Here is a 123643-nt window from a genome sequence, read left to right on the forward strand (position 1 = left end):
CACTTTTTCATAAAACTGTTAAACCTGTCAAGTACAACTTCCTTTCAGCACCAGGACAAGTTGGCAAATTGAATTCCAAATATCAGGTCATTTATGAGCTAGTACCAATTAAGTGTCCATAAAAGTTATTGCCAAGAAATAATACAATGGGCGGAATCCAGCGGGCAGGACAAAGGCCATTTTCCCCACTGGCTGCAATGCCGGGTTTTGGCACCATTTTGCCCCAATCCTAGTCAGGCATTCCCGGGAAACAATCTGTTTCACTGGTGGGCGGCCTCCGATTCATCCGCCAAGCTATCACGCTGCCGGTTCCTTACACCGGTCACCATATTTGAACTGCAGCACACCTCTCAGTGCTTCCAGCTCAGGAGGGCACCAGTGAAGACACAGCTCCAAAAGCCAAGAAGAGTGCAGGCCCCCCCGATTCAGTGATGCATCCTTGGGACACCTTCTGGACACAGGTGGAGTCTGCCGCAATGTCCTCTACCCCCGCTCTGGCTACAGGAAGCTCATCAGTGTCACTACGCCAGCTTGGGTGGCAATGGCAGTGGTGGTCAATGCCAATGCTGCACAAAAGAGGTTCACCACCCTGTGCAGAAAAAGGATGAATGATCTCATCCGTGCCACCAGGGTGAGGTAACCATCTCATCACTCTAAACTCTCACACTCACAAGCCCATCCAGTGGCATCTCACTCACTGTCAGCTCAAGGGATATCACCACGCACTCTCTCACACACACCCTCACATCTCTCACACACACCCTCACATCTCTCACACACACCCTCACATGTCCACCTGGCCTCATCTCCTCTGGTGACTGCCTCCTCAGCCCTCACCATCTTGAGGCCACTTGCACAGATCAACACATACCCCCACACACACCCTGGGATGCCCCCCCCTTCCCCTGTACAGCCCCCGCCCTGCAGCCTCTTCCCTTGCCTGAGGCCACTTCTCCCCATTCCCCAAGCTAGTCCTAGCCCTGCAGCCATTGAAAAGCCACCTGCACCTTATGGTTGGTCTGGTAGGTAGAGACCTGGCTGTTAGCCCCTATAAAAGTGACGTGGTGCTGCCTGTAAAGCCTGGTGCTGATGACTGTCAGTGCTGCCCAAAGCAAGGTGGGCAAACAAACCTCAAAGTCCCGAACAAAGTGCAGCTCGCCAGGTGCACGTTGTTTACGTTCAGTTGTGAAACACGTCAGTGTGCAATCATGCCAACATGCCCGGATGATCCAGTGTGGAGGGATAATTCCGGCGAGCTGGGCTTACAATGATATGCAGATGTAATACAATGATGTTCCCAACATCTGGCAGTGGGAAACATGTCCTGCTATTGACGCACAGAGTGGACGATCACAAACTTGTTTCACGACGTTGTGAAACCGATTATTGGTACTCTTGGCATAATGCCCGCTCATGCCGTCAAGCATGCCCACTGCCAACAGGAGCAGATGATTCCATCCAATATATTCCAGTAGTCATTGCACAGTTTTAAATGTTCTTTGTTTGAGCTCTGGGTCTCATGATTGTCTACCTAGATTTTGGGCAGATACAGCACATTACAATTCATAAGGACACAAAGGTCTACTTACAGGAATGGGCATTGGCATTCAATCAGAATAGAATGTCCGGCATAAGACCCATAAACATAAGGGTGACAGAAATTGGCTTTGGACAATGTGCAATGTGTGATAAATATCTGAGGCATCAGTGACAAAGTTCATGTACATGGGAAATTTTTGCTATATAAAAAGGTAGATATTAAACAATACAGAAAATGTCTGGAATACTACTACAGAATTGAACACATAGTAAGACAAGGGGTCATAGATTCACATTGAAAGGCAAATTTAGGCTAAACAAATAGTTCTTTTTTGTGCAAGGGGTGATTGACACGGAATTTTTTTATTCATTCATGGGGTGTGGACATCGCTGGCTAAGCCAGCATTCATTACCATTCAGAAGGTGGTGGTGAGCTGCTTCCTTGTTTGCGTAAAGGAGACACACACCGAAATTATTCACAGAGCATTTTAGGGTGTGATGGATGATGACTCATTCTTCCTGGACAGGTACATTAGATGGGCTAAATGGCCTTCTTCAATGTTACCTACCTTGCAGAGAAGAGCAAGAGCTGCTTACTGGTAGACCTTACCGTTGATGTGTTTTACTCGATGAGGGTGAGGGTTGTGCCGTGAGAAGAAAGAGTGGTAGCTGAGCCTTCCGAAACGTGAACTGCTCTTCGGTTTGGATTGTGGCCTTTCAGCATCAACACTGAAGCGGAGCAGAGAATTGAGAGCTGAAGTGCTGTGTTTGTCTATCGCCTTCTGCTCCTCTTGGTTGTTGAATGGATCAAGCACTGGTTGCCCTAACTTCTCCATTGTTTCCTTTACTGATGTCTTCTCAGTGCTTTCAGAAAGAAATACAGTCAATGACAAATAATTCTGGGACTATCTAAGAATGTATCATTAAAAAGACAGAAGTCAAATGGTCTCTCTCACGCTTTAACAAAAGCATCTAATATTTGAATAATCTAATCGTCCTTTCTAATTCCCTGCATGCTTTTTCCTCTCCCTAACTCTGTGAGTCCCTCCAGCTCAACAACTCTTCAAGCTCTCTGATTCGTCAAACCTGGCCTCTTGCACAGTGTCCAGTTTTCACCTTTTCACCATTGGCAGCCACGCCTTCAGCTGCCTGAGCCCCAAGCTTTGGAATTCCCTCCCCAAAACCTCTCTCCCTCCCTTGCTTTCTTTAAAACCTACCTCCTTAACCAAGTTTTTGATTACCTATCCTAATATTCTTGTGCGGCTTGGTGTCAATTTTTTTTTACAATGCTCCTCTGTAGCACCTTTGGGTGATGTATTACTCAAAGGAGTTATGTAATGCAGATTGCATTCATGGTTACTATTCTGTAAGATTTAAATCACACCAACATTTCTTCTATAACTACTGATATTGTGTTAAGCTGTTACCCCCAAAATATTGCATTATTATTGAGGATAATTAATTAATGCCTGTTTGAAGAACTCATAGAATTGATGTCAGTTCGAGCATCTAGATAGGACTTGGAAAAGCCAGGATAAACATTCTGGAAATTTATTAAGCCAGGTTCACCACCTTGAAGAGTCCAATACTTTCCTGCAGAGGGAGGAGCAGACTGACTCAAGGGGTAAGACAGAACTAATGTGCCCACATGTGCAGGAGGCAATAAAACCAGCAACTCAACTGTCCCCCAAGGCAGGTTAAGAACAGGAGAGATTGGAGGAGTAGGCCATTCAGCCCTTTGAGCCCACTCCACCATTCAATGAGATCATGGCTCATCTTCTACTTCAACACCATTTTTCCTGCATTATCCCCATATCCCTTGATATTTTTATTATGTAGAAATCAATCAATCTCAGTCTTGAACATACTCAATGATTGAGCTTCCACAGCTCTCTGGGGTAGAGAATTCCAAAGATTAACCACCCTCAGAGTGAAGAAATTCCTCCTCATCTCAGTCCTAAATGACCTGCCCCTTATCCTGAGACTGTGTCCCCTGGTTCTAGAATCCCCCCAGTCGGGGGAAAGATTCTTCCTGAACTACTCTGTCAAGTCTTTGTACATTTGAATGAGATCACCTCTCATTCTTCTAAACTCCAGAGGACAAAGGCTTAGTATATTTTATCTTTCCTCTCAGGACATCCCTTCATCCCAGGAATTAGTTTGGTGAACTTTTGTTGCACTCCCTCTATGGCAAGTATATTTTTACTTAGGTAAGGCTAGCATAATTTAGCCTGTCCACCATCTACAAGGCAAAGTCAGGAGTGTGATGGAATATTCTCCACTTGCCTGGATGAGTGCAGCTCCAATCACACTCAAGAAGCTTGACACCATCCAAGATAAAGCACCCCGCTTGATTGGCACCCCATCCACAAACACTTACTCCCTCCACCACCAACGCACAGTGGAGCAGTGTGTACCATGTACAAGATGCACTGCAGCAACTCACCAAGGCTCCTTAGACAGCATCTTCCAAACCATCTCTAAGGACAAGGGCAGCAGATGCAAGGGAACACCACTACCTGGAAGTTCCTCTCCAAGCCACACTTCATCCTGACTTGGAAATATATCACCGTTCCTTCACTGTCTGAGTCAAAGTCCCTGAACTCCCTCCCTAACAGCTGGGTGGGTGTTCCTACACAAGGACTGCAGCAGTTCAAGAAGGCAGCTCATCAGCACCTTCTTGAGGGCAATTAGGGGTGGGCAATAAATGCTGGGCTAGCCAGCGATGCCCACATCCTGTGAATGAATTGTTTAAAAATTTAGTACCGAACACCCTAAGTCCGATGCATGGAGGTCCATCCTATTCATACAACTCAGTCATCCTTGAGACATTTGCATCCTTGGGACATTTCATTATGTTAAAGGTGCTAAATAAATGCAGGTTTTTGTTGCCTCAGTAAATAACGTGATGGCAAACATGTGATGTCATCAGTAACTTTGGAAAAATATAATCTTAGAAAAACGTGGCTGGTATGTTATATGAAAAGACAGTGGATAGCAGTTGCTTGAATCCATTTGTCGAGTTCCCCAAATAAAAAATGCCTGCGGTCCAATTTAACTGGACGCTCATTTGATTGAGGATTTGATCGGTGTGCATTTTATTTGAACACAGTCCCGCTTTTGAGAGGGAGCTCATCATGTCGATAATTAAAAGTCTGCACGAGTACAAACAGCGATTGTATGTAAACAGCATCCTCACATGTGCTCAGGGGGTCCCGAAACTCTTGAGGGCCAATGAATTACATCTGGAGGGGGAATTACTCATGAGATAAATAACCAGTTAATCTGGATTTTCCACTACCCCGCGCAGAGGAGCATTCATGGTTACTATTCTGCAAGATTTAAATCACACCAACCTTTCTTCCATAACTACTGATATTTTGTTAAGCTGTTACCCGCAAAATATTGCATTATTATTGAGGATAATTAATTAATGCCTGTTTGATGAACTCACAGAATTGATGTCAGTTCGAGCATCTGGATAGGACTTGGAAAAGCCAGGATAAACATTCTGGAAATTTATTAAGCCACATTAAGCCAGCCAAAGAGGCAGAAGCAGGTAGGGACCCTGCTGCTGCATTAGCCCGAGAATGGCACTTTTATCTTTTTACCTCAACTTTAGAAGCTCAATCAGCAACTAAATCCTACGTTGGCATCTTTCCATCAAGGATAGATGATGGACACCCAGCAAACTATCCATTTTAGGTGGGGGTGTCAAACTAAACCCATTTATATGAAATTAATGATTTACCATTATGGGACCAAGAAAGGCATGAAACAAGCTATTTAGAAGGTACGAATTGCATATTTAGAGGCAGTGATATGTCTGTGGAGAACCTTTGAGCAACATTTTTATCTTTTTTACTCGGTTTTAATTAGGACTCCCCGTAACAAGGTTACATTTGCTCTACTTTCCACCAATGGCTCTACTTGAATTTGTCAGACCTGTTGAGCTGCATTGAATCGTTATTTTAACAAGTGATAATCCATTAAGACAACAACAACAAAAAAGACTTAGATACAAGCAAAAAACTGCGGATGCTGGAAATCCAAAATAAAAACAAAAATAGCTGGAAAAACTCAGCAGGTCTGACAGCATCTGCGGAGAGGAATACAGTTAATGTTTCGAGGGCTCGATGCTGTCAGACCTGCTGAGTTTTTCCAGCTATTTTTGTTTTTGTTAACAAAAAAACGTGTTCAATCATATCAAAACATACTTACTCCTGTTTGCATTTGAATGCGGGAACTTCACTCATTGCTGTGATCATTCTGTAAATTCGGCGTAGGTGTGAGATGCACAGAAGAAAGAGGATAAAGATGGTCAGTAAAAAGAGATTACATTAGTAGAACAAAACAACACTCAAAGTGAGTGACTGAATTTAGATTGAGCATATAATCTTAACTGGCAATTGACCTTCAGTACAATAAACTTTGCACTTGTACATAGTTATCTAAGTGAAGAGATGCTATATGTTCCCACTCATATACTGCAGCTGTATCAATCCAATCATTTCCATTGGCTCAAGTTCTTTACGTAGGGAAGAGGGAGGACAGAGTTGTACACTAAATAGGAATTGAGGCATGGCTGAAAAGAGAGGACTATGTCCTAGCATATCAAATGGTGCAATCATCCCATCATTAAGCCTCTTCCTGCAGTTTGAAATCCAGATGAAATTGTGCTGGATTGTTATCTCACGCACTCATCAATTATTAATGCTTAGGTTTATCCTACTTGTGGCCTCCTGCTGCCAAATATTCAGGTCCGGTTACTTAATAGTTATCAAGAAGCCTATTCAGTCATAGCAAAGACCATAAATGGCACAATTTCAGGATGAAGCACTTTATTGGAGGAATCTTAACATTGCCCTCAGGAATATGAAAATGGATTTTAGGATACCAAGGAAAACGGTTGCTTCATTTCCAGTGGACGCTGCCCTCAATGTTAAAGTGCCTGGCAAACCTGTTCAGAGTGGGAAAATGGCTACAAGAGCCGGCACCATGAGTCCATCATGTCAGATCAATGTTGGCTTCCAGTGTAGTTGTTGCACATTTGTACCGAAAGAGGTGGTGTCAAACACTTCCATGGAGGTGGAATTCCTTTAATAAGAAGTGGACATCCTGATGAAGGGCGGAGTCATTGCTTTTTGTGTTTAGTGATTGTAATGGGACAGCCAAAATATGTCAAAACTGAATAGGCAGGATACAGAACTTCAACAGGAACAAACAGCAAATCAAGTTTATTCTTCGCAATGTTAAGAAACAGAATATACAACAGAGGTGACAAAATTGGGTAGGTGATGTATAAAATAATAAAGTTTGACAACAATGAGAGTTTAATTAAATATCACTGACTATTAATTTTACTGTTTTCTCTTGTCTACTATCCTTTTCAAATATAACTTTACATTGCCCCTGGTCAAGCTACTGGGAATTTTTGACATGGATTGGTGCTGAAAGTGCACTAAGGAGGGGTATTTTCTTTTACAGTTTGACAGGGTTATTTAATACACAAGTGCCACTGGACTACTGCTTGATCTTTGGCACAGTATCAAAAATGAAATTGCTGTCAGGTTACCAAAATGTAACATTTTGAACTGAAAGGTAAGTAATAACCCAAATCTTCCTAGAAAAAATAACAGCAAATTCACGATGGATGTTGCTATTAACGTGCAAATTGGATAGCAACTTCAGGGAAAGAACAGGTAGGCCATGAATTGTGAATCTCCAGATGGGTGGAATGGCCTCCTTCTATGGCCCCAATAACTCTAACTTTTTAAACTTGCTGGTCAATTTCTTTCTGATATTAATTACAAGCATAATTAGAATCTACTCGCCAGTGTTCTCAATGATCAATGAAGAAAAGCAGAACATGACAATTTATTTTTAACACTCATAAAGCAAGAATATGCCATTACTCGGATAACCCACTTCAGTCCCTACATTCAGTCACCCTCTTTATTCTGTGACTTACCAATTTTCACTCTCTTACTAATCTATCAGTATGCTTCAGTATAATGGATCTCTCCATCTTCTAAACCTTTCTTTCCATAGCACTCTATGATTTTATCTTGACACTTTTTGCCAATTTACTTTCTCGTTTCTGTGCAAGATGTTGCCACGTGCAGATGCTTAATATCCTTTAATCTAACCCAATTACTTTACCTTTGATCATTTCTTCCAGCTCCTGTGAGTTCTGGTTCTGAGGCCTATGTGTACCACTTGCCCTCAACTTTGAACTATCTTCCTTTTGAATTCGTTCCCCTTTAGTGAGCCCTTTACTTCTGCGTCAATACCCTACATAGGAGTACCTAGAGCAGAATTTGTAATTCCAAGCATTTTCTCAACATGTGCAAGCCATTCCATGTGTGAATTCTATTCACGTGGGTATAGTAATTCCTGTTGGGGAAGAGGGACGGAATGGTTAAATGTGAATTCAGGAGGCTCCCCAAGTGTCCCTGAGAATGGTTCCATAACACTATTATTGATTGCACCCTCTTCCAATGGAAATCCCAGAGCATCCCGTGCCCTTTCAAGTGAACCTGTTGCCTCTATTATTGCTGAATGGCCTCAAATTCAGTATGCCCAATATTCCTGAAAAAACGGGAATACAGTCAGAGAGCCTGATTTCAAGCATTTTGTAATGTAATACATAGCACAGCGCATGTTGGATCATTTTGACTAGAAATTGGATTGTAGGTGTAGAGGGGGAGGAAGGAAAGTAGAATTTTCCGCTCTACCGCAGACTGGGTCCCTCCACAATACAGCCGAGAGCAGTGGCTGAAGGAGAAAAATACTGCAATTTAACGAAGGATTTCATTTTTCATTCATGTCAACGTCTGGGGCAGTGCCTTTTAATGTGTGACAAAACAAACAGAAGCTGCAGATGTTGGAAACCTGAACAATAAAAATCTGTAGCTCCAGCAGCGTTAGTGGAGAGGGCAGAGGAACCAATGGTTCAGAAGCAAACCCTTCATTAGAATTGAAGCACGTTACCGGCTAAATGCTTCCAACTTCTTCTGAATTTGTAACAAGGAAGTCTAAGCAAAAGAAAAAAAAGAAAGAATTGTATTACATAGAGCTTGCCATGACCACCAGACATTGCAAAGTGCTTTACAGCCAATGAAATACTTTTTTGAAGTGTAATGTAGAATTGGTAGCCAATTTGGACACAGTGAACACCCACAAAACAGCAGTGTGATAATGACCAGGTATCCTGTATAATTTTGTGATGTTGATTGAGAGATAAATATTGGCCAGAACACTGGGATAACTCCCCTGCTCTTCTTCAAAATAGTGTAAGGGGATCTTTTACATCCACCCCAGAAGCAGTTTAAACACCACATCTGAAAGACAGCCCATCAGACCGTACTGCACTCCATCACTACTGCACTGGAGTGTCAGCGTAGATTTTTATGTTCAATCCCTGGAGTGGGATTTGAACCCGGGACATAGTGACTCAGAATTGAGAATGCCACCAATTGAACCACAGCTGATAAAAAGATTTTAAAAGAAATGCGGTAGTCAAAGAGTTTAAAATATCAAAGAAAATAGAAAGAAATAATGTAGTATCCCACAGGCACTTAAACATCAAAAGGAGAACTAGATAGAGTTAAGGCCACTAAGAGAGAGGCAGGGTGATGATTCTGAAATGGCGAGATAATAAATAGATATTTTGCCTCAGTTGCAATTGGCGAGGTCAACCTTACCAAGTTAAGTTCCATTTTCCAATTATCTATTCAAGCGACTCATCTGTCTATGTCATCCTGAAGTCTATTAATATCCCACAGGATCCAAATTGGGACTACTATTAATCATCATATACAGGATCCATTTGGACTTAGAAATGGTGTTAAAATTTGCGGAAGATATCTACTTGGCAGGTATCATTAATAATGTGGAAGACTGCACCAAAATACAGGCAGACATAAATAATCTTGCAGGGTGGGCATACAAGTGACAAGTCAAATTCAATATAGTGAAATGTGGAGCGGTTCATTCTGTTTGGAAGGGAAGAAACCAAATGGGGTCGAGGAACAAAGCAATACTTAGATCACTAACATTAGCAACAAAAGTGGATAAGGCCATGAAAAGTCCAAACAAAATGGAATACAGTATAAAACAGAGAAGAAATATTATATTTATACAACACCTTGCCTACACCAGGATTGAAGCAATGTGTACAAATTAGCAATACTAGGAAAGAGGCATCGTATCATTTGAGAATGTACAGAAAAGATTTACAAAGATGCCACCTGAGCTCAGAGGATACTACTGTCAGAGAAGATTGAAAAAGGGGGAGGCTCTTTTGTCTGGAAATGAGGTTATAAGATTCGATGGAATGGAGAAATTATTTCCACTTGTGACTGGGCATAATATAAGACAGGCCCCAACGGATCAAATAAAAAAAATTAGCAGGAATTTCTTTACACAGAAAGAGTGAGAAAGTGGAATTCTGCCAGATGGAGTAGGTGGAGAGAAAATAGAGGGATTTGAGGCAGGGTGGGAATGAGTCAATAGAGTGGGAAGAGATTGGTGTGAGAGACAATAACCAGTTTGGCTGAACGACCCATCTCTGTGCTGTAACATTGATGTAACGCACAAGGGCACTTGAACAATCATTGGAAGCAGTTCACAACAAGAGCAGCAATTGCCAAACGTTATCCACAGAAATGCTGTAATTATTTTAAATGATGAATTAGTAAAGGGTTTTACTGAGGTTATGTTCTATTATCTTTTTAATTGCAGTTCCTCCAAGTTGCTTCAATTCTATCCTGTTCAATTGCTCTTCAATCTTCACCTCAATGTCCTGAAAGTAATTTTAAAATAAAGCTCAGAAGAAACTTCTCACACAACAAAGTATAACCATCTCTCTTGTACACTGGGAAAATGTTAACTGATTCATATACAACACTTCTCATTTAGCTCAAGACTTTCAGGAAAATTATTATTCTACACTTTGCTCAAAAAAAACAGGAAGAAGTAAAACAAAAAAATGCCACATAACAACTCACATGAATTAACAACATTAACACTATCGGCTAAAGCTTCTGATCTTTTGTCACATGGACCATTAGGTCGCGAGTGATTTTGCAACTGATCTTCAGCCAAAAATACTGGTCTATTGTGAACAAACCAAGTAAAACGGGGGTACGATGCATTAAGTATGCACAAGATATAAATAACTTACCAATTACAATTTCAGCATTCTCTTATATTCTTCCAACTTTGGGCAACTTCAGGCACATTGGTCTTTCTGCACTTTGGTTTGTCGGTTTGTTTGTCTTGTGACTGATTCTAGCTGTAGTTGCTAGGATACATTAATCTGCAATCAAGTTATGGGACACAAAGATTAAACGCACAGTTAGAGACGCTGCTTATACAATTATCATTTTCTCCCCATTTCTGAACCAAACCTCACACAGGGATCTGCAGCATTCTAGCTAAACCTTTTACATTGTTTTGTTGAATCCAGCAAGGCATGGGTCCTCAGTGAGTGAACAACAAGCCTAATTCATCTGTACAAAATGGTCAAGGTTCTTTAATCCTTCCCTGTCATTCATCACCAGCAAAACTCTTCAATGAATAACAGCAAACATTTTGCAACTTAATGCCAATGGCAGCATAAAGACTAACCTTGGCAGTATATTGAAACCTATTCAGGGTGATCATGTGCGAAGATTACTTTATTCCTTGAAGATTGTAAAATTGCAAATCCATGCAATTTCTGTTAACTTATTCATTAATCAGGGGTTGTGTTCAGCTCATAATTAGTATCATTCTATGCCTTTCCAGAAGCAATAATTAAACTAAGAATTAAAATTGCGTACAGTTGTTTTTTAATCCCTTGCTGAATTTAAATGGCAGATTTTCAACTACAATTGCTTGTCTGAAAAACAATTTCATTCAATTTCTTTGAGAGCACGGCCTTCTCAGTACCACAGAAGTTGGTAACACAGATCACGGACTTTCAGTCCAATGTTTGTGTGCCAGCTGTCTGTAACATTTCTCACTTTCCTGCTGTCATCACCATTTGCTTCAAGTATTTGTCCAATTTTCCTTCAAAATTCACAATGATTTCTCCCTCAAGTATGCAAAAAAAAACTTATGCCTAAATGACAAATTTCCTCCTCACCTCCCTGATGACTCTCCAAATGGCAAATCTAAATGAATGACCCCCCTTGTCATGGGCTGTCCAACCAGAGAAAATAGCCTTTCCTATTCACAGTATCAAACGTGTTCATTAATTTTCAAAACCTCCATTAAATACCCTCTGAGCCTTAACTGCTCCGATGGAAATAGCCCAGGACTCCGAGTCTCTTCGTATAAACTGCAGTTTCTCATTCCTATTTTCAGAACCGCACCTTACGTTCAGGCATGCATAAATTTTCAAGTCTCTCCCAAACTCCGAAAGTTCCTCCAACCTGACCCTCTGAGATCTCTGCACTCCCACAATTATATTCACTCTAACATTTCCTCCCTATACCTCTCCATCTCTCTCCCTACCTCCATCTTTATAGCATCGCTGGTCTCCGTCCCTGCCTCAGCTCATCTGCTGCTGATGCCCTCACTCACGCTTATGTCACCTCCAGACTCAACTGAGCCCATGCTCTCCTGAATTCTACCCGAGAGAAACATCAGCAGCCAGTCAGCCTGCTTTTAGTGCTTGAGGAGGAGGAGACTGGCCTGAACTCAAGACGAATTCATTGCCAGTCTTTGAATAGGTCCATGCAGCTTCAACATCACTTTAATTTCGACATATATTGGGGCTGCTGGCAAATGACTCAATGGGTAGAATTGTCCGTGCCCGCTGACATCGGGCATGCTGGGCACTGTGAATGGACAATATGGTGGGAAGGCCAAAAGTCAGTTTCACGACGTTGTGAAACTAGTTTATGATTGTCTGCTCAGCCCAATGACAGGCTGCATTTCCCACCATCGGACATGTCATTATAAGGCCAGCCAGCCAGACTCATCACCCCCACTACGCCCCGCCCCCTCACCACTCCGGTGCAGAACGTCATGACAAGTGTGATGTGCGGAAGTTGGGACTTACCGCCGGGGCCTTGCTCACATCTCGGAGGTCCAAGGAGCAGAAGATGCTGGAGCCCGACAGCAAGGGCACACTGGAGGAATGTCCATGGCACACTGGGTGGATTCTGATGAACGTGAAGCAGCTCACAGAATATGGAAAGTCACCGCTGAGGGTCTTGTTACAATGGATGATGGTCGAGTGGGTGGAGAGGAGGATCCGGCTGTATTTGGGAGAGGAGGATGTACCAGTGTGGGGGGGGAGAAAGAGGTGTCAGGATGGGGTGTGGTTGGGAGGGGGTCTAAAATCAAGGTGCCTGGGGAAGGTTGGGAGGCAGGGGGAGGAAGGAGTATGGGGAGGAGGGGGTAACAGGGATGAAGACAGCAACTAGGGAGGTAGGTGTAAGGGGGTGGAAGATGTAAGGGAAGGAGTTTGGGGGTGGGTGGGAAAGGAGTCTGGAGAGGGGAGGGAGTCTGTGGTGAGGGAGGAGTGCGTAGAGGGGAGGGAGCAAGGCTAGAGGAAGAACTAAGGGTGGAGGAACGACCAGGGAAGGACTAAGGGTGGTGGAAGTAGTAAGAGCATCTGAAGGAGTCAGGAAGGGGGAAGGACTAAGCTGGGGTGGAGTCCGGGGGGTTGGGGGGAGGTTGGGGGGGAGTGGGGGGGGTGGTGGGGGGGGTGGGGTGCTGGACAGAGGGAGGACCAAGGTGGGGAAGGTGTCCAGAGGGGGGCATTTCCAGATAAACATGCAAGGGTGGGGTCTGATGGGTCCATGACTGCCTCCTGGGGAGCAAACTGAGTGTGGGCGTGATATGAGGGAATGGTGAGAATGACCAAGGTGAGGTGGGTGGGTGGGAGGGTGAGGGTTCTACAGTAGCGGTAGAAGGGATGGCAGGAGCAGTTGGTGGAGACCCAGAGGCAGACATGGATCCTGGGTTAGGAAGGAGGCGGTCAGGGAGATGAATGTGGATGGGTGTGGGATTTTCAGGAAGGAAGGGAATGTGCACATTCACCTGAACATTCCCGAAGGAAAAGGGTTGTGGCTGGTAGGTCACGGAGAAGGGGTGGAAGGTGATGCCAGGGTGATGGGGAAAGGAAATGGGTGACTGGGGGAGGGGAATAGACAGGAGAACTGACGGGAAATGCTGTCTAAATTGAAAGTGAAATGAGTCGTGGTGGGCGAGATCAGTTGCTGCATGGTAGTGTGATCATTGGGTGGACAGAGAGGCTGGTCAACTCAGATGGACAACTGAAAGTGAACCCCGGCAGACAGCATTCAAAATGTTCAGGACATTGAGGTGAGTATGATACGTGAAGGATCCGTGTGCGTGGGAGACTGCTTACACAAGGCTCCAAAAGGCCCTGCCATACACACACTTCCCCTCCAGAATCACTCGTTGGCCAGTTGCTCCCTCTGCAGTGATAGAGGATGAGGTTGAGGGGCTCACAGGCAAAGAGGACTCGGAAGAAGAGGCCGGCCTCTGAATCCTGCATGGATGACCCAGGGCCATCCAGCTGCCACTCCTCCTCCCCTCTGGTGCCCGGGAGCCCTGGCCTCACTCCTTGAGGGCAAGGGGCACCTGGAGGGACGTTGAGATGCCCCGTTTCCCCCTCGTGTTGCTACTGCAGGAATTCACCCATGTCTCACACATCTCTGCCATCCACCATCCTTCCCTTGGAGACTTCCATACACACACGTGGGCACCATTTCATCAGAGAGCAGACGGATGCCCTCCTTTGATTCGCGTGCCACTCTGATGAGGGTTTCCCGTGAATGGGTCACTCTAAAACAAAGAAGCTGACTGTCACAAAACCTCGGAGGTGTTCACCCACAACACGGGATGTGGAATCAACATGAACACCACACCTTATTTGGAAAAGGCCTGGAATTTGTGAAAAGCCAGGTTTTCTTTGCCTGTTTAAATGAGCCGCTATGAGCTGTGTGCGGAGAGATCAACCAAAGCCATCAGAAGTATCAGTTCATTCAGTCTGTCAACCAGACTTGTAAGCAAGCGGAGAGACAGCAGGGCAGCCAGAATATGTAACCTGTTCCCATTTAAAATTCATCCGAGAACCAACTTCCTAGCTATTCAACTACAAGAAACCTTACAACCTGCTGTGAACCCTTCGTTTTACATGACCCCCACTTCAACTTTAAATCATTAAATCCATTCAAAAGACCACAGGCCTACTATGTGGGAGACAAAAGATCATAAATCAGAGACTGAAATAACTGTAATCTACAAAAATGCATGACCTTCACCTGTATCCAATCTGTGTACGTGGGGGTGAGTGAGTGAGACCAAGTGTGTGAGATGTTGCGTTTAATTCAGGTCAAGTGTATGAAAATAAATAATCTTTATTTTAAACTCAACAAAGCCTGCTGCTGAATTATTTAATTGGAATACACACTTCACGGGCAAGAAAATACACACCTCTTTCCATTTCCATTCAAAACATACTGTTCACAGGCAGTAAGAGAACAGGCTAACTGTGTCTGTGACAGTTGACCGAGAGGTCTTGTGGAGAAATGGGTTCAAGTTCCACTTCAGGACTTGGTGGCCACTGAAAGTGCATTCATAACATGGCCAAGCGGGTTGATTATCAGCCAGTAAATCCTTCCAATATGCCTGAAGGCAGGTGGTAAGAGCAGGAGAGTTTCCAGGTTAGCTATACAGCTGAGTCTATGGCGAACCACTGCGGTACTTTGCTAAACTTAATCGTGGACTAATCCAATGGAAGTCCATGGTTGCCTATCTTAGGGCATGGTGCTGGAGGAGGATGACAGTTGGCTTATTAATTTTTAATGCCCTTGCGAAATGTATTTGCCCCCAGATAAGCTGAGCACATTTCATGCAAGTTAGAATCTAAAACTGTCATTTATTAAAGTGAGGTACAGAGGCATGAATGAAGTCAGTCGATGGTAGGGAGGTGAAAGTCAGCAGCCTTGATGATGTAGTGGGTAGGTGGATCGCAGTTTGTCTCCGTATTAAATATGGCAGCAAGATTGCGAACTCTGGCTCAGCATCAGGTAGACAAGGCCGAATTTTCATTCCCAATTCGGGGGAAAAAAGGCATCCTGGATTTTCTAATTTTCGTTTGGAGAGTATGGTGTTAATGGGAATCAGACCCACTGCCCGCGTAACAAAGCCGAGACAACCACAGGGGCTGCCTGGTGCAGAGGTGGGCTATTTAAACGACTGCTTAAAATGGGACTTTGGCCCAGCCATTTAAAAAAAAAACCCAAAAAGAAACAGCCTTCTAGCCCTCACCCTCTCCATGCCAACCTATGCCCCTCTATCCATTCCCCATGACACTTTATAGACCCTATACCAAATTAGGGCCAGCAAACGTCCTCCCACCCACCATGCTTTGCCCTTGAAGGGTCTGTCAATTAAAGCCAAGTTCTTTTAAATGCAAGATATCTTGCTTATTTAAAATTTACCCTTTTCCTTTGGAGGTATTTATCATTAGACCCTCTGTTGAACGTGCAGTTACTTATGAGATTTGAAAGCACCATTTTAGAAGGACTGCAACTTTTGGAACTAAAGGAAGTTTGAAGCCAAACAGAATTTCTAACTCTGCAAGAACAGCGGATCAAGCCCCCAGAATCCTTAACCCCTCACTTGTGGATTGGATCAGCTCTATTTTTTTTGGTAAAATTTAGACTCGAAGGTTACAAGAGTTAATCCTACAGTAATACTTATGAATTGGTGCCAGAATAAAGGCAGCTGTACAAGTCATAAACATCAGGAAATGAAAAACTGGCATCTGTAAAATTGGCAATGAAATTGCTGGATCTTCAGAATGCCCTTACACTTAATGGCATTTCAGGAAAGAAGCTGTTCAATGTGACTTCAGCCAACATGGTTCGCACTTAAACATCATCTCATGCTTTTGTTAACCATGCAACTAGGACTAAGTAAATGCCAGTGATACCCCACGTAGCACAAAATTTAAAGGATTGTGAAATTCAATACTCCAGACAACATAGAAAGGGATATTCTCTAGATCATTACCTGCCGGACACATCTGGAAGAGTGAAAAGCAAATACTCAATTTTGAAAAGGCCTAAACTTCACACAGTTGATGTACCCTAAAAGGTGTCTGAACTCCTTATTGACAAAAAGGGAGAAATGAGAGCCGATTTTGCAGTTGTTTAGGGACAATTGCCTTAGCGAGGAAAGGAACACATAGGCAGTTTAAAACTTCCTGCCCGGTGCAGTAGACATTAGATCCAGGGCAAGTTTTAGTATTTATTGAAAAAAAAAAGGGAAGCAGGACAATATTTAAATATTAAGAGAAAGAAGAACCAACATAGTTGCACTGTGGTTGCAACTATGGTAAGTATTCCTAACTGTGGTTAGGATCACTATTTCCATAAAATCACAGGTAACTTCAGGAATTTTGGCTCAGTCATTGAGGTGTACAGGAGGAGCACGTTGAGGCTGTAAAGCAGTGTGACCTAGCAACCCCTGCAATGTTAAAGCCAGGAAAAAGAAATCGAAAAATGCAAAGTACAGTAGGAAAAGTATTTTCTGATTTCACCCCTTAATGGCCTAACTCGAACCATTCTTTTTGTCCCCTTGTTCTGAATTCCCTCAGAGGAAATAGCACCTGTATTGACACTTGGAACCTTTAAAAGGCCCCACCCAGAGGGAGATTTGTTGGCAGCCATTTTCTCATTGTTATGGTCGGAGGTGAAATAAAAGCCCCCTTGGCCTGGCTGCAACATTCCAGCGAAGTGAAATGCAAGCTGTTGGAACAGCACCTCATCTTCCGACCAGGCACTTTACAGCCTTCCAGACTGAATACTGAGTTCAACAACTTCAGATCATGAACTCTCTCCTCCATCCCCACCCCCTTTCCAATCCTCCTTTTTCCAAAAGTTTATAATTTTTTTTTTACAAATATATTTTTCTTTTCCCACCTATTTTTATATTTATTTCGATCTATTGTTTTATCTCCACCTTTAAGCCCATTTCAATCCCTTCCCCCCACCCCACCCCCACTAGGGCCATCTGCCACTAGCTTGTCCTGCTTTCTACCCTTAATGTCCCCATTAGCACATTCCTTAGATAATATCACCACCATCAACACCCCTTTGTCCATGACTTTTTTGGCAGTCTCTTCTTGGCCTCCTCCTATCACTGGCCCTCTATCGAGCTCTAACTGTCCCACCTCCCTCTACCAGCTTATATTTCACCTCATATCTATATTTCTTAGTTCTGATGAAGGGTCACATGGGCTTGAAACATCAACTGTATCCCTCTCCGCAGATGCTGTCAGACATGCTGAGTTTTTCCAGGTATTTTTGTTTCTTTTCTAGACTTCCAGCATCCGCAGTATTTTGCTTTTATAAAAGCCCCCTCCTTGGGTTGAGAACATTTCCGATTCTGAACAAATACAATAGAAATAGGATGACAGCTTAAAAGTTTAATAGGGGCATACATTCTACAAGAGAAATGTCTAAAGTGAGTGTTCACTACTTCTACAGATTTTCACAAATGAGGTATTTTTGGTGACGAGGATCCAATCAGTCTACACATGTGTTTAATACAATTGATTTGAACCATGTTAGCTAAAGCAAACCAAAAAAAAAATTAAAGTGATTCACTTAAATAATTGTGTAGATATTTTCTGGAAAGGAGAACAGAATTGACAGGTCAGATTTAAAAAGCGTTCGTGAATGCAAACCAGCACCATTGTACAAAAAGTTGACAAGACAAGTGGAAGAGTGCAGTTTGTTATAACTAAGTTTCTCCAATCCAGAATGGTGAACCAGTGTTCAACTTTAAAACCAATCAACTTGCCCTTCAAAGTTCAGGCCACCTTAGATTTCATTGGTAGCTGAACCAGTGACAGTAAAAAGCCAGTGCTAAGCAACATGTCAATGTGTTAATGACTTCTCAGGACATAAACTTTCCTTCCAAAAGGGCCAAGCTGCACCACATGCATTCTTAATCAATCTTGTATGTTCACCAATGGCTAATATATGTATAGCACAGCCAACAGTAGGTTGCATATGGTGACAACATCCCAAATTAAAAAGGCAGCAAACAGCACTTGCAATCTGCAAGCGTCCATGCTCCCCAAAGAATATGGATTTAATTACAAAAAACCCAACATCTTGCACAAATTTAAAAATGTGATGAAAGTCTTCCGTGTCTTCAAGATTTCCATCTTGCAAGCTTAATACACTTCCAAATCCATGTTAGTCATCTGTAAACAAGCCATGTAAACAGGGTTAAATTCATGGAATCATCTAATAAAGTCAAGTTAGAATCCCCTGAATCTACAGTGGCAATCTAGAAATCCCATTTTCAAATAAAACCATTGAAAAACGATAGCATATCAAGTTGTTGGTTAGAAGTCAGATAGTTAGTTAGTAGTAACACTCCTCAGAGTGGACACAAGTTCAGAGCAAGAGTGATACTGAGTTTTTCCCCTCTAAGTTGGGTGCAGATGTTAATTTCTATGAGAGAATAGTCCTTTATATAGTGAATATTACAGTACCTTACACTATATTCTCATCTGCGCAAACTCCATCTTCTCTTTTATAAATATAAAATCGACAGAAACTGGAGATAATTTTTAAAAAGTTAGTTTAGCCGCAAACATCTTCTGGTCAAATGTTGACAGTAATGGCTTTCAATCAGGTGTTTTCACTGGGGGTGGATGAGGTGTGATTTTCCACAGTTTTGTGGGCATAAATTTAGGAATGTGTTATTAATACAAAATGGTAGAGGAAATTCAAGGCTATCACATGGAATGCTTTGGATGTTTGAAGATATAAAATGATTACAACCTCAAGCAACCATTGATATTATGGCAGAATGGTTTCTTTAGCTGAAATTCCATAATATTTATGGAGGTTCGTTTTCCTCAAGACAATTCATCCAGTGTCAAAAGCCAACAAAAATTTAAAAAATGCTGATGGTTCAAATCTTGGCAACGTGCACCACCAAGCAGAGCCACATTTTGGAACAGCAAATGTGGTCACTTGAACCCTTGCTCCACCTAGTGGTGCGGCAAGAAAACCAAGCACAAAGCCCCGGACCAATCAACCCTCTGCGGACAAGGATTCTTCACTGCTCCAACAATTAACATGACAACACTTTTACATTGTGTCTTTAACAGGGGAAAGTGTGTCACAGTAGCAGTATCGATCAAAATACTCCTGGCTCAGTATCAAATTAAGACTGATTAAACACTTGGTCAAAGGAGATAGGTTTTTAAAAAGGAGTTTTTTTAAGAAGAGAGAGGCTTAATGTGGGGGGGGGGGGGACTTTTGGAATTAGAGCCTTTGCTCTACTATTGGTGACTGTGCCTTCAGCTGCCAAATCGGAGGATGTGTGCAATGCCAGAATGGAGGATTGTAGGAGGATATAGAAAGACAGGTGAGGTAATGAAGGGATTTGAAGACAGTTGAGAGTTCTAAAATCAACTGGGAGTAATGTCAGTCAGCAAGTCGATACAACAGGATTTGTTGTGAGTGAGGATATACGCTGCAGAGCTTTGATGAGCTGAAATTTATGGGGAGGTGGAAGTTGAAATCCCAGCCAGGTGTGTTTCTGAACAGTCAAAAGGCATGGATGAGGGTATCAGCAGCACATAAATGAAGCAAAGATGAAGTCAGCTGGTGTAATGAAGGTGGAAACAGGTGGTCTTAGTGATAGCGAGACTGTGGTTAATGCGAATGTGGTTGGAAGCTCATTTCGGAGTCAAACGTGACACCAAAATGTTGCAAATATTCTAGTTCAACCCAAGTTGCCAGAAGGAGGATCGATTGAGCCAGTGGCCCAGGGAACCAAGTTTGTGGTGGGGTCTGACAACATTGGCTTCGGTCGTCCCAGTACTTAGTTGGAGGTTTCTGCTTACCCTGCATCAGTTGCGGGAGAAGATGTTTGACGATTGAGTGGAAGTGTTGTCAAGAGAGATGGGAGGTAAGAGATGAGAGTTGGGTGTCGGTATATAGGTATGTGAAAATTGATATGTTTTTGGAAGATGTTGCTGAGGGGCAGGATGTAGATGAAAAACAGAAGGGCCGAGCAATATCCTTGAGGGACAGAGTCAATGGTGCAAGATTGGGAAGAGAAGCCCTTGCATTTGGTTAACTGGCTGGAACTGACGGTTTCCAACTTATCCAAGGCCAACATTCCAACTGTGGATTGCAGCCTCGCCCAGCCGGGAGAGATGCACTGGAGGATGATGATGTGGCCGACTGCGAGTGCAGCTTCATCATAGCCACGTAGGATTAGGGTTGCCAACCCTCCAGGATTGGCCTGGAGTCTTGAGGAATTGAAGATCAACCTCCAGGACGCTGCTCTTTGCAGCCTTGGATTAAAATCACTGGGGACACTAAAAAAAATGGTATTTTATCATTTTCTTTGAATATTTCTCTTTACTGGATATAAAAATATTTAAAATGGGGAGAGGGGGGTAGAAAGGCTGTTTGGCTGTCAGTCAAGCATCAACCAATTGGGTAATGAGCCTTTTTGCTTTCCAATTGGCGTAGGAAGGCAGTACATCACAAGGATAGATGTGTTGGCCGACTAATGGCTGGATTGTGGGGCAAGTCATATGATGAAACCTCCAGGAATACATTTACTCATAGTTGGCAACTCTACATAGGATGCCAGCTATGGCTTCAGTACTATGGTGGGGTAAGAAACCCGATTATTCATAACATGGGAGTTCAGAAAGTTGGTGACAGATTTTTTTTTTTGCATTAATTTATGGGATGTGGGCATTGCTGGCTGGGTCAGCATTTATTGCCCATCCCTAGTTGCCCTTGAGAAGGTGGTGGTGAGCTACCTTCTTGAACCACTGCAGTCTATGTGGTGTTAGGAAGGGAGATCCAGGATTTTGACCAGCGACAGTGAAGGAATGGTGATATATTTCCAAGTCAGGATGGTGAGTGGCTTGGAGGGAACTTCCAGGTGGTGGTGGTGTTCCCATATGTCTGCTGCCCTTGTCCTTCTAGATGGTAGTGGTTGTGGGTTTGGAAAGTGCTGTCGAAGGAGCCTTGGTGAGTTTCTGCAGTGCAGCTTGTAGATGGTAAACACTGCTGTTATGCATCATTGGTGGAGGGAGTGAATGTCTGTGGAAGGGGTGCCAATCTAGAAGGCAGATATGGGGTATGCGCATGGATTTAAGAGGAAAGGGAGGTTGGGTAGCTTTGCATGGACAGAGGGGTCAAGGGTATTTGAGATGTGTGGTAACGGCAGATTTGAAGGCAAGAGAGATAGTATCCAAGAAGAGAGATCTGTTAATGTCAACTAACATGGAGCCTCAGAAGGGGAAGTCAGGTAGTCAGGTTGTTAGCGGTTTAGTGGGGATAGGGTCGAGGGAGCTGGAACTGGGACACATGGACAAGATGGGCTTGGAGGGAGCACGAGGCATTATAGAAGGGATACGAGAGAAGAGATGAGAGTTCAGGTTAAAGCAACAGACAAGAAGCAGCAGAAGGCCTAACTCTTCAGTGAGGTGGTAGTCCATGAGCTCTTTGCACTTATTGGATTCTTCATAAACAAGCAGTTAAAAAATTTAAAGCAGACATCATTATATGTAGTTATATTCCCTAAACTGAAAGATAATGTGAATCAAATTTACTTTTAAGTTTCTATCTTAAGAAAATAGTATTTCCTTAAGCAGCCCTTCACATGACATAGGACTATGTTCACTCATGTATGTGGCTCTTACCGTATGCAGAGACAGAATGTAGCAGCCATACTTGTAACCAAAACAGGAACCATAACAAACATAAGGATTTTCTGTGTCTCTGGATTCTCAGAAAACACTACTAGCAAGTCAAAATGCTGACATCTGGTTCCAATGTATCCTGTTGAACATCTTGAAAGGGGAAGAAAAGTTATGACAGTGTTAGTTGTGGCAAGACAAGTTTTTTGTTTCTCTGAAGGCAGTCATTTTTGCTAGTATTGATCCCATTCCATGGATTGTTCAACCTCATTGCCCCAAACAAAATTTTCTATGGGAACATTGTAAGAGTCAGCAGCATCACAGATGCCAGTGTTCAGCCAACCCAATTCACTCAGTAATATCAAGAAACAACTGAAGGCAGTGGATACTGCAAAGGCTATGGGCCCTGACAACAATACTGAGATTGTGCTCCAGAACTAGCCACACTCCTAGGTAAGCTGTTACAGTACAGCTGCAACATTGGCATTTCCCAGAATTTGAAACCAGGCCCAGGTATGTCTTGTCCATAAAAAGCTGGACAAATGCAATTAGCATACACTCAAATCATTAGCAAAGTGACAGAGGTACTGTTGACAGTGCGATCAAGTGGCACTTACTCAGCAAGAACCTGTTGCCACTCGGACATGGACAACAGGCTGCAATTCCAGAAGCAAAGCAAGAGTGACTCAAATGCTGTCTTGATGTCAAGGGCAGAGTGTAGCATCACCTAGTGAAATTGAAATCAATGGGAATCAGGGGGAAATCGCTCCACTGCTTTGAGTCACACTTAGCACAAAAGGAAGATGGTTGTGGTTGCTGGAGGTCAATCATCGCAACCCCAGGACCTCACTGCAGGATTTCTTCAGGGCAGTCACCTAGGTCCAACCATCTTCAGTTGTTCTATCAATAACCTTTTCTTCAAAATGAAGTCAGAAGTGAGGATTTTTGCAACGTTCAATACCATTTTACAACTTCAGATACTGAAGCAGTCTATGCCTGCATGCAGCCAACCTGGGCAACACTCAGGTTTGGACTGGGGTATGGCTGTGAATGACACTCGGCACACAGTGCATGCACACACACAGTGCTAAATGATCTAGATGAAAATGCTGAGTGCATTATATTCTGCTCAAGAATTCAGTTCTGGAAGAAAAAGAACACATTTAAAGAAAAAGTGACTGTACTGATACTTACATGCAAAATATATTATCTTTAGATATTTGATGTCTGCATGTTCCATGAATGCAGAAACCAGTGTTAGAGTTTGAGCAGTCTGATTCCTGAGCACCTGTAACTTCTTTTGGGCAAAAAAAAAAGTTAGCGGTTTGGACAAATAGCAAAATGAAACCTTAAAATCAAATCAAATTAGTGCTACAAGAGCCTTTGAAAATTAACATTGGTTAGGGCAACCTTTCAAGTAACACAAAGCAGTTCATTTATGCAGTAAAATTATCAGTACAAAATTCACTACAGTGAATTGTTATAACCAAATAGGGAAAACAAGTGTACTAGATCAACAACTTCACCACAACTATTTCCTATATAATGTCCTGTAACCAGTAGAGTTCAATAATATTATTATAGGCTACAATAATCTGTTGTGTTCAAAGGGCATTTAGCACATCCATATTATCGGAGTTCTAAATAACAGCAGGTTGAAATACTCCCACATCGAGAAATCTCAACTCTCTACGGTGATGGAATTAATTTGTGTAATCCTCATTCCCAAAATAAAAACAACACAGGAATGCTTAAAGTTTGGTGAGGCAGAGTATACAATAATTTTACTGCATCCCACCAAGGAATGCTGGATGCAGACCGTGAGGCATTTTGTGCCACATTCGATCAACGTGGCTATTTTTGATGTTAAAAAATTCATTGCTTACCCATCTGCAAGCCTTTTGCAAAATAGTGCATCAGGTTTTGAGCAGTTGTGTTCCAAATGCACTTAAAGCAATTTTTAATGTTTTTTTGAGCTTATGGCAATGTACATCACTAAAAACACACATGATGCTTTAGTCCACATTGTACATCGTACTGTTTGTAGCACAATCCCAGTCACTGGCTACTTGATGGTTTATTGTGCAATTTCAAGATTCAGTCACTCAATGAGTCTTGCAAGTTCTCATTCTCCTAGCTAGCACACTCTGGGAAAACTCATCTCTTCATCCCAAGTTTTGTGACCGAGATGCTACAGCCTGAAAGAATGCATTCTATTTGAATATGTGCAATTTGATTGAGTTGATCCTAAACTCAAGTTTGTAAATCTTTTGGCTGTTGCAAAGTTTAATGTAAACCATGCAATAATTGGTTTTATTCATAGCAGTGACTGTTGAGCTGTGCCTGCTACACTGAGATAAGGTAACCAGTGATTAAGAATAGATTTTTAGATCAGTGTGGCTCTTGTAGATTTGCAGTTAGTTATCATACAGGAACGAAATGTTACTAAATGCTCATAAATACATCAAGGTCTCCCCAACTGCAAATGGTAGAATGGATAGATCTGAAAAGCAGGGAGCTTTTTATGTCTCGAGTCTATGGGCAGAATGTTCCGGCCCCGTTTCGGCAGTAAAATGCAGCGAGACATTCTAAACCTCATTGGCTTCGGCGAGAACGTAAAATCCCACTGCCATAAAATTTCACCCTATGAGTTCACTGGTCGAGTTTACGTGAATTGCACGCCTTCGTATACACCTGCTAGTTGATGCTTGCTATCAATAATGGAGAGAGACCGACATAAGAACAAACTGTGATTGTTTATTGCAGCTGAGGGCCGAGCACTAAATCCTTGGGTGCTCCCACAACCGCCTCCAGCTCTAGACTTAGTTAACCAGTAGCCTGCACTGTACAGTGATTGGTCAGTACTGTCAAATGGTTGGTCCACCTGCATTCGAAAGCAAAATGGTTGGTCCACCTGCATTCGAAAGCAAAATGGTTGGTCCACCTGCATTCTCTTAAAAAGGTACATGGTACTCCACTTTGGCACAGTGTCTATTTGAAAACAAAATCACAAATTGGAGTACCCGTATCAAATTAGTCATTATTATGGATGTAAAGCAAATCTTGTAAACTGATATGCAAAGCTGGGTACTGAGCTTTGTGTTAGTATTAGATGTCTTGATCATCCCACCTGCAAAAAACGTACCAGTTTATAATTAAATGATTGAATTGATACATCACAACATGAAGGGCATCAAAATCTTAAATCTTACAATGGCAGATATTGCTTAATGCAAGCTCCAGGCTCATTTGTAGGAGTTCAAACACAGTGAATTTATAATTTTGAAAAAGCTATTGTACATATTCCACCAACAAAGATAGCCTTCTCCATGAGCCTACAAGCCTGAAAGCTGCTAATCTGATTTGCAAGGAAGCTCAATTTTAAAAAGGGTTAATCAACTTCTATTAACATTATTGAATGGCTGAAGGCAGCAGAGAGAGAACATAGAACTCCCTATTTGATGTAACAGATGCACAATTTAAGGCAAGTTATTTGGTTTGCTAAGCTGGATTACCTAAATCTGTTCTTATTGATTTATTTATCCTCCTTGATTAAGAAGTGTTCAGTAAATTATCTATGGGCAAGTGACCCACTATAATTGAAATCTCTTCCATACTTGCCAAGTGCCACTTAAGAACACAACCATTGCAATAAAAACTAGTAGATGGAGGTATCCATCCGAAAAATGGGTTCAAAATGACACTCAGATACATCCACTTTGAAACTCATGCAAGATTGTTGGTCAAGCACAGGGAGATTTAATATACAGAAAAACTGGCCTTCTACAAAGATTCCAACATTCAGAAAAAAAGGGACATCACATTTAAAAGAACTACTGTGCAAATTCAGGTTTGGATTATAAACTGTGACAGCATGTGGTTAAAAACTAAAGTCATCTTCTCTGTCTAGCTGATTATTTGAGGCAAAGAAAGTCAAGGTGTGGCATTATTACATCAATGGGAATGCACAGATTCAACTGCTGTGACCTAGGATTAAAAAGGAAGGATTGCATCAACAAAACATCTTTCATAGTGTCACATAGCACTTTAGAGTCAATGGTGCAATTTCCATCAGTCTATTTCTGACAGTGCCTCCACATGCAATCACTGCACCATTAAATCAATTGACTTAAAGTGTCAACTGTTTAGAATAGTTTTGTTCAAACAGAATAATAAGCCTGGCAATGTGCAAGCCAGGCTAAGCAATATCAAATTTCTGACCTCTGTAATTCACAATCAACTTGCCAATTTTGAAAAACAAATTGTAAAAGCTGAGCAAAGAAGTGGCACAGAGAATAGAATAGAAATCAATTACTATCCTTAATTCCTTGCCCAGCCTTTGAAAAATAAAATCAGTTCAAAAGAAAATAATTAGATACAATTGAAATTGGCATCAGGTCATAAGCATTGTGCAGCCATTTCCCTTCCAATTTGCCCAGAATTTGGTTAGGGTATATCTGCATCAGCAAGATTTTTTTTCAAATGCACAGTTGGTTTAAAAATTTGAATAGGCACTCATTTTACATTTAAAAAGGGAACAGAGAAGAGAAAAAAAAAGTTACCTTACCTGCCAAAAACAGCAAGAGTCCAAACAAGATGTTCACTCCATGGGTCGCAATGCCAGTCATTTCCCAGGTAGATGTGGGGAAGTACACAGGGGCAATCCTGAAAGTGGGGGGGGGGGGGCATGGGTCAGCACAGGCAGGGCTCGAGGACTGTTAAGTGATAAACATTCAGCTAAATATTGGTGAACTCTGGTTTTCCTCAAAATTTTCCACCCGTTGCAGTAAGGAAGAGAGAAAACTGTGAACTACAGCAGGAGAAAAGATTACTGCCATCCATAAAACACCTCCATGGAAATAAGAGCAACTAGTACCACAGACCAGAAATATAAGCTCACTATACATAGGTAAGAATACAGACCCAGAAAATCCTCCTCAGTCAGTCAATTAATTACTTTCCCTCTCTACTTCCACTGACTTTAAAGATATCATCATCATCATCATCATCACCATCATCATCACCACCACTGAAAGGACATATCACTCTGATTGTCAGACTTTACATTGCTCACTATTACACACCTATAACGCATTCTTACTGCTTATGGGTGTATGTTCTGTTTAAAAAGGAGATAATTGTATTTGCTGGATCCTGATTGGTGACACATGACTCTTATCCAACATTCATGGAGGAATGTTTGCATAGGAATAAGAATATTTCCTATTTATAATTTGGAGTTTCTTGCTTATGCCTTGCATTTTTTTCCTGCTTTTTACAAGGCATTATTAATTTTAGATATGAGTAAAAGCTTAGTTAAGAATATCAGACCCTGGCTATCGTATTTTCTAAAAAGACATCCTGCAAAAGCTTGGTCCACAGACTAGATAATTCAACACTGGTTTCAGATCCTTTTTCAGACTATTCCAAAACAAAGTTAGTCCAAGTGAAGAAGGTTGGAACTTAGAAGACAGGGGCAGGGGTTAGAGAAAAGACCAAGGTTACCATAATCATAACATTGTAAGAAATAGGGGCAGGGGTGAGCCATTTGGCCCCTCGAGCCTGTTCCACCATTCACTAAGATTATGGCTGACCTGATGGCCTTAACTCCAATTTCCTTCTTGCCTCCCATTACCCTGGTGACCAAAAATCTGTCTAACTCAGCCTTGAATATATTCAATGGCCGAGCCTCCACTGCTCTCCGTGAGAGAGGGTTCCAAAGGCTACCGAACCACTCAGAGAAGAAATTCACCCACACCTCCGTCTTAAGTGGGAGGCCCCTCATTTTAAAACTGTTGATCAAAGCAGCTTGCAAAGGAACTTGGCGAGGGACTTCATGTTAGCGATGAGGAAATCCCAAAAGGAGGCAAATAAAGATTTGTATTTATGTAGTGCCTTTAACAACTTCAGGATATCCAAAGCGCCTTACAGCCAATGAAACCTAGTCACTGTTACAATGTGGGGAAATGCAGCAGCTACTTTTTTGCACAGCAAGATCCCACAACGATATCCCGACATGATGATGACAGATGTAGTCTGGGATTTTTTTCTTGGCAATGTTGATTGAGAGATGAAAATTGGCCAGGATACTGGAGAAAACTCCCCTGCCTTTCTTTGAATAATACCATAGGATCTTTCACATCCCACCCAAGAGAGGACACCAGTTTAATGTCTCATCTGAAAGACCTCTGACAAAGCGGCCTCGGTACCCTCAGTACTGCACTGGAGTGTTTGCCCAGATTGTCTGCTCTCAGCCACAACATTCTTACTCACAGACACGATTGCTACCACTGAGCAACGACTGACACTAACAGAGGTAGTGGGGACTCTGGAAGAGCAATGGCAATGTTAGGGAATCTTGTTGGGAGATTTATCCCTGGTTCATAAAATAGGTGAATTACGATTTTAAGGAAGTGGTCAGAAGTTCCAAAATAATATCTAGACAATCGGAAGCATTCTTTTGAAAAGTGTAGAGCTGTTACTTGTGGGGAACCTTTAAAAGAAAATCCTAAGGCTTTTAGGAATGTGGATGATTCAAATCAACACAAAGCTCTGGGTCACCAAGATCATTCATTCATTAGCAAGAAATAACAGCAACATGGTGGAAAGGCTTTAAAAGCTAGGAATGCATTCACTGCAGCAGTGAAAGTAATGGAGGGACCTTATAGATATTACAAAGGGTCTTGTGGCAGTAAATGGTGGGAGATTTCATCCAGTTGTCATTCAAATAGTACCGAGTGGATAGAAATTCAGAATTAGTACCAGAAGTGTTAAAGGAAATTGGAAGGAGTTCTGGAGCTTGAAAGGTCATTTGATTATTATGTTTATGGATCTATTCCCCCCACCACTTCCACAGAAAGGATTAGGCAGGCAGAAGAGTTATTGTGAACATGCCTTCCATCAAAGGGTATTCATAAGAGTTTAAAAAAGATCTGACCTGAGACAATGGTAAGTGAGATGCTAATGAGCTAGGTGTGGTTTCTGCAAGCAAATGTAACATCTCACACGCACCTCGTTACCAGTTCCTGTAGGTTGGTTGTTTTGTTACCTCTGCATTTTGGTCAGAGTTCTTAGTGGTTATGGAGTTGGTGTCAGTCAGTGTTTTCTGTGGATCAGACATGTTCAGCTTGTGAACACGGAAACTCCCCAGACTGGTGCTCAACAATGCTGCTTCTTAGAGCATGTGTCCACTTGCTTTAGCACAATTAGTGCAGGTGAGTGTGTTGCCCTCAGAGGGAAGATTCAACTGCCCCCTTGCGTCCTGGAGATGTTCGGTTTGCTCACATTGCCTGGCAGCAAGAGGGAAACTGGGAGACTCGGCTGGGACACCTGGCAAAATCTCGGTCCCGTCTCCAGCAGCTTCACCTTTGTGAGTATCGAAGGATGAGAAAGAATTTATCGAATTTACATTTTCCAGGTGCACACCTTCTGTGCTTTGATGGCTGACAGGCAGCTGCCACCATGCTCAGGCTGTCACATGACATGGGTGGGGCTCAGACCATCACATGGTGTGGGCGGAGTTTGGACCCTTACATGGTGCCCTTGGAGTTTGGACTGTCACATGGTGTGGGCGTTGCTTAGACCATCACATGGTGTGGGCAAAGCTCAGTTGGTCAAATAGTGTGGGCAGAGTTTGGACCATCACATGGTGTGGGCGGAGCTTGGATGCTCAGGTGGTGTGATTGGAGCTTGAACTGTCACATGGTATGGGCGGAGCTCACTCTGCCATGCATGGCTGAAGGACACATGCTGCCATTTTAACAACTTGCCTCTGGAGGATATGCAGTTTGGGACTTTCCATCCATTCTGGGCTGACTGGAGGAGGAAACGCTAGCGGGAGGGTTCTGTTCCTTGAGGCTATGGTTCATATTTGTCTCTTCTGGGTCAATGAAGAGGCAGGAGTCCTAGGGCACGAGAACTAAAGAAGGCTGCACTGAAGGACCTGCAGCTTGTTAGGTCCTGAGTTGCATATATAAGTTCACAGATTTGGTTCCTCCAGATCCAGGTTATGGCTCCCCCTTCATCTCCTTACTGGAGAGCCTGTCTATCACTCAGCTTCCTTTCCTCCAGCCTGGAGAAGGCATCTGACAGGGCAGATCATTCATATATATTTGGGATTCTGCACACATTCGGGTTCAGGATGCATTGCTCTGCCTGGTTCTGACTCCTGAACACTGCCACAGAGTGTCTGGGAAAGGTAGCGTGTCTTTGACAACTCCCCTTTGCTACAGGAGAGGAACACCGTGGGGCGCCCCATGTCTGGCTAGTTATATGTCATCAGAGTAGAGCCTTCCCTGTGCCACCTGTGGAAGAGGCTGATGGGACTGGCTCTGCACAGACTGGATGTGTATGTGATCTTCTTGGTTTACACCAAATCACAGAATTGTTACAACACAGGAGAAGTCCATTCAGTCCATCGTGTCTGTACTAGCACTCCAAATGAGCAATTCCCTTAGTGCCATTCTCCCCCTTCTCCACATAACCCTGCACATTCTTTCTTTTCAGGTAACAGTCTAGTTCCATTCTGAGTGCTTTGATTGAACCTGCCTTCATCACACTCTCAGACAATGCATTCCAGACCCTAACCACTCGCTGTCTGAAAATGCTTTTCCTTATGTCGCTTTTGCTTCTTTTGCCAATCATTTTAAATCTGTACCCGCTCCTTCTCGATCCTTTCATGAGTGGGAATACTTTCACCCTATGCACTCTGTCCAGGCCCCTCATGATTTTGAACAGCTCGATCAAATCTCCTCTAAGCCTTCTTTTATCCAAGGAAAACAGTCCCAATTTCTCCAGTCTTCATAACTGAAGTCCCTCATCCCTGGAACCATTCTCATGAATCTTTTCTGCACTTTCTCCAATGCCTTCACATCTTTCCTAATGTGCAGCACCCAGAAATGGATGCAGTACTGTAACTGAGGCCGAACTAATGTCCTATACAAGTTCAACATAACCTCCTTGCTCTTGTACTCTATGCGCCTATTAATAAAGCCTAGGATACTATAAGTTTGATTAACCGCTCTTCCAACCTGTCCTGCCATCTTCAATGACTTCACAGATACACCCAGGTCCCTCTGCTCCTGCACCCCCTTTGGAATTGTACCTTTCATTTCATGTTATTTCTCCACGTCCTAAAATGAATCACCACATTTTCCTGCATTTAACTTCATCGGCCACCTGCCACCCATTCCACTAGCTTATCTGTTCTTGTGAAGCTCTACGCTATCCTCCTCACAGTTCCAAATTTCATAACATCTGTAAATTTTGAAATCGTTCCCTGTACACCAAGGTCAAGGTCATTAATATATGTCCGTAATAGCAAGTTCCCGACATTGATCCCTGGGGAACCCCACTACAAACATTCCTCCAGCCCAAAAAAACATCCATTAACCACTACTCCCTGTTTCCTGTCACTCAGCCAATTTCGTATGCATGTAGCTCTGTACCTCTTTTTCCATGAGCTATAACTTTGCTGACAAGTCTGTTGTGTGCACTCTATCAAATGTCTTCTGGAAGCATGACATGTTCTTCATGGTCTTGGATCCCATTCACTTGCAGAGGATGTGCAAGTACCAGCAGCTCTACTCCTCTGTGTCCTCCACCAAGGTCAACTGCGAGACATATTCTGGTGGGTCAGTGCTGCGTTTAACCCCTGTTGGAGAATTTCAGGTTCTTTGCCTAGAGCACCACTCACCTCTTCTAGCTCTGCCGAGGAAGTCTGGCCAGCCAGCAAGCAAGAGCTGAAGGTCCAAACCCCTACTCGTCTAGGGCGTTGGACAGGACTACATTGATTGTTGTCCTACAGGGGTTGAAGGCTGGTCATAACTCAACTGATGTCCGCAATGTTGCGTTACTAGTTGGCCAGTGGAATTCCGTACCCTAGGTTTGTCGCCAAGACTCATAGGAATTCAACTTCTGGGAAAAAAGGTCGCCTTTGGTCTCTGCTGTGGATATGAGCTTCCCACCTAAGGAGAGTGATCAGGTGCTGATTACCAGCCCACCCAGGTGGCAGCTTTCCACTTTCAGGCCCAGCGGAGATACCTGTGAGCCTCCTAGATGGTGTGAGCTGGCAATGCGTTTCATTTACCAGCAGCACAGCCTAAACTGCAGCTCCTGTTTGTGCGGCATCCATGTCTCCTGGTGGGAGCTGCCTGTCATTTGCCGAGATCTGATTAGGATCTGAAATAAGATCATACCCTGCCGGAGCTCTGCCCCAACCAGCAGTGGCGGGTATCCTCAATAAGCCACTATTCAGGAACCTCCACCTCAAATGCACAATGGACACTCATGCAAATATTAATCTTTTACTTCGGGGACATAGTTTAAGAATAAGAGGTCTTTATTTTAAGACAGAGATGAGGAGGTTTTTGTTCCTGTCAGAGGGTCATTAGGGTGTGGAATTCTCTTCCCCAGAAGACAGTGGAGGCTGGGTCTTTAAATCTATTCAAGGCTGAGTTAGATAGGTTTTCCATAGACGGGGGCAGACAGGAAAGTGGAGTTGAGACCACATTCGGATCAGCCATGATCTTATTGAATGGTGGAACAGGCTCAAAGTGCCAAATGGCCTACTCCTGCTCTAAGTCCCATGTTCCTATGATCCTATCTAACTTGATAAGTTTCCAATTTGTTCTTTAAGCTGACTTTTGGAGTTTATTGTTTGTGTCCCTTTATAGATTAAACTTTTGTCCATTTGATAGCTGTTCAATCTTAACCATCGATGATGAGGAAGAGAACTATATTTTGGAATACTGGTTCCTTTAGTTTTATTTATAACTTGGGTTTATTGTTTGTGCCCCGTTTAAGAGGGAATATCTTTCATTAATGTGATCCCAATTGGCACTTAAAATGAGCAGAAGGAAAAGGGCATCAGAAACTGCTACTTGGAATAGATATATGGAAATAAAGCAGCTGCGGCTCGAGCTCTGAAACAGCAGTTTCTCACCAACCAATGAATTTATATTTCTCCTGTGATGTTAGGTACTAGGTGCTGCTGAACTGCCTGTACCCGGGCCCTCCTCTCGCACTCTCCTCTAGGTGCTGCTGACTGCCTATACGAGGGTCCTCCTCTTGTACTCTCCTCTAGGTGCTACCGACTGCTTGTCCCGGGGTCCTCCTCTCGCACTCTCCTCTAGGTGCTGCTGAACTGCCTGTCCCCGGGCCCTCCTCTCGCACTCTCCTCTAGGTGCTGCTGACTGCCTGTCCCAGGGTCCTCCTCTCACACTCTCCTCTAGGTGCTGCTGACTGCCTGTCTCAGGGTCCTCCTCTCACACTCTCCTCTAGGTGCTGCTGACTGCCTGTCCCAGGGTCCTCCTCTCGCTCTCTCCTCTAGGTGCTGCTGACTGTCCCAGGGTCCTCCTCTCGCTCTCTCCTCTAGGTGCTGCTGACTGCCTGTCCCAGGGTCCTCCTCTCGCACTTTCCTCTCATGGGATGTGGGTGCCGCTGGCTAGGCCAGCATTTATTGCCCTTGTTCAGAGGGTACTTAAGAGTCAACCATATTGCTGTGGGTCTGGAGTCACAAGTAGGCCAGACCAGATAAGGACAGCAGATTTCCTTCCCTAAATAACATTCGTGAATCAGAGGACAATCAATGGTTTTGTGGTCATCTTCAGACTTTTAACTCCAGATTTTTATCGAATTCAGATTTCACCATTTGCCAGAGCATTATCCTGATTCTCTGGATTAACAGCCCAGTGACAATATCACTATGCCAATATCCTATAGTGTATTTCAGTGAACCCTTTAGCTTTGTCCTGAAAAGAACAATTGACTTTGTACCTTTCGAGGCATTTCAGCCTATAGATTGATACACCAAAGGGCTAACATCATCTCTAATTATAACCTTCTTCTTGAACTCTGCCCAAAGGCAGGCCCAACCCACAATGTTACAAACTCCATCATGGGTAGATCATGGAGCCAGGTCTCAAATCCACCCCAGCCAGAATGGGGATTGAACCCCATGCTGTTGGCACCAACCTGGTCCACACTGGCCATGCAGCAAACCAGGCCCCCAGACCTATGAATAGTGGTGGTAGAGGCTCTAATTTACTTTCCATCACATGGCTGACCAGGAATCTCTTTCACTCTTATCATCTGCTCTTGGCGTATGTTAGAAGGGTTTACAAGTTAATACTCAAACCTGTTACAAACGCCTTCCTTAGTCGTGAAGTCCTAGTGTGTGACTTAATCCCAGAGCTTCTGGCTTAGAGGCAGGAATGTTACCTACTGCACCTCAAGATTTCCTCTAATTATAACATGAAACAGGATTACCAAATATTTCATTCAGCAATTCAAGACATAAAAAGCAATAAAATTCATTACTGTCTGAGATTGATTTTTTTTAAAAACTGTTTATTGAAGCTTTAGAAGGCACAAAGCTAATTATCAGAAAGCGAGGACACTGCAATGTGTTGCTCATGCAATAAACACATCTTGTAGACTTGCTGAAAAAAAGAGACATGCTGTCAAAGCTTTTCTTCTTGCACTCATCAGAACAGTGCACATGAATACCAATAGCAAAGGGAACAACAATTTATATGGCATGAGAAGAGAATGCTGATTGGTTGGCAAGTGGACTCTGATTGGTAGAGATGTTGCCATGGAGAATGCACCAGGGGACAGTTAACTGCCAAGGTTTTGTTCAAATCCAAACCAGGTAGGTCAACTCTGATTGGTCAAGGCATTGCCATGGGGAATGAACCAGGGAATGGCCATCCCCCAAGCTTTTGTTTAGTTGAGAAAGGTGCAATGTGAACAGCCAGGTCTGTAGGCCGTACATCTCAACGACTGGCAAACTGAGTATTTTTTGAGCAACCCTCATGTTCTGTACCACCAAACAGCTATACATCTCGTAATATTAAATATTTTACTATATAACCATAGATAATACCAGACATAAAAGATAACTTCCAAAGAGACCACAAACTCCCTCTGCCAAAAGGCAAAATGAAAATTAAAGATGTAAATTAATACTATGAATATTATAACAATAAATACTTTAAAAAAATTTATTTGCCCCTTAACTCTCCTTAGCCTCTATAATGTGTTTGGATTACATGTCCCTTGAAGCCTTGAATTCCACACAAATTCAAACTGAATCCAAGAGCGTATCTATTTCCCTGAAACATTTACATCGGTAAATATTGCAAACCTCTATTGTTCCCCCAAAGCTGCAGGTGAGATGAGATTTGTTTTACAGATGTGTCGTGGTGATTAAGAGTGTTGCACAGCAGATTCAATAGTACTGTTCAAAAGGGAATTGAATCAGTGCATGAAATTGCAGGGCTACTGGGATAGGAGCTGGGACGTAGAACTAATTGGATAACTTTTCAAAGCGCTAGCACAGGAATGATTTACAAAAAGTGACAACTTCTGTGCTTTTGCCCTGCCCTACTACTGAGCCCTCGAGTGGAATTTAATGCCCTCCTCATTGCGAGTTTGACAGCACCGCCCATGCCAAACCAGCCAAAAGAGCACGAAAGGAGGCCCAGCCTTGACACCAAGACTACCCAGCAGGGGGTGTGGAATGCTTCCACTGTGGCAAAACTGGACATGTCATGTGGTTCTGCAAATCCAACAACTTTAATCAAAGTCAAAGATAAGAAAGTATTTATGAAGCAAATTTCTTCCATGGAATGGAAAGTCAATAACGAGACAAATCTCCAGAGTTTCTTGGGAAGTATTTAGTCTTAATCCAGACTATTGGTCAGTTACAGTCCAAGTTCAGGCATTGATGCTACTTTTAAAATTGATACTACAGCAGCTGTTAACATAATTACAGATGACCTCGACTGGCTTCAGATGATGATTCTTTATCCCATCAAACATCAAGTTACAAGGTCTTGGCATTGACCTTCCAGTTAAAGGCAAGATTTTTGCCTGTCTTCAACATAAGGGCCAATAGACCATTGATTCTCTCTGTGATCTTCATAATTAACGTACATCCCTGTTGAGTGGCGATGCTGGCATACTCCTAAGAATCATAGACAAAGCAGTTGACGTCTACCATTTGGGCAACGCATTGTCTTTTATGCAACAATTTTTATCCTTTTATTTAGAAGTGGTGGAAATTCAGCCTTCAGAAGCTGAGGAAGTTTATACATCAACAGTAAGTACCTTTCTTTCACAGAGACGCCATCCACTAGACCCATGACAGACATGGAAGCGGTAAAACTCTTAGTTAATCTCAAAGTCAGGTCAGAGGCAGAGGATACAGAAGGCACTGCAGAAGGTGGTGACCATCCCCAGAAGACCTGCTGGACCTGAATTGGGTCTTCCAAGACAGTCTTGGGGAAGAAACACTTGCAGTACTGAATAATCTCTTGGATGTTGAAGTCCTGGAGAACGAATCATCTTTCCCATTGCAAAGTGCACCTTATGACATCTCTGCTGTCTTTCTAGAATAAGCATCTGTCCTATTGGTGACTGAGCAGCAGTTAGATCTTAGTTCCATTGAACCTACCAGTGTATTGCCTACTTTATCTCCTGTTATCCATAAAGAGTCTTCCACAGAGAATGCTTTGCCTGAGTCCAGGCCAGAGCCCATAGAGAATCACACTGCTAAAGAGCTGGTACAGTCCAGGGTGAAAGTCAATTGACACCCATACTTCAGTCCCAGCTGAAAGTCTTCCCTTCAGAGCTGGGGGTCAGCACAGAGGCTGCAGCAGAATCTTTAGCACTTTTGAAGCTGCAGATTCCTGTACAGAAATCTTGACCCAAGTTGATTGTCTACAGGAAATTCCCCTCGTTACTGAAGATAAGGCTGCCTTGGCTCCATATCCTCAACAGTTCTTCCCTTTGCCCATGGTGGAGCAACCTCCTACAGAACGAAGTGTGGCTCTCTTCCTACTGCCTGCTGAACATAGACAGTCCTCCTGAAATCTCATTGGAAAATAATCTCTTTATCTTTGCCTGAAAGGCTTACTGGAATTCTGTTGTCTTTTCTGTCACCATCTAAGTTCTTTGCAATCTCAGATCTTCAATGTCTTCTCAGTCGTTGATGCAGCAGTCGATGATACAGCTGTGGTACTTTTCCAGGAGATGAAGATCATTGTTCTTCAGAAGTTTCTCCCCAAAGTCCTTCGATGGAGCAACAAGTTCCTCACTGTGTCTTGAGTTATTCTCTTCTGGACCCAGAGGCTGACGCTCTTCAGTCTTCTCTCTTGGATCAGTTTTTTGTTGAAAAGCCTTCATTGTCCTTGCAGTTCAGTCATCCTGAAACCTACATTGAGCTTCCCACCAATGCTGATACAGTGTTATCCTATTCTGCAGATGCTGATGCCCCATCAGGTGCTCTCAAGTCTCCAAGCTATCTTCCCTAAGGGCCAAGAATGCTGAGGGAGGTTGAACACCCAGGACTGTGACTTGGGGAGGGGAAGAGTAGGAGTTAGTAATTAAAATCTGTAGTTGTTAAAAGGGAGTTACAGAAAGAGAATGTAAATAGTTAAAGACACAAGGTGGGATTTTCCAGCCCCTCTCGCCGGTGGAATCTTCCAGTCCTGCTGAAGCCAATGGAGATTTGAATGGCTCACCACATCCGCCACAGGGAAATCTATTGTGGTGGGGCCAGAAAATCTTGGCCATAGTTTCATGTTTTTGTTAATGGGTAGGATAGTGTACTTGTGGGGGGTGGGGGTGGGGGGGGTGTGGAAGGTGTAGTATAAAGGGTTAACAGATGGGATATGCTAATGTATGACATAGATGATGACTTAACACTGACACCATTCAGTCATGTGTTAGTCTTTCGATAGAGAGGCTGGAATCATGCCTACAAGCTATGTGCCTACTCTGTAACCTGTTTAGATGCAGTACTAATAAGCAAGTGTTAAATAGATACCAGTGTAGGTCTACAGTTTTAGAACCAAGTCCCATGCCTAGGGTCCAAGAACGCACCTCGCAATAGCTCTGGCCATCAGGATTGAGGCCTGTCTGAAAATTGTAGTGATAGGGAACTCATTGCTAAGCTGGTTTTCAAACAGTCCTAAATTTTGGTTCCACTACTGGCTCATGAAGCTCAAACAGAGCAATATCAGAGCAAAAATTATCACTAATGTATTCCTCGCTGATGATACGCAATGATGGGGTATCAGCTCTCACCGCACTTAACGCCACTCTCAGCAAGTTCGAGATTCAGGATCGGTATTGTCTCCCCAGATTTGTTTGAGAAGTGAAGTACCAAGATCTACAGATTAAATATTCCCTCCCTCCACTGATCAAAATTGACTTGTTTGAACACATTGGAAGGAACTTAATTTGCATCAACTAACAGACTGTGCATAGTTGTTACTCAGTTAGAGGTCAAAGGAGAGGGGTGATTTCATGGGCCTAGGGATACAGATATTAGTCTGTGATTCTGACACAACTGAAGCAGAAGCAGTATCATTATACCAGGTCTCAGGGTCTATTTCCTCATGTGGTTCTAATTTGGAACCATGAAAACAATTGCCAAAAGTGAATCTCCCAAATTGGACCTCATTATTAATAACACTGATCACAGGTCTTGGCTATGGCTTAATGGTAGCACTCTCACTTCTGAGATAGAAGGTTATGAGTTCAAGTGCCAATAAAGAGGCTTCAACACATAATCCAGCCTGATACCCTGATGCAGTATGGAGGGAGAACTGCACTGCCAGAGGGAGAACAGTATTGCCTGACCTGTTCTCTTTTGGACTTACCATCTGCCCTCTCAATTGAACCTAAAAGGCCCCATGATACTATTTCGAAGGGAAGCAGGAGTCATCTACCTGGTGTCCTGGACAATATTTATCCCTTACCCAATGTTCTGGTCATTGTTGTTTTGCTGTTTGTTGGAGGCTGCTGTCTGTAAATTGATTGCCACGTTTCTAACATTACAACATTTCTACCAATATTTAATTGGCTGTAAAATGCTTTGGGTAATGAAAGACGCTGCATAAATGTAAGCCCTTCTTTCAGTTGAAGTGGACCCTACGGTACTTTTAAAACAATCCTGTTGAAATTTGTTATAGGCACCCAATATTACTTCAATAAATTACTTCAGACAACAGTAGCTATACAAACATCACTGATACATGTAAAGCAGTACAAAACTCAACAAAAAGGAAACATTTTCAACCATGACCTGAGGTACATGGTAGTTCCTGATGAGTATGACATGGAAGGAAGGATAACTGCCCTGGGTCACTGGTTGCCCTTTTATAATTCACACACCAGTTCAGCTCAACATGCTCAATCTGGTTACTTTTCTCCACCTTTACTTGTTTCTTTGGATGGGGGTCTTCCACCCAGGCCGTTTGCCTTGTGGTTATGTTGGGCTTTTGCACACGAGAAGTAGCATTTTGCTGTGACCTGTGGGCACAACATGGCAGGAAAGAGAAGCAATCGTTCTTGAAGGTTTCATTCATAAATGTGTAGATGACAGGATTGTTGAAGGAGTTGAAGAATCCTATCGCTTGCACAATGGCAATGATCATATTGATGGTGACATCATCATATTCTTCTTCCAATTCATCTGTGGAAACAGAATTCTGTCAACATTCAAGAGGTTAAGACATTTAGCCTGAAAGTGACTCCAATCCTGTGTTGTTGACTGAGGAGTTATGTAGCAAGATAACTGGTTGTATGCAATGCTATAGAGTTCAGTAATAATACCTTAGTAGCTCATGGCAGTGATATATCACTGTATTAAGGGCAACTAGAGATGCACAATAAATCTGACTTCAGGAGCATCCCCCATATCCCATACCCCATGAAGAAATGAAAGGAACAGGACAAACCCATTCCTTTTTGAGAGATCAATCCTACCTTAACAACTTTATTGTGTGCTAAATTTTATGAATTAGCATATACAATCCAATGGTTGGAGCAATGGGACTCTGGACACACACCAGTACCTCCCGCCTAATTTTCTTTCCCCATCACCTATTCCACAAGTCTATTAGTCTTTGTGTGTAAAACATTTTGTTTCACGTTGTTACTCCTGGCTTGCTAATATTGAGTTTGTGTTCCATCTCTTTGCTTAAGTCCTTCACTTGGACTTTATTTGTTTCCAACCTGCGCTTGGATCACTTTTAGTCAATACACTTTATTTTGATTGGAGTTTAAAGTGATCAATGTTGGGGTAACTTACAGCCAGAAAAATATGCACAGGCCATTTGCTCACTTTCTCTCACAGGAAATTGTACAGCATCATCCAAAAGATTGGCAATGAGGAGTTTCCTCCACTAATCTGCAGCTTTGCAAAGGGAAAGGGGCAAATACAGGGAGGCCAGGCTGGTACAGATATGTATTCACCAAACTACATTTCAGTCCCCAACCCCGCAGTTACCTATGATGGCTACCTGCTCCCAACCTCCCAAATGGGTTAGGCCCGAGGATCCCAGCCCATTTTCCCATCGCCCTTTCTTCTACTGCAAATCCTTGGTCACCTGATAGAAGCTGGTGATGGATAAAGAGTAGCAATAGTAAGAGCCCCAATATGTACAAATAGTAGAGGGTAAGGATAGTAGAGGCAGTGGAGAAGCTGAGCTCTCAGGAGAGTTTAGACATGCCATTGAAAGAACAAATCTCTGCTTCTGCAATTTTTTTTCCCTCTACTTTCTCCTCCCCTGAAGACACTGGGGCTTTGTTGGCATTCCCCTGATAACTTACTCAGTTGATCATTCCTTAAGTCTCAACAGGAAGAGTTTGCAGCCCATTCAGCCCAAGTGAGATAAGATTACTGAGCCCAACGCAGTTTGTGGCTGAGCTGTGGCCTCCCCACATTTCTGAATCTCCTGCTCCGGAGCCTCTTCCCCTTAACCCGGGCCTGTCACCAGGAATAAGCTCTGGAGCTACAAACGTGGGGTCGGGAGGTTGTAATTTGGAATCCGAATATGAGCCAGCCGGCACTGTGTCCCCTGAAAATGAGGTCATTGGTTTTCTGTACATGTGTGGACAAGTACACATGTGCAGACGGGTATCGGTGGCCATCTTTCATTGGCAGAAGACACAGTGCCGAGCTACCAGACAAAATGGAAACCAGCAGCTGGAAATTCAGCCCATCTTTTTCCTTTGATAATCGGCAGGTGCTGAGACCAATCCTTAGCTCCCAACACCACCCCAGATGAGACAAAATAACTCATTACCCATCTAAGTATCAAGTGAGATTTTGAACATCTGCTCCATTATCTCATTATGTGGCTCAATGTCCAATTTCATTTGACAACACTCTTGTGAAAAGCCCTGGGATGTTTTACTACATTTAAGGTGTTAAATAAATGCCAGTTGTATTTTTTCATTCACTGGCTGGGCCAGAACTTATTGCCCATCCCTAATTGCCTTTGAGAAGGTGGTGGTGAGCTGCCTTCTTGAACTGCTGCGGTCCATGTGGTGTAGGTACACCCACAGTGCTGTTAGGGAGGGAGTTCCAGGATTTTGACCCAGCGACAGTGAAGGAACGGTGATATATTTCCAAGTCAGGATGGTGAGTGGCTTTGGGGGGTATTTGCAGATGGTGGTGTTCCATGTATCTGCTGCCCTTGTCTTTCTAGATGGTAGCAGTCATGGGCTTGGAAGGTGCTGTCTAAGGAGTCTTGGTGAGTATCTGTAGTACATCTTGTAGATGGTAAACCGTGCTGCCATTGTGCATCAGTGGTGGAGGGAGTGAATGTTTGTAGATGGGGTGCCAATCAAGGGGGCTACCTCATCCTGGATGGTGTCAAGCTTCTTGACTGTTGTTGGAGCTGCACTCATCCAGGCAAGTGGGGAGTATTACAGCACACTCCTGACTTGTGCCTTGTAGATGGTGGACAGGCTTTGGGGAGAGGTGAGTTACTCGCCACAGGATTCCTAGCCTCTGACCTGCTCTTGTAGCCACAGTAATTATAAGGCTAGTCCAGTTCAGTTTTTGGTCAATAGTAACCCCCAGGGTGTTGATAGTGGGGAATGCCACTGAACGTCAAGGGCAATGCTTAGATTCTCTCTTGTTGGAGATGGTCATTGCCTGGCACTTGTGTGGCATGAATATTACTTGCCACTTGTCAGCCCAAGCCTGGATACTGTTCAGATCTTGCTGCATTTGGACACGGACTGCTTCAGCATCTGAGGAGTTGTGGATGGTGCTGAACATTGTGCAAACATCAGCAAACATCCGCACTTCTGACCTTATGATGGAAGGGAAGTCATTGATAAAGTAGTTGAAGATGGTTGGGCCTAGGACACTACCCTGAGGAACCTCTGCAGTGATGTCCTGGAACTGAGATGATTGACCTCCAACAACCACAACCATCTTCCTTTGTGCTAGGTATGTCTCCAACCAGTGGAGAGTTTTCCCCCCGATTCCCATTGACTCCAGTTTTGCTAGGGCTCCTTGATATCACACACAGTCAAATGCTACCTTGATGTCAAGGGCAGTCATTCTCACCTCACCTCTGGAGTTCAGTTCTTATGTCCATGTTTGAATCAAGGCTGTAATGAGGTCAGGAGCTGAAAGGCCTTGGCAGAACCCATCCAAGCGTCAGTGAGCAGGTTATTGCTAAGCAAGTGCCACTTGATAGCACTGTTGATGATCCCTTCCATCATTTTACTGATAATCGAGAGTAGACTGAGGGGGGCGGTTATTGGCCAGGTTGGATTGTCCTGCTTTTTGTGTTCAGGACATGCCCTGGCAATCTTCCATGTTGCTGGGTAGATCCCAGTGTTGTAGTTGTATTGGAACAGCTTGGCTAGTGATGTGGCAAGTTCTGAAGCACAAGTCTTCAGTACTATTGCCGGAATATTGTCAGGGTCCAGAGTCTTTGCAGTATTCAGTAATTTCAGCTGTTTCTTGATATCATGTGGAGTGATTCGAATTGGCTGAAGACTGGCATCTGTGATGCTGGGGACCTCTGGAGGAGGCTGAGATGGATCATCCACCCGGCACTTCTGGCTGAAGATTATTGCAAATGCTTCAGCCTTATCTTTTGCAATGATGGACTCCTCCGTCATTGAGGATGGGGATATTGTGGAGCCTCCTCCTCCAGTGAGTTGTTTAATTGTCCACCACCATTTACAACTGGATGTGGCAGGTCTGCAGACTTGCATCTGATCCATTGGTTGTGGAATCACTTAGCCCTGTCTATCACTTGCTGCTTATGCTGTTTGGCTTGCAAGTAGTCATGTGATGTAGCTTCATCAGGTTGACACCTCATTTTTAGGTATGCCTGGTGCTGCTCCTGACATGCCTTCCTGCTCTTCATTGAACCAGGGTTGATCCCCTGGCTTAGTGGTAATGGTATTGTGAGGGATATGCTGGGCCATGAGGTTACAGATTTTGGCTGAGTACAATTGTGCTGCTGCTGATGGCCCACAGCACCTCATGATTGCCCAGTCTTGAGCTGCTAGATCTATTCAAAATCTATCCCATTTAGCACGGTGGTAGTGCCACAAAACACAATGGAGGATATCCTTGATGTAAAGATGGGACTTCACCTCCACTGCAGTGGTCAGTCCTACTGATACTGTCATGGACAGATGCACCTGCGGCAGGCGGGTTGGTGAGGGTGAGGGCAAGCATGCTTTTCCCTCTTGTTGGCTCCCTCACCACCTTACGCAGACCCAGTCTAGCAGCTATGTCCCTTAGGACTCGGTCAACTCGGTCAGTAGTGGTGTCACTGAGCCACTCATGATGATGGATATTGAAGTCCCCCACCCAGAGTACATTCTGTGCCCTTGTCAACCTCAGTGCTTCCTCCAAGTGATGTTCAACATAGAGGAGCACTGCTTCATCATCATCATTGTTGCTGATGTTGAGAGTTTAGCCAATTGTTAATTAAAGAGGGTAAAAAAATTAAAGAAATACTTACTGAATTCAAACAGCATATGCACCACATGGAAGGGGGCCCAACATATGGTGAAAAGCACAACGACCGTTATCATTATAACAACAGCACGTTTCTTCTTCCTGCAGAAAGATGTAAATCAGTGTCGCTCCTTGATAAGATCGTAGACGAAATATTCTATCAAACAAATGCACAGATCATTTCATATATACAGCCTTATATATTTTACATACACTCTGTTTTACTGGAATAATAAATAATTAAAGGCAGTTAATATGCAAATGGATTATATGATCTACTCAGGGCCTTGAAAAGCTTCAACGAGTTTGACTACTCTTAAATGCGAGGAAATAGAATGTTCAAACCTATGAAGCATTCCAACATGAGGTATAGTAAAGAAAAATTCAGGAAGAAACTATATTTACACTGTGCTGTTAAAGGGCTTAACCTTAATCTCCAAAGGTTACCTTTTTTTTATATTAATTTACAGGATGTGGGCTTCGCTGGCTCAGCCAGCATTTATTGCCCACCCCTAATTGCCCTTGAGAAGGTGGTGGTGAGCTGCCTTCTTGAACTGCTGCAGTCCATGTGGTGTAGGTACACCCACAATGCTGTTAGGGAGGGAGTTCCAGGGTTTTGACCCAGTGACAATGAAGGAATGGTGATATATTTCCAAGTCAGGATGGTGAGTGGCTTGGAGGGGAACTTCCAGGTTGTGGTGTTCCCATGCATCTGCTGCCCTTTTCCTTCTAGATGGTAGAGGTCATGGGTTTGGAAGGTGCTGCCTAAGGAGCCTTGGTGAGTTCCTGCAGTGCATCTTGTAGATGGTACACACTGCTGCCACTGTGCCTCAGTGGTGGAGAGAGTGAATGTTTGTGGATGGGGTGCCAATCAAGTGGGTTGATTTGTCCTGGACAGTGTCAAGCTTCTTGAGTATTATTGGAGCTGCACTCATCCAGGCAAGTGGAGAGTATTCCATCACACTCCTGACTTGTGCCTTGTAGATGGCGGATAGGCTTTGGGGAGTTAGGAGGTGAGTTACTTGCTTCAGGATTCCTAGCCTCTGACCTGCTCTTGTAGCCACAGTTTTTATATGGCTAGTCCAGTTCAGTTTCTGGTCAATGGTAACCCTCAGGATGTTGATAGTGGGGGATTCAGTGATGGTAATGCCATTGAATGTCAAAGGGCGATGGTTATATTTTCCCTCTTGTTGGAGATGGTCATAGCCTGGCACTTGTGTGGCATGAATGTTACTTGGTACCAGTCATCCCAAGCCTGGATATTGTCCAGGTCTTGCTGCATCTGGACGTGGACTGCTTCAGTATCTGAGGAGTTACAAATGGTGCTAAACATATCATTAGCGAACATCCCCACTTCAGACCTTATGATGGAGGGAAGGTCATTGATGAAGCAGCTGAAGATGGTTGGGCCTAGGACACTACCCTGAGTAACTCCTGTAGTGATGTCCTGGAGCTGAGATGACTGACCTCCAACAACCACAACCATTTTCCTTTGTGCTCGGTATGACTCCAACCAGCGGAGAGTTTTCCCCCAATTTCCATTGACTCCAGTTTTGCTAAAGCTCCTGTGAATTTTCTTCGCCAGCCACCCTTAAGTGTCTTGAAGCAATAATGTTAATTGTTGACAAATGTAGGCAATTTTACAGCATGGGACAACATTCATTACCAATTGCATTGAGCTGTCTAAACCTATTTCAGTGAGCATGAGGAAGTGATTGATCCTATCAGCTTGGTAGGATCCCAGATGCACAATTCCCACTATGTTACATATTATCCTACTTCTACTTCTATTGAATTAAATCAAAGTTTAGTTGACATGTCCTTAAGGTTGTCAAGATAGTGAAGCCATTTTACCAGCTGGAATATGTTCAGCTGATCTAATCCTACACGAAAAGCCATCACAAATTATTTCTTTGAATTTACAAAAGAGAAAATTAAAACATTGGGTAAATGTATTTCAAAGACTAACTCAAACTCCTCTTTAATGGTAACATGTTTTACAATTATTGCTACACATGTTATCAGTAATGTTCCAGAGTGTATCCTGGTCTATCAGTTGAACTCAGTCTGCACAGTAGGAATTCTCAGTCCCATTGAGTTGAGGGAAAGTTCCCGCTCCCGATTGGTCCTTTCCGGAGGACAGGACAGCATTCTCCTCCTCACAAAGTCAGATAGGATGGCAACCAATGGAGCCAAAATTCAAACATCCCATCAAGTTCACTTGGTGGAGGTACAGGTGCTTGCCTGGTGCCTAGGGAACTATATCCCAGCATGAAATCAATGGCTCCAGGAAAAGAGTGGGAACGAGAATATTGACCAGGAGAAGGAAAGGTAAAAAAAATCCACATGGTCTAGTTGAGCCGTTTAGCCTTGATGCCATTTAAGAGGAAGCTAGAAAAGTACATGAGGGAGAAAGGTATAGAACAGTTGGGACGAATGGCCTGCTTCTATGCTGTAATTCTATGTAATATTTGCATCAATTGCTCACCTTGTAATCTTGGACATTTCCCTTTGGTTTAAGGCGCTTAAAAAGGAGTCATCCCCAACACGTTTCTTGACCCAGAGTTCAAAAACAATTCTGGTATAAAGCAGCAGCATCGCTGTGAGTGGCAACAGGAAGAGGGCCACCAAGATGAAAGTAGCGTAGGTTTGACGGAGTGAAAGCGAGTTCCAGCATTCAAGGCAGGAAATGTAATGGCGGTCATAGAGAAAATCATACTTCACCTGTGAATACAAAACACAGCCTGCATTTAAAACAGCAGCTTAATGTTGGGATAGCCACTTCCCTGCTCAAACACAGCTTACCAAAATGTTACCATTTATGTCAAGTTAGGCAGCAATTAATTTTACTTTGGCCCCGATTTTCCAGCAACAGTGAGATTAACAATTTGTGTCATGCATTTTGCCAGTTAGCAAACTGATCTCACACCAACTCTTGCACGCCCACTACCCCTGTGCTCTCTGATCTACATTGGCTCCTGGTCTGGCAATGCCTTGAACACAATTGTGTTTATATAAGGCCTTTAATATTGGAAAAGTGTCTTGAGGCACATCACAGGAGCATCATCAAACGAAAGTTGACACAGAGCCGCATAAAACAATATTAAGTCAGATGACCAAAGGCTCGATCAAAGAGGTCGTTTTTGTCATATTCATTCTTGGGATGTGGCCATCACGGGCCAGGTCGGCATTTCTTGCCCATCCCTAATTGCCCCTGAGAAGATGGTGGTGAGCCGCCTTCTCACACAGCTGTAGTCCATCTGGTCTAGGTACACCCAGAGCACTGTTAGAGAGGGAGCTCCTGGAATTGGACCTGTCAACAGTGAAGGCACAGTAATATAGTTCAAAGTCAGGATGATGATTGACTTGAAGGGAAACTTGAGGGTGGTGGCATTTGCTGCTTTGTCCTTCCAGGTGGTAGAGGTCGTGGGTTTAAGAGTGCCTTAAAAGAGGAAAGTGAGAGAGGTGGAAAGGTATAGGGAGGAAATACCAAAGCTTAGGGCCTTGACAACTGAAGACATGGTAGAGAGATTAAAATCCAGGCTGCTCAAAAGGTCAGAATTAGATGAGTGCAGAGATTTTGAAGAGTTGTGTGGCTGGAGGAGGTTATGAGATAGGCAGGTGTGAGACCATGGAGGGATTTGACAACAAGGATGAGAATTTTAAAACTAAGCCAAATGTATGCCAATGAGTGCAGGGAGGAATGGGTGAATGGGATTTGCTGTGAGTTAGGCATTGGCAGCAGAGTTTTGGATGAACTCAATTTTATGGAGGGTGGAAGTAGGAGACCAGCCAGGAGAACTTTGGAATATTCAAGTTTGAAGGTAGCAAAGGCATGGATAAGCTTTCTGCAGCAAATGAACTGAAGTGGGGTGGAGTTGGACAATGTTACAGTCATGGAGATAAGCAGTCTTAGCAATGGTGCAACATGGTCAGAAGTGCATCTCGGATCAAGTGTGACACCAAGGTTATGAGCAGTTTGATTCAGCCTGGAACCAGTGCCAGGGAGAGGTATGGAGTCAATGACCAGGAAACAGCCTTTGTGGTTGGGGTCCGAAGACAATGGCTTTGATCTTCCCAATATTTAGATGGAGTAAATTTCTGCTCATCCAGTACGGGATGTAAGATAAGTAGTATGACTAAATAGGGACAGTGAGGGTTCAAGAGATGAGGTGAGATAGAGCTGACTGTTGTCAGCTTTCTTAATGTTGTGTTTTCAGATGATATCACCAAGGGGCACATGTAGGTAAGAGGTGGAGCAAAAAAGAGAAGAAATTCTCCTCCTCATGCTTAAGTTCCTCCCTATCTCTATAACCTCTTCCAGCCCTCAAACCCTCCAAGATATCTGCACTTCCTCCTGTGCATCTCCCATTTTAATTGCTCCATCATTGACATGCCTTTAGCTGCCTGGATCCTAAGCTCTGGAATTCCCACCCTAAACCTCTTGCTCCCTATCTTGCTCTCCTCCTTTAAGTTACTCCTTAAAACACAGTTCTTAGACCAAGATTTTTGTTACATCTTGATAGCTCTTCTGTGGTTCCATGGCCAAATTGTGTTTGAATGTGCTCCTCTGAGGCCCCCAGGGATGCTTTTACTAGGTTAAATAAATTACTAGGCTATATAAATGCAAAACCTGGGACATTATCTCAGAACACCTTTATATATATATGTCTTGAATGCTGACCTTTTAGGATAGTTATGTTTCTTTAACTTAAGCTAAAACAGGACGTTCTGAAATGGGATCAGCTCGGAAACATGCCCATGTGATCTGGTTGCCATGGGGAGAAACATAAAGAGAAACCTACTGAAATGTCGTGTTACAGTCCAAGCTCCTTTACACAGTGTCTCAAATGAACAAAGGGCAGCTGTTTTCTGTGTAGCAGAGAGACGAAGAAGATATTGATGTGGAGAAGCAGAGAAAGACTGCTTATGTTAACAACCAAGCAGGTTTCTGGTGAGAGTTTGTTTTCTGTTTGAAAGGAAGGGAACCAAACAGATGGAGCTCTTGGAGATTTATGGAACAGGGAGTCACCAACGTGGGCCTTTCTGGTGAAAATTGGATCCAGAAAACTCGGGCTGAGTGGAATGATTTTTGAAGGACACTGGAAGTTTCAACCTATCGTGACGGGGATAAGTGAGCCTGCCTGAGAGCTAGGAGTTACTTTGGAACTGTTCCAGTAATGCTACATATCTCCCAGAGAAGTATGGTGCATAGCGAAAGGAGTTGTAAGATGTATCTTGATTGCATTAGCTAGTTAATGCGAAAGTATCTTTCTTTAATTTCATGTATTCGTTGCCTGTTAAGTAATGCTTGATCTATGTTGACTTTAGTTTATTTGTTTCAGTAAATGTCTTAAAGCATGAAATCTTGACCTTTGGTGCTTAAGTTATTGGACTCTATGGGGATTGTAGCACATACATTAAAATGAACCAATGAGTCAAGAATATTTTGAATAATGTATTAATATGAAGTAAATGGGAGAACTTACCTCAAGCTGTTGAACATTCAACATTGGAGCTGCAACAATTATAGCCACTACCCATGCAAACCCTGGCAATGAATAATACACATTAGTATGGCTCATGCTAAAAAAGTTTCCAGTCAGCTGATGAGGCAAATAGACTTTACAACACTGGAGGATGTCACAGATGGAGGGATTGGCTGTGCTGTTGTTACTGTGATGCATGGATTCAAGCGATACCTCAAGCTGCTTCCATGATTCTAACACAGTCCGAGAATCAGAGCTATGATTTATAGAAGCTGGGGTCGAGGTTCCACCTGTTTATCCCTAATATCAGCAAAATCTGGGAGCAATTGGTCAGAGCAGCGCAAAAGAACAGGGAATTTTGAATGTAAGTAAAGCCCAGAGTCACTCACTTTTGGATCTCTTACATTCGTCAAAATTCATTTCGGCCAAAATCAGGCCCCACCCCCCAAAACTGGCCACATCTCAGGCCGACAACTGTGAGTCTCTGCCCATTGGTTCAGGAAGGTTCTTCAAATTGCAAAAGCAAAATATTGTGGGTGCTGAAGATTTGAAATAAAAACCAGATGGTGCTGGAAAAACCCAGTAGGTCTGGCCACATCTGCGAAAAGAGAAGCAGAGTTAACGGGTGGAATTTTACGCCAGCAGGATTTGATGATCCTGACGAAGTCAGTGGAGTTCAGGACAGCTCGCTGCACTTTACTACCCCTCCCCCAGTGCAGCGGGGCTGTAAAATTCCAGCCAACCTTTCAACTCCTTAAGACTCTTGGACTCAAAACGTTGGGCGTCTCCATTGGCATCGGGCTTTATGGCGGGCATGAGTGGACAATATTGGCAGGAAGGCCAAAAAATCAGTTTCACACCATTGTGAAACCAGTTTGCGATCGTCCACTCCGCCCATCGATGACAGACCACGTTTCCTGCTGCTGGATGCCAGGAATGTCGTTTTAATATATCTGCATATCATTATAAGCCCAGTTCGCTGGAATCAGCCCCCCACCTCACTGGATCATCCAAGCACGTGCATGCCAACGTGTTTCACAACTGAACATAAGTGTCGTGTACCTGGCGGGCTGCACTTCACTCAAGATTCGGAGGTTTGTTTGCCTACCTTGCTTCAGGCAACACTCATGGTCATCAGTGCCAGGCTTCGCAGGCAGCACCACATCACCTTTAGGGAGGCTCACGGGCAGGTCTCTACCTACCAGACCAGCCGTAAGGCGAGGGTAGCTTTTCAGCGGCTGCAGGGCTAGGGCTTGCTTGGGGAAGGGGGAGAAGTGGCCTCAGGCAAAGAAAGAGGCTGCAAGGCAAGGGCTGTACTGGGGAAGGGGTTGGGGGGGTGGTATCCCAGCGTGGGTGTGTGGGGACACATGTTGATCTGTGCAAGTGGCCTCAAGATGGTGAGGGCTGAGGAGGCAGTCACCAGAGGAGATGAGGCCAGTTGGAGATGTGAGGGTGTGTGTGAGAGAGAGAGTGGTGATGTGCCTTGAGCTGGCAGTGAATGAGATGCCAGTGAATACGTGATGGCCTTGTCAGTGTGTGAGCTTAGTGTGATAAGATGGTTGCCTTAATCTGGCAACACAGATGAGATCATTCATTTGTTTTCTGTACTGGATGGCCAACCTCTTGTGTGCAGCATTGGCACTGACCACCTCTGCCACCGCCTCCCAAGACAGCGTGGTGAGACTGATGGGCCTCCTGCAGCCAGAGCGAGGGTAGAGAACACTACAGTGGGCTCCAATGGTATCCAGAGTGTGTCCTGGGCATGCGTCACTAAATCGGCGGGCTGCACTCTCCTTGTCTTTCTGGGTCATGTCTTCTGCGCAGCACTCCTGGGCTGGAAGCACTGAGAGCTGTGAACACAGCTGCACTTTACATGGTGCCCAGCGTGAGGAAGCAGTGTGGTGAAGGTGTGGCGGGCAAATCAGAGGCCGCCCACCAGCAACACAGCGTGTTTCCTGGGAATTCATGATTAATGAGGCGGGATTGGGGCGATATGGTGTGAAAACTCACCATTGGGGCCAGCAGGTAAAACCTCCTTTTTCCTACCCGCTACTGCACTTAGTGCAAATCTGGGACGATTCCGCCCATTAACTCTGTTTCTCTCTCCACAGAAGCAGCTAGACCTGCTGAATTTTTCCAAAACTTCCTGTTCTTCAAATTATGTTCATTTTCTTAGGCACACAGACACTAGCACCAGTGTTTTCCAGATGTCAAAAACGAGATATTGTTGACCAAGAAATGGACTACTGTAGACCCAGGAAACTGTTTAAGACTTAAAACCCACCTCTGAACAAGCTTTCATTCACTCCTCTTATAAACTCTATCGTTGGCATGACACTCATTTGTACCTGATTGCTTCTGTGAAGCACGCTGTGTTATTTTACCGCTTAAAAGGCATAATATAAATGTGAAATGTTGCAGATGCTGTAACGGGCATGGTGTCATGGAGTGGCACAGAGGGCAGCCCATTGCCACAGTGCCCAAACTGCTTGTTCAGGTGCTAGTCAACTTCATCGCTTGTCTGCAGACTCCTCTTCCCTTTTTGAGCTTCCTGCTGCTTATTAATTCCCTGCCCCTTGAGCCTTAAGAAAGGCTGATAATGGGTCAATGTGCCTTTTAAGACCCTCCAAAGACTTTCTTTTGTGATGTTTCCCATAAAAAGTCCCTGTTCCTTTAAACCTCACATTCCCATTACACATGTGCCCCCTAGAGCAGTACAACTCTGCACTTAGACCCATGGACAGTTGGGCAAACGAATGTAAACTGGCAAATTGAGCATTATTAGCACTTTCCCATTCTAGTGAACTTGACACCAATTCTTAAGTAATCAAACCTGGCATATGTCAAAATTAGCTCAAATGTGCATTTGCACTTAGTGCATTATTTTGAGAATGAAATTATCTTCTGCTAACTTTCTACTTGGCTTTGTTTAGGTTCAGCTAGGCCTAGTTGGAAACTTTAAATGTCCTCTAGGTTAGAACAGTCAAGCCCCATACTAAGATTTGTACTTGAATCCAAATGAGCACTTCAGTGTCATACACATCCAGCAGTGCATCAGCAGTCAGACAATCGTTATGGCAAAACAACGAGGCTCCGTCTGCCCTTATTCTGATGGTTTGAGTGGATTGCAGCTGGGTCTGTTTTCCTTGGAGAACAGAAAGCTGAGAGGAGATTTGATAGAGGTATTCAAAATCATGAGGGGCCTAGACAGAGTAGAGAGGGAGAAACTGTTCCCACTCATAAAAGGATCAAGTATGAGAGGGCACAGATTTAAAGTAATTGGCAAAAGCGAAATGAGAAAAAAAGCTTTTTCACGCAACAAGTAGTTGGGGTCTGGATGCACTGCTTGACAGTGTGGTGAAGGCAGATTCAACTGAATTTGAAGAGGGAATTAAGCCGGTATCTGAAAAGGGAAAATGTGCAGGGTTACGGGGAGAAGGCCAGAAAATGGCACTGAGGGAATTGTTCATTCTGAGGGCCGATGCAGACACGATAAGCCAAATGGCCTCCTTCTGTGCTGTAACAATTCTGTTATTCTGTGATCTCATGGGCCACTGAAAGAGGACCAGCCAGATCTACTTCATTAACATTTCTCCCCTAATCAACAACTCCATCAAAATTAATTTACCAGTAATTAAATTTAATTTGATTTAATTCATCTCACAGCTGATTACAGGAAGGTGAAGGTAAAGAGGGGACTGTGTTTGCCAACATAGGAATAATTATTTTATAGAAAACCTACCAAGCATTTTGTACGCCCTTGTGTTCAAGTAGTGTCTGTTCAGTGGGTGCACAATCCCTTCATATCGCTCCACAGCTATGCACATCATTGTTAAGATGCAGCTCACAACAGCTGTAGTCTGAACAAAGGGCACCATCTTGCAAACAAAAGCCCCTGGAAATTAAATATCAGGTAAAAGATTGAAAAATATCCACAGAAAGTTTGTCTAACAATGCTAAGCCACATGACACTGCAACATTTAATTGAATGGATGTTCCATTCTTGAGTGCTCCAATATCTGGTTGAAAGCAATGTGCAGTGAATAGGGAAAATAGCTGTTGATGATTTAGACCTGCATTCCATACCTGAATAACACAGCCCTCTAATCTTTCTCTAATAGACTTACTGGCTGCCTGTAAAGAGGGTGTCATGATGTAAACCAATATGCAATGCAGGCCAGATGGATCTGCACAAGGATCTCCAGTAACTACGCTAAGGGTAAATTGCCCCCATTAATAACTGGCAACACTGCTTTACCACAAAGGTGATGGGTCTTAAAGGAAGAACCTGTTTTTTTCAAGCATGGTCTTCATTTTCAGCCTTTGAAATAAAAATTGGTTTAGCTGCTTCAGTATTTGTCATGGAGGCAGTGCTTAGTACTGAGTCACTCCCCGTCCTTAACCAATGTTGCATCGTTGGAGGCAGACAAGGGGAAACAGCCTTAAGCCCCTTTGACAACTCCTAAAGCAATTCTCCTCACCCTCTTCTGAATGTTTAACAACTGCTTCAGGGAATGGGATAATTTTGAACTTGGTCAAGTGTGAGTTGGTTCATAACAAATCAGCCATTATACAGTCAACTCAATTTCCTTCTCCCCTAATTACTACAGAAAAAAAAGGGAAAGGTGTATGAAGGGTAGCCAATCCAACATTTCCTATTTCATACCATGACCTTATGTTAAACTTGACCCAACTGGAGTCTTTCCTGCCTTGACGCTATGCTACCTGGAAGATCCCCCTATTCCCACACCATCAATCCTCAGATACTGTTCCTAGTCCTGCTGCTCGGTACCATGGTAATGCCCTTTTACCAACTCCTTCTGAGGCAGACTGCAGGGGATGGTTTACTGCTATGCATTAGGATTAAAATCCTGCTCCTAAGACTGTCGAATTTAAAGTCTTTCAGAAATAAAAACAAACTACTCAGCAGGTCAGGCCATTTTTTGGTTTTATTTCAGATTTCCAACATTCTCAGTATTCTGCTGAAAGACTTTGACAATGGGCTTTGCATTGTCCCTGGTAATTTAAGATAGCTGCTGGCCTTTACCTTTTCAGTGTCAAAATGGCTATTTTAATAGGGTTCCTTCATGACAATTGCTTACTCCTGCTCCTATTTCCTATGTTCTCCATCACAATAAGATCTTACCGCGGGCAATCAAAATAGATCTGGTTTTTAACGACATTGCAATAAACGTCTTCAAATACCCACATAATACAGTCAATAAAAAAGTCTGAAACATCTCCAGATGAATGCCCCAGAGGTAAGGAAAGGTGACACAAGGTGTTCCCGCTCATTATGCAGCATTCCCTCCTAGCAAGCGTATGTATGGGGACATCAGGTGATGACAGGATCTGACTTTTGAGTTGTAACTCTCCTCACCTACCTTCCATTACCTCACCTGGCCCAAAGAACTTTCAGGTGAGCCATTACGCCAAGATCCTGTCTGCCCTTTTAGCCAGATGTTAAAGATGCCACGGTCCCATTTTGAAGAAGAGCTGGGGAGTTCTCCCTGCTTTCCTGGCCAATATTTATCCCTCAATCAAAACCACTAAAGTAGACTATCTGGTCATTTATCATGCTGCTGTTTGTAGGAGCTTCCTCTGCAAATTGATCATTTTGTTTCCTAATTACAACAGTGACCACACTACCAACGCAATTCATTCACTGTAATGCACCTTGAGACATCCTGGGGTCATGAAAGGTGCTATCTAAATGAAAGTTCTTTATTTCTTTGCTTATCACACTGATGCAGAGATCATTACAATTTTATAATTAATATTTTGGTGCGATATTTTAATTAAATCAAAATATAAACCACAGTTGGCAGATGAATAAGAAACCAAGAGTCGGAAGTGTTAAATCAGGAAGGTGCCTTAATGTACACATTGATGTAACAGCACATAATAAGGATGAGGCTGACACAAGGATCTGCTCCCCCTCCAAATAAACTAAGAATCAATAGTTTCATTTAGACTGCTTTTTGAGTATTCCATCATAGCTGAAGGAGCTTGTTTATAGAAGAAAAAATACATTATATGTCCTAATTCTCCATGTAGAACTGAGCCAAGATTCTTTTCTCATGGATGCTTTTGATTTTTGTAACTATTCTAGACATTAATATGGAGGCACGATTGCTGTGTTAAAAACAAAAATCGAAAACTATGCCACACATTTTATTAAATGCAAAACAAAACCTGCAGCTATATTGTAAACATCCCAACAGTGTTACACAGGTCACTGCGATGAGCACTTCAGAGCTCATCACTGCATGTCTCTGGCTGTTAGTTCCATATCTGTCCTAAAGCATAGTGCATGTTTGGCTCATAGTGTCTCACTAAACCCACATAGTTGACTAAATAACATCCCATGTTGGGCTGGATCCATTCTGTGTTCTGTGGCAAACACGGCCAACGGAATGACTATCACATGGATCTACAGTCAGACATTCCGCACCACTCAGTTACCATTGATGGCGATGATGAATATTATCCCCATCTTAGTTAAAGCGGTCTTTCTGAGTTACCTCGGTGGCAAATCTAATAAAGTAGGAATTCCCAAACTTTTCTTGTAGAGTACCACATCCCTTTCCCATCTTCAGAGATTCACAACCTTGGGTTTTCCCCTCTTCCTAAGAAATAGCGGACCAGATACTGCTGGAGTGGGGCACCTCTGTCCATAAAAGTTGCTGGAAGTTCAAGCAGATAATGACATGGTGGGAGAGACAGGGCATTTCAGACCTCAGTGAACAGCGAGATCAATGCTATCTGCTTAACCAATGAAATTTAAAGATTCAGAAGAAGGACTGAGGAGGAGAGTAAATTAGAGGGAGTGAATGAAATGTCAAAGCAGGTACTGAAAGAGAAATAAAGAGAGGGATAGAAGGATTAGATAAAGAGAGAATAGAGAGACAAAAAGGATAAGAAATACAATGTAATATTTGATGTTCTTAACATCTCTTAAAACAATTCACAACCTGAAGGAATGAGAGTCCACACTTACAAATGTTCACTTATTGGGTGAGAGAGATTGATTGACAGTTATTAGCAATTATGTAATTGAAAGGACACTTACACTGTCAATTACTAGGTTTAACTTTTTCTGACAATTTTTACAGGTGATTAATGTGTAAATGCGGGATTTAGCTAGAGGTGCTGTTTTAGCAAAGCTAACAGGGGAGAGTGACAAAATAGCCAGTAACCTATGATGATTCATGAATCAATGGATATCTTTTATTTTCTACATGTTGCTGGCAATTTGTGCTTTGATAACAGCATGAGTTGTTCAGATGCCATTCTGTTTTAGCAAAGCGTGGCCTTATATCTTCTCATGGAACAAGAGCCTTTTATTTGGTCCTTGTAACAGTGATTGGTCTGTGTAACAGTGATTACGTTAGAAAGCAATACCAGTATTCTACTACTGAGTGTAGGTCAAAATAAAATAACATTTAACGATCCATCCCTATTTCGATGGGTAGGATATATGTGCAATTTGTGGAATTGTTGAGAAAAGATTAAATTCATTGAGTTATCAAATAGGTTATCAAAATAATTAAACATGATTTAGCCTAATTAAACATGAAAGCACAGGCAGAGGATATGATGGTGAAGTGGTGAATCAGAGTGGATCAAAAATACGCAGCAGTCCACTCCAAATCTGAAGGTGCTTTCTAAGCCACAATAATTAGCAGGAGTTGCTGGTACAAAGATCCCATCTCTTTACATGGCATCAAAAAGTGGTGTGAGCTCAGTGGGTGAGGTTTTAGGAAGTACACTACCTTGACAACTGTAGTCTTGCATATCCAACAGTTGCACCATACATTGCACCATTAAAGGGAGCGGGTGGCATAGTGGTATTGTCACTGGACTAGGATTCCAGAGACCCAGGGTAATGCTCTGGAGACCTGGATTTGAATCCCGCCAATTTGAATTCAATAAAAATCTGGAATTAAAAGTCTGATGATGACCATGAAGCCATTGCTGATTGTTACAAAACTCCATCTGGTTCACTAATGCTCTTTAGGGAAGGGAATCTCCCATCCTTACCAGGTCTGCCCTACATGTGACTCTAAATCCACACCAATGTGGTTGACTCTTAATTGGGGATGGGCAATAAATGCTGGCCTAGGCAGTGATGCGCACATCCCATGAACGAATAAAAAAAAACCACTGTCACCCCAAAGAGCAAGTCCTTCATGGTGTCCAGTCATGTGTTAAGTCAACTATTATTCAGTCTCCTCCCTTCTCTGGTTTATGATGACAGATTTAGAGTCAGCATGAAACACCTGATGGTGGAAGATACACAACAGACTTCACTCCATCTGTATAGGTGATCAACCTATTCAGTACAAAGGAGCAGCTTTGAGCTTCTCCCTCTTCCCAGTTTTCCAAAACCCTGGAAAACTCCATCCATCTTTTGTCTCCTTCAAAGGTGCATTCCACTGGTTAAACCTCCTGATTAATCCATTCCCAGATCCCTCAAACACAGTTTATTAATAGCTTACCTACCTATGGATCCACTCTACACCTAATCTTTCCGCCTGTGACCATTACATTAGTCACTGAAAGTTATACATGAATTACTTATAGTCGATGTTGTCTCAGTCACCTATTTCCTTACACAGGCATCTCACTATTTTCCTGTTTTCCTTACAAATCCTGTTGGCCTATAGCTAGTCAACTTGGAGAGGTCAATTCAATTATTAACCCTTAACTCTCCAACATCATTGCTTTTGCCCCACTGTGCGAATGTTGCTGGGACAATTCCACTTGGCTGTTTTTCCCGGGTTTACAATGTTGGACAACTCCTCACCTGTAGTCCTTGTGCGGAGGGGGGAGGCGGGGAGGCAGGGGTGTCAGAAGCAAGGGAAGGGGGGGCCCTCAATGGGCCTCTCCTACCCAATGTCCAGTCCCTCGATCAGACACCGATTGCCTATGGTCAAGGGACCCCCCAACAAGGTGAAAAATAGCCCGCACAGATCACCTGTCCCGTCTGCTACATAGCGACAGGTCTATCCGCCACTGGGGTAATACCAGTGGCATCAGGATGAGGCCCTTAAGTGGTAATTAATTGGCCACTTAAGGGCCTTAATTGGCAATGGGGCAGGAAGGTCAACCATGGGTCTTCCTGCCCAGAACTTACTTCTGGTGGAGAGGGGAAGGTGGCAGAGTTCAAGTACACCATCACCCACCTAAGTAAATGCCCTTCCCAGCTCCAAGCCAGCCACCAGTGAGAACACAAGATTCCATGATTCATTTGCCCACATGTGTAAAGGCTATGGGGCTTGACAATATTCCAGCAATAGTACTGAAGGCTTGTGCTCCAGAACTTGCCGTGCCCCTAGCCAAGCTGTTCCAGTACAGCTACAATACTGGCATCTACCCAACTATGTGGAAAATCGCCCAGGTATGTCCCTGTACACAAAAAGCAGGACAAACCCAACCCGGCCAATTACCGCCCCAACAGTCTACTCTCAATTATCAGTAAAGTAATGGAATGGGTCATTAACAGTGCTATCAAGCAGCACTTGCTTAGCAATAACCTGCTCATTGAAGCTCAGTTTGGGTTCTGCCAGGGCCACTCAGCTCCTGACCTCATTGCAGCCTTGGTTCAAATATGGACAAAAGAGCTGAACTCGTGAGGTGAGGTGAGAGTGACGGCACTTGACATTAAGGCAGCATTTGACCGAGTGTGGCATCAAGCAGCTTTAGCAAAACTGGAGTCAATGGGAATCAGGGGGGAAACTCTCCACTGGTTGGAGTCATACCTAGCACAAAGGAAGATGGTTGTGGTTGTTGGAGATCAGTCATCTCAGCTCCAAGACATCACTGCAGGAGTTCCTCACGATAGTGTCCTCAGCCCAACCATCTTCAGCTGCTTCATAAATGATCTTCCTTCCATCATAAGGTCCGAAGTGGAGATGTTCACTAATGATTAGACAACGTTCAGCACCATTCGTGACTCCTCAGATACTGAAGCAGTCTATGTCCAAATGCAGCAAGACCTAGACAATATTCAGGCTTGGGCTGACAAGTGGCAAGTAACATTCACGCCAGGCAAGACTATCTCCAACAAGAGAGAATCTAGCCCTTACCCCTTGACATTCAATGGCATTACCATCACTGAATCCCCCAGTATAAACATCCTGGGGTTACTATTGACCAAAAACTGATCACTGGACTAGCCTTATAAATACTGTGGCTACAAGAGCAGGTCAGAGGCTAGGAATCCTGTGGCGAATTACTCACCTCCTGACTCCCCAAAGCCTGTCCACCACCTACAAGGCACAAGTCAGGAGTGTGGTGGAATACTCTCCACTTGCCTGGATGAGTGCAGCTCCAACAACACTCAAGAAGCTCGACACCATCCAGGACAAAGCAGCCCACTTGATTGGCACCTCATCCACAAACATTCACTCCCTCCACCACCGACGCACAGTAGCAGCAGTGTGTACCATCTACAAGATGCACTACAGGAATTCACCAAGGTTCCTTAAACAGCACCTTCCAAACCCACGACCACTACCATCTAGAAGGACAAGGGCAGCAGACACATGGGAACACAACCACCTGGAAGTTCCCCTCCAAGTCACTCACCACCCTGACTTGGAAATATATCGCCATCCCTTCACTGTCGCTGGATCAAAATCCTGGAACTCCCTCCCTAACAGCACTGTGGGTGCACCTACACCACATGGACTGCAGTGGTTCAAGAAGGCAGCTCACCACCACCTTCTCAAGGGCAATTAGGGATGGGCAATAAATGCTGGCTGAGCCAGTGAAGCCCATGATACATGAATGAATTTTTAAAAAATGTACTCTCAGTGGCCATGGAGGTCACAGATGCAATCAGGGTCACCCGCACAGAATACCCACTCAGCTACACGATCAGAGATTCCACTCCTTCAACTATTTATAATCTACATCAATGACTTAGGATGAAGGAACCAAATGAATGATTGCTAAACTTGCTGATGACACAAAGATTGGTAGGAAAATAAGTTGTCAGGAGGACATAAAAAGTCTACAAAGGGATTTAGATCGGCAAGTGAGTAGGCTAAGATTTGGCAGATGTTGCAGATTGTGGGAAAATGTGAACTTGTCCACTTTGGCTGGAAGCATAGAAAAGCAGCAAATTATTTAAATCGAGAGAGACTGCAGAACTCTAAGATACAGAGGGCTCCTGGTACATGAATCACAAGAAGCTAGTATGCAGGTGCAGCAAGTGGTTAGGAAGCCAAATGGAAAGTTGGAGTTTATTGCAAGGGCATCAAGTATGAAGGTGGGGGAATGTTGCTGCAGCTGTTCAAGGCCTCAGTTAGGCCATATCTTACTGAGTGTAGTTTTGATCTCACTTAACAAAGGACTTTTGTACTTTCTTCTTTTCATGGGACTTGGCAGCACCGGCAAGGCCGGCATTTGTTGTCCATCCCAAACTGCCCTTCAAATGAGTGGCTTGTTGGGCCACTTCAGAGGGCAGTTAAGAGTCAACTACATATCTGTGGGTCTGGAGCCACATGCAGACCAGGCCTGACAAGGATGGGCTTCTTTTAAGCAATGGTCACCATTACTAAGACTAGCTTTCAATTCCAGATATATGAACTGAATTTAAATTCCACCAGCTGCCGTGGTGTGATTTGAGCCCATGTCACCAGTGCATTAGCCTAGGCCTCTGGATTACTAGTCTAGTGATATTATCATTAAGCCACCTAATTACATTGGAAGCAGTTCAACGAAGGTTCACTCGACTGATTGCAGGGATGAATAGGTTATTTTATGAAGAAAGGTTGAACAGATTGGGCCTATACTGGGGTTTGGAGTTTAGAAGGATGAGAGGTGATCTTATTGAAACTGAGCAGACTTGACAGGACGGATGCTGAGATGATGCCTTCCCTTACAGGAGAATCTAAAACTAGGGGACAGAGTTTAAAAATAACTGGCCTCACATTTAACACCGAGATGAGGAGAATCTTTTTCTCTCAGGAGGTCGCTTGTCTGTGGAATTCTCTTCCCCTGAAAGCAACGGAGGTTGGGTCATTGAATATATATTCAAGGCCAAGTTAGACATTTTTGATTGACAAGGGAGTCAAGGGTTATGGGGGATGGGCAAGAAAGTGGAGTTGAGGCCACAATCACATCAGCCATGATCTTATTGAATGGCAAAGCAGGCTCGAGAGCCAAATGGCCTACTCCTGCTCCCAATTCTTGTATTTAATGTGCAGATAACCTGTGACGGTAACCCATGTCAGTATCCAATATACACAAGGTTGCTATGATGACTTGACCCTAGCCTTCCCTGACTCGCCATAGAAAGAAATCAAGTCAAAGGATGGTTCCTGGAAAGTCAACCCATTACTCCCAGGGTAAATGGCTTCGGTCAGGGTGACCTGAACAGCAGCAGGGAAGTGGCAAAAGGAAGCACCTGCATCCACCAGATGGGTCACCAAGAGGTCTGCCAGGGCAGTGAAAGCACATCCTGTCTACTTGGATAGGTTGGGAAGGGTTCTGCAGTGCACTGTAAGTCCCATACCGTCCTCATCTGCACATACATCACAATCTTGTCATTGTGTCAGAATGCTGGGTTTCCCTGTCTGGCACCTCAACCACCACCACCACCACAAGGATTGAAGTGCTGCAAAGCAAAGACCAGCACCACTTCTCAGGGGCAACTAAAGTCAGACAATAAATGCTGACCTTACACATACCAAGGACAATTTAAAAATGTCACTAAAGAGCACAACATTTTTTAACAGGAACATAACTCACTTTGAGGAAATCCTGAGCTATCACGTATTAGTGATAGGCAAACTGGACCTCCCAGCTGCATTGTTGGATCAACAGTTGACTCTTCAATGCCATCCATGTTCTCCTGGTGAGCATAAGCAACATTGGCATGTCGGTGGTCGAAGTAAGCTCCAACCGCCTGTGACATCACTACTTTCAGAGCACAGAAAACCCGATCATTGTTGTGATGGTTAGCAGGTAGAATAGCCAACTCAGGGAAGCAAATGAAACAGGGTAATTTGGAAATCCTGAGCAGGCAATGGATACATCTTTGACAGTCGGGAGTGTCAAAGGTATAAAGTGTGTGATCTTTGAGACTCAACCAGTGAGGGAATTGGTCTTCTGCAGTCCCTTATAGCTGTGTCCTTGATGAATTCAGGGCTTGGTTCATTTTACATTAACTGTAGTTGGGAAGATTCACAAGTCTATAGCGTTATATGGATAGGAAAATAAATTAGGTCAGGTAGCCTTTCCTCATTTTTTTCCCCCCCTTATATTTGTATGTTTGTTTACAATATCTGAATACTGGATATTTCTCCTCATCCAGTACTGGATGTCAGGTGAGTAACCTGACAATTTAGAGCCAAAGAAGTGCTCAGCAGAGTTGGAGGACTAAATAGAGAGAAACTGTTCGCATTGGCAGAGGGTTGAGAACAGGAGGACACAGATATAAAGCGATTGGCAAAAGAAGTAAATCCAACATGAGGAAGGACTTCTCTCTCACAGTGAGTTGTTACGATCTGGAATGCAGTGTTTGAAAGTGTGGTAGAGGCAGATTCAATCATGGCTTTCAAGAGAAAATTGGATAAACACCTGAAGGGGAAAAAACCTGCAGGGCTACAGCAAAAGAGATGGGGAGTGGGACAAGATTAATTGCTGTCGTAGAGCTGGAACAGACTCGATGGGCTGAATGGTCTCCTTGTGTGCCATAGCCATTCTCTTAGTCTATGGTTCTCATGTGCTGTCCTCTGCCCTCCTTCAAGATCTTTCTCAGCAAAGTGCAAATGGCACAGTAAATCCAGTTGCTGCAGTCCTCAATAGTGCCTCAACTCTTATAGCATCAGCTATAAACCAAGTAACCACAGTCCCATTGCTGCAACCTCGGTTAGAAATCATCTGTCTCCTCATAGGAAATCAGAACATTAGCCTAACCGATTAACAAGCTCAACTGTACTCCTGCGAAATGATTCAATGGTGCAAGGGCAATCAGCCACTGGACAGAATAACTTTCTAGTGTGTGGTAGGAATCAGTAAAACTCGCACTATCAGATGTTCATGAACTTACATGGAGCACACAAAGCATTAATGCAACCCCAGGCAGTAATTTTCAGGCTTCAATGTGTAATCATTTATTCATTCTACTTAATCATTGCACCTGCAGCCTTTCCCTAAAATGTAAAGACTGCAGGAAAATCCATTTAATTGAACAATAAATATAACATGAGTCAAAAATTCCTGTGTATATACCCTTAGAGATACAAATAATTGTGACTTTAAACAAATACCTGGAGTAGGAGATTGAGGAAAACCAGGTGCATGTGTGTTATGCAAGTCATCGAGCTATTATAGTCATCAGTCCCAAGCAACTCATTATCAGGGATCCAACCCCAAGCCTTTATATATAAAGTTCCTGTAAATAATTCACTCAAACTGAATGTGAAATTAATCCCAGAATTTTAGGAATAGCAGGAAGCAAAATCATTTCTAGTGTCTTATTGCAATTTTTTGGAGCAATTTTCTTCATTTATCCTCACTTGTGACGTGCTCTGTATTTTCCATTTCTTTCAATATATTTTAATGTCTTTGTAATGTGTGACATTAAATGTTGAAAAACTTCCATAATCACAGGTGTTTAAACATGCTGGGCCCATTTCTTGCTGCTAGTTCATCAACATGACTGCAGTCTGCAGCCTACCACTCAACATACTGCTGACTGGCTGTACATTCAGCAGGGGGCCCAGGTGTGTGCATGACTAACACGATCCACAGCGAGCCTGCACTTCTTAAAGGCAGCCTCTCCCTCTTAAAGGGGAGGCGCACTCACGCTACAGCAGCTCCTGGAAGTGCCTTGGAAAATGTACAATAGCAGGAAGAAGAGTGCAAATGGAGCAGCAGGTCAGAGAAAGAGGGGTTCCAGGTTCTCGGATGTGGCACTGGAAGGCTTAGTGATGGAGGTCGAGAGGAGGAGAGAGATGATGTTTCCACAGGGGACCAGGAGGACCTCCAAAGGAAACGGAATTGGTGGCCATGTGGAAGTCAATTCCAGGGGTCTGTCCACAAGGACCTAGCTGCAGTGTCAGAAAAAGTTCAATGGCCTCATGTGAGTGATCGAGTTCAGTGAATGCATTTTCAAATGAAATCTTCTATCCACCCCACCACCAAAATCTCATGCTGCTCAATGTACTGCACTCCCATTCCTCACCTGCCAGTGATTAGGACGCATGTTTAACATCCAGGTGGTCTACCTCGGTGACCACACACTTACCAATACTGCCAGCTTCACACCCACCTCATGCAGCTCCCTCATGCCTCCAGCAATTCAGCTATTGCCCACACATTTTCCAAACACATTGCAATGCACTCACTGACATTCTCCCCTCTCTCTTGCAGGTCAGGTCACCCATAACCTCAGGCAGTGGCAGAGAACTGGCAGGGAACAGCATGCCTGTATCATGTGAGTCCCTTCGAGGCTTTGTAGGGCTGGCAGTCACACAGGCTGTTGTGTCCGGGGTTACCGGGAAAGTCCAAGGTGATGTACCTCCCTGCATTGCACGCCTTCACAAATCCCACTTCACCTCCATCCTGTCAAATGGCAGGAGATGCAAGCTCCAGATAGTGTGACCATGGACTTCTTGTTTTCCAAACCAATTCACCTGCCCACTCTCTTCCTTCATCCCAAGCCTCCGTGGAACACAAACCAGCTGCCCACTGTCAGGTTGGTGGCACTCAGACAGTGCCCTTGCTGTTGCCTCTTAGCCAACCAGCCCAGGCTGTCGCTGCCCACACCGGGGTGATGAAGTCGGAAGCCAGACCCTCAAGGCCCAGAAGTGTGAGGCTATTGGGAGTAAAAGTCAGCAGTCTTTTACCAATCATGCTGTGGTCACAGGAGTAGCACCACATAGGAGCAGCCACACAGGCAATGGCACTCACAAGGCAGACACTAAGGGGATGCACAAAGGTGAATAGCTCAGTTTTGTATGTACTTTTGGAAGCGTTGTCAGATAATGCTGTTACAGAATATTTTATGTGGTGTCCTTTTTGCAAAATATTAGCCAAGAGGAGGCCATGATGGTCAGTGGCAGAGGGATGGAAAGGTGGAGAAGTGTCGAGTAACAGTGATGTGCGGATATTTTCAGGGGGACCAGCGTCTGATTAGTCGCTAACAGCCCATTCTCCTCCTCCTCCCTTCCTCCTGCTCTTTATCTGTTCCTCATCTTCCTCCTCCCTTTGCACACGACTTCTCTCTTTTATCTTTCCCACTCTATTACTTGTGCCCATCTCCCTGGCCTGCTGTAGCCCATGAGAGACTGGAATTACAGTCAGAATCACAGAATTGTTACCGTGCAGAAGGAGGCCATTTGACCCATTGTGTCTTCATTGGTTCTCCAGATGAGCATTATGACATAGTGCCATTCTCCTGCCTTTTCCTCATACCGCTGCACATTGATTCTATTCAAATAATCATCTAATGCCCTCCTGAATGCCTCGGTTGAACCTGCCTCCATCACACTTCCAGGCAGTGCATTCCAGACCCAAACCGTTCATTGTGTGAAAAAGTGCTTTCCCACATATTATCTGCTTCTTTTGCAAGTCACTTTAAATCTGTGCCCTGTCGTTCTTGTTGCTTTTATGAGCAGGAACATCTTCCCTCTATCTAATCCGTCCAGCCCCCTCATGGTTTGAACATCTCTATCAAATTTCCTCTTAGCCTTCTCCTCTCCAAGGAGAACAGTCCCAACCTCTCCAATCTAAATTCATAACTGAAGTTTCTCATCCCTGGAATCATTCTTGTGAACCTCTTCTGCACTCTCTCCAATGCGTTCACATCTTTCCTATAGTGTGGCGCCCAGAACTATTCACAATATTCCAGTTGAGGTTTAACTAGTATCTTATATAAGCTCATCATAACCTCCCTGCTCATGTACTCTATGCCCCTATTAATAAAGCCTAAGATACTGTATGCTTTGTGAACTGCTCTCTCAACCTGTCCTGCCACCTTCAATGACCTATGAACATATACACCCAGATCTCTCTGCTTCTGGACCACCTGAAGAACTGTACCCCTTATTTTATATTGTCTGTCCTTGCTCTTCCTACCAAATTATATCACCTCACACTTTTCCGCATTGAACTTCATCTGCCACCTATCTGCCCACCCCACCAACTTGTCTATGTCCTCTTGAAGTTCTACACTGTCCTCTGCAGTTTACAATGCTTCCAAGTTTCATATCATCCACAAACTTTGAAATTGTCCCCTGCATACCAAGACCCAGATCATTAATATATATCAGAAAAAGCAAGGGTCCCAATACTGACCCCTGGGGAACTCCACGACTAACCTTCCTCCAGCCCAAAAACTATCCATTGACCATTACCCTCTGTTTCCCAATACTCAGTTAATTTTGTATCCAGGTTGCTACTGTCCCTTTTATTTCAAGGCTTCAAAATCCACTCAACTTCTCAGTGAAGTCCAGCGCCACCCCCTTCCGGCTCCAATAGCTTGTGTCAGCTCCTCCAACGGCACTGTGTGTGTACCTGCACTAACTCAGCAGCAGCAAAAGGGAGTCAAAAGCATCTCACCCTGCAAGCCCCATGGTGAAACTTTAAGTATTGTCTGTGGGTCAGGGTTGCTGGGGGGTTGGGGATGGGGGTGGGGGGCAGGGCAGGGCGGTGATGGGAAGCTGTCCCTGGTGCAGCTGAGCAGATATGCAGCTGGGAGTGTTTAACTGCTGGCCTAATCAGGACCGGCAAGGTCCAAAATGGCGGGTTGGACGCCAGAATGAAGGTGCTGATCGATGTCACGATCTGCCCACTCTGCCTCGTTCCCAAGCACGCATGGCACACCTATGCAGGCACCCTTGCAAGTATGGCCACAGCAGGAGTGGGAAGAAGCTGCACACCCAACATTTTTTGAGTCCCCAGGCTCCACAAGTGCTAGCGCTAATAGCCTCTGAAGGTCTTATGTGCATAAGTAACACTTGGATGGCTTGAAACTTTCACTTTCACACCTGAATTGTTTAGCCCTATTTTTATGTTCCAACATATGTCAGTGAGTTAGGCAGGAAAATTGGGACTAAGCAGAAATTCTCAAAATTGGCACATGAATGGAAGTAATTTCAGGTGCAACGTTTGCAATTACACATCCATAGGAAATTCCACCCCACATTGTCTTTTCGGTTCAGTTAGCTGCAGCGTAATTAACTTCTTTCTCCTACATAATTAGGGCAGTAGCATAGTAATAATGTTACTGGATTAGTCATGCAGTCGCCCAAACTAATCATCCAGAGCTATGAGTTCAAATCCCACAGCTGGAAGAATTTCAATTCAATTAATTAATAAACCTGGAATAAAACATTAGTTTCATTAGTAATTGTCATGAGGCTACCAGATTATTGTAAAAACCCATCTGGTTCATTAATGCCTTTCAAGGGAGGAAACCTGCCATCCTTAGCCAGTCTGGCCCACATGTGACACTACACCGCCAGCAATGTGGTTGACTCTTAACTGTCCTCTGAAATGGCCCAGGAAGTCACTTAGTTTGTCAAAGCTGCCACAGAAAACAACACTGTGCTGGAGTTTGTGCTGTTCACTGCCACCTCTCGAAGAGCAGTTAGGGATGGGCAATAAATGCTGGTCCTGCCATCGGCACCCACTTCCCAAGAATGAATAAAAAGAAATTCATTCTATTCCTGTTGGCTCTGTGTCGTTGTATTGCTTCATTCAGTCTGGCTCCCTACGAATCAAGGAACACTGGTAATGAATCCCCAATTCTCATGCCAATTTCCAAGGAGATATCCAGCTGTCTTTCAACAGCAGAAGGGCTAGTGTATATCAAATCCCACTTTAATTAAATCAGGAAGTTCGATAGCATTGGAGTGGAGACAAATAACGAGAAGGAAATTTGACAGGGTCTCTCTGGGGTCATGTGCTATTGATTGGTCAACCTTTGCCTTGCTGTCAAAGGTTTAAAATGAGGTGAAATAAAACATGGCATTGTCAGGTAGGCAGTTTGATATTTTATATAAAATCAATCATTTGTTCCAAGGCAACAGCACTCTTCCCCTTCTAAAAAGCTTCAGTGTTTTCAAAGTCCAATGATTCCACAATTAGCTGTAGCTCAGAATGTTAAAATGTTAATTGTCAACTCTGTCCTTAAGCCAAACTCAAAAGGCAATTGTGAACACTCAGGCACTCCTTAGAGACAACATCTGATAATACATGGATGCCAGCCAAAGAAGGAGGAGGACCAAAATCCTTATCAAATAAGTGATTCTTATTGGTTCTCAGGAGGAGTGGGAAGTAGATAGTGGGAATAGTTTAGGAAGGGAATTCCAGAGATGGAGCTTGGATGACTGAATGCACCTAGTGAGTGGTGGAGTAAAAGGAGGGGTGGGAATGAACAAAAGTAAATTGAGGATATGGAGTTAAGGCAAGTAAATTTAGTTGAGGCACAGATCAACAATGATCTGATTGAATGGTGAAGCTGTCTCAAGGGGCTGAATGGCCTCATCCCATTCCCGTGTTTCTAAAAGACTAGCATCTCTGGAACAGAGAGGTCTGGGAAAGGGTTGTGGGGCTGGAGGAGGCTACAGAGGTAGTGAAGGGAGAGACCATAAGGGATTTAAAAGCAAGGATGAGAATTTTGGAGGCACTGGGGGACTAGGAGCTGGTGTAGGTCAGCAAGGACCAGGGTGATAGGTGAGTGGGACTTGGTGCAGGACAGAGTTATGGGTGTGTTTTACATGGAGGATGAGAGGCTAGCCATGACAATATTGGCATCATCGAGGTTGTTGTTGACAAGGAAGCAGATGAGGGTTTTAATGACAGATGTTCTGAAGCAGAGATAGAGGCGGATGAGGTTATGGAGATTGAAGTAAGTGTTTGTTATAATGGAGAATATTTGGAATTGATAACCCAGCTCAAAGCTAAATAAAGCTCTAAGACTTGTAAACAGTTCAAACTGGGGTAATATCTGGAGGGACACAGAATCTGCGGTGGAGGATGCAAAGTTTGCAGTAAGGGTAAAGACAATGGTTTTGGTTTTCCTGGTGTGCAACTAGAGGAGATTGTGGCTCATCAAAATACGATATTTGGACTAGCAGCCTGGTTGCACAGAGAGGTGGAGAGAGAAGGTGAGGGATAGAGGCCGGTGCGGTCAGTATATGTGTGAAAACTTGCTCCATGTCTGTGCATAATGTTACCAAGAGGAAGGTTGAAGATGTGGAAGTGGAGGGGGCCCAGAGTGGATGCTGTGGAACTCTAGAATATTTGGGGGAAGGAAGCCATTGCTGGAGATGTTCTGGTTACAACTTGACAGGTAAGGGTGAGACCAAGCAAGACTGAGATGGACGACAGAGGAAAGACATTGGGTGGGGATGGTGTGGTTAACCGTATCAAAAGCTATAAACTATCTGGGAAGACAAGGATGACCTTGTATCGCTGTCAAACTATTTCAGTCCTGTGGCAGGAAGGAAGCCCTGGTTGGGGTTATGGGAAAATTAGCTCAAATTTTGGAGGTAATATATTGCTGAGCAACCCTGGGGAGGAAAGGCGAGTGGAGATGGAATGCTGGTTTGTGAGGACAGAGCTGCTGAGGGTGGAGTTTTTCAGGAGGTGGGTGACGATGGTAATTTTTTAAGGGGTGGAGGTGGTGGGGGGAGAGGGGGAATCCAAGGAACAGGAGCTGTCTGCAAGAACTCTGCATCCAACAACAACAACCTTTACCAGGATAAAATGTCCCAAAGCACTTCACAGGAGCATTATCAAACCAGATGAGCCACACAAGGTGATATTAGGGTAGGTGGTCAAAATGCCAGCAACACCCACATCCCATGAAGGAACAAAAAAAAATGACAAATGATATACTGAAGGTTGAGATAGATAGGTTTTTGGTCCCTCAGGGAATTGAGGGATATGAGGGAGAGGTGGGAAAGCGGAGTTGAGGCAGATGATCAGCCATGATCGCATTGAACGACTGATCAGCCATGGGGTACCATATGGTTCGAGCCTTGAGCCGCTAGCTACCTGATTGGACTAGAGATTGAAATGTGTAGGGACGAAGCTGCTTGAAACGTTTGAAGCCTGGGGCTAAGGTTGCTGCTGTTCTCTGGAGCAGCTCACTGCTGGGATTCAAATGCCTTTGGCTGCTGTTCCCTGGAGCAGCTCATTGCTGGGATTCAAGTGCCTTTGGCTGTGCTTTGGAGTTCATTTTAATAGTAATCCATAGTGTTGGAGATTGCCTTCAGCCATGCGGGCCCTGGGATTTCTTCTCTGACCCCTCCACCTCTTCATCTTTGAAATCCTCATTAAAAAGCACCTCTTTCACTGAGGTGCAGGTTGTGTCTCCTTCTGTGACAAATCGTGGGCTGAATTTTATGTTCCCTTTGCTTATTATTAACTACTAAAGGCAAGGAAGGATAAAGCACATGCATGTACTGTCATACAGTTTATAAGTAAGTATTTAGCTTGAAGTAAGTTCATGTATATATGTATATAAATGAAATGGTATATGGAACAGTTCTTGACTCGCAGGGAGTAGGTGATTGAGCGTTGCGGACTTTGAGATTCGAGATTCAGAGTTGACTCCGGCAGATGAATAGTTAGTTCGAGGATCCAGTAGTGTTGAATTCAGTAGAGAGGGAGAGAGATTGGGATACCTGCAAAATGGCGAGTTGCAGTGCTACTGTGTGCATCTGTTACTTCTGAGTCAAACTTCCAGCACTTGCTCTCTCTCTCAGAACACCTAAATTGGGGTGGGCACCTATCCTGCCCACCCCTGAGCTCACCCCATAATAAGGGGAGCAGATGGGCACCAAAATTGGCAGGCCTGCTCGCCATATTTAAATAAACAATTAAGGGTCAATTAGGCTTATCAATTAGGCTTGCCCAAGTGTGGGCAGCAGGGGTGGAGGGGGAAGGCTGTTAAACAGAAGTATTTAAAGGGCGAGATGGAGGGGGGTGGTTGGCAGCCACTCTTTGGGACCTACCCTTTGCCAATCACGGGACAGCTTCCTCCCCCAACCCCCCCCCCCTCCCACCCTCAGGTTGAATCCCCTCCCCACTTCCTTCCTACCCGCTCCTTCCCTTAAAGCCACACCCTACGGGTGTACCCGCACCACATGGACTGCAGTGGCTCGAGAAGGCAGCTCACCAGCACCATCTCAAGGGCAATTAGGGATGGGCAATTTAAAAAGAAATGCCAGCCTGACCATGTCGCGTGAAAGAATTTAAAAAAGGTTCTCTCTCAAACTGACCTGCGAGCTCTAATGATTTATGCACATAAACACCTAGATCCCTCTGGTCCTGCACTGCCCTTTAGAGTGGTACCCTTTATTTTATATTGTCATGATAATGAAAGAAAAACACTGAATTGGACTTTAAAAGTAAGACCTGAGATTTAAAAATACACCCAAGCACTGGCTGGAATGCTGCAGGGTGACTCCCTAAGAGATAATGGAACCCCACCCTGTTGCCAGACAAGGTACTTCTAAAGATATCCAGAAGCTAATTGCTCCCTCCAGTAGAGACAATGGGACAAAATGAGGGATGAGTATCGTCTCACCAAGAAATCCTGTGAGCAATGCCCAGATAGATTTATGATTTCACTTCCCACTTGGAATATACAAAGAAGGGGTTAAAAGTGAGCTGAAAAGCTGCCTTGGTGTCTGTCCATTGGTGGGTGTTCTGAGAAAGAGAGCAAGTGCTAGAAGTTTGACTCAGAAGTAACAGCTGCACACAGTAACACTGCAACTCGCCATTTTGCAGGTATCCCAATCTCTCTCCGTCTCTACCGAATTCAACATTACTGGACCCTCAAGTTAACTATTCATCTGCCGGAGTCAACTCTACTGGAATCTCGAATCTCAATGGCCACAGTGCTCAACCACCTACTCCCCACGAGTCAAGAACTGTTCCGTATACCCTTTCATTTATATACGTATATACATGAACCTACTTCAAGCTAAATACTTAATTATAACCTGTATGACCGTACATGCATGTGCTTTATCCTTTCTTGCCTTTAGTGGTTAATAAACCTACTCTTACCTTCAACTCAAGAAAGTCTGATCAAATGGGCTCCTTCAAAACCAGAACAATGGGGTCTGGGAAAAGGTATCTGCGAAAAGGATCCTTTTTAGATTAAATCTTGTTGCGACCATCAGAGGGGTCGGTGCTGAGTAAGGAGGAAGCCAGTTCATCCCTCTTCACATGGTCCATAACAATTTGGGGTTGTCCCAACCATTGGGTGACAAATTGAGGGGTCTCACCTGGGTCAACAACTTTGGGGAACCTCACCTGGGGATGGGTCGTAGCAAGTTGGAGCGCTTGTCCTGAATTTGAACAAATTGGGGGCTCAGAGTCTGGAATATTTTTTCCCCACAGATGAAATGAGTGAATTAGAGTGGGGAAAGTAAATTGTCCTTTTGAAATCATTTTTTTTTAAAGAAACTGCAAAATGATTTTCTTGAGTCCTATACTATTGAAGTGTTAAAATGTCCACTTTCGATGTCAGTACCTTTCTAGCAGAACCAGAAGCAGCTACTGTTGACGAGCTAAAAGTTCTGTCTCTCAAACAGTTAAAAGAGTTAGCGAGGCGATTAGGGTTAGAATTTTGGCTGAAAATCAGGAAACCTGAAATTTTAAGAAGGGTGCGGCCAGCAGTCCACAGGTGGAAATTAAGGATGAGGAAATGGATAGCATTGCAGTTTACAGATTACATTTGGAGAAGTGGAAATTAGAATTACAGGAGAGAGAAAATGAAAGGGAATTGCAGGAAAGGGCACGAAGAGAAGAGAGAGAATTTCGGGAGAGAGAAAAGGGAGTTTCGACTAAGAGATCTTGAACTGAGGAGCAGGCATCCCCCTGGGTCCCTTGAAGATGAGGCAACCTGGTTTGCTCATCTACTCCCCAAGTTTGGTGAAGCAGAGGTGGAAGCTTTCTTTATATCTTTCAAGCGGTTAGCACAGCAATTAAAGTGGTCAGTCCAACAGTGGTCGCCAATACTGCAGAGTACGCTTTCAGGGAAAGCTCATGAGGTTCATTCCCTCCTGCCTGGGGAAAGTGTCACTGACTATGAAGCAGCAAAAAGGGCTATATTAAGCGTGCATCAGTTAGTGCCGGAGGTGTACCGTCAGAAATTCCGTACCCTCAGGAAAGGACCTGATCAGACATACCTGGAATTTGAAAGGCTTAAGCAACTTGCCTTTGACCAGCAGGCACTTAAAACAAAAGCTACTTATAAAAACCTCAGTGAAATAACTCTCATGGAGGAGTTTAAAAACTCCCTATCCTTTCCAATAAGAACCCGCCTAGAGGAGTAAGGGGGTCACAGAGGCCAGGCAAGCAGCCACACTGGCCGACAATAATGAGACAATCCACAAACTCTTGTTCCAGAAGAGACTCTCCCCCTCGTCACTGTCAACCAGCTGGAAAGGATGGGTAGGGGGACGGGGTAGTAGAGGCCGTTGGGAGGGGGGTAATGATAGGAAGTTGAGCACCCATGGGAGAGAGGGAAGTGCTGGGGGCCCTCCTCGGGACAGGAAGGGTGGTGCTGAAATGAAAAGCGAGGCCAAGAAGCCTGTGCTTGAACTGTTGGAAGGTAGGAAACGTCCAGGCCAACTACGGGAAGAGCCACTGGGATTTATCAGGGCACATACATGTGGAGAATGGGAGTCAGTCAGAGAGCATAGCAGACCAGGCTATGGCTTTGACTGCAGCTGAGAATCCCTGGGGGGACACTCCTGAGAGTGCGGATGAGGTCAAACGAATCCCTGAGAGTTACAGGGACTTTGTGTCCGAAGGAAAGATGTCCACATTTCCCCAGGCTGCGGTGAGTAACCCTGTGGTAATACTGAGGGATCCAGGGGCCAGCCAGACTCTACTGCTAGGAAAAGGCATGACCTTCCCACCAAAGAGTGCTATAAGTGCCAAGGTGCTGGTAAAGGGGATTGAAGGAGGGTACATGCCCATTCTCCAGTACCGGGTACATCTGGAGTGCCTTCTCGTGTCAGGGCCAGTGACCGTGGGAGTTGTCTCCAGTTTACCTGTGGGCGGGGTTGACCTGCTCCTCGGCGATGACCTGGAGGGGTCAAAGGTAATAGCATCTCCAGCAGTCTCAGAGGAGCCCAATGAGGTCAAGAAAAACAAATAGCTGCCGGAGAAAGCGTCTGGCATTTCCCCTGAGCTCCAGCAGAGGAAGGTGAAGTGGCACCGCAGACAGAAGACCCTCCGCTCGGCTTATCTGAAAGCTCTCCGGGGAGTCTGGATGACCCTAAGGAGGTGATAAATAAATCTTCCTTGGTAGCGACCCAGCAAGATGCCCCACAGTTAAAAACGTTAGCTCAGCCTGCTCACAATAAGGCCAAGGCAGAAGCAGTCCCTGAATGCTACTACATTCATAATGAGGCACTGATGAAGAAATGGAGACCCCCCCCCCACCCTCCCCAGGCCACCCCACTCACAGACCCACAAATGAGGAGCGGGCAGTGATCCACCAGGTGGTAGTGCCACCCAGGTACTGTGGGGGACCCTTGCGGCTAGCTCATGAAATTCCAATGGCTTGTCGGTATACGCAAAACCCAAGCCCACATCAGCCAGCATTTCTACTGGCTTCACCTCCACAGAGACGTAATAAGGTTTTGCAGAACTTGCCATACCTGCAATACGACACTGCACCTATGATTCCCATGCCATGGGGAACCATTCAGCAAGGCGTTAATGGACTGTGTTGGTCCCCTACCCAAGACAAAAGGGGTATATCCTTACCATCATGGACATGACTACCCGCTTCCCAGAGGCTGTTCCCCTGAGAATCATATCTGCTAAAACAGTGGGTGAAGGAATTGGCCTAATTCTTTACCAAGTATGGTCTGCCCACCGAGACCCAGTCGGATCAGGGCTCAAATTTCATGTCCAAGATATTCCAGGAATTCATGGGTAACCAGGGCGTGACTCAGCTGAAGTCCAGGGGGGGGGGCGCTAGTACGGTACCACCAAACCCTGAAAACAATAATCAGGGCACACTGTCACGTGTACCCCCATGACTGGGATAAAGGACTAGGTTTCCTTGTTTGCTACCAGGGACCCGCCCAATGAGTCCACCGGGTCTACTCCATTCGAATCAGTTTACGGGCACCAAGTGCAAGGGCCTCTGAAACTAATCAAGGAGAGGTTTTCAGAGCAAGAGGGGGAGCTCTCCATGTTGGGTTACATAGCCATGTTCCCGGAGAGGCCAATGAGAGCCTGCCAGGTGGCCCAAGGACACCTGAAAATCTCCCAGGCGACTATGAAAAAGAGGCCAACGGACATGCCAAGACCTAAGCCTTTCAGTCAGGAGACTACGTGTTAGTGCTCCTACCAATACCAGGTGAACCCTTGCAGACCTAGTCCAGTGAACCGTATGGAGTAGCAAAGCACCTCAGGGAAGTGAACTATCTAACTGAGACCCCAGATAGGAGGAAAGGGCAGAGGCTGTGTCATGTCAACGTGATAAAGTGACATCGCAGCCGAGAAGGGCACAATCAAGGAGCACATCTGTCCCATTACCACCAGCCTGGAAGAGGGGAGTAACAGTGGGGATGGATTGGAGGGAGACGTGGCTGAGACCCACATTGAACCCTCTACTACCCGACTAACCAACACAGAAATACTAGAGAACTTAGGCTCCCTATTCACCCGCCTAATTGCAGAACAGCGAGAGACCTGACGAGGCAGCTCACTGTATTTAAAGGCTTGTGTAGGGACAAGCCAGGCTGCACCACCCTAGCCCCAGGTGATGTGGATGTGGGAGAGGCCCGTCCCATAAGACAACAGCCCTATCATCTAGGCCCAGAGAAGCTGTCCCAGGACCGGGAGGAGATAAACTACATGCTGGAGCACCAACTAATAGAGACGAGCAGCAATAGCTGGAGCTCCCCAGTTGTGCTCGTGCCCAAGTCAGACGGCTCCACAAGACTCTGCATTGACTACCGAAAAATTAATGCAGTGACCCAAGCCGACTCCTGCTTGACAGCCCGGCTGGAAGACTGCATAGGAAGGGTAGGTAAAGCAGCCTACATCACAAAGATAGATTTACTCAAGGGACACTGGCAGGTTCCCTCGACTGCCTGCACAAACGAAATTTCGGCCTTCGTAACTCCAGGCCTGTTATACCAGTGTTAGTATATGCCCTTCAGACTCCAAAATGCCCCGGCTATCTTCCAAAGGTTAATGTACCAGGTAGTGGCAGGCTTGTCCAATTGCGTCATGTACCTGGATGATCTCCGAGTGTATAGTGACACCTGGGAAAGCTACGTAGAGCAATTGGAAGCCCTCTTCCAGAGAGTACAGTCAGCTGACCTAGTGGTCAATCTTGCAAGGAGCGTGTTTGCTAAGGCTAAAGTGACCTATCTAGAACACGTAGTGGATAAAGGACAGATGCTGCCCAGGTACATGCCGTAGCTCATTCCCCATTCCCACCACAAAAGGGGAAATCATTAGGTGCTTGGGAATGTGTGGACTCTACCGCAAGTTCGTCCCAAACTTTAGCACAGTAGCCTCCCCGCTGACAGACCTATTACAGAAAAAAGTAAAGGTAAGATGGACTGAGAAATGCCACACAGCTTTCTAAAAGCTGAAGACCATTTTAACAGGCGGGCCTGTGCTTGTAGCTCCGAACTTTAACAAAGCATTTAAAGTAGCCATTGATGTGAAGGACGAATCCGGAATAGAGAGACAAATCAGGTACTTGTCTAACAAGTTCAACAAGCATCAGAAACAGTACTCAACAGTAGAGAAGTAGGCCCTCGGTGTATTACTGGCCCCCAGACACTTTGAGATACATGTCTGAAATGGGTACAGAGAGATCACAGTCTATACCAACCACAATCCGGTAATTTTTGTCGAAAAATTTAAAACCTAGAATGCCAGGTTATTCCACTGGAGTTTGTTCCTCTGGCTCTACCACTTAAAAATCACCCACGTTCCTGGGAAATCAACAGTGATTGTGGACGCTCTGTCCTGAACTTAAAGTTAGAACCAGAAAAGGTAAATTGACCATTGCTAAAAGAACGAATGTGTGTATAAGAGTGTTTTGTTGTTTATAATTTTTTCCCTTTTTGTAATGAAATGAGAATGAATCTCATTTCATTCCAGGGAGGAGGGGGGAGTGTCATGATAATGAAAGAAAAACACCAAATTGCACCCGGAAATATTGGACTTTAAAAATAAGGCCTCAGCTTTTAAAAATACGCACAAGCCACTGGCTGGAATGCTGCAGGGTGACTCCTTAAGAGATAATGGAACCCCACCCTGTTGCCAGACAAGGTACTTCTAAAGACATCCAGAAGCTAATTGCTCCCTCCAGTAGGGGCAATGTGACATGATGGGGAATGAATATCATGTCCTCAAGAAAGCCTGTGAGTAATGCCCAGACAGATTTGTGAATTCGCTTCCTACTTGGAATATACAAACGAGGGATTAAAAGTGAGCTGAAAAGCTACCCCAGTGTCTGTCCGTTGGTGGGTGTTCTGAGAGAGAGCAAGTGTTGGAAGTTTGACTCAGAAGGAACAGCCACACACAGAAACCCTGCAAATCACCATTTTGCAGGTATCCCAATCTCTCTTCTTCTCTACCGAATTCAACACTACTGGACCCTCAAAACTGACTATTAAGCTACCAGAGTCAACTCTGCTGGAACCTCGAAACCAACTATTCATCTGCTGGAATCAACTCTATTGGAACCTTGAATCTAACTATTCGTCTACTGGAGTCAATTCTACTGGAACCTCGAATTGCAACACTCAATCATCAACTTCCCCACGAGTCAAGAACTGTTCTGTATACCTTTTTGTTTATCTATATATATATATATAAATATATACACACACACTCACTTACTTCAAGCTAAATTCTTACTTTTAATCTGTATGACCGTATGTACATGTGTTCTATCCTTTCTTCTCATTAGTAGTAAATAAAATTACTCCTACTTTTAACTCAAGAAAGTCTGATCAAATTGGCTCCTTCAAAACCAGAACAATTGGGTCTGGGAAAAGGTATCTGCAAAAGGGATCCTTTTTAGATTATATCTTGTTGCAACCAACAGGGGGCGGCTGAATAAAAACAAGGAGCCAGTTCATCCTTCCTCACCCGAAGCATAACAATTTGGGTGTATCCCAGCTAGACAGTGGCAAATTGATGGGACTCGCATGGATCAACAACTTTGGGGAACCTCACCAGGGGGCAAGTTATAACAATATTGTCTCTCCATGTCCTTCCTTCCTAAATGTATCACCTCACATTTCTCTGCATGGAGCTTCATCTGCCACCAATCCACTCACCGCACCAACTTGTCTATGCCCTTTTGAAGTTTTACGCTGTCCTCCTCACGGTTTACAACGTTTCCAAGTTTTGTATCATCCGTAAGTTTTGAAATTGTTCCCTGTACCCCAATCAGATTGTTATGATACAGCAGTTGGTAAAGGCTGAATTATTTTAAGTCCCAGAGGGAAACTTTAAACAACTGTCATAACCTATATTTTCAATTGGTACATTTGAGATGCAGCTCTGAATTCAGAAATGAAACCACCAAGCCTTCAGAGGTTTTTACATAAATTAAAATAAACATCTATTAATTTTAATAAGAAATTAAACACAAACAAATCCCCAAATTAATCACTCCCAGGTAATCTTCCCCAAGGCAACAATAACCCATGGACTTAAACAGATACCAGGCAAAGCACATTTTATCTTACGATTTCAAAATGAGGTGCCTTTCAATTTGTTCCTTCACAGACAGTGGTAGGGCTTACAGGCTGCTTAGATATTACGTGCTTCTGACTTCAACTCACAAAATTCTTCAGTATATAGCTAGCCTTCCCTTTGAATGCAAATTCTCAGTGTATCACCAGGCCCTTTGAACTCCACCACTTATAACAATAAAACCCCTTTCATAGTACCAATTTTATTAGTAATCTAAACACATTACTTGGTGTCTCCTAGCTAGGTGCAACAATTCACCCCCAGTCTTTCAATGGTTTATTCAACAAAATGCAAATGTACCCTCTAACTTACTGTTTACACCTCAAAACTACTATGCATCAAAGCACCCAGACTCAATGGTTTTAATCCAATTAAGCCACACACAGTCACACTCACCGACACAGACCCGACTACACGTCCTCTTTAAAATAATTTCCAATAACATGATACACATTAGTATCTCTCCATGACATCATCCTCCCTAACAAAAAATGAACCATCATAATTCTAAAAGATGGCTTCATTTTTAATAACCCAGCTCACACTATCAGATGCATGCATTAACATAAATATATATATATATATACACAACTCCTTGGTATCAACAGAAATCACTCCAGTTCAGTGTCCAAGTTTTTTATATACAAATGTCCAATTTTCCTTTAAGCTTCAAACTCTTGATAACGCATCTGCGAACAGATTCTCACTACCTTCAACATGTATAATCTGTAGATTAAATGGCTGTAATAATAGACTCCGCCTGAAAAGTCTTGCACTTTTGTCTCTAAATTTGTCCAAAAACTTCAAAGCATTATAGTCTGTATAAACAATTGTTTCTGATGAATTGTTGGCAACATAAATTTCAAAATGCTGCAATGCTAACACCAAACCCAAGTTCTCTTTTTCGATCGTTGAATATCTTCTCTGTTGTACATTCAGCTTCCATGAAAAATATCCTATTGGTTTTTCAATTCCAGTGTCATCTTTTTGTAACAGTATGGTCCCAATGCCTATATCACTATATCCCAGCCAACTTGAATTGTTTGGCATAATTGGGTACTGCCAAAACTGGCATTATAGTTAATACAGTTTTCAAACTATTAAATGCCTTCTCACACTCCAGTGTCCATTGAGACGTCTTGTTCTTTTTAATAGTTCAGTCAGTGGAGCAACCACACTTGGTACTACTTTCTGGTAAAACTCACTCATGCCTAGAAACCTCAAAACCTCTTGTTTTGTTGTAGACACTGGGAAATTCATGATAGCCTTGTCTTTCCCATCTCTCGGAGCCACTTTACCATGTCCAATGGTATGGCCTAGATACGTAACTTGCGCTTTTGAAAATTCACTTTTATCAAGTTCATCACCAAATTAGCTTCTTGTAAATCGAGAAAATAATCCTTCCAAATGCTGTAAATGCTCCTCCCATGTAGGACTGAAAACTATTAGATCATCAATATAAGCAGCACAATTGCTTAGACCTGCAATTACTTCGTTTGTCAGTCTTTGAAATACCACAGGTGCATTCTTCATACCAAATGGCATGACTTTAAACTGATACAGTCCACCTGGCGTTACAAAAGCTGATATCTCCTTTATTCTCTCCAACAACAGTACTTGCCAATATCCTATTAGCAAGTCAATCTTTGTGATAAATTTTGGTTGTCCCATTTTCTCAATGCAATCTTCCAACCTTGATATAGGATATGAATCTACTTTTGTCACCACATTCACCTTTCGATAGCCCACACACAGTCTTTGTGTTCCATCCAGTTTCGGTACCGACACAATAGGCGAACTCCAGTTACTGCAACTGGACTCAATTATATCATTTTGAAACATGAAATGAATTTATTTCTGTACTTGTAATAACTTTGCTGGATTTAATCTATAAGGATGTTGCCTTGTTGAAGATAAAACCTGTACAGAGACATCATGTATAGCTAAATGGGTCTTTCCCAATTTATTCTCACAAATAGGTTTGTGTGACTGCAATAGCTTTTCCAAATCACTTTGACACCTCCTTGGAAGTTAATTCAATATCTCATTTAAATTTTCAAGCACCCCCTCATTATCCAATTTGATTAGAGGAAAATAAATTTCAGAGTCCTGCACTTCTACCTCTTTCTCTTCATCCACCATCACTAATACCTCTTGTTGCTCCTCTTCCCTGTCAAAGTACTTTTTAAGCTTATTTACATGACACACCTGCTGCTGCTTCTTTCTTCTACCTGGAGTATTTATTGAATAATTTACTTCACTCAATTTCTTTTCAATCCTATAAGGCCCACTAAATCTGCAAATTTCTCATGAATTAATTTCAGTGGTCCCCTTATCTCATGACCATAAAATGGTTCAAAAGAGCTAAAACCAGTCAATGCATGAGGAGCGTCTCTAATAGTAAATAACAAGAATGGAATTCCTCTATCCTAATCCTGTGGATAATCCTGACAGTACGCTCTCATCATAGTTTTTAAAGTTTGGTGCCATCTTTCCAAAGCTCCTTGTGACTCCTGACGATAAGCTGTTGACTTAAACTGTTTTATCCCCAACCTGTTCATTGCTTCCTTAAACAGCTGTGTCATGAAATTTGACCCCGGATCTGATTGAATTTCCTCAGGTGAACCATTTCTTGCGAAAAATTTAATTAACTCCTCCACAATCTTATTAGTTGTAATATTTCTTAAAGGCATCACTTCAGGAAATCTGGTAGACACATCCATTATTGTTAGTAAGTACTGATTTGCACTTTTAGCCTCAGGGAGGAGTCCTTCACAATTAATTATGAATCTAGTAAAAGGTTCTTCAAATGCTAGTATTGGTATTAAAGGTGCTGGCTTAATCACTGCTTGTGGTTTTCCTGTTGCTTGGCATGTATAGCAGGCTCTACAGAATTTGGTTACATCCCTCTGCAATGCTGGCCAAAAAAAAACCCCTGTATCTTTTCCTGTGTTTTCCTAATTCCTAAATGTTCCCCCATAGGAATTTCATGAGCAATCCTCAGAATCTCATTTCTTTGGCCTGTTGGATAACAATCGGATACACGTCACTCCAGCTTTCATTTGCTGAAACATGATCTGGCCTCCGTTTTCTCATCAAAATATCCCATAGAAACATAGAAACTAGGAGCAGGAGAAGGCCATTTGGCCCTTCAAGCCTGCTCCGCCAATCATGATTATAGCTGATCCTCTATCTCAACGCCATATTCCCACTTTCTCGACTTACTCCTTGATGCCCCTAATATCCAAAAAATTATTCATTTCTTTCTTGAATATACTCAATAACCCAGCCTCCCACTTCCTTCTGTGGTATAGAATTCCACAGGTTGACCACCCTCTGAGTGAAGAAATTCTTCCTCATCTTGGTTCTGAATGGCCTGTCCCATATCCTGAGACTGTGAACCCTGGTTCTAGACTCCCCAACCAGGGGAAACATCTTCCCTGCACCTAGTCTGTCTAGCCTGATCAGAATTTAAAAAATTTCAATCAGATCCCCTCTCATTCTTCTAAACTCTAGTGAATACAGGCTCAGGTGGACCAATCTCTCCTCTTACGATAATCCTGCCATCCCCAGTATCAGTCTAGTGAACCTTCGTTGCACTCCCTCTATGGCAAGTATATCCTTTCTTAGGTAGGGAGACCAAAACTGCCTGCAATATTCCGGCTGTGGTCTCACCAAGGCCTTGTATAACTGTAGTAAGATATTCCTACTTCTGAACTCAAATCCTCTCGCAATGAAGGCCAACATACCACTTGCCTTCCTAATTGTTTGCTGCACCTGCCTGTTTACTGTCATTGACAGGTGCACAAAGACATCCAGGTCCCTTTGTACATCCACATTTCCCAATATAGCACCATTTAAATAATACTCTGCCTTTCTGTTTTTCACACTGAAGCGTATAACTTCACAGTTATCCACGTTATACTGGATCTGCCATGTGTTTGCCCACACACACAACTTGTCTAAATCACCCTGAAGCCTCCTTGCTACCTCCTCACAACTAACAACCCTGCCCAGTTTTGTGTCATCAGCAAACTTGGAAATATTGCATTTGGTATCCTCATCCAAGTCATTTATATATATCATGAATAGCTGGGGCCCAAACACTGATCCCTGCGGTACACCACTAGTCACCGCCTGCCATCCAGAAAAAGACCCATTTATTCCCACTCTCTGTTTCCAGTCTGTCAATCAATTCTCAATCCATGCCAGTATATTACTCCCAATCCCATGTGTTTTAATTTTTCCCACTAGCCTCTTATGCGGGACCTTAACAAAAGCCTTTTTTAAATCCAAATACACCACATCCGCTAGTTCTCCCTTATCTATTCTACTAGTTACATCCTCAAAAAATTCCAGTAGATTAGTTAAGCATGATTTCCCTTTCATAAACCCATGCTGACTTTGTCTAATCCCGTTAATGCTTTCCATGTGTTCTGTTACCAAGCGTTCTGTTATAATAGACTCTAGCATTTTCCCACTCAGATATTAGGCTAACCGGTCTGTAATTCTGTTTTTTCTCTCCCTCCTTTTTTAAATAGTGGGGTTATATTTGCCACCCTCTAATCTGTAGGAACTGCTCCAGAGTCTATAGAATTTTGGAAGATGACCACCAATGCATCCAATATTTCCAGGGCCACTTCCTTTAGTATTCTGGGATGTAGATTATCAGGCCCTGGGGATTTTTCTGCCTTAACCCCATTAATTTCTCTAACACCATTTTTTTTTTACTAATACTGACTTTCTTCAATTCCTCCCTCTCACTAGACCCGTGGTTCCCTAACATTTCTGGGAAATTATTTGTGTCCTCATTTGTTTAGACAGAACCAAAATATGTGTTCAACTCTTCTGCCATTTCTTTGTTCCCTATTATAATTTCCCCCATTTCTGACTGTAAGGGACCTACATTTGTCTTTGCTAATCTTTTTCTCTTCACATATTTATAGAAGCTTTTACAGTCAGTTTTTATGTTCCCTGCAAGTTTACTTTCATATTCCATTTTCCCCTTCTTGATCAATCTTTTTGTCCACTTTTGCTAAATTCTAAACTGCCTCTAATCCTCAGACTTGCTGCTTTTTCTGCCAATGTTATATGTCTTCTCTTTGGATCTAATACTATCCCTAATTTCTTTTGTAATCCATAATTGAGCTACCTTTCCCACTTTATTTTTGCGCTAGACAGGTGTGAATAATTGTTGTAATTCATGATTACGTTACTTAAATATTATCCATTGCCTATCCACCGTCAACTCTTTTAGTAAGGTTCCCCAACCCATCATTGCCAACTCATGCCTCATACCCTTGTAGTTCCCTTTATTTAGATTTGGGACCCTAGTTTCGGATTCAACTTCTTCACCCTTCATCTTAATGAACAAGTCTATGATTTTATGGTCACTCTTCCCTAAGTGACAACAAGATTGTTAGTTAATCCTTTCTCATTGCACAATATCCAGGACGGGATTTTCCATATCCGCCCACCGCTGGGATCATCCGGTCACACCACAAGTCAATGGGCCTCTGGCTGGGGTGTCGCCTCATCCGTGGTGGGTCCCACCCATGACAGGGCCAGAAAACCCTGGCCCCAGTCTAGGATAGCTTGCTCTCTAGTTGGTTCTTCAACAGTTTGGTCTAAAAAAACCAACACACTCCAAGAAATCCTCCCCCGCAGTATTATTGCTAGTTTGGTTTGTCCAGTCTATATGTAGATTAAAGTCACTCATGATTACGGTTGTACCCTTATTGCATGCATCTCTAATTTCCTGTTTAGTGCCTTCCCTAACATTTCCGTTACTGTTTGGGGGCCTATAGACAACCTCCACCAATGTTTTATGCCCCTTGGTGTTTCTCAACTCCACCCAAACAGATTCTACATCATGATTTTCCAAGCCAATATCCTTCCTCACTATTGCATTGATTTTCTCCTTTATTAACAATGCTACCCCACCTCCTGTCCCTTTTCTTCTCTTTTCATAACTATTGAATACCCCTGGATGTTCAGTTCCCATTCTTGGTCACCCTGCAGCCACGACTCCATAATTGCAACTATATCATAACAGCTTATATCTATTTGAGCTGTTAGTTCACCTACCTTATTGCAAATGTTCCATGCATTAAGGTACAATGTTTTTAGATTGTCTTTTTAACCTTGTTAGTCATCTTAGCTTTATTTTGCACTTTGACTCCAGTTGTTTTTTTGTCCTTGTCTTTTCTGCCTTCCACTTTTGCTTCTTACTTTTCTGTCTTTCATTTCTATCCTTGTTTCCCCCTCCTCTGTCTCCCTGCTCAGGTTCCCATCCCCCTGCCATTCTAGTTTAAACCCTCCCCGACAGGACTAGCAAGCACCCCCCTCACCGAGGACATTGGTCCCAGTCCTGCCCTGATGCAACCCATCCAGTTTGTACTGGTCCCACCTTCCCCAGGACTGGTCCCAATGTCCCAGGAATCTGAATCCCTCCCCTCTACACCATTTCTTCAGCCATATATTCCTTAAGGTAACAACATACTGAAACACATTTTGCTTCTGTTTCTGAATAAGCTTTCTGATTTAATGGTTTAATTGCAAATCATTTTCCTATAACTCCACTAACCTCCTCGAGTTAAACGCTTCAATTGAATCATCCTGTATTCTTTCCTCCTGAACTACGTTATCAAGCACAATGCAGCTAATTGGATTTTGACACCTTCTTCTTGCCTCTGATCTGCCTTCTTATCTTGTTTTTCTTGTTCTTCCTGATGAGCTTTTGATTTCATTATCACACAATCTGGAAACAATCCGGGATGCGCCTTCTGTAACACTTCTGCTGAAAACACTTCCAAAGGCTGATCACCTACCCTAGGCATCACCCATGATCCAGCTATATAATTACCCAGAATAAACTGAACCCCTGCAATGGGCATTTTTTCCACTACTCCAACAATAATTTCACCTGTCCTCCATTTACTCTTTAAATTTACCTTCCACAATGGAATAGATTTAGCATCTCCATGAACCCCACTTATTATCACCTGCTCCTGCAATACTCCCTTGGACAACAAATATCACTATCCCATGACATTAAAGATTGACTAGCCCCTGTGTCTCTTAAAATTTTAACATCTTTATTTACTCCACCCTGTACACATGGAAAGACTTTCTCTTAACAAAGTCTTTTAAACATTTCTGCAACCTGCTCCTCAGAATTCTCTTGGGGAAATTGTGAACACATTCCCACTTCTTAACCTATCACTGATTCTCCCCGTTTTACCTGTACACAAACCTTTGGTTTTCCCTGTGCCTGATCCTCAGAGCCCACTGTACTTTGACTTCCAGAACTTTTCTGCACCCCAATAATTCCAACAGATTTTTCCTGCAATTTCCAACACACTGACTTTGTGTGTCCCACTTTATTACAATTAAAACACCTCAATTTTCAAATGTTACTCTAACCATCAGTACCTTCCTTTTTACTCTGAGAAAAAACTTCCTGGGAATCCACAGCCACTCCTTCTTTTCCCTGACTACCTACCTTCCTTTCACCTTCCCACTTTCTATCCTTTACCAATTTGAAAAGGTGACAAAGAAAAGGTTTAGCTCCATGAACTAACTCAGTCATCAGCTATCTCTGTTCCTCCAAATGAGCTTTCACTACCGAAGGGATTGAGTCTTTAAATTATTCCAAAAGAATTACTTCCCTAAGAACTGCATATGCTGTCTCTATTTTTAATGCCCATGTTCACCGGTCAAAATTACTTTGTATTACTCTCTCAACTCAATATAAATTTGCCCAGGCTGTTTTCTCATATTCCTAAATTTCTGCCTTTATGCTTTAGGGACCAACTCATATGCACTCAAAAGAGTCTTTCTCACCACATCATAATTCACCAATGCCTCTTCAGACCGCAAAGCTTTTCACCCCGCGTCATTTCCACTTTCAGGTCTGCGGGGGTGCAGCCAAGTCAGCTGTGTGTCTGCTGACCTGTCAACAGCCTATTGAGGTCATTGAGAAACTAATTAAAATCATTAATGTGGGATGAAGTTTCATGAGGGTATTTAAATTTTTAATAAAGCTTTCAGTTAAAGTTATGGACAGTGTCACATGAGAGGACTTGTCAGGGAAAGTTTTCTATCATTTGAATTGCAAATTTTAATTTGGAGCCAATCACCCTGAGGCAGCAATTAGCCGCAGGGAGATCAGTGCCTTCCACACACAAGGCGCTTCTGTATATAGCTAGCCTTCCCTCTGAATGCAAATTCTCATTGTATCACCAGGCCCTTTGAACTCCACCACTTATAACAATAAAACCCCTTTCATAGTACCAATTTTATTAGTAATATAAACATATTACTTGGTGTCTCCTAGCTAGGTGCAACAATTCACCCCCAATCTTTGAATGGTTTATTCAACAAAATGCAAATATACCCTCCAATTTACTGCTTACATCTCAAAACTACTATGCCTCAAAGCACCCAGACTAGATGGCTTTAATCCAATTAAGCCACACACACACACCGACAGACACAGACCCTACTACAAGTCCACTTTAAAATAGTTTCCAATGACATTATATACATTAATATCTCTTCATGACACAGGTACTGCTGTTTAGGAAAGTTTTGGAAATATAGGCTTTAATTACAACAAACAGCAACAGAAGCATGTATCAAAACCCACTTTACAACAGAGGTCAGGTAAGTCAATGGGGAGGCAGTGGTGTATTTGTGTTGTCACTGGACTAGTAATCCAGAGACTGAAGGTAATGCTCTGGGAACTGGGGTTCAAATCCCACCATGGCAGATGGTGAAATTTGAATTCAATACAAAATCTGGAATTAATCAATAATGCCCTTTAGAGATGGAAATCTGCTATCCTTATCTCGTCTGGCCTACATGTGACTCCAGACCCGCAGCAATGAGATTGACTCTAAAATAGCCCAGCAAGCCACTCAGTTCTCAAGGGCAATTAGGGGTGGGCAATAAATCCTGGCCTAGCCAGCAATGCCCACTCCCCATGACAGAATAATAAGAAAAACAAATAAGAGAGTAACATCTGATGTGATAAGGGTATGAGGCCTTTCTTTGGTTTCAAATAGTTTGTTGAACAGCAATGGTTCAAAAACAAAAATTGCTGGAAAAACTCAGCGAGTCTAACAGCATCTGTGGAGAGAAAGACAGCGTTAACATTTTGAGTCCATATGACTCTTCTTCAGAACTAAAGAGAAGTAAAAGTGTTGGGAAATATTTACTATTTAAGGGGGTAGGACAGGTGAAGGTGAATTTTCATTTCAGTTTTTGTTTTTGTTTCAGATTTCCAGCATCTGCAGTAATTTGCTTTTAGCAATAGGTGGTTGTAATACATGAGGTTGGGTGCATTCAAGTGAAAGGGTGTGAGACAGATCCCATGATTTACTTCGTTAAAAAGGGAATAAAGTTGTACTCGAGGCCCTAGGATGCGAACAGACCTGGTGAAGCCATCTTCATAACTTCTTATTCAAACTTACAAACAGTACATCTTTGGACTGAGGCGCACAGCTCTGTTTGGTTAGGATATTCAAGATTAAAGTTTGTCAATAATAAGTGAAATGAATTATCAAACATATTCTGTCTGTAGTTGTACAGATCTATTTAATGGATAGTGAAGTGACAATCATTGAAAAAAGAGACATGTTGTTGAAGCTTTTGGTCTTGCACTCATCAGGACAGAATCGCAAGAATACCAAATCACAAAGGGAACAACAACTTATACTGCATGAGAGTGCTGATTGGTTGACTATTGGACTAGTGGCAAGTTGCCACTAGTTGGCAAGTGGCAAGTCAGTTAAGTTAAGTAATTGTTGGTAATTTTGGTAATATGTAATTGTTTGAATCAGGGCAGCTCTGATCAGCAGGTTTGTAAAGAAACATGTGGCAGTAGAAACATTAAAATTGTTCCTTTGAGTATTTGAAAAATTAATAAATTGGACAAGTATTTCTCAGAAAGATGGCAATGATCCTCCAAAAGATTAAAGGTCTCATAAGTAAACCTCTAGGGAAGTTGGTGGAGGAATTTAAAAAGGGATTTTTTGGGCTAACGCAGCAAGGACAGAATTGTGGGAATGCAAGGGTGACTGTGGTCAGAGATCTGTCAGTAATAAAGGCATCATGGAAAAGTGGAAGCAGTTTAAAAATGTATCCCAGAAAGGACACTGCTGAGACCACTGTAAAAATATGAATTCAATATGTCTGCTGTGGCCAAAGCTCTTTAAATATTTCATGAACAATGTAAAGGGAAATAGAAAATAAGCAGAAAAATAAGAAATACAAATGCAGGAAAGGGGTAATTAAAAACATAAATCAAATTCACCTCTGAATATAAATTATGAATATAAATTTACAATTCTCATCATGTCTAGGAGGTTAGGATTGGAGACTTTGATCTGGCATTGATAGACTCTGGAAAAAAAAAGCTCCCTTAACTTTTCAGTAAAAAAAATGCTCGGCAGCATCTGTGGAAAGAGAAACAAGGTTAACATATCAAGTCCAATATGGGCTCTTCTTTAGAGCCAAAGAGAGGTAGAAATGTGATGGGTTTTATGCTTTTGAAAAGTGAGGAGGGTCAGGTGGAGCGAAAGGGAAGATCAGGGATAGGCTTGAGGACAGGGGAGATTAAATACCAATGGTGTTATGGAGGAGTGGTAATGGCAGTCGTACAGAAACAAAGCGTTAGTCCAGAGGAGGTGTTAATGGCGGAATAAGGGACAGCTCTGTCCAAAAGCAAAAGTAGGAGAACAAGATGCGGAAACAAGAACAGAAAATGCTGGAAAAACTCAGCGGGCCTGACAGCATCTGTGGAGAGAGAAACAGAGTTAACATTTTGAATCCATACGACTCTTCTTCAGAGCTAAAGAGAAGTGGAAATGTGATGAAATTCATGCTGTCTAAGGGGGTTGAAGCAGGTTAGCGACAGGTAGGGGCAAAGGAAAGATGTCATGAATGAAAGGACAAAGGGGATGTTAATAGTAGTGGTAGAGGATAAAGGAGGTAGCATTAAGGTAAGAAAGCAGAATGTGATAATGGCACAATCCATTGTGAGGAGATATTTCGACAACGGTAAGCACACTGAAAAGGACAACATGAACAAATGACAGGTGGCCCTTGTAGGGGTGGCAGTAATGGGGAGAAAAGATCGAAAATAGGATAAAAGGTGGGGATGTTTCAGATTCCCAGCATCCGCAGTATTTTGCTTTGAACAAGGTGCAGACTTTGACTCTGTATTGGACTCAAAACATTCACCCTCTCCACAGATTCAGCCAGGCTTGTGGGTTTTTTTTTCCAGCACTTTCTGTTTTTATTTCAGGTCTCCAGCATTTGCAGCATTTCGCTTTCATTCCTTAACTTTTTAGTTGAGTCTTTGGGGGGGGGGGGGATTCTTGGGGCATTAACGAGCTAACTAAATGCAAATTGTAATTAAATTAAATAAAAGCAAAATACTGCAGATGCTGGAAATGTGAAACAAAAACAAAAATAGCTGGAAAAGCTCAGCATCTGTGGAGAGGAAGCCAGAGTTAGCGTTTCGAGTCCGTATGACTCTTCATCAGAAATTGTAATTAAGTGTGTTCCAAGAAATGTTTAAGAGAGTAATTTGAAGAATGTAATAACTGTTAATATATAACTATAAGTATATATATATATATATATTTTAGTCCCAGGTCCTTGAGTGTTAGGGATTTATATTTTCTGGTTACATACATGACTGCATTTGAGTGAGACTCACCTCCAATCCATTGTGAGGAGATATTCTGAAGGAGGGTGAATGGGATGCAGAAGAAAGTGATGAGTAGGTCGCTGATCGCCAGGGAGCAGATGAAGACGGTGGTAACAGTCCGAGATCGCTTTGTCCGCTTTACAACAAACACCACCAGGATATTCCCAAAAAACGCAAGCAGAAAGATCACACTGTAAATCACAACGAAAGTTACCTTGGCGCCGAGGGGCAACTCGGGGATGTAGACCAGCGGCTGCAGTTTGTATGTCTGGATGAATTCCTGCCGGGAGAGGTTATAAAAATCGAGTAACTGATTCAGGATTTCGGGGGTAACGTTAAAGGCATCGGAGTTTTTCATATTTTCTTTTCTCTCTCTCTCTCTCTCTATTGCCACCGGGACAGTTGCAATGAGACGGCGCCTTTAATGATCCCTGCCCAACTTTGCTAAACTCGTTACAGAGGTGAAGACAGCAGGTCACCCCCCTATCCTGTCAGGTCCAAAGAGCCTGCCGCCCATTCAAAAGAGAGAGAAGGAAAAAAACTTCGAGTTGCAAAGAGGTTTGCTAATGATAAAACCCAAACGCAGCGTTCTTAAAGCCCCAGAGCCTGTTCTGGAAGCTGAACAGAGAATACATGAAGTCACACACAACTAGTGACTCGCTTTGGTTTAACTCATTGGCACCTAATTTGCTGAAGGCAGTGTAAAGCTGTAAAGATAATACCAGCAGTCCCAGGTGCTTCAGTCAGTCCCAGCTACAGATGGGAAGTCAGAGTTTAAGGTGTAAATATTTAACCCAGGTTTTCCACGTTGATGGCTATTGTTTCATATCTTCTGATTTTTTTTAATATCCTTTCGTGATTGGCTTGGCCAGTATTCGTTGCCCATCCCTAATTGCCCTTGAGAAGGTGGTGGTGAGCTGCCTTCTTGAATTGCTGCAGTCCCTGTGGTGTAGGTACAGCCACAGTGCTGTTAGGGAGTTCCAGGATTTTGACCCAGCGACAGGGTGAAGGAACGGCCGATATATTTCCAGGTCAGGATGGTGAGTGACTTGGAGTGAAACTTCCAGGTGGTGGTGTTCCCACCTATCTACTGCCCTTGGTAGAGGTCGTGGGTTTGGAAGGTGCAATTGAAGGAAATTTGACAAGTAGCTGCAATGCATCTTGTAGATGGTTCACACTGCTGCTGCTGTGCATCAGTGGTGGAGGGTCTGAATGTTTGTGGATGCGCCAATCAAGCGGGCTGCTTTGTCCTGGATGATGCCGAGCTTCTTCAGAGTTGTGGGAGCTGCACTCATCCAGGCAAGTGAGGAGTATCCCTTCACACTGCTGATTTGTGCCTTATAGATGGTGGACAGGCTTTGGGGAGTCAGGTGGTGAGTTACTCTCCCCAGCCTCTGACCTGCTCCTGTAGCCACAGTATTGATATGACTACATCAAACAGTGAAAAGAGACTCCCTGATATATTTCTGCATTAATTTCCTTTGATCTCTCCAGTCTCAGCACATAATTCAGGCATGTCTGCATCAACATTAACCACTGAAATGATTTTATTGAGTAAGCCACATAATAATTATGGGATAAGCAGTCACTCCAACAACAGCAACAAATTGCATTTATATAGCACCTTTAGCATAGTAGAACCTTCACATCTGTGTAATTAGCCAAAAAGGTGTCGCTGAACCATGAAGGAGACATTTAGATAAGATAGGTTTAGATAGGTGGAGGTAGGTTTTAAGGAGGAGAGTGGGCTGAAGAGGTTTGGGGAGGCAATCCCCAAACTTGTGGCCTAGACGGCTGAAGATGCAGCCACCACTGGGGGTTGGCGGGGGGTGGGGGGCGGGGTGGAGGGAGTGGGAGGTGTACAAGAGGTCAGAGTTAGAGGAAGGCAGAGTTCTCTTAGTCTTGTAGAGCTGGGGAAGTTTATGGAGATAGTGAGAGGCGAGGCCACAGAGGGATTTTAATATGAAGATGTTCCCTTCCATTTCACTGTTGTGCTTCAACCAGAAAAATAACACTACATTACCTGCTAAACAAAGCATCAGTAATCTGCTGGATGTATTGGTGCACTAGACTGACTAGTATCACACACGTTCCCTGCAAAAGCTTAGGAAGCTATTGTGTCATAGAAATGAATGGTGACCTTTACTGCTCCTGGCAATACTGCCAAGGCTGACTGTGAATCAACCCTTCTTCCCAGACAAGCCAGGACCTCTGAAAACAGTGTTACTCAGGCTGAAGTCTGAGTCTTTAAATTATTTATGGTGATTGGTAGAAGGATTAGAGGGGACATGAGGAAAAACTTCTTCACCCAGAAGGTGGTGAGTGCCTGGAATTCGCTGCCTGGTTTGGTGGTGGAGGCAGAAACCCACAACTCATTTAAAAGGCATAAAAACAAAAAAACAGCGGATGCTGGAAATCCAAAGCAAAAACAGAATTACCTGGAAAAGCTCAGCAGGTCTGGCAGCATTGGCGGAGAAGAAAAGAGTTGACGTTTCGAGTCCTCATGACCCTTCGATCAAAGGGCCATGAGGACTCGAAACGTCAACTCTTTTCTTCTCTGCCAATGCTGCCAGACCTGCTGAGTTTTTCATTTAGAAGGCACCTGGATCTGCACCTAAAGTGCTGTAACCTGCAAGGCTACGGACCAGGTGCTGGAAGGTGGGATTAGAATGGGCAGCTAGTTTATTAATATTTTCATTTTCAGCTGGCACAGACACAATGGGATGAATGGCCTCTTTCTGTGCTCTTGCTTTTCTATGGTTCTAAATGTGGCTCCGTGGGTAGGTGTGAGTAAGAAGCGACTACGCCTTGTGCAGGGAAAGGATCCCTTCAAAACCAAAACCCAAAGTAAACATGAGCACATTTCGGTAACTTGTGTTGCAGCAGCCTGAATTATCTCAGATTCTTTTTAGGATACCAGAGGAGATGTTGGAGAAGTGGAAATTCCCTGGATTAGTAATCCAGAGGCCCAAGCGAATGCCCTGAGGATATGTGTTCGAATCATATCATGGTAGCTGGTAGCATTTAATCAATTAATAAATCTGGAATTGAATGGTGGTGGATCAGTAGTGGTGACTATGAAGCTATCATTGATTGTCACAAAAACCCATCTGGTTCACTAATGTCCCTTTAGGGAAGGAAATCTGCCATCCTTACCTGGTCTGGCCTACATGTGACTCCAGACCCACAGTGTGGTTGCCTCTTAACTACCCTCTGAAATGGCCTAGGAATCCATTCAGTTCAAGGGCAATTGTGCTGGCCTTGCCAGCAAAGTTATCACCCTATGAAAGAACGAATAAAAGCCACCCATATGGGTGTAACCCCACTATTTAAGAAAAGTGGGAGAGGAAAAAGGGGGATTACAACCTGTGAGCTCCACATCATTAGTAGAGAAAATACTAGAATCTATTATATAGGATGTGATAATTGGATATTTAGAAAATAATTACCTGATTGGGCAGAGTCAGCATGGCTCTATGAAAGGGAAATCATGTTTGACAAACTTGTTGGGGTTTTTTGAGGATGTTACTATAGAGTAGATATGGGGGAACCACTGGATGTTGTGTATTTGGATTTTCAAAAGGCTTTTGATAAGGTCCCACACAGGAGGTTAGTAAACAAAATTAGAGAACATGGTATTGGGGGTAATATACTGGCATGGATTTAGAATTGGTTAACAGAAACCAAAGAATAGGAATAAACAGGTCATTCTCAGGTTTGCAGGCTGTGAATTGTGGGGTGCTGCAAGGATCAGTGCTTGGGACCCCAGCAATTCATAATCTAAATCAATGATTTGGGTGTGGGGACCAAATGTAATATTTCCAAGTTTGCAGGTGACACAAAACTAGGTCAGTATGTGTGTTGCGAGGATGATGCAAAGAGGCTTCAAGGGGATTTGGACAGGATTAGTGAGTGGGCAAGAACATGGCAGATGGAATATAATGTGGATAGTGTGAGGTTATCCACTTTGGTAGAAGGAACAGAGGTGCAGAATATTTCTTAAGTGGTGAGAAGTTGGAGAGTGTTGATGTCCAAAGAGACCTGGGTGTCCTTGTTCATAAGTCACTGAAAGCTAACGTGCAGTTAGAAAGGCAAATGGTGTGTTGGTTTACATCGCAAAGGGTTTTGAGTACAGGAATAAAGATATCTTGCTGCAATTGTATAGAATCTTGGTGAGACTGCACCTGGGGTATTGTGTACAGTTTTGGACCCCTTAGCTAAGGAAGGGTTTACTTGCCATTGAGGGAGTGCAGCGAAGGCTTGTCTTATGGTGACAGATTGAGGAGACTGAGCCTTGTGTTCTCTAAAGTTTAGAAGAATGAGCGGTGATCTCATTGAAAGATACACAACCCTTAACAAGCTTGACAAGGTGGATGCAGCAGGGATGTTTCCCCTGGCTATGGGGTGGTGGGGGTGAAGGGGGGGGGTGGGTCCAGAACCTGGGGACACAGTCTCAGAATAAGGGACAAGCCATTTAGGACTGAGTTGAGGAGGAATTTCTTCACTTAGGTGGTAGTAAATCTTTGGAACAAAAATAAGAATACCTGGAAAAATTCAGCCGGTCTGGCAGCATCTGCGGAGAGGGACACAGTTAACGTTTCGAGTGAGACAAGTAGAACTGGATAGAGGGCCAGTGATAGGTGGAGATAGCCAAAAAATGTCATAGACAAAAGGACAAAGAGGTGTTGAAGGTGGTGATATTATCTAAGGAATGTGCTAATTAAGGGTAAAAAGCAGGATGAGCAAGGTACAGATAGCCCTAGTGGGGGTGGGGTGGGGGGGAAGGGATTGAAAAAGGCTAAAAGGTAGAGATAAAACAATGGATGGAAATACATTTAAAAATAATGGAAATAGATGGGGAAAGAAAAATTTATATAAATTATTGGAAAAAAGGGGGATGGAGGAGAGAGTTCATGATCTAAAATTGTTGATCTTAATATTCAGTCCGGAAGGCTGTAAAGTGCCTAGTCGGAAGATGAGGTGCTGTTCCTCCAGTTTGCGTTGAGCTTCACTGGAACAATGCAGCAGGCCAAGGACGGACATGTGGGCATGAGAGCAGGGTGGAACATTGAAATGGCAAGCGACAGGGAGGTCTGGGTAATGCTTGCGGACAGAACGAAGGTGTTCTGCAAAGCGGTCACCCAGTCTGCGGTTGGTCTCTCCAATGTAGAGGAAACCGCATTGGGAGCAACGAATGCAGTAGACTAAATTGAGGGAAGTGCAATTGAAATGCTGCTTCACTTGAAAGGAGTGTTTGGGCCCTTGGACGGTGAGGAGAGGGGAAGTAAAGAGGCAGGTGTTGCACCTTCTGCGGTTGCATGGGAAGGTGCCGTGAGAGGAGGTTGAGGTGTAAGGGATGATGACCGGAGGGAACAATCCCTGCAGAATGCTGCCGGGGGGGTGAAGGGAAGATGTGTTTGGTGGTGGCATCATGCTGGAGTTGGCGGAAATGGCGGAGGATGATCCTTTGAATGCGGAGGCTGGTGGGGTGATAAGTGAGGACAAGGGGGACCCTATCATGTTTCTGGGAGGGAGGAGAAGGCATGAGGGCAGATGCGTGGGAGATGGGGGCCGGACACAGCTGAGGGCCCTGTCAACCACTGTGGGTGGAAAACCTTGGTTAAGGATGAAGGAGGACATGTCAGAGGAACTGTTTTTGAAAGTAGCATAATCAAAACAGATGCGATGGAGGCAAAGGAACTGAGAGAATGGGATGGAGTCCTTACAGGAAGCGGGGTGTGAGGAGCTGTAGTCGAGGTAGCTGTGGGAGTCGGCAGGCTTGTAATGGATATTGGTGGACAGTCTATTACCAGAAATTGAGACAGAGAGGTCAAGGAAGGGAGGGGAGGTGTCAGAGATGGACCATGTGAAGATGATGGAGGGGTGGAAATTGGAAGCAAAATTAATAAATTTTTCCAGGTACAGGCGAGAGCATGAAGCAGCACCGAAGTAATCATCGATGTACCGGAGAAAGAGTTGTGGGAGGGGGCCGGAGTAGGACTGGAACAAGGAATGTTCCACAAACCCCATAAAGAGACAAGCATAACTGGGGCCCAATCGGGTACCCATAGCCGCGCCTTTTATTTGGAGGAAGTAAGAGGAGTTTGAGGAGAAATTGTTCAGTGAGAGAACAAGTTCAGCCAGACGGAGGAGTGGTGGTGGATGGGGATTGTTCGGGCATCTGTTCGAGGAAGAAGCTGAGAGCCATCAGACCATCCTGGTGGGGGATGGAGGTGTAGAGGGATTGGACGTCCATGGTGAAGAGGAGGTGGTTGGGGCCAGGGAACTGGAAATTGTTGATACGATGTAGGGTGTCAGAGAAATCACGGGTGTAGGTGGGAAGGGACTGGACAAGGGGAGAGAGAATAGAGTCAAGAGAGCAAGAAATGAGTTCTGTGGGGCAGGAACTGGCTGACACGATCGGTCTGCTGGGACAGTCCTGTTTGTGGATTTTGGGTAGGAGGTAGAAACTATGAGACTATGAGGTTGGAAGCTGTGGAAGGATGATCTCCAGAGGAGATGAGGTCAGTAACAGTCCTGGAAACAATGGCTTGATGTTCAGTGGTGGGGTCATGGTCCAGGGGATGGTAGGAGGAAGTGTCTGCGAGTTGATGCTCAGCCTCTGCGAGGTAGCGGTCAGTGCGCCAGACAACAGCAGCACCGCCCTTGTCAGCAGGTTTGATGACAATGTCAGGGCTGGACCTGAGAGAATGGATTTCAGCAAGTTCAGAGAGAGACAGGTTAGAGTGTGTGAGAGGAGCAGAGAGATGGAGACGATTGATATCACGCCGACAGTTCTCAATGAAAAGATCAAGAGAAGGTAAGAATCCAGAGGGAGGGGTCCAGGTGGAGGGAGAATACTGGAGGCGGACGAAGGGATCTGTGGTTCGGGGGGAGGACCCATGCCCAAAGAAGTGAGCACGGAGATGAAGGTGGCGGAAGAAGAGCTCAGCATCATGCCAAGCTCAAAATTCATTGAGATGGTGGCGTAAGAGTATGAAACTGAGTCCTTTGCTGAGCAAAGAATTCTTTGGAATTCTTTAACCAAAGGGTTGTGGAAACACAGTCATTGAGTCTGTTCAAAACAGAAATCAGTAGATTTCCAGCTGCTCATGACATCAAAGGATATGGGGAAAATGGCACTGAGGTAGACGATCAGCCATGATTTGGTTGAATGGTGGAGCAGGCTTGAAGGGCTGAATGGCCCACTCCTGCTCCAATGTTCCTATGTTTCTATATGGGCAGACTGTGCTCATTGCATAAAAGCATTTGACACTGACTTAAAAAGTAAAGATGCCAGTGGAAAGTTGGGCAAACACGAATGCTGCTTGATTCCCAACCCACTACAGTTTCACCAATCATAAATTACCCTCAGGATATAATTTTTCCTTATAGACCAACCTGCAGATAAATTGGAAATCAAAAAATGTTTCAATGGAAGCCTTAAGGTGAAAGCTGTGTAAACCTTATTGTGTTGTGGACTGTCTGTAGTAACACTGCAAGGCAGCCCACACTGTTTCCAGACCAGCACTCAGCAAGATGCTGTTGTTTGCTGATACAATTTATTAATCACTCGCTCACATTCATTTCTGGCAAGGACATTCCTCGTTTCTGCTAGCAGTTTGCTATCATGTCCTTGCTTATCATTATTTTAGAACATGGGGAAATAATGCCAGGGTTTCCATTGTGTGTGTGGTAATTCATGAGGGTTGTCTCAATTAACACATTATTCTGCCACCATGTTTTCCTATATGCCCTCATTTATCACAGATATTTGCCATTGAAACAGCAAAACCTAATGGCAGATAATCAGATTGTGAAATCAATACGCTTTCCAGGGAGAGCAAAAGAAATTGAATCATCTTTGGACGTGCATCAGTTCTACAACAAGCTTTACCCAGGGGGATAGGCCATCCTGTTTAACTGCCCTGATCTGAAAAGCAATTCTAGAATAATGAATAAAGCAAAAATTCTGCACTGAATAGAAATCTTAACTCTTGCAAGTCCAATACCTTGAATTCTAAATGTGCACTCTGCAACAATTGAATCGTGCCTGTTAATTGAAACTTTAAAGCTAATATCAGTACTTGAGGTAAGCCAGTGAAACAATTGCCGGCATAAAATTAAATGAACCACTTGGTCCTCTTGGCGATCTTGTTTCTCTCTATGCTCTCATCTTCTTCCCCTCCTCTCACATCTTCAACAGGATCCACTGGTCCTTACCTTTTACACAACCAGCCCTCTGTATTCACCACCATCAAACTCATCTTCACCTCCCATTTCTGCTTTCCGGAGAGACCAATTCCTTTCACAGTGTCCTGGGAAATGACTTTGGGAGATCATGTAGAATGGTCATTATAAAATCAGCTGTTTGTTATACATCGCACATGATTTTCATTTCGATCAGTTTGCATGGAAACAAAAACAGGAGAGATGCAAAATGGGCAGCCGATTCACTATCATCCAGTTTGCATCTGTTGCCAAGGTCAAAATTTCCCCATCGGTTCAAACTTCCACCATCCTAAGTTTTCACTGCCGTTGCCCAGCATCTCCCCACATAAGGAGATGCAACACCTGCCCCTTCACCTTCTCCTACATTGTTCCCCAGGAGGCTGAAATACTCTTGTGTTTGAGGCAGCACTCACTTGAATCTACCATCCCTGTATTAGCTGATTGTGGTGCACTCTCCTCTACATTGGGCAGACCAAACACAAAAGGTGGTGACCACCTTTTTCAAACTCTGTTCTCTGTTCACCACATTGAGATCATACTGAGGGAGTGCTGCACTGCCGGACATGCCACCCCTCAGATGGGACACTAAACCAAGGCTCTGAGTGCCCTCGCAGGTGGACATAAAAGATCCCATGGCACTATTTCCAAGAAGAGCAGTGGAGGACTGTATCAACATCACATAGAAACAGCTGATTGCCTGGTCATTATCTCATTGCTGTTTGTTGGTACCTTGCTGTGTGTTTCCTACATAACAACAGTGACCACACTTCCAAAAGTACTTCATTGGTTATAAAGCACCTAAGGATGTCAAGAGGTCACGAAAGGAGACATCTAAATGCACAAGAAAAGTACCATACTATATTGGATGAGATGTGTGGTACATCATGTCATAACATCAATCCATGGTACCAATCTGCTCCTCATAAACCTGTTTTATGTTATGACTGTTTAGCATGAAAGTTCCTGTGTAGGTTGCACACAAGTTGGCTGCACATATACGGTCACGCAAAAGAATTGATAAGGGTCAAGCATTTAAACGAATCGCTCGCGTGCTCCAAAAAGAAATTTAGCAGGACCCATGCTGGGTGCATGAAAAATCTTGCACACTGAATGACAATATATTCATGGCAATAAATTGACAGAGTAAAAGCAGCAAGTGTGACATAAAAACATTTGTTTTAGTATAGATGTATTCAAGCAGCCCGCTGAATTGGCACCCCACCCATGAACATTTACTCCCTCCACCACTGATGCACAGTGGCAGGACTGTGTACCATCTACAAGATGCCCTGCAGGAACTCACCAAGACTCCATAGAAAGCACCTTCCAAACCGACGACCACTACCATCTAGAAGGTCAAGGGCAGCAGACACATGGGGATCACCACCACCTGGACGTTCTCCTCCAAGCCACTCACCATCCTGATTTGGAAATATATTTCCGTTCCATCACTGTCGCTGGGTCAAAATCCTGGAATTCCCTCCCTAACAGCACCGTGGGTGTACCTACACCACAGGGACTGCATTGGTTCAAGAAGGCAGCTCACCACCACCTTCTCAAGGGCAATGATTGATGGGCAATAAATGCTAGCCTAGCCAGAGATGCCCACATCCCACGAATGAATAAAAAAAATCTGGAATGAGGAAAAAAAATGAAGGATATATTGATAGAATGAGATGAAGTAGAGTGGGAGGAGACTTGAGTGAAGCATAAATTCCAACATAGATGGGTTGGGTTGAATGGTCTGTTTCTGTGCTGAAAATGCTATGTATTTAATAGTGAGGAAGGTTCCTCCTCATTTATATTTAATTTCTGCATTTTCCCATTTACACCTCCTCTAGACACATCTTTTGTTTCCTTACTTGTTCCATTATCATCTCCTTTTGCCTTGCATTATCATCCTTTTTGCCGCTTAATCTCTCCTGTCTTCCATCCTATTACAGACCATCCCTTCTGTTCCCCACCTCCCCAACACCCTCCACCTTTCCTTCCTTCTGTACTTCCTTAAAATTGGTTACATGTCTAACTTTTCCAGTTCTAATGAAAGGTCCTCAACCTGACATGTTAACATTGTTTTCGCCACGTCCACACCTGCTGAGTATTTCCAGCATTTCCTACTTTTCTTATATGAAACTAAAACTACACAAGATTCAATAAAACCATCCAACTCTAATTATCGGGCCTCCTAGGCTCCCTGAAATGATTAATAATTTTCTGCCCAGTTGCTGATGGCAGACTTTGAACTCTGTCCCTTTTTTAAAAAGAAAGACAAGTCCACATGCTGCCTCCCACAGCTGAAGAAGAAAATTGCAGCTCAATTAATCGGAGCCCAGAAACTGCTGCTGATGAAATGCTTTGAACTGCCCACATCTAAGAGAAAGATAGAGGGGCAGCAATATTGTGTGTGTGCTATATCATGCAGTGCAAGGACCATGAATAAAAGCGAATGAGCTCAAATCGATCAAGATTGCAAATAAGCCGAAAGATTAGGTACTTTAGGGGGCCTTCCTCCACATTTTTGATGGAATATGTTCCTGCTGTCATGCTTTTATTTCCAACGCAATAAAGGGGGAGGCTACAGGGAGAAAGCTAGAGTCTGCACCTAAGGAGAAGCGGATTGAATTTTTATTCTTGTTTTCATATTTTTAGTTGCAGTATTTAGTTCAACGTTAAATATGTTACATTAATGTAAGTTGTTGTTCATAGAATCATAAAGATTTATGGCAGAGAATGAGGCCATTTGGCCCATACTGTCTGTGCTGGCTATCCAAACTAATTTTACTTTCCAGCTCTTTTTCCATAGCCCTGTAGGTTACAACACTTCAAGTGCATATCCAAGTAGTTCTTTAAATGAGATGAGAGTTTCTGCCTCTACTGCCCTTTCAGGGCAGATTCCAGATCTCCACCATCCTCTGGAGGGAAATACTACTCCTCGACCCTCCTCTAATCCTTCTGCTAATTGTTTTAAAATACTGCCCCTTATTATTGACTTCTCTGCTAATGGACCCTCGTATCCATTCTATTTAGGCTCCTCATAATTTTATAGACCTAAATTAATTTCTCCTTAGTGTCCTCTGTTTCAAAGAAAGCAACCCCAGCCTATCCAAAACAAAAACAGAATTACCTGGAAAAACTCAGCAGGTCTGGCAGCATCGGCGGAGAAGAGCAAAGTTGACATTTCGAGTCCTCACAACCCTTCAACAGAACTAAGTAGAAATAGGAAAGGGATCAGATATAAGCTGGTTTAAGGTGGGGGGGGGGGGAAAGAAAAGGTGGAGCGTTGTTGGGACAAGCAAGCAGTGATAGGAGGAGATAACCAAAGGATGTCACAGACAAAAGAACAAAGAGGTGTTGAAGGTGGTGATATTATCTAAAAGAATGAAAGAATGTGCTAATGAAGAGTGGAGAGCAGGACAAGCAAGGTAGCTCTAGTGGGGGTGGGGTGAAATAAGCGATGGGTGGAATACATTTAAAAATAATGGAAATAGGTGGGAAAAGAGAAAGCTATATATATTATTGGAAAAAACAAAAGCAAGGGGGAAGAAACGGAAAGGGGGTGGGGATGGTGGAGGGAGTTCAAGATCTAAAGTTGTTGAACTCAATATTCAGTCCAGAAGGCTGTAAAGTGCCTAGTTGGAAGATGAGGTGCTGTTTCTCCAGTTTGCGTTGAGCTTCACTGGAACAATGCAGAAAGCCAAGGACAGACATGTGGGCATGAGAGCAGGGTGGAGTGTTGAAATGGCAAGTGACAGGGAGGTCTTGGTAATGCTTGTGGACAGACCGAAGGTGTTCTGCAAAGCGGTCACCAAGTCTGCGTTTGGTCTCTCCAATGTAGAGGAAACCGCATTGGGAGCAGAGAATGCAGTAGACTAAGTTGGGGGGAATGCAAGTGAAATGCTGCTTCACTTGAAAGGAGTGTTTGGGCCCTTGGACGGTGAGGAGAGAGGAAGTGAAGGGGCAGGTATTGCATATTTTGCGTTTGCATGGGGAGGTGCCGTAGGTGGGGGTTGAAGAGTAGGGGGTGATGGAGGAGTGGATCAGGGTGTCACGGAGGGAATGATCCCTACTGAATGCTGCTAGGGTGGGTGAAGGGAAGATGTGTTTGGTGGTGGCATCATGCTGGAGTTGGCAGAAATGGCGGAGGATGATCCTTTGAGTGCGGAGGCTGATGGGGTGATAAGTGAGGAGAAGGGGGACCCTATCATGTTTCTGGGAGGGAGGAGATGGCGTGAGGGCGGATGCGCGGGAGATGGGCCGGACACGGTTGAGGGCCCTGTCAACCACCATGGGTGGAAAACCTCAGTTAAGGATGAAGGAGGACATGTCAGAGGAATTGTTTTTGAAAGTGGCATCATCAGAACAGATGTGATGGAGGCGAAGGAACTGAAAGAATGGGATGGAGTCCTTACAGGAAGCGGGGTGTGAGGAGCTGTAGTCGAGGTAGATGTGGGAGTCGGTAGGCTTGTAATGGATATTGGTGGACAGTCTATCACTATAAATTGAGACAGAGAGGTCAAGGAAGGGAAGGGAAGTGTCAGAGATGGACCATGTGAAGATGATGGAGGGGTGGAAATTGGAAGCAAAATTAATAAATTTTTCCAGGTACAGGCGAGAGCATGAAGCAGCACTGAAGAAATCATCGATGCAGCGGAGAAAGAGTTGTGGGAGGGGGCCGGAGTAGGACTGGAACAAGGAATGTTCCACATACCCCATAAAGAGACAGGCATAGCTGGGGCCCATGCGGGTACCCATAGCCACACCTTTTATTTGGAGGAAGTGAGAGGAGTTAAAAGAGAAATTGTTCAGTGTGAGAACAAGTTCAGCCAGACGGAGGAGAGTAGTGGTGGATGGGGATTGTTCGGGCCTCTGTTCGAGGAAGAAGCTGAGAGCCCTCAGACCGTCCCGGTGGGGGATGGAGGTGTAGAGGGATTAGACGTCCATGGTGAAGAGAGGCAGTTGGGGCCAGGGAACTGGAAATTGTTGATGTGACGTAAGGGGTCAGAGGAATCACAGATGTAGGTGGGAAGGGACTGGACAAGGGGAGAGAGAAGGGAGTCAAGATAGCGAGAAATGAGTTCCATGGGGCAGGAACAGGCTGACACGATCGGTCTGCCAGGACAGCCCTGTTTGTGGATTTTGGGTAGGAGGTAGAAGGGGGCCGTCCGAGGTTGGGCGACTATCAGGTTGGAACCTGTGGAAGGAAGATCTCCAGAGGAGATGGGGTCAGTGACAATCCTGGAAACAATGGCTTGATGTTCCGTGGTGGGGTCGTGGTCCAGGGAGAGGTAGGAGGAAGTGTCTGCGAATTGACGCTCAGCCTCCGCGAGGTAGAGCCTATCTAATCTTCCCTCACCACTAAAATTCTCCATTCCTGGTAATATCGTCATAAATCTCTTCTGTACCCTCTCTAGTGTAATCATATCCTTCCTAATAATTGGTGAGCATAACAGTACACTGTATTCTAGCTGTGGCTTCACTCATGTTTGATAAAGTTCCAGCATAACCTGCCTTCTCTTATATTCTGTGCCTCAGCTAATAAAAGAGAGCATTCTATATGTCTCTTTTACCATCTTATCTATCTATCCTGCCACCTTCAGGGATCTATGTGTATGCACTCCAAGGTCTCTCTGCACCTCTACACTTCTCAGTATGTTACAATTCATTGTGTATTCTCTTCCCCTCCCCAAATGCATAACCTCACACTTTGGATTGAATTCCATTGGTCACTTTTCTGCGCACTTGACCAGTCTATTGATAGGTTCCTGCAGACTACACATTTGTTCCTCACTATCAATTGCACGACCAATTCTTAGATCATCTGTAAACGTCTTAATCATGTCCCAACATTTAAGTCTTAATCATTGTTATATATATATATCACAAAAAGCAAGGGTACTAATAGTGAATCTTCTGGAATCCCACAGGAAACAGCTTTCAAGTTACAAATGCATCTGACAACCATTAGGCTTTGTTTTCTGCCACTGAGTCAATTTTGAATTCAACTTACCACTTGTCCTTGGACCCCATGGACTTTAACTTTCCTGACCTACCTGCTATGTGGAACCTTGTCAAAACCTTTGCTAAAATCCACATAGAATACATCAAACAAGCTACCCTCATTGACCCTCCTTGTTACCTCCTGAAAAAATTCAGCTAATTTAACCAGACACAGCCTTCCCTTAACATGTTCATGCTGAAAGTCCTTGATTAATCCATGCCATTCTAAATACTTGTCCTTCAGAATTTTCCAATACTTTGCCCACCACTGAGGTCAGGCTGACAGCTTGTACTTACTTAGTCTGTTGCCTTCCCTGTTTTTAAACAGTGGTACAATGTTAGTTATCCTCCAGAGCTCCGGCACTACACCCATAATAAGACAGGAATGGGAAATGAGGAACATCCGCTAGTTCTTACAGCATCTGTGGAGAAAAAAAATAGTTAACGTTTTGCGTCCTTATGACTCTTCTTCAGAGCTAAAGAGAAGTAAAAATGTAATGAAATTTATACTGTTTAAGGGGGTTGGAGCAGGTGAAGCTGAATAGAAGGTTAGTGATAGGTGGAGGCAAAGTAGAGATTGCCAGAGATGTCATAGCCAAAAGGAAAAAAAGGGTGTTAATGATAGTGATACTGGCTAAAGGAGGTGCTGATGGTGGCATTAAGGTCAGAAAGCAGAATGTGATAATAGCAGGACAAGGGTAAGCACTCTGGAAAGAACAACATGAACAAGGTACTGATGGCCCTTGTGGGGGTGGGGGTTGTGGGGGGGTGGGGAGGAGGGAATGGTGGTGGGGAAAAAAGAGTGAAAATAGGATAAAACAATGAATAAAAAGGAATTTAAATAAATAGAAATAAAATAAGTGGATAAAAAATAAAAGTTAAGAAATGAGAATGAATATTGATAAAAGAGGATATAAAGGGGATGAGGATGGAAGAGAGAGTTCATGGTCTGAAGTTGTTGAACTCAGTATTCAGTCCGGAAGGCTGTAAAGTGCCTAATCGGAAGATGAGGTGCTGTTCCTCCAGTTTGCGTTGAGCTTCACTGGAACAATGCAGCAGGCCAAGGACGGACATGTGGGCAAGAGAGCAGGGTGGAGTGTTAAAATGGTAAACAACAGGAAGGTCTGGGTCATGCTTGTGGACATGCTTTGTGTTCCACAAAGCGGTCACCCAGTCTGCGGTTTGGTCTCTCCAATGTACAGAAGACGACATTGAGAGCAGGGAATGCAGTAGACCACCTGAAGGAGGTGCAAGTGAAATGCTGCTTCACTTGAAAGGAGTTTGGGCCCTTGGATGGTGAGGAGGGAGGAGATAAAGGGACAGGTGTTGCACCTTCTGCGATTGCATGGGAAGGTGCTGTGGGAGGGAGATGAGGTGTTGCGGGTGATGGTGGAGTGGACCAGTGTGTCCTAGAAGGAATGGTCCCTATGGAATGCTGATGGCGGGGAGTGTGGTGAAGGGAAGATGTGTTTGGTGGTGGCATCGTGCTGGAGCTGGCGGAAATGGCAGAGGATGATCCTTTGAATGCTGAGGCTGGTGGGGTGAAAGGTGAGGACAATGGGGACTCTATCATGGTTCTGGGAGGGAGGGGAAGGTGTGAGGGCAGAGGCGCGGGAGATGGGTCAGACATGGTTGAGGGCCCTGTCAACCACCGTGGATGGGAAACTTTAGTTAATGAAGAAGGAAGACATGTCAGAAGAACTGTTTTTGAAAGTGGCATCATCGGAACAGATGCGACAGAGGCAAAGAAACTGAGAAAATGGGATGGAGTCCTTACAGGAAGCGGGGTGTGAGGAGCTGTAGTTGAGGTAGCTGTGGGAGTTGGTAGGCTTGTAGTGAATACTGGTGGACAGTCTATCACCAGAAATTGAGACAGAGAGGTCAAGGAAGGGAAGGGAAGGGAAGTGTCAGAGATGGATCATGTGAGGGTGATAGAGGGGTGGAAACTGGAAGCAAAATTGCTAAATTTTCCCAGTTCCAGACGAGAGCATGAAGCAGCACCGAAACAGTCATCGATGTACCGAAAAAAGAGTTGTGGGAGGGGGCCTGAGTAGGACTGAAACAAGGAATGTTCTACATATTCCATAAAGAGGCAGGCATAACTGGGGCCCATGCGGGTACCCATAGCCACACCTTTTAATTGGAGGAAGTGAGAGAAGTTAAAGGAGAAATTGTCCAGTGAGAGAATAAGTTCAGCCAGATGGAGGACAGTGGTGGTGGATGGGGATTGTTCAGGCCTCTGTTCAAGAAGGAAGCAGAGAGCCCTCAGACCAACCCAGTGAGGGATGGAGGTGTAGAGGGATTCCATGGTGAAGGGGAGGCGGTTAGGGCCAGTGAACTGGAAATTGTTGATATGGGGTAGGGCATCAGAGGAATTGCAGATGTAGGTGGGAAGAGATAAAGTACACGTCAAAGAAACCTCTCTCACTTGGGTCATGATAGTCCTGATGGCACAGAATCCTCAGAGACTCGCTTCATTCTTTAAACAGTCTGGTGGGCTCTGGCAACACTGAAACAGCAACAGTGGGTCTTTCCCAAGTCATAATCCCTTGATCTTTCTATCCTAAGTTCTCTGTCCTTTCCAACTATATAACACACACAATAATACGGTCTCTGCTCTATTCTCAGAGACCTGTTTCAACACAAAGGTCTGTTTGAAAACTGCCAAACAGAAAACCATTCCATTTGGTGACAGCCTTGCTTGTTTCCTCTCACATGACTTCTCGGTGAGTTCTGAACCGTCTGCCACAAAGGCAGGCTGAAAAATCCAACACCACAGAAATTAGCTTTCTGTTTACTCTAGGCTTCTTAACTTTTCATCCCCAAGATAACTTCAGGTCACATGGGCACTTCTTGGAACCTAATGATGTCATAATTTGGAAACCAGTCTTTCAGATTACTGCCCAGTTCACCTTAGTCTTAAAGGAGACACCACACAAAAAGAAAATACAGGTTTTCCACAAACAAAATGGGCCATCACAATATTTTTTTTATTCATTCATGGGATTTGGGTGTCGCTGCCTAGGCCAGCATTTATTTTCCATACCTAATTGCCCTTGAGAAAATGGTGTTGAGCTGCCTTCTTGAACCGCTGATGTCCATGTGGTGTGGGTACACCCACAGTGCTGTTAGGGAGGGAATTCCAGGATTTTGTCCCAGTGACAGTGAAGGAATGGCGGTATAGTTCCAAGTCAGGACGGTGAGTGGATTGGAGGGGAACTTCCAGGCGGTAGTGTTCCTGTGTGTCTGCTGCCCTAGTCCTTCATCTAGATGGTAGGGTCATAGGTTTGGATGGTGCTATCTAAGGAGCCTGGGTGAGTTTTTGCAGTTCATCTTGTTGATGGCACACACAGCTGCCACTGTGCATCAGTGGTGGAGGAAGTGAATGTTTGTGGATGAGTTGCCATTCAAGTGGGCTGCTTTGTCCTGGATGGTGTCAAGCTTCTAGAGTGCTGTTGGAGTTGTATTCATCCAGGTAAGTGGAGAGTATTTCATCACATGCCTGACTTGTGCCTTGTAGATGGTGGACAGGCTTTGGAGAGTCAGGAGGTGAGTTACTATCTGCAGAATTCCCAGTCTCTGGCATGTGGGGGATTCAGTGATGTAATGCCATTGAATGTCAAGGGCTGATACTTAGATTCTTTCTTGTTGGAGATGGTCATTGCCTGGCAAATGTTACTTGCCACTTCTCAGCCAAGCCTGAATATTGTCTAGGTCTTGCTGCATTTGGACACGGACATACTTCGGTACCTGAGGAGTCACGAATGGTGCTGAACATTGTGGAATCATCAGTGAACACCCCGACTTCTGACCTTATGATGGAAGGAAGGTCATTGATGAAGCAGCTGAAGATGGTTGGGCCAAGGACACTACTCTGAGGAACTCCTGCAGTGATGTCCTGAACCTGAGATGGCTGATGTCCAACAACCACAACCATTTTCCTTTGTGCTAAGCGTGTCTGCAACCAGCAGAGAGTTTTCCTCCTGATTCTCATTGACCCTAGTTTTGCTAGGGCTCCTTGATACCACACTCGGTCAAGTGTTGCCTTGATGTCAAGGGCAGTCATGCTTTAGCTAGTTATCTTCTTCCAGTGCCACTACACATATGGAAGCTAGCAAAGATCTTCAAATAATCATTAGTCCAATCTACTGAAGACTGCTCGAGTATTGAGGCATTTATTATTTTGGAACATGTTTTAGGTACTGGTGAGACATTGAATATTCAGTTGCTATACTTAAGGTATTGTGTTTTTTTTTTCCTTGGTTTAAATTTAGTTTATATACAAACTGGATTTGTGCGTTTAGCCTGAGACATTACATGAAAGAACAAATGCAGAAAATGTAGCTTGGATAGGGGATACAGCTGGAGGTCATGGTCCACCTTCAAACCAACGATATGGGGAAAATTAGAGTTGGCGACTTCCAGGAGTTAGGGTGCAGACTGATGAGCATTTTCATAAAGGTGGTAATCTCCCAGTGCTGTTTGTTAGGGAGCATAGGAAGAACAAGATGAAGCAGGTTAATGTGTATCTGAAGAAATGGAGTTGGTGTTGGTTCAGATTCCTGAAGTACTGGGATTAGTTTTGGAGTATGTCGACTCTGCACAAAGTAGACAGCTTGGCCCCAAACAGGACTGGGGCCAATGTACTTGCGGAAGGTTAACTCGTGCTTTGGGGGAAGATTGAATCTAATATGGCGGTGGGGGTGGTGGCATGGGACGGTGGGGGTGGGGTTGGGGGTGGGGAAGCAGGTTCGGGGAGTGGGCAGAAGAGAAGCAAGGTGCATAGAGGATTGGAAGAGAGAACCAGCAATCCAACAAATAGCACTGAAAAATAAAAGATCAGGTAGAGAAGAAACCCAAAGGCGAGTATGGGGTGCATGTGTGTAAATATATGGAGTGCAACAAATAAGGCTGGTGAGCTGAAAGCATAAGTTGCCATGCTAGTTTATGATATAATGGCAATAATGGAGACCTGACTCAAACAGGGAATAATGGAGACCTGACTTGAACAAAGGCAGGAATGAGAACGGTAGAGTAATGGAAATGAAAACACAAAAGGGATGCAGAAATTTTGGGAAGAGCTGATGGCTTTACATGGTAATTTTTAGCATTCAGCCATGGGTTTACTTGTACGCTTCTAGAGTGACTTACCTTTCATTGTCAAAAATGAGTGCTGCAAACTATTGGCACCAAATTTTCCCACTTTTCAAACATCTAGGATATTCAGAGCACGAAATAATTGACATAATTGGAACTCCAGGACACATTGCAAGCTATCTGAATTTTGACATGACTAGGAGGGTCAGCTGGACTTGTTTACTCAACGGCCATACAAAAATATCTATGGTAAAGATGAAGAAGTCATGGGGTTAAAATTTCCACTTTGGGTGCAATCAGCAAACTGGGTGAAAACTATTCTCTAATCAAAAAGCAGAATTCCACAGATACTGGAAGGTTGAAGTGAAAACAGAAATCCACTTGCCTGGATGAGTGCAACAACACTCAAGAAGCTCGACACCACCGAGGACAAAGCAATCTGCTTGACTGGCACCCCTTCCACAAACATTCACTCCCTCTACCACCAATGCATAAGGGCAGCAGTGTGTACCACCTACACGATGCACTGTAGGAATTCACCAAGGCTTCTTAGACAGCACCTTCCAAACCCACGACTGCTACCATCTAGAAGGACAAGGGCAGCAGACACATGTGGCAGAGTTTTCTGGATGGCTGGGGGGGGGAAACGGCAGAGCAGGAGTGGGCACAGGCGAGGGCAGACCCGATTGCCACTCACGATCAGGTTCGTGCCGCCATTTTATGCAGGATGGCCAATTAAGGCCTGCCCAGCGTACCTCATGACTCCTGAGCATAGCGGGAGTGGGCGGGCGGCGGTGGGGGGCTTATATAAAGGAAGGCCTGGCAGCCTCGGAAAGGCTGCTCGCAATGGCTGGGCAAAGGGCTCTGAGGAGGGGCAATGGGGGTTATGCAAGTCCGGAGGGTAGGCTATCAGGGCAGCCCAGGCCAGAGGTTAGGCCATTGGGGCAGGCCAGGCCGGAGGGTAGGGCGGGGGGGGTGCCAGTCTGCCCCTGGTTTTTTGGATGACTGCCTTGCTGCCCTCCTCGAGGAGGTGGCAGCACGGTGGGAGGTGCTGGTTCCCCAGAACGGGAGGAGGAGGCTCCCCCACATGACGAAACGTGCCTGGGAGGAGGTGGCGGAGGTGGTGAGCTCCCGAGACGTGGTGCGGCGCACCTGGATCCAGTGTCACAGGCACTTCAATGACTTGTTGCGCTCTGGCAGGGTGAGTACCATGTTGGCATTGGTCATTTAACCCAGCAGGTCGACTTACCCCACTGCTGCCTTCCCCTCCCCTCCCCCTCCCACCAGCCCCCCGCCCCCAGCTCTGAGTGCAGTGAATCATTGATGGCGTGTGTCCTTTGCTGGGTGGGCCAGCAGATATTGCCCATGCTGAGGTCAGCCTGAGAGGGTGATGAAGAGATGGGTCCTGCGCCCACAGTATGTGTTACACTGAGGCCCACATGACTGTTTTGGGGGTAACCTGGCGGAGCTGCATCTAGACGCAGTGCTTGAACTGCAGGACATGTCCTAGTCAGGGTGATGGGATGCTGGGAGGGGATCTTCAAGGTTGTGAGGCAATGAGCCATCTGCTGCCCTCTGCACTCCGTGTGCTTGTGCCTCCTTGCTATGGGAGGATATACCATGTGGTGCCTAATGCGATGTAGGCAGCATGTGTCCGGGGGGGCGGGGTGGCAGCGGGGGGGTGAGGGGGAGTAGGGGGGGTGGGGGGGAGCAGGCCCAGCATCTTTGTGTGGGTGTTCGGCAGCAGCGGGGTGAGGAGGCACTGGAGCCCTGATACGTCCCACTCTGGTTGGGGTGGGCCGTGCGTGAAGAGAGTCCATGTGCATTTTGCACAAATCAATGCTTGTGTCTCATTTTCAGGAGAAGAATGTGCATAATGCTGCAGAGCGGGTGAGGACTGGCAGCGGTCAGGCACAGTTAGCTTTTCTCAGCCAGTTTGAGCAGGAGGCCTTGGATCTGGAGAGGTGCCATGCGCCCAGGTCCACTGGCGTCGGTGAGGCTGGGGTGCCATGGCCAGGTATTTATGCCCAGTATGAGGTCAGCATTGTTCCCCCAACAGCCGTAGCAGCGCTGAATGTTAATTGGTTTAATTTTGCAACATGGTTCCACCATTGCTTATGGAAGGATGAGCGCATAATGATCCGGGAGACAGGGATGCACTTTGACATTGTTTCCACATTAACTGATCCAATGTCCTTGTTCTTCCTTTCAGCATCAGTGGAGCAGGACCAGGAGGAGGAGCAGCAGAGGCCCCCTCTCACACCTGAGGGCCCTGAAGTCTCACCAGCGTCACACCATCTCTGCCAGGCAGGCACCAGCACAGATACTAGCACCTGGGTGGGAATTCGAACAGCGGCTAGTGACCTGGGGCTCAGCGGTGAGGGCACTTCACAGTCACTGGAGGAGCTGGCAGAGACAGAGAGTGCCCATGGTGCCAGCAGTCAGAGGGCTGCAGGGGACCAGGCACATGCTCAGTCGGTGCCTGATGATGTCCCTCTGGAGTTGTCTGTGATGCAGCAGGGACAGGAAATGCGGCCGGGTGTGCGGGAGCATCTGGGGGAGATACATGAGGCTGTGCTTAGCTTGGTGTCTGCAGTGGAGGAGTCTACGCAAATGATTGCCAAAGCAATAAGCCATGTGTCATCCATGGAGAGAGGGCAACTCTCGTGGAGAGGCTCCTCCAGGAGACCTGTCAGGGATTCCTGGGGATGCGATCTGACCAGCAACCCCACACATCGGCATTGACCTCAGCTGGTCAGTGCCAGTGTGGGAGATGGTCTGGGCACCAAGTTTCCCAGCTCAGTGCCCATCAATCCACAGTGAGCAGGAAGGTCCAAAGTGACATCACGTCGGCGCAGCAGCTGCCTGGCGTCTCTGCAAGCTCCTGTCAGGACACTTCCTCCACCCCTCTCCCAGTGATTGTACCATCCGGTGAGGCTGTGATGACTGGGGAGGTGCCAGCTGTGGAACTGGCAGCTCCCTCCCAGGCGGGGTCAGCACAGGCTCCATGTGTCAGAGGATGACCAAGGTCATCGAGGCCAACAGGACAGCAGAGTCAGCAGGCTGGCTCAGATGCCACTCCCAGCGATGGGGCAGCATCAAGATGTAACACCCGGAAATGTAAACATAAGGCACCTTAGACACACCACGGGTTTCTCACTGGTGCTTTTGTGTTGGCCTGAGATGAGGTCTTTTTAATTTGGAACACCCTTGTCATTTTGTTTCATTACATTTCTTTGCCTGTAATATTGAATTGAGACATGTGACCATGGCTGAGGCTGCCTCTTTTCTTCTGCATGTGTATGGTTTCCAAAAATATTAGGAGTGTTTTGTGGGACATTCAGCTTTATTAACAAGGCCCTTAGCTACTGTTCCTAATCTGGCAGATTTTGCACTTAGGTCTTGAGTATCGAGCCTACAGCCCAGGCTTCTCCTAGGGATCCATCTGCGGTGTGCTAACTGAAGGTTCATTGGATTAAAGCCTCCCGGGTGTCCCTGCTTCCCTGCAGTATGCCCAGATCAGCGTCTACCCCCTCAGCATTTCCCTGTGCACGCTCATCCTTGGACTCAGTGCTGGACTCATCATGTGCAGCTGCAGCCACTGCTTCTACATCTTCATCATTCACTGCGTCCCCCCTTTCCAGCGCAAGATTGTGCAGAGTGCAGCATGCAACCACTATCACCGACACACGATCTGGGGGGTACTGGAGTGTGCTCCCTGAGCGGTCCAGGCATCGGAAGAGCATCTTGAGAAGACCAATGGCTCTCCCCACCACAGCCCTTGTGGTGCCGTGGTTCCTATTGTACCACTGCTCAGCTTCTGTTCTTGGATAGCGGAGAGGCGTCATGAGCCACCTTCTGAGGGGATAGCCCTTGTCACTCAGCAGCCATCCATCCAGCCGAGCTGGAGCACTGAAGAGCCCCGGCACCTGGGAGTGTCTGAGGATGTAGGCGTCGTGGGAGCTGCCTGGGTACCTTGCACAGACTTGTAGAATCAGCATCCTGTGGTCACACACTATCTGCACGTTCATGGAGTGGAAGCCCTTCCTGTTGACGAAGGCAGCGGGCTCACCTGCTGGAGCCTTGATGGCCACATGTGTACAGTCTATAGCACCCTGAACGCAGGGGAAGCCAGCAATGGCCGTGAAGCCTCTGGCTCGCTGTGTCTGGCTTGCTTGGTCACAGCGGAAGTGGATGAAGGTCAATGCCCATCTGATCAGAGCGTCTGTAACCTGCTTGACACAAGTGTGGACAGCTGATTGAGAGACGCTGCACAGATCACCCACTGAGCCCTGGAAGGAGCCAGAGGCATAGAAGTTGAGGGCAGCTGTGACCTTTAGAGCCACTGGCATGGGGTGTCCACCCACACAGTTCACGGAGATCTCAGGCCCAATCACCTGACAGATAAGGTTGACTGTCTCCCTTGAGAGATGGGGCCTCCTTCGGCACTGCACCTCAGACATATTGAGGTAACTGCTTCACCGCCTGTGTATCCTGGCAGCAGGATAGTGGCATCTTCTGCACCCCCTTCCAGCTTAGACTACCTCTTAGCCCTGCGCCCCTTGTGGCTGCACCTGTCCTCCCAAAGGTGGCTCCCCTGGAGGCTGAATGTGCACTCCTGGCCTCCTCCCCCTTCTAGCCCTCACTTTCTCCTCAGAGAAAGATCTCAGTGGACAGATCAGCTCCCATTCCCAGGCCAAAGGAAGGTTTCCTGAAATCTGCAGGCCTCAAAAAAGATTCCTCACTGCAAAGCGCTGACCTGAGGGTGAAGAATCCAGACAAAGCAGCTGGTCTGCGTTTTGAAGTACTGCAGGTCACACAGGCAAGTTTCAAACACCTTGAAAAATAAATATTTGACCGTGCACACTCACGACCCTACTGAACCCTCTGATCCCACCCGTGGATGAGGTTGATACAAATGTCTCCTACCCGCCTGCCCCTTGTGCCCGTGCGTTGACCCAAAGATCGACCTCACCACGCATCATTTTATGCATGGACGTACGGGGCTTGCCCCCACACACCAATGGGAAAATTCTGCCCATGGGAACACCACCGCCTGGAAGTTCCCCTTCAATCCACTCACCATCCTGACTTGGAAATATATCACCATTCCTTCACTGTCGCTGGGTCAAAATCCTGGAACTCCTTCCCTAACAGCACTGTGGGTGTACCTACACCACAGGGAGTACAGCTCATCACCACCTCCTCAATGAGAATTAGGGTGGACAATAAATGCTGGCCCAGCCTGCGATGCCCACATCCCATGAATAAATAAAGAGAAAACACTGGCAGCATCTGTGTGGAGGGCCAAATGGACTTAATGTTGACTGGATGAAAGGTCACACACCTGAAACGTTAGTTCTGCTTCTCTCTCCAAAAATCTACCCACCTCAGTGTTGAAACCTCCAACTGACATCAAGTGTCCACAGCCTTTTGGAGGAGACACGTCCTTGGCCTACTGCACTGTTCCACTGAAGCTCAACGCAAGCTTGAGGAACAGCCCCTCATCTTTCAATTTTACGACCTTCTGGACTCAACGTAGGGTTCAACAATTTCAGACCATAACCTCTTACCCTCCATTTTGTTTCATTTTCTTTTCCTGGTTCAGTTTTTTTCTCTTATTCTCGTTTTCACACAGCAGCACAACCTGCTCTAGGCACATCTTTGGTTTCAGGGCTCTGAGGAAGAGACATGCAGTCTGGAAACGTTAACAGATGCTGCCGGACCTGCTGAGTTTTTCCAGCATTTCTGTTTTTGTTCCTTTTGTTTCTTTGTTTATTTTCCTGACCCATTACCATTCCCTTTGGCCTCGTAAGACTGGCCTCTATCTCTCCTGTATTCCACCCTATCACAGACCTTCCTTTTGTGCTTATCTCGCCCATGTCTTGCTCAAAACTTATTACATCTCCAACTTTTCCCAGTTGATGAAAGGACAATGACCTGAAACGCTAACTCCATTCTCTCTCCACAGATGCTGCCTGACCTGCTGAGTATTTCCAGCATTTTCTCTTTTTGCAAATCATGCTGTTTTTCTAAAGTGAAGTCATGGTTCAGTTTTCTATCCAAACTAACTTGCATAATCACAAACCTAAAATCTTCCAGTCTGTCTTTTATTAGTCCTCATTCTGAGGGTTGGCCACACTATGACCCGTCTTCCTCCATTGATTCCTATTCTCTGTTGCCCTCACTGCCTGTCCTGTGGAGATGCCAGCCCATGTTCTGACATTACCCATTGTTAGGAAACTAGAGATAATTTAAGTAAGTTATATTTGTATTTGTGTTAGGAATGAGTTTTAGCTTTAATGTTCAAGTTTGATTCGTATTTCTGTATGGAGAAAGGGAGAACTTGAGTTTTAGTTTCACTTTTAAAAATGCCTGCATTTTAATGAGGTTTCACGACTCTGGAAGGGGAGTTAAAACAAACAAACAAGGTAGAAAAAAGCTGTGCTGTTGCCTGGCAACAGGGGTCCCGAGAAAGAGGCCCCCCACACAGACACAAAGAAACCAAAAGCAGTTTGAGTTCAGTTGGTTATTATGCTCTAAGATGACAGGAGCAGTTTAAGTCTCTCTTTAGATGACATGCCAGCAAACTGCTGAGGAAAATTAGTCCAAGAATCTTAGATGGGTTGCTCTAACGCTAAAGTAATGTTGAATGTCAAGTGAGTTCTGGATCTCAAGGAAGATACCAAGTTGTCAGCAGTCTACAGGGAGAGAGAACTGAAGGGAGCAGGTCCTAAAGGAAAAAGAGAAAAGTTCAAGAAGCCCTTTCAGGTAAGTCGTAGGACATGGGCTTTAATGTTCAAATTTGATTTGGATTTTGTATTTGTGTGTGATGAAAAGGAGAACTTGAGTTTTAGCTTCACTTTAAAAGATGCTTGCATTTTAATGAGGTTTCACGACTCTGGAAGGGGAATTAAAACAAACAAACAATCTGTAAAAGGTCCTGTTAAGTGAAGTTAAAAGTGAGGAGCAGAGAAAGGCTCCAAGCTTAAGGGAGAAAGATGCAGGATGCAGACCTGAAGCAAAATAGGCTTGCAAGAAGGCAGAAGATCCAAGGAGACAGCCAAAGGTCTGTAACTCTTATTATGGGCATGTGAAGAAGTGTGTTCTGGTGGCACAGTTGAGCATTTGAGAGAGAGAGTGCTTTGAAGGCAATGCTTGAATGCACATGGCAATCCAGGGGAGACAAACTTCAGAACATCAAAACCCTAGAAGTGGACCCTTGTAGAAAGCGTCTGAGAGAAAGCATAATTTGGGAGAAGATTCCAAAGCAGGTTCTTTGAGAGTGGAGATTGAAAACCCTCATGTGAAAGAGAGTTCAGTGAGACTGGTTGGCTCATGGTGTGACAAGCATCTGGAGGGAGATGATGGGGGATCCATAGCATCTGTTTGGGGTGGCATCTGTAAGTTGGTTTCAGAGTGTGGTGTGTCTGACCACAGGTAGCCTATTGGTTTACATGGACGATGTACTAACTGTGAACATTAGAGGTTAAAATAGCTTTTATAACTTGTGTTATCCTTACAAATCTGTACATATCTGTAAAGGTAACATTGTGGGTTAAGGAGTATTGTAATATAATTGATCTTTTCTTGTTTATAAAAGTTTTATTGTTTTGTTAGTAGATCATCAGCTGACTCTTATGACTCTGTTCAGTAGCTACTTTCCATGTTTCTAAACAAAAAATAAAAATCAGGATCTATCAAGCCAGGTTCCTCCTGGCTTGTTCAGTAGTAACATCAGCTGGGATCATAACATCACTCATGCCATCTTGGATCTTCCATGTGCACGTTTTCCAGGTGTTCTTCCTTCCAGTACAACTTTTTCCAAACACTCCCCTCCTGTTCACTTCACCTGTCCAAAATATGTGAGCTTCCTTGATATGACTGCCTCAAACAAGTTTATCTTAACACCAGCTTTCTCCAGCTCTCACTCTATATCCGCTTGGCTGTCCATGACACACGTCTGACTCCTTTCATTTCAAAAGGCCTTATTCGAGCCTCGCCACTGTCCGTTCCGGACTCCAACTACCCTCTGGGTGAAAAAAAGTTTTCCTCACATCACTTCTACTCATTTTGCCTATTATTTTAAATCTGTGCCCCTAGTTTTTGATGTTCTCTTGAGTGGGATCAGTTTCTCACTATTTATCCTGTTCATACCCCTCAGGATCTTGATTACATCTATCAAGTCTCCTCTCAGCCTTCTCTTTTCCAAGGAAAACAGTCCCAATCTCTCCATTCGATCCTCATGACTACAGTTCTTCATCCCGGGAATCATTCTTGTGAATCTCCTCTGTACTCTCTCCAATGCCTTCACATCCTTCCTCAGGTTTGGCACCCAGAACTGTACGCAGTACTCCAGATGAGGCCTAACTAGTGTCTTATACAAGTTCAACATGACCTCCTCACTCTTGTACTCAATGCCCCTATTGATAAAATCTAGGATACCATATGCTTTATTAACTGCTCTCTCAACATGCCCTGCCATCTTCAATGACTTTTGTACATATACATCGAGGTCTTTTTGTTCCTGCACCTCCTTTAGAGTTTCTCCCTTTATTTTATACTGTCTCGCCACATTCTTCCTGTCAAAATGAATCACCTCACACTTCTCTGCATTGAATTTCATCTGCCATTTGGCTGCTCAGTCCACAACATGTCTATGTACTTTTGAAGTTCAAGACTATCCTTATCACAGTTGACAATGCTTCCAATCTTCATATCATCCTCAAATTTTGAAATCATGCCCTGCACACCACAGTCTAGATCATTAATATCTATCAAGAGCAAGAGTCCCAACGCTGACCCCTGGGGAACTCCACTACAAACCTTCCTCCAATCTGAAAAACAACCATTTATCACTACTCTCTGTTTCCTGTCACAGCCAATTTCTTACCCAAGTGCCTACTTTCCCTTTACTTCCATGAGCTAGAATTTTGTTCAAGTCCATTGTGTGGCACAGTATCAAATGCCTTTTGAAAATCCAAACACACCACACCAACAGTTGCCCTTATCAACCTTCTCTGTTACCTCCACAAAAGTCCAGCAATTTAGTTAAACTTGATTTTTCCTTAATGAATCAATGCAGGTTTTCCTTAATTATCCCATACCTGTCTAAGTCACTATAGATTTTGTCCTGAACTATAGTTTCCAGAAGTTTGCCTATCACTGAAGTCAAACTGCTGGCCTGTAGCTGGCATTATCCTTTCACCCCTTTTTGAACAAGGGTATAACATGTGCAAATCTCCAGTCCTCGGGCACCACCTGTGTCTAAGGAAGTCTGGAAGATTATCTCCAGTGCCTCGGAAATTTCCACTCTCACTTCCCTCAGTATCCTCGGATGCACCTCATCTGATCCTGGCACCTTATCAATTTTAAGTAAAGATAGCCTTTCTAATGCCTCCGTCTTCTCAATTGTAAATTTCTTGAATGTACCAGTTATCTCCTCTCTCACCTTGGCCTGGGTAGCATCCTCTTCCTTTATAAAGACAGATGCAAAGTACTCGTTTAATACCTCCGGCACTTCTCCTGCCTCCATATGCAAGACTCCTCTTTTACCCTTAATTGGCCCTACGCTTTCTTTTACCACCTTTTATTATTTACATGCTTATAGAAGACGCTGAATCCTTGAAAGTGCACCTAGCTGACCTAGCACACACATATTGCGGGATTCCCAATGACCTGTCTGACTTTCACATACAACGCAAATATCTTACAGTGCTGCGAGGCTGGAGACCAACACGGACATACACATTAGTAAACCTGGCAAAGGGACAGGAATGGTCACCCTTAACAAGTCTGGCTATATCAACAAAATGCACGGCATTCTTAATGACGGGTCCAAATTCGCATCCATTGGACCTGCCACTCAACATGACTTGCTTGAAACTAAAAAAATGCTTGGACATGGGAAAGAGCGATGAGCTACCACATAACATATATGACAGGGTTCATCCTCACAGTTCACCACATCCACTTACGTATAGGCTGCCAAGACACACAAAGGTGATGTCCCTTTATGCTTTGTCTTATCTATGACCAGTTCTGTACAACATGAATAGCCAAATGGTTGGGTGAATTGTTACAGTCAGTTTTGACTAAGTTTTCACTTGCACTATGAAGGACTCCTTTACATTTGCTAAGGCCATACACGACTTGCATATCAATAGCAATGCTGTGTCCATGTGCTCACCTCACATTGCTAGCCTATTTACCAATGTTTCACTTAAGGAAGCCATAGATATTTGCACTGCAGTACTATATCATGGCGATCTAGACTCGCCACCATTGTGTGAATCAGTGTTCATTGAACTTATGAAATCAGCAACTTGCACAGTTGAGATCAGTTTTATTGACACCATGTATGACCAAATAGATGGGATTGCCATGGGATCCCCTCTAGGCACAGCTCTTGCAAACATCTTTGTTGGATCCCATGAGAAATGTGTCTTCGATGGAATAACACCTAACCTCCTACCGCTTGGATATTTCCGATATATGGATGATATGTTCGGTATATTTAAATCTGCAGCTGCATGTAATAATGTCCTTACATGTCTTAATGGGCTCCATCCTGCACACAAATTCACCTTTAAAATGGAGCAATCAAATGAGCTCCCCTTTCTTACATTCTAGTTGAGAAATCTGCCTAGGGGTTCTCTATTATGGTCTACAGCAAGCCTAAATTCATTATCTTTGTGGAAAGTAAAACACAATGCCATTTGACAAGTAACCCGCAGCAACAAAAGGGCAATTGAGTTATACCATTCCAAACTGCCTAAGCACCTTGGAATATTTTACAACATTACAGTGTAAAAATAACAATAACCATTAGACACCTGACATGCATCATGCTTTTTGTTATAGATTGTGGATGTACCTTATTAAAAATTCAGAATGCAACTGCTTGCATAATTATTAACAGTTGTTGTATGACTGCAACAGGACAGGTCAGGGTATGGAAGCATAGTGATTATATTACTTAATTAATATTCCAGAAACCCTGTGACTATGTCATAAAGTCATTTGGTTAAGGAAGGAAATCTGCCATCCTTACCCAGTCTGGCCTATGTGTTTTTTAACTGTCCTCTGCAATGGAGAAAGCCACCCAATTGCCTTGAAGGCAGTTAAAACACTCCAGTGATGCCCAACTGCCGGGAATTAATTGAAAACTGATGAGACAGCACAAGTTAGTGAATCCAGTTTAGATCAGACCTTCCACTTGCTGCTACCAGCTTACCACCTAGGAGTCAAAACTTCTCCCTTTTGTTTAAGACTAGTGTCACCAGGTCTCCTTAGAAATGTTTTTTTTTCCCCCAAGAAACAAAGTACTCAATGACCAACCAACAACTGGCACAAAAAACACAAATCCTTGAAGACTTAATTAAACTCTTAATTCCACACCAACTCTTCTCAGCAAAACAACAGACGAATAAAAAAAAATCCACCAGTTATGATAAAAAATTAACAATGAACTCACCTATACTATGCTACAATAGTGAAAACCACTCTCGCCTACACAAGTCCGCAAATATGCTTTTTGCTCAATTTTCACAGCTTTATTCCTTAAACTGCTCTTCGTGAGACTCAATGTTACTTGCATCATTGAAATCTCAAGCTCAGGATTCAAAATATAATCTTCCACAAAGCTTGTCATCCAGGCTGTGCGTCAGGGAATGTTGAAACACAGAATTTCTTGTCCTTTTGCCCATTACTGCATCTCTGGAGTGAACCTGCATTAAACTCTCAGAATCATGCCTTGAGAAACACTTACTTGGTTCCTAGTTTCTGATAGATCTCTACAGCCACCAAAGAGGCCAGAAAGATTTCTGTTGTCTCCGATCCTGAATCTGAGGATATTTTTCCCCCGATTCATTCATGGGATGCGAGTGTCACTGGCATTTGTTGCCCAACCCCAGTTGCCCTTAAGATGGTGGTGAGCTGCCTTTTTGAACTGCTGCAGTCCATGTGGTGTAGGTACATCCCAGTGCTGTTTGGGAGTTCCAAGATTTTGACCCAGCAAGAGAGCGAAGGAACAGGGATATAGTTTGAAGTCAGCGTGGCTTGGAGGGGAACTTACAGGTGGTGGTGTTCTCACACACCAGCTGCCCTTGTTCTTCTAGATGGTAAAGGTGGAGATCATAGTTTGAAAGATGCCATTCAAGGAGGCTTGGTGAGTTGCTGCAGTGCTTCTCATAGGAGATCCACACCTAGATGTATCATGACTGAAGTCCCAGATGGATGGCCATTAGTGGCTGGGGGTTAGGGGTGGGACCCAAGTTTCCACTCAGCTCTTCAAGCGCCAAACTCCTCAATCTAGGCATTCCAGAGCACTCCCTAATTTCCTCTTCACCCAGTGAGATCCTAAGCCCCATCGCCCCAGTGCTGTAAGGACCTCATGCCATTACGAGCCTCATAACTATTGCTTTACTGACTACGTACACTCGAAACATATAGAAACAGTGTCCTGCAAACTGCCCAAAGTGGAAATTGCCTTTCGAGCTCAAACTTCATTTTTAGGTCATCACATAAGAAGGGATCAGCTGTTTAACAGAATACTGTTAATGATTTAAGCTAAGGCAAGAAAAGGTCAATCATCACGCAGGGTTCTAGTAATGGAGGCTCCCAAATCAGAAAAATGATCTTTGGACAAGTGTGCCAATTTAACTAATTGGTAGAGAGCATTTGCTTAATGATGAATTTCCCATGTTACTCACTGTCCATTAATATTTGCCGTTTAATTGCTAGATAACTAATAAATATATTTGTTATACATTCAGGTACCCAATTTCACAATAATTTGTAACCAATACAGTTAAGCATGACTGGCTTCTGAATTTGACAAGGAAGAGACAATTCACTCACTTTGCCCTCAAGCTATCTAGTAAATTAAATTCATTTTGCAGAAATTGTTAAAATGGAAGCTAGTTCAGGAGTGAAACAAATCTACCACCCATGTGCCTTCCTCCAACAGCTAGGGATGCACATAAAATCTGTATTTATAAATAGATTTGACATGAAAAAAGGAAATGATACTGATGGTGCACATTGTTCTACACTTTCACAGCATATACATTAGAAGAAATTCACATTATGTGTAATATGGCCCACATGATGCAAGTGTTCCTGCAAGTTACTACATTTTATGCACAATTTACACAATTGGTTATCTACAAATGAGCTAGATTAAATTACTGGTATTTACTGGTTCAGTACCATCACAGAATGGTTACTATAGTATGGAATTGAGAAAGACTGCAATGTAAAAACATGGGAACCTATATGTTTGTCAGTATAGGTTGATGCATATCAAT

General features: G+C 44.1%; 1 protein-coding gene across 1 annotated transcript; it reads right to left on the reverse strand.

Annotated features, from left to right (window-relative positions):
* Positions 1 to 27220: 27220 nt before the first annotated feature.
* On the reverse strand, positions 27221 to 91365 carry LOC121270731 (pyroglutamylated RF-amide peptide receptor-like). The gene is made up of 7 exons (XM_041176111.1): positions 91017 to 91365; positions 53292 to 53444; positions 49550 to 49611; positions 46549 to 46784; positions 44065 to 44162; positions 39452 to 39752; positions 27221 to 27296 (listed from the first exon to the last, which is right to left on the reverse strand). The coding sequence occupies exons 1-7, from the start codon at positions 91363 to 91365 to the stop codon at positions 27221 to 27223; spliced, it is 1275 nt and encodes a 424-aa protein (XP_041032045.1).
* Between the last annotated feature and the right edge of the window lie 32278 nt (positions 91366 to 123643).

This window comes from Carcharodon carcharias, chromosome 28, assembly GCF_017639515.1.
Source record: "Carcharodon carcharias isolate sCarCar2 chromosome 28, sCarCar2.pri, whole genome shotgun sequence".
NCBI classification, from domain to species: domain Eukaryota; kingdom Metazoa; phylum Chordata; class Chondrichthyes; order Lamniformes; family Lamnidae; genus Carcharodon; species Carcharodon carcharias.

Coding starts and splice junctions, on each gene's coding strand:
- LOC121270731 (XM_041176111.1), bottom strand. CDS start 91,365: ATGAAAAACTCCGATGCCTTTAACGTTACCCCCGAAATCCTGAATCAG. Junction 49,612..53,291: donor AAGGGCGTACAAAATGCTTG/GTAGGTTTTCTA, acceptor ATTCATTGCCAG/GGTTTGCATGGGTAGTGGCT. Junction 46,785..49,549: donor TGAATGTTCAACAGCTTGAG/GTAAGTTCTCCC, acceptor TTGTATTCACAG/GTGAAGTATGATTTTCTCTA.